This window comes from Sebastes umbrosus, chromosome 9 (assembly GCF_015220745.1).
Source record: "Sebastes umbrosus isolate fSebUmb1 chromosome 9, fSebUmb1.pri, whole genome shotgun sequence".
NCBI lineage: Eukaryota > Metazoa > Chordata > Actinopteri > Perciformes > Sebastidae > Sebastes > Sebastes umbrosus.
In genome coordinates, this window is record NC_051277.1 from 12,983,909 (window position 1) to 13,128,087 (window position 144,179).

Here is a 144,179-nt window from a genome sequence, read left to right on the forward strand (position 1 = left end):
CAAATGTCACTAAACAACACGTGATGATCGTCATGTGACAAGCGTCAAAACTTACAAAACAAAACACGTCTCCTGGTTAAAAGCTCCTGGTTTGTTAGACCCATCCACCTCCCTTCCTGACCGTCACAAGTGGCCTTTCTCGCTTTTTATACCATGCCACTAACTCTTACCGTAGCATTTATATGTGGATGTGTTTACATAGCAGTCAGAACAGACTACATGGCGTATGAATGACACGCAGAAATCAAGAAAGGCGTTCTTATTGCACGCTAAATGCCTTGCACATTATTGTGGCATTCATACGCCTCTTCGTGCAAAGGGGCTGGAGATTTCCTCTGGCCGAGCCAGCTGACTTCCTGCTGGCTACCTGCACACATGAAGGGGATAAATTAATTGAATAATACGGCTCTTGTAGACTTTCCAAATGTTATTGGACCGAATGGGTCAAATTATTATATAAAAAAGAGTCATTTTGGGTCTGTTGTAACGCTCGGGTAAAAACGTATGGCTTGGTCCAGCACCAAACAGCAGACAGTTAGTGAACATAGTGGAGCATTTAGAGCCACATGTTTTTCTCATATGGTGATAATATGTCAATGTTGTGTTTACAGCTTATTCTGCTGCCCCAAGTTGACAAAAATGAATAAATAAATTGATTGATGCTGCTGTGAAATTCAAATTTCACATCTTTTAGAGGTGAAAAAAAGTGTGAACTTTTGTACCATACGTCATCCAGTTTGTAAGCTCTGCATCCACGGGGCTCCACAGTTTCATAGACCCCTTTATTCTGTGAGAATTGGCTGGAAAAACTATTTTTGAAAGCAGCTCCACTGTCACAGTAGCCCAGCAGCCTTGAGGCACCGTAGCCCAGTGGACACCGTGGTTTCAAACAAACTGCAGCCGCACAGCTTGTTCCATCTACTTTGCTTTTGGAGCAACACACTGTATGAGGTCCTGCTGGAGAAACTGTCTTTGAAGGAAGCCTTGTTGTCACAAAGCCACAGCAGCCTGCAGGCCTCCATGCCTCAGTGGATGCCACATTTTGCTGTAGTCTGTTGCTCCCTGTGTGTGACGGACACTGTGCCGTTGTCAGTAGCAGATAGTGATGATAGGAAGACCCGAGCTTTTGGCAGCTGCTGACAGGAATCAGCTCTCAAGGCAAACACCCAGTCTTGTTTAATTCAAAGCCCTTCCACAGAAAGTTGGCTCAAAGTCGGAGGGCTCTAACAAGCTTTAAAACATACCCAGAAAGCTTTCATGTCAGCGCTCATCATCTCAGCCACGTATACTAGTCGCCCACTAATGAGCCTTTAGCCTCCACGCTGCGTTCCTGGCCTCTCTCTTTTTCCGTTGGGTGACGCGTTAGCCAGTTAGGTTGCATGTTGTATGGACAAAGTGCTTTTAAAAGCCTCATTTGCTGTTGTCATGACTGATGCAGTCGCCCACAAACACACACACAAACACTCATTGTGGCTCTGTTGTGAATTGCCTATGCTCTTCCCATGTGTATGTCATTGTGTTTGTGTCAGAGACAGAACAAAAGACCAAAATAGACAGAGGATGAGAGGAAGAGACTGTGTTTGTGCTGTTATACGTCTATGTAACGAGCTATTTTAGACCTTAAGAGCGAGGATGTTTTTGGAAAATGAGGACATTTGTCTGATTGTCACATTTTCAAAGGACTATTTTAGGGTTAGGAGGTAAGCTTAGAATTGGGTTTAAGTTAAGATTAGTTTAAGAGAAGATCAGACCATTAGGTTAACCCTCTAAAAAAGGGGCTGATCATTGTTTGCATGATCCTGTTTAAATTGATCTAAAATTAAAAAAACATAATAGCTAGAATATTCATTCGCTCGTGGCGACGTCATTACATTACGTTTCGTGTGGAACGTAACAAAACAAATACCAATAACTCCACAATTACTAGCTTATTTGAGCCTCTAAAGCTCATCCACTGCTATAATTCATTTATGGAGGACAAACCTTTCTTTCAGCGACATCATGTAACATCTCATTCAAGAGACTTTAATTATTCCAGTCGTCAACATGGTGACATTTTAAAATAATTTGTGATTGTCCCCTGCTCTCATTAGATAGCTTACTTGTCAATATTGTGCCATGTTTTTGTTTCTGTCATTTTTTCAGGCCAGGCCAGGACTTTGTCTTTTCAACTCCCACGTAAGCTCTACTTTACTGCTGTAACAAAGGGCAACACCATAGAATATCTTCTCTAATACCACTGACTTTAAGCTGAGCTATACACACAGGGTCTTAAGGCCAAACTGAATTAATTACTGACCAACCCAAGGAGGATATTGGCTTTCACCTCTGAGGTTTTATTTCTTCATTATAGGCCACTGTGATTTCATTGCGCTGGGGGAGATATTGTGCTGAGAGGGCAGATGCGGTTTCTTTTTTTCAATACCTGATGAAACATGATGTCAGAAAGAAGCAATTAACTTAAAAAAGGATATTTTTGGCAGGAATGTCGTTGATTATTCAAGTTCAGGACCTTTATTTGTCCCCGAGGGGCAATTAGTTTTGCCGCAGTAGCAATAAAAGGAAAAAACACATTAATCACAAAAACACTTAAATACAAGGGCAAAAAAGATGGAAATCTTGAAGTACAAAAATGTTAAATTAGTTACAATATTACTGTATTAGTTAGTGAAAAGAACATGCATGGGTGGATGTGCTGATGTTTTTGAGAGTCTGGATAGTATGCATGTATGTGTGTGTGTAATAGTAGTATAGTATTTGTATGTGTATTTCATTCATTGACACATCATGAATTTACTCATTCACTGGGCAATCCATTTCATGCATCATTAAGACATGTTACCACCCACTGCTTATTTATAAATACCCCCTTGGAGGTTGCTGGAGCCAGCACAAACTTGTGGGGAGAAATTGAGAGGGAAGTTGGTGTTTCTCTCAGAAACTTTGGAGCCAGCATCCTTTAGTCACTGAATCTTGTACTGGTGCACTGGCTGTAGCATTCAGCCAAAGTGGTTTCTTCTTTGTTTCCAGCTAAACGGAACACATCTTTATGCAGTTTCGTACAATAATAAGGTTACAGAACCAATATGTATGGGTGATGTATGATTCAGACAAAATGTTAAAAATAGTGTATAGATAAAAATGTTCAGTATAACATTGGGATAAGGGAAAGAATCTGGGGAGCAATTATCCTTTAAAGTTGGACGAATGTCATTAACCGAACCTCCATTCTGGGATTTTTAAATTCCCTTTCTCTTCTCCTTCTGGCAGCAAATAAGATCTTGTTTGAATAATGTTGATGCAATTAAGCACTAACCCATTATTCACTGCCATGTTGCCATCTTGTCCCAACCTAACTGAACTGAGATGTTGCCAGCTTTACCTTTTTTTCTGGTTGGTTGAGCTGAGTGCACTCTCTCAACTTTCATATCCAAAATGCTTCATATGTGGATGATAGACACTAATGGTGCAACGGTTCAGCAAGCCCATGGTTTGGTTTGTATTGTGGTTTTTGGGTCGCGGTTTTGGTTTTGGTTTAACACAGATTTTATACATTAAATAAGGCAGACTACTTAATGGTCATGTAATCCTATGTTTAGATAATTGCCTCTTCTATGTCTCTGGCACCTCATCAAATAATTAGCAGGCCTGCATAGGTGCAACGGCTCCATAAGCCCATAGTTCGATTTGCACGTCATTGAACGGTTTCTTTTTGTATAGTTCGGTTTTGAATCCCTGAAAGACACATATTTCCAAACACAAAGGAAAACAGAAACCCTGACAAAAAAAACTGATTGAGGACCAAACACTGTGTCTGCTTCTGCTGCCCGTGTTGGACAGAATGCCATCTTGGATTGGCGGCGAGCTTTGATGAAACGGGTCACAGCAGTAACAGCTGACTGCATCACTCTCATCTCTCCAAGACATCTAATTAGCGATGAGATGTGCGACCGCTCACCAAGATGAATGGCATGTTTCTCCTTAGGCCTGAAAGCTAATTTAGCCAATGCCTATAACATGAAGAGAGAACATAAAGGGGGTTTGTTGTCAGCTATACTGTGCGTGCAGCGTATTCTGTGAGGGTGATGGCGTGACTGCAAACACAATGTGTCTATAGTAGTAGAATAAATAATTCAGGGCCTTTACCTCAGTGTTGACATTTCCACTAATGGCGGCAGAGAGCGATCCGCCCAGCTGAAATGACTCAGGCTGCTGAATGACTGCCTCTCATTACAAACCCATACGAACGCACACACACATTCTCACTATAAATAGGCCAATCGCAGGTCCTGCCTGTTCTCTCGACCCCAGCTTGCTATGAGGGAGAAATTACAGGCTGTTAGTGAAATCACAGGCTGTTGTACCAATAACAGGAATGAGCCATTTGTGACATGCTGTGTCATTCATTTCATGTCATTTCTCATCATTAGTGAAGTCTTGATACAGCTGACAATCGCGGAGTCATTATGTGAACAGGAAAATATCCATGAAAACCGAGAGAAGCACTCAGTTAAATGGTGGAAAAGGGTAGTTGTGAATAAGACACGTGTCAAGTCTGGAAGTGCCTTGCAGTAGAGATGTGATTTGATAATATTAGAGGTTATTTAGGTGAGAAGACGTTCATTTGAGAGAACCCATGAACCCAAAGAAAATGGCATTAAATGTGCGACAGGCCGCGGGTTACATGGACGAGACAGGAAGCGGGTGGAGAGAGGTGTGGTGGGGGGTGTTGGGAGTTTCTATTGTCAGGAAAGCTTTCTTTCAAGTTTATTTTCTTTAACCAAAGCTGAGCCTCAGTTTAAAGCCACTAAGTGTAAAATTGCAATGTGATTATTTCAAATTATTCTCACAGCATAAAATGAAACAATCCCAGTAATCATTGGTGAAGTCAATGTGTTGCGTTTAGTCCAATTATGTTCGTATCATTGAGTCAAACCCAGCATGCCAGTGTATTTTCTTTTATACAACATCTGGGGGATGCCAAAGTCTGAAATGTAAAAATACAGTAGAATACAGTTATTAATTATTTTACCTGACTGTTCTTCAACTATTGCTCATGATGATGATGATGATGAACACACTAGGGCGGTTTGCAGCCGAGTGTGAGGCAGTCGGGATGAGAGTCAGTACCTCCAAGTCTGAGGCCGTGGTTCTCTGCCGGAAAACGGTGGATTGCGCCCTCCACGTTGGGAGTGAGTTACCATCCCAAGCAAGGGAGTATCTCAGGGTCTTGCTCACAAATTGAGGTAAAATGGTCTTGAGCTTTGGGTAGTGACCGAAAGAATGAGATCACAGATACAAGCGGCTGAAATGAGCTTCCTTCGTAGGGTGGCTGGGCTCAGCCTTGGAGATAGGGTGAGGAGCTCAGACATCCGGAGGGAGCTCAGAGTAGAGACGCTGCTCCTTCGAGTCGAAAGGGGCCAGCTGAGGTGGTTTGGGCATCTGTTCGGGATGCCTCCTGGACACCTCCCTTTGGAGGTTTTCCGGGCACGTCCAACTGGTGAGGGTAGACCCAGAACACTCTGGAGAGATTATATATCTCTTCTGGCCTGGGAACGCCTCGGGGTCTCTCAGGAATAGCTGGAAAACGTTGCTGGGGAGAGGGATGTCTGGAATTCCCTGCTAAGCCTGCTGCCCCTGCAATATTTAAACATTAGGACAATGGATGGATGGGTGGATAGATGACATGAACTAATTGTGCAGTATAGTCATCATTGCTGAGATTAGACAAGGGCAGAAGTGAGATTTTATGCGGCCTTCATGTGAGATGGGAATTGTCACTGTCAGCCCTAGTCGCTTAACAGAAACGTGTAACTGTTAAGGCGTTGACTTTGACAGAATCTTCTCTCTGATATTATCTGAATCTATGAATTATCTGCACTAATTGAAACATCACTCTGCAGCAATGTTTGAAAACAGTCAATGCATTTATAGAATAATTTAAGAGTTTATAAGTGAATATCATATACTGTGTTCCTGTATCACATTTAGTGAGAAACTAACTGATTAAAAAATGGTCTTATTATTTGACTTTATACTTAAAGTTGTGATCATCCAGATGGTGCAACAGAATGCAAGTGATGGTGAGAGGCGAGAACACACTAAAGCCTACTGCAAGAAACGGAGGACGTTCTGAAATGACAGGAGAGGTTGTGGCATGCAAATTGGCAAAACATAAATAAATAAAAAAAGGTGTAAATGTTGGTGTATGAATTCACTATCAACATGAGCACATTAACATGTCCCATTAATCTATCTAATTTTCATGTTGCTTTTTTTAATCCTCAACATATACTGGTTAATGTGTGCATATTATACATTTGTGAATAGATAAAACCACAACGACACACTGTACTAGCTTCTTTCGTATCCTATTATTAATGTCTTTGGTTGGAGCAGGTTGTAACTAATGCACATTATAATTCCTGGGGATCTGCAGTATGGGTTATTACATTGAATGAGACTGAACCAGCAACTTTTACATGGCTGCCTCTTTATTGATCACATCAATGGGTCTGGTAGCACCCACACTGTCTCTGAGCAAAAATGACTTCATCTAACCAACCCTCTCTGTGGAATACAATATCAAATACTGCCAGCTACTTTTGGAGTGCTCTTTATTAATCCACAAACCTCCGTTTGCTCCAGAGATTGCATTTAAACCCGACAGCTCGCGGGTGTGAATGTGGAGCAACATGTTATTGGAGATGAATCCCCCCGACTAAATAAAGGTTAGAGAAACCTGACATTTGTTCCACACACTTGACGCCGCGGTAGCTGGCATGTGGTGACACGGAGAAATGCCACGGCGGACGGACAGCGGATGTGTGTGTGCTCTTTGACACGAGATGGGAGCTCACACTGCTGATGTGCGTGACAGTTTGTTTTTTTTCATAGCGGCTCAAGTTGTTGCAGTGCTGAAACATGACAGCCCATACGTTGGCTGCTCTCAACTCTCTAGGGGCAAAACAAGAGGAAAACAGAAACACGTACAGTCTCAAACAGTAAAAGAGACGATGACAGTGTTTTTGTGACACAGGGTCTCTGGACGCTGAGAGGATTCAGGCTGGCAAAGAGAAACTGGGTTTGTGTTCTGGCTGTCCGTCTCAGCAGGGAGACGAGATAGAGCTGTGGTGACAGACTGACAGGATGTGTGTGTGTGTGTGTGTGTGTCAGGGGTCGACAGAGGCACCAGGCTTATATCTGACAGTATAATCTAACCACACAACTGCAGCGGCATTGATTTAGATCCAGGCCTGATCTACCTCTTCTGCCTTTTTATTTTCATATGAAATTTGTGAAAATATATGTACATGTATTACCTCTGCCAAGGAGGTTATGTTTCTGGTTGTCTGTCTGCAGGATTACGGAAAAACTACTGGCCCGATTTTCATGAAACTTGGAAGGGTGGAAGGGTGTAGCATTGGCTCGGATCCCAATCATGGGGCGGATACACACATTAGATTTCACTCATGGAAACGTAAAATTTACACAAATAGTCATTATACTATTACACCCCATAGGGGTATAAATATATACAAATAAACGACACAATAATGTGAAATACTCGCCTGAGAATATTTTGTATCAAAACTATTGATACCAGCAGCGATGCCAATTTGTGACAGTTGAAAATATGTGTTCAATAAAAGGTTTAAATAGATTTGTGCAGGCACAGCGCCAACTACCGTGATCCTATTGACCCAGAACAGCGGCTGGCAGTCTGCCTGAGCCTCTGGTAAACAGTTAAGCAGTGTATATGTCTAGGAAAGGTAAGAACGGAAGGAGTGCATCTGGTCTTTACTGCCTTTATCAAGGTTGAAAGGAGTCATAAAGTTCTTGCCTCCGTGTTGTTGCTGCGCACTATAGAGTACTTATTGATTATTCACTTTACACATGACGTGATTGGTTGATGGCTTTTTCCCTAGTGCTCAGAAAAATTTGCTGTGTAATATTCGCATTGTGTATGAAAGTACTCATGACAAATTTATTGACATGTGAATTAATCGCACGAAAAAAACTCCTGCAATAAACTCCACCAGAGATATTAAGAAAAAATATTCAAACTTTACGCTTAATGAGAACGAGCAACAATATTTACTGTGAAGTTTGTGTTTGTGGACTTCAACCACGTGTCATTTTGATCTTTTATCAGCCATGTTCATGATGTTATTTCAGTCAAGCATGTGATACTTCTACATATGTACATGATAATAAGATGTTTTCTGGTTATGTGAAATATTAACAATTTAGAAGTACATAATAAATACACAGCTGAGATGATGAGGCACAGCCATATTTCGACATAATTAGTTTTGGAAATATATCCAGACATATACTGTATATATAGTTGTGCTTGCAGATCATGGAAGATGAGTCTATTGGCCTTGATGGAGGTCTGCGCCCTACGAAAGAAATATTTTACAATGCAATTCAGAAAAGCAAAGAAGGCAAAGAAGGTTTTGAATGTTTGAAGTTTATTTGCATATGAAAGGAATAAAAAATAGAAAAAGATAAGGCAGAGAATAACAAACACAAACTGTGGGTGAGACAAAGAAACTCAAATGGGGTTAAAAAAAAAAATATGTCGCACAAAAGAAGAAGGAAGTTATTTTATGTGGAATTGGGTTTTAAATTAACAAGCAGAGTGACACATCTCATTTCAAGCTGTCATTTGTTTGACTGAAGATCCTCAAAACGGGTGAAAAGTGCATCGGAAAAATGGGAAATCGTCTCCACCTGTTCTGAGAGTTTTACTTTGTTGTTAAACTCAACACCAGACTCCATGGATTGGAAACAGAGTCAGGTAAATTGGACAGAGAGAACAAATAGCATCAATCCTCAACGCAATATAAAAATAATAACAGCTTGTGGTTCATATGGCAAAGAACAAATCCCAATCCTCTCAAGTGGCCTCGGGGCTAAATAATTGTTCAGCAGTCCGGAGAAAGTTCACACTAATGGCAGCTGACTGCGTCCCTAGCTCATTGATGGAAAGAGATTGGACTGACACCACTGATAACGTTGATCCCTCCATCTTCTCCGCGCTGTCATTCGTCATTCTGCACCACCTTGATATAACGGTTACACATCAATCTGTCTCAATGGAGCTGCGGCTGCGGTTCCACATGATGAACTGAGGTCTTTGTCACCGGGGCGAGAAACTAACCTTTTTATCCAACGAGCACAGCGGCTGATGAGGTCCAAAATTCCTCAGCAATTTGTTCAGTCTCGCTAGCTGAATAGAATATATGTGCTTTATAGTGACGTCTCTGGTTTGGTTTATTGACATTGGCATTCTGATATATTTAACATGTCAGAGTGTGTATGGGATAGAGCAGTAAAATCCTAAATGCTGTTCTTGTGGGTAACTGACTTAGTTTGATTTGATTGTTTATTTGATGCAAGTCACCAAATGGTGTATGAATGACACGGCAATTTGTAAGTAATTTTACGTGCAATAACAACGCCGTTCTTGCTTTTGGTGTGTCATTTCACACCATGTAGTCTCTACTGACTGCAATGTAAACGCATCCGCGTGAATATGCAACGCTCAGAGCTCTTGGAGTATTATTAGTGACGTATGCAATGCGTTTTCCGTATTGATGTTACGTTGTTTACACATTGTTTACACATTTTACTTAGTTTACGTACTTATTTGAAGCCCAACCATGATGTTTTTTCCTAAACCTCACTAGGTGGTTTCTTGCCTAAACCTGACCGGGACTGTTGACGATAACAGCGTTGCGTTAATTGACACATGAAAAGCCTAAAATGCGTTATCATGACATGCGGAATGTCCTTAAAATGTCCAGCCCGTTCTCCTTCCAAGGGCGTCAAATACAGAGACTGTGTCACGGCTGTCAGCGTTCGATACCGCCGCACAATGCACACTTTAGTGCCGGTATGAGATGCAACAAGCGTTCCATTAATCAGCTGATAGTTCATGTCCCGTGTTCACAACGTCAAGTCACATTTTCACTGTACAAACATAGTCATTTTAAACCCAATCATGCTGTTTTTTTCCAAATCTAACTAAGTGTTGTTTTTTTGCCTGAACCTAAGCTAATGTTTTTGTTTAATTCACAACATTAATGACGTGTTTATTGCGACCGACAAGTGACGCCGAGGAGTCTGACAAAGTGTCAGTATGTGACTTTACATGTTGACAGAAGCAGAGGTGTTGCTGTGGCCGGTAAAGTCAGGGTTGTATTTCAGGTTTTGTGTACTTCACTTGTAGCTTCATTTGTAAGCAATATGGTAAAAATTATTCTATCGAATTAAGTTAAAGATATACGCTGCTTCCCGGCTTTTGGGCTGAACAAAATTATGTTTTCCCCTTCGAGCAAAGTCAGCAGGATAGCAAACCTCCAGTCAGTGTGTTGTATAATGGGTGAGTGGGTATTACAGAGTGACAGAGATCCCTCAGGCAGTAGCTGGTTTCAAACTAGGACAGCCCTGAGTACTAGCAGTCTTCTCAGCAACACCGGGAGGTGAAAACCCCGACGTCTGGTGGGTCTTTCCAGGAAAATCCTCTAGCTGTCAGGAAGTATTACATAGCCTATCTCTCCAGTTTATTCAGACTAAACAGAAGAACTGTTTAGTTAATGATTCTCTGACTTCCTTTTCAGAACGCACACATCAGCCAACTGATCCACACACGTGACTGGCAGGAAAGCACAAAAAAGAGTCTTGTACATAATGAGATAACTGATTACCCTGATTAAATTAAACTAAAGACTAAAGATGAGTCTTGTGATATTATCAAAGCATCACACTCACAGCGGCCTCTTTACAACAACAGCAGTAACAACAGTGTATGATGAGAGAAGGAAGTGTGCCTCTCTGTGGAGCGCTGTAACTAAAGAGAGATATTCATGTTTAATTCATCTGTAGCCTAGTTAATTTGGGACAAGTGAGTTGATTTCTTACTACTGCTCATGGTCAGCTCCCCCTCAGCTGGGAACCTGACAGTTGCTTGGAGACACAGACCTCCTCAGCAACACTTGAGCAGCTCTGTATAGTTTGAACATGAAAGTGCACTCACAAGCTTTGGTAAAGAGTACAAAGACATCTTGACTCCTCTTCTCTCACAGGCCATGCATAAGTCAATGACGTTTAATAGACCACCACAATCAGAACTCTCTCTTAAAGACATACTAGATTCATCTGCAAAACGTTTAATGTCAATGTATTTTTTAGCAACTAAACCATGATTACTATTCAGGCAATTCAAAGCTCTTGGTTACGGTTACGGAAGGTCTATGGATAATAGAGCACTGGCCCCAAACAAGGCCGAGGTGGAGTGAACAGCTGCAGCATTTGTTTGGCCTTGAGGCTAATGGAGTTTGAATGGAGCCCCATTTCACTGTGAAATCTTTATGCCTTGTATCCCTGAAAGCAGATATTGAGATGACACTTTTAATCCTCTGTGGGTGAATCAATACATAAAAGTTTCCGCACACGACAGCGGTGAACTTGTGACTCCCTTCAAACTCATTCTTCACCGTGAAATCGCACGATTGCAGCGGAAGATCAGTGTTGTATATTGCCGTGAAAGCTAAATTCATCAAATCTGAGTAAAAGCCAAGTGAATTTCATGGCGTGACTCTTCACCCCGCTACGAGATAAAGCGGCACTTCAACAGCGAGCACAATCTGCATCCCACCAACTATTTTTTAGAGGAACACATACACTTATCTGCCGCTCTGACATGGCATCCAGAGACCAGCCGTGTGTGCAACATCCCGAGGCAACATGTGATTACGCTATCAACAAGATATTCAACAACCATTATTTAATCGTCATACAGGATGAGAGGACACGGGGCGCGGGGAAGCCAGAGGAAGCTGAGGCTGACTGGCAATCCTTGGGGAAGGACCCGCCTCAGGGAGGAAGCTGACGGCTTCTGCCATAAAACAAGAGCTGTTTACCTGCACCAGGAAGAGACAGATGACTTCATGCACACTCACACACAAACACTGGTAAGGAAGCCTCTATAACAGCCTAATGGATATGCCAGAGCACCAGAAAAAACACTCCCATTAAGTGTATCTGAGGATAGATTGATGCTCTCTGAAATCTTTTTCCCTGCCAGGGTGTCATGGAGGTCTTCCCTAAGGGCCAAAATGACATCTAAGATTTTAAATTTTATGTTTTTCAACCATTATTTATTAAGATATCGCAAAAACTAATGAACACATTTAAGGTAAATACGGAAGATTATTAAGCCTTGGTGTGAAGAGATATTTGTGAAAAGGTCCAGACAGTAATCCATATCTGCTCTTGTTTTTTAGGATTATTTTTTTATGCATTTCCACCTGTATTGGAAAGCAGACTTTGAAGATGCAGACAGGAAATGAAGGGAGATAAACCAGGGACATTGCATTAATGTGGTATGCGCTTAACAATTCGACTATCAGGACGCCCCCTTATATCACTAATTTGTTTTGCTAATTATGTTTCCAATAACACCTGCAAATATATTCACTGACAGTTTTTTTTTTAGTCAAGGAAGTGCTACATTCTTGTATCACAGTGAAGTTGAAGGGAGGATGTTGAGGTGGATGGTGGGCTGTCACGGCCACAGTAATGCTCCTGTCTCTCCCTTGTGTTTCCTTGTGTTCCCAACTCCTCTTGTGTCTTCCGAGTCCCCGGTTTGTCTCTGTGCCTGTATGTGTGTATGTGTGTGTGTCTTGCTCCTGTCCTGCCACTAACCTGGTCCCAGCGTACCGACACACCTGCTGGCAATCGGCAATCACCTCTCCCGACTGGCTCACCACACACCTGGCAACTATCAGTTCATCAACCCACAGTTGAGGAAACTTTGTTATTCAGCCAAGGCAGGATAATTATCTTTGGTATCACCCAGGAAAATATACACAAAAATCTAATCATCTAATGGCTTTTGTTCTGCTTGTTTCTATTTACTAGTCAAGTGCCCATACCAGAGATATTAAAAACAAGGATGCTCTCTATCAGGCAGACATAAAAAACAGTCTCTGACTAGCTTTCTTACATATAAAATCAATATTGTCTGTAAATTCGGTTTGTCATCTGTGTGTGTTCCCAGATACTTAAAACAGTTTACACAGTTTGGTCACACAATATCAGTGTTGGGAGTGGGTCTGCTTTCCTCCCAATCTTCGCCAGATCGTTGTTCTCAGTGGTATTTACTTCCAGGCCTCAACTCTAGTGACTTACTGGTAGAATCTACTTGTGTATGTGTTACCTCGTCTTGTTCCATGTGCTCCAGGAATGCTGTTTTCTCGCCCACATGCTTACCTGTTTCCCAACTCATTGCCTCTGCTTCCTCTGCCGCCATGCCGATCAGCCACTCTCCGTTCCCCGTCTCCTTCCTGCCGTTCTCCTGCCATTCACTCACCCTGGTCATCTCCTGCCTCAGTAACTCCTTCAATAAACCTGTTAAACTTGATCTGCCTCCTGGTCTGTGTTCAAGGTATGGGTCCACTTGCAAACAACTCCTAACCAATCCTGTCGCATACAAAATTACGCTCCCATACAACTAAACTGTATCCTCAATTATGTTTCAAGGGAATGCAGATTCTCCTGGATTACAGCTGCAGTTTTAAACAGTTTTAAACACGTGATTAATGTTGTAAATTGAAACAAAACAAAAAAAAATGCAACAAAACAACATCATAGTTTAATTTAAAATGACTACATTTCAATCATGTTATTTAAATTCATACAGGACACAAACACAGGACATGAACAGCGGTCTCCTGGGTAAATGTCCTCTGTTTGTTTAACCCATCTAACCACCACGACCTCCTCTCTACGTGGACTTTCGCGGACTTTCATTACAAACGTATTTTTGAAAAACAGACATAATCCGTGACAAAATACATTTCCCTTGAAACATAATTCACAATGCAGTGTCACTGTATGGGAATACAAAGTAATGCATAATGTAGTGCGTAAATTGTGAATTGGATCTTGGAATTTTCTTGCCCGGCTCTGAAGATAAACACTCTTAAATGTACCATAATTTACCGCAAACTAAAGCGCAACGAATGCTATTGATTTTTTGTCAGAGGTAGTACTTTGAGTCTCATTGACTCCGTATAAATTGCATGCTTTCATCGTGAGCAGCCTTTCAACAAGATGGATATTAGGAGTGTATGTAGGAGTCATCAAGCCTAATGGAGTGCAGGTATAGTGAGCTCACAGCCAGGGCTGATTGCACTGGAGCTTTGAGAGGGATTTCCTCCACACAAATGCTCATTATTTGGACTTAAACTAATTCTATTTCACTTTGGGGAATGAGAAGAGTGATATCATATCACTGTAACGTTTTCCAAAGGACGGGGGTCGGAGGAGTAACTCAGACACACCACGACCATTATACTCTCGAGGTGGAAGATTGATTAAAACTATATGTGTATGAGAAAGAGCTTGCAGGGAAGCAGGATGAAAAAGATGTATTGCCTTCCGAGAGTATAAAAGACAAGGGAGTTAGTTAATCAGAGCAAAATGAGATGACCTTTAATATCATGCCGAATCTGCCCTGAAATTCCCCGGAGCCACTCTGATTGTGTTTGTCATGTTTTTGTGGCGGAGAGGCCGACTTCAGGAGAATGAGTTTGATAGTCGATAAAAGAAGCGAGAAGATGAGATCTCCCCCTTTCAGATAAGATCTGCTGAATCTAAAGGAGGCGATTTGTCACCCGTTTTCTGCAGCTTTTGTTTATGCCTCTTCTGGTTCCAAAGTGTCATCTAATGGACTGGTTTATTTCTCTCATGAATACTACATTTCACCCTCCGCGGGTTCTGAGTGACATGGTGTAGTCTAGTAAAGCTGAGTCCATGCACCAGGAATGTGATTCAATCTGAATGCTTTTGTGAATCTCTTTAGGTTTGGGTTACTACATTTTTGTTGGTGTTGCTTATTTGGTTATTTGACAGCGCTACATTTGGGGCTTAAAAACAGAAAACAGACACTATCTGATCTGGTTTGAGTGGTTTCACAAAGATTTCAGACATGGTTTGAAAGATTTGAATCCAGTTATGTCTACTATCAAGTATTTGGGAAATGTGTGCTATATGACTGGTGTTAGCAGTCCACATCAGTTGTGCAGGAGACCGCTATTCCTGTCCCATGTGTTATGTTTCACTTTATAATCAGCTGTTCGCTCGTGATTTTGTTTAATTCACAACGTTAAGCAAAGTGACGCAGAGGGGTCTAACAGTGCGTCAGTATGTGACGTGTTGGATTCGACAATCGACTGATTATCGACTGATCTCGGACTCTGGAGGACCGTTGTTGTGTCAAATTATTGATTTCTTAAGTGTAATAAGCGGGATAATGTACTGCTAGCTGGTCATTGTTGTGAAATGACAGATATGAGAGCAGTATTGGTCTTTTCTTTTTTGTTTTGCCCGCTAGATGACACATTAACGATTACCTTAAAAGAGAGACTAAAGACTAAGATTCTGAGCTTAATTACCAATTTTGAATTAGATGCAAAGTAGTAGCTGTTGGAAACGTTTGTATTTAACAAATTAAAATGGCAGTTATCTATTTGACGATTTCACAAATACCTGCTAAATTATTTTATAACTAAAAATGGTATATAAACTATTCTGGTTTTAGAGATAAAAAGAGAGCCATTTCACAAAACTTAGTAAACTCTGCATTATTAAAGAGGTTCATCTGACTACAGACTCACATGCTGGAGTTGAGGACCATGTTCATTTATCTGAATCTGAATCACCAGATGCAAATCTCATCTCCACTTATAAATTATTGATTCAGCCAACCCCCCAAAAAAGTCTAAATGCCATCGGTGTTAATGAGAAATTCACTTTTGAGTGTCTAGAGAAATGTCATACTGTGGAGGTCAGACGAAGCCAAGTAGAGAGCGTCAGGGCGCGATCTCATTTGCACTGACGAAAATGGAAAGTTTAGGTTTTCAAAGTGCATCTTGTGTGTGTGTGTGTGTGTGTGTGTGTGTGTGTGTGTGCACTATTTGTGCCATTTCAGTGTGGGTTTTTTTGCAACATTTTACTAATATGGAAAGGATTGCTGTCCATAGATGAACTATACTGTGCTTCATTCTTCTGATTTAGAGTCTACCCTAAAATGTGATTAAATCCCCTTATGATCTGTAGGGAAGTGAGGCTGGCTCAGCATTTTCAGCTAGAAAAACAAATGGGACAAAACTCTTGAATAAATGCATTTTTAAATAATTTATTGCCAAGACAAAATGTGCAATCTTGCTATCTGATAAATGGATATTAAGGGTTTGGGTTGTCGAGAAAGCGGGCAAAAACTGTCTCTCTTATAATGACTTCTACTGTAATACCGTATGAATGGACTCTCTTATACATAAGTGCACTTAACCACCAGGGAGACCCAGCTGTGATAGTCTGGATGTGTATTTTAATATCTCCCAGAGTTTCAGGGCTCAGACAGCGATTAACAAATCAAGACTGAACCGTACTGAGGACCCCGACCAAGTTTAAAATCCACATCTGTTCACCAATTATTAACACTGAGAGAGTTTGAACTCTGAAATACTGTCCGTGCAACTATTTGTAGGGAAAAGAAAAGGAGCAGCAAGTGAAATCTGTCTTTCAGTTTCTCTATGTTCAACTAATTTGAAAGGAAAATCCACCGCAAACACTTTAAAGAGCAACTCAGGCATCTTGTTTTTCTGACCTCCAGGGGTCACCTAAAAAACTCTATATCAGTCTAAGTGTACTCAGAAGGCCGGCGTTCATGTTCCGTGCGAAACCTGAAGTCAACGTTGATTTATTTGTCACGTACCTTATGTACCTAGTTACGTAGTTGTAGTTATTTTAACCCAAACCACGAACTTTTCCTAAACCTAACCAAGTAGTTTTGTTGCTTAAACATAAGGAAGTTCTTTCCTGTGCATGTAACAAGCGCACATTGACACGTGTTGCTGGACATTTGAGGGAAAATTAACGAAAAAGGAGGAATAACCTTTTTCGTAAGATATGTGTATGAGGATATATTGATCTCACACAACCCCACTTCAAAACACCCAAACTATCCCTTTAAAATAGGTCCAAATCACATAGAGAGCAACCAGCTACCCTGCAGAGAAAGCTCCCCTCGCTGGTACCGGATTTGAATCAAAAATTAGAAATGTCTAAACAAAAACATGGATGAGAAACACTTACTATCCTCAGGATCTATACCACCAGAGTGCCCTTGAGCAAGTCAGAGAAACACCAAAGCTCTCCGGCGGAGCTGTTCAGTCAGTGTTCAACAGACTGTGGTTGTTTTAGGCTGCATCCTGGCGTGAATTCATTTAACTGTGACTGAGTCTGATCACATTAGTGATAAAGAGGATTCATGCTCAGTCAACTTTCCCTGGAGAAACACGATAAGATAAAATAAACTTTTATTGATCCCTGAGGGGGAAGAGGCTCGCTGCACCAGCGAAGAATAGAGATGAAGAAAAGATCTAAAGATAGTAGAAATAAGAATGAAAAACGGCAATGAAGGATATAAATAAAGAACGCAATAAAATAGAAATATATTAAAGATCTTTCTGATGTTTAATAACTGCTGGGGAATCACTAAATGTGATGGGATGATGTAATGTTACTGAATACAAACAGGGTGGGTTCATATGAGGAGGCCGAGGATAGAGAGAGAAGGAAAGAGGCTTAACTCTACATTTTTCTTTTCCCTGCAGGATACTGAGTCAGGATTTTCTGACACTAGTAAACAGGACACATCATTTAGCCCTGAGGCACTGGCTTCTGCTCATATTCCCTCTGCCAGCAGTGTTTTAAGAACACGATTTCACTGGGCAAAAAGATGTCTGCACATTTTTTTTTTTCTTCTAGCTCTACCACTACGAGGCTCAGTACTTACACAGTGCTTCATTACGACTTATAAAGGATGCAGATGAAATGCAGTTCAAAGAGAATAAAAGATGTTTTCACCACTGTCTCCTAAAAGTTGTCTTTCCTCTGTAGTTTAAAAGTATGTTCAGTTGAAGCTAAGATGTAAGAGATCAGTGCAAAGTGGGAAAGGATCTAAAGCAATGGCAGTATAAAGCACCATGAAACTAAGATACCACCTTTGCAGACACTGGATTTTAATGAACATTATAAATATAGTAAAGTAAAATGGAGACGTCGATAACAGGGTGGAAAACTCAGAAATTGTGTAGGCCTATTATACTTCATATTTTAATGAATTTTATGTAATAATTAAATATTCAAATCTTGTTATTGTCACTGCATTTGTGCAAAGTATCTGAAATATGGTTTAGAATGGTGTTCTTTACATATTTTTATTAAACTTGTTTTTTGCAAAGCAGAAAAAAACGACAATAGACAAACACAATAATCCAAAATACAGACAACCAAACAAAAGGAGACAAAACAAAACAAAAGCTCGACATGCCTAAGATATATTTCCAAGCAGAGTGCAACAAAATACACTATAAATAAAAAAGTATCTAAAATCTAGTATCGTATAAAGGATCTACGTATTTGAAATTGTTTTGTCAAACTTCTACTTCCATGGCAGGAATGAGCCTTCATGCTTAATTCTTCAGACAGACAAGAAGTCGTAAAAGTGATCTCTATGAAACTGAGCTCGCATGGCAACAGATCCGTCTCCATGACAACTGAGCAAACTTCATTTGCACTGATGAAAATAGAAAATTTAGGTTTTCAAAGTGCATCTGTATGTTGTGTGTCTGTATGATCCAACTAATTATAAGAGCACAGTAATCACATCATGCGTCATGAAGATTCAATTTAAAATGAGGATGAAAAATTGGCGTCCATCTCTCATTAACAGGCTGTGGCCTTTACAAACAGGACAGTTCCTTTATCTCACTAATATCTGACAGGCGGGCTCATTTCTCTGCAGACAAAATGTCACTTTCATTTAGAAGGAGAGCTGCAACAGCAGAGCCACAGGACAGAGGAAAGAAGCAGTGACATTTCTGATTTTTTCTTTCACTCTCTGCGGTCGGCTCCTCGAAAACCTACAAGTGCTTCTTTTCTAATATGATGTTTGAAAGCTAACACGCTGGTGTAAAACCTTTTCACTGACATCCAGAGATTTCAACCAACAACCTTAAAGTAACTGAAATTAGACTGTGTTTTTTGTCTGCTACAGCATACAGTACATATCTCCTCTGAGTGCTCCTTTGAGAAAGAAATTTATATTTCGTATTTTTTGGTTTCATGATGGCGCCCCCTAATTTTGCATTAGTCCTACTGAATATGGTTCTTCTATCTGTCAACGTACTTTAGATGGAGACTTTCTTTCGATTCAGCCAATCAAAGCAGTGACACAAGAGAGAGACCACAATAGCTTTCCTGCTAAAGTCTCCTTCTTATCTAATTTGCATTATTAACATGTACCTGTCTTGTCCTGCTTCTCAGCTTATTGAACGAACCGGTAAACAAATGTTCACCGGGGAAAAGTGCCTGCTAACGTCAGCTTTCAGGCTGGATAGTAAATTAAACAGCATGTAAGCGTCCCTGTAAATGTCACTTGTGTCCGGTGAGATGCTGGTGTGGTCCTAACTCTTCAATACCACTAACAACACACTGTCTGCAGACTACAGCTCAGGTTTATTTACTTTGTCTGTGGTTCTCTACAGTGTAACACCGGCACTCTACCAGCTGCTGTCAATCAAACAAAACGACATGCATTAAGAAATAAAGAAATTATGGTTGTTATTGATAGTAACTTGTGTCCAGTGTTGCACCAGTGACGATTCTCTCTGAACAATCAGTGGTCTGCATTGTTTTAACTCCACTTTCTAGTAACGGCTCAGCTCGTTTGGAACCTCGACCGAGATGGTACCAAAAAAAGAACCGGGAACTACGGATGGGCAATACCAACCTTCTTTAATTCCATACGATACCAATACTTTTTGTTACAATTTCAACGTTACCAATACTGATAATTTCTTAGATGGGTATGTGATTTTCAAAATAATGGTCATTTTAAAAAAAAATAAAAAAATTACGCTCAAAGGCAAATTACATGACACATACCGGCCCTTAATAACAAATTCATTACAAAAGCAAACATGAGAACATTCAAATAAACATGTTTGTACTACTAAGTATAAGTGTTTTACAGAAATAATATGATTAAATAATAAACCTTCTTATAACTTTCAGGGTTTGTTGTTTTTAAATGTTTGCAGAGGTCACTCGTGGTTCTGTGTGTGGCTCAATTCATTGTCACAAATCGTGCATCTTGCTGTATTATTATCTACGAGTGACAAATAGCATCACACCACGCTACGTTTCCTTTCTGCCACTCTCTCACGTTTGATGTTGAAGTGTGCCACTGGCTGTGCCCTAAGCTCTGATGTCACATGGTTTCCACAGTCATGTGACACGGGCCAGCTAAATATGTCAGGGCTGTTTTGGCACAAACGTTATACAAAAGTAGTGAAAACATTTGAAAGTGATGCAGCCACCCACGTTTGTATTTCTTTAATTTGAAGGCTGTTATCTTTATTTTTTTAGAGGAATCAAAACCAATTGATTAGCTTGTGAGTATCAAAGTATTGATACAGTATGGATCCGCCTATCCCTACCAGGTACTGTCCACAACTTTTGTTAATGGACCTTATGGACCCCAAACATGCCTCTCATGTCTTTTTGTGGACACTCTGGGTGTTCCTCTCTGCAGGGAGAAACCAGCCTTGAGTCTTATCAGCTCTCCCGTGTTAGGCTGCGTAGGCTTCAGTGTTGTATAAGCTTTTTACTCCACTGAATGGAGGTTTGGAAACACCTCTGCTCTCTGACATCATTCATTCCTTCCATTCTCCTTGGCCACAAAAGACATTTATTGTTACATAATCTCTCTCTTCAAGAGAAGACGCCCGAGGATATTTTTTTCTTGCGCCTCTTCTCAGACATAAAACAGGCAAATGGGATTGATAATGATTTTCTGAATAAATATTGACTAAAAGGAGAGTAGGGAGTCGCCTGGAGCAATGGCTTGTGCATACAGGCTCTTTATTTTCACTGCCAGGCTAAAGGGATTCTGTATAGCTCAGTGCAAAGGGCAACTATACTGCTGCGGATAAGGGTTTGATTCACTGTGTGTGTGTAAAAGTAATAATCTACAACATTTAAAGACAAAAAATGTCTGTTACATATAGCAGTGCTTGAACGTACATCCAATTCATGAACATCTTATTATTGTATGAACCGGTTTATTTGCTATGTTGAACATTAAGTGTCTCAAAGCTCTTTTTATGTTGTATGTCACAACCCTGTCTCCTTCAAAGTTACGTTCCCATACAACTAAACTGCATTCTCAATTATGTTTCAATGGAAACGTATTTTCTCCCGCATTACAGTTGGGATTTTAAACAGTTTTAAACTTCTGGTTAACGTTGTAAATTGAAACATAACAAAACAAAAAACGCAACAAAACTACTTTAGGTTTAGTAAAAGAAACATCATGGTGACTTTTAGTTTAACACGGGACCATGGACTGTATATAAGAAGTGAGCGAAATCACCGTGACGTCACCCATTGGTTTATGGACTACGGTTTTGAAGCCTCAAGTTCGGCATTTTGTCCGTCGCCATCTTGTTTTTTTGCAACCAGAGGTGACACGAGAGGGTGGAGCTAAGTGCAACCGAATACTGAATAAGACATTTTTAGGCGAACAAAATGTTATAATTAACTTTCATGAACTGAAAACACGATATGAAGTTCTAAGCGGAAAACACAAACAACTCCCAGACCGGACAACGCCATGGTAGCAACCTGTCAATCACAAGGTAGCCACGCCCTAAAGCATCCCCTGCTTTATGGTCTATGTGACTCTAAATGGGACCATAATTTACTAAATGAACATCATGCTGTATTGAAAAAGATTTGAAACTAGTGATTGAGACCATAAACTCATGTTTACAATGTTTACTGAGGTAATAAATCAAGTGAGTAAGGGTCATTTTCTCATAGACTTCTATACAATCAGACTTCTTTTTGCAACCAGAGTCGCCGCCCCCTGCTGGCAATTAGAAAGAATGACAGTTTAAGGCACTTCAGCATTGGCTTCACTTTTCAGAACCGGAGGTTTCCCACTACACGAGACATGAACAGCGGTCTCCTGTGTTTGTTTAATCCACGGACACCTCCCTATACGCAGACTATCATTAGAAACGTATTTGTGATACGTCAAAAACAACTTAATCAGCGACGAAATACATTTCCCTCGAAAATTCACAATGCAGTTTTGTTGTGGGAACGTAATTTTTAGGAGACAGGGCTGTTTGTACAGAGAGTGGTGCTATTCTTCTTTCCAATTTTTTTTTAAATAAATAGAAGAACTCAGCAGGTAGGATGAGCAAAAAATAGTCACTGCTGAGCTGACAATCCATCTGCAAAGATTCAGACTTCATCAACAACAATAACAAAATGAAGTTCAATACCAACCGCTATTTCACAGACTGTAGAAGTGCAGTGCAGAACAACATCACAGAAGTGAGTGCCCAGCACCCAACACTTAGTCACAAACAGTAAAAAAGATTACCACATCAATGTCTAGGATATAAAGATGTATTAACATCGTAAAGACCATTTTTAAGACTCCATGATTGCATTTACCGGAAGCACAACCAGATGTGGGTTTGATGGAGAAAGCAAGAACTGAGGTCAGTCGGGTTTGAAATGTTTCAGTCCGGGAGAAAAAATTCTATTCATCCCAAAGCTGCATGAGTCCATGAATGTATACAGAGACAGCAGGAGCAAAACGAGCGAGTCTGGAGTAAAATACGGGAAACAACTCTCATCCCTGGTGGGTTTTGAAACCTGTCTGAGTCAGAGCTGTCTGCAAAAACATTCCAGGGCTTGAATTCACACAAATAAATTGGGATGAAAATGTGCTTTCTGTTCAGTCTGAAAGAGCCTGGGCACACCAGAAATGGCAGAATGGTATTCCTTCATGGGTCATCGTAATTTTAATTACATGTAGGAGCTATAGGACAGGTTTTATTTTTAGATATAGGCTCAATGTATAGCTGATGCCCCTGTGGACAGCCGGACTGCCCCTCAGAGGTCAACAGTAGCAACGCAGTTTGCTGCTGGTCGATGAAATTACTTGTCAAAGGTCTCCGAGGCTGAACTTTGCACAAGAGCTCCACAAGGATTTACTTTGCTGATGTGAACAAATCCTCTGATGAAATTCCACTGTAATAAATGGTGGTGTGACTGTTCCCAAAGACTAAATCAACTTAACTTAATTTATATTAGAATATGTTACAAAAAAAGGAAATAAATACACCCTATACTTAAAGGGGACATATCATGCTCATTTCCAGCTTCATACTTATATTTTTGGGGTTTCTACTAGATGTTTACATGCTTCAATGCTCAAAAAACATTTTTTTTTCTCATACTATCTGTCTGAATACACCTGTATTCAGTGCTTGAAGTTATTAATTATTAATTATTTAACAAAAAGGACATGAACATTATATCGATAAATCATAACACCATTATAGCATAGGTCTCATATGTTCATACGGCTTGTGAGGCGCGGCACAAATACGCTGGTGCTGCGAATTGCCGTTATGAATCGCCATTATGAATCTCACAGAGAACCTGATCTGGAGAGGGCAGGAAAGAGTACCGGCAGCTTGTGAGAAGTTCCACTACGCAGGAAAAAGTCACGGTACAGCAAGGTGTAAAATGTAGAAGTGCTGGTACTGCGTACCGGTGAGTACCGGCCCATTTCGAGCACTGTCTGTATTCACCTTTCTGTCTGAAACCTTCCGTTTTAGCGCCTGTCTCTTTAAGCCACCCCCTACTGAAAAAGCCCAGTCTGCTCTGATTGGCTTGTGAGAAAAATATGGTGCACCTTTGCAAAGGAAGTTCTCAAGCTGTGGGCGGTATATTCTAATGATCCTGCATGTGACATAGGAAGGGCACACAAACTGAAAAAAATGAGTTTTGCATGATTAAGGTATCAACTAGGGCTCTGTATATTCCAATCCCCCACATAACCTTGAGCTTTAAATAAATTTTGATCTGTTTATGGACTATGACTCGAACTGCAAGGCACATCAGATAAAAAATATCCACTTAATGACTTTGTGCAACAAAGTAAAATTTCTAGATATTTTCTGAGACCTCGGGTCAGTTCTGTCTCTCCATCAGTAATTAACATTCATGCTGCACAAGCTGGGAACAACAGAGCGCAGTCTGTTCCACTAGTTCAATTAGCCCGGGAGACGAATGTTTCTGCATCAGGAACTGTTTGAAATGATGCTCATGCTTCTCAAGACTTGGCCCCTGTTTCACCCCTCACAGATCACACAGTTGCCTACAACGTGAACACACCATCCACCTGTGAGCTTCATTTGATGAGCAGCAAATGTTCTGTGTTTCGGTACTTGCTCTTAGGTAGGATTATGAATTATTGATATAAATAAACAGAAAGAAAACGACTATGCACGATGCACATTCAGTCCATAATTTCTACTACAAAATCTTCTACAACAAAGAGTAAAAAATGATTGTTTCGATTCAGCTAGACAGCTTTAGATTAAGATTAATGTGATGGTATTGTGTGAGATCACATTGAACCTGCATCAGACCGCCGTGGGAGATAAAACCACGTGAGCCGGCGTGTTGTCTTTCTCCCCACGTTCTGCTCATCGTGCGCCTCTTTGAAGCTCGGGGATGGTGTAGGGAGAGATTGACGGATGCTCACACTCCGCTTCTTCTGTTTCACACTCCAGTCCACCTGAGTATCTCTGTGTGTGTGTGCGTGTGCGTGTGTGTGTGTGTGTGTGTGTGTGTGTGTGTGTGTGTGTGTGTGTGTGTGTGTGTGTGTGTGTGTGTGTGTGCGTGTGCGTGTGCGTGCGCGCGTGTGTGTGTGTGTGTGTGTGTGTCTGAGTGCGCTTGCTGGAGAAAAATTTACATCTTTGTGAATGTGTCCATGTTTTTGTTCGCAGGTGTTTTATCTGCATCAGTGAGCATTCAACCTCAAGGATACAGCAAAGAAAAGTGTCTCCGTCAGTCAGCAGCGGAGTTTTGTGTTTGTGTTTTTATCTTAACTGAAGTAATTTAAAAAATGAAGAATTTTCTGGCTTTTCTCTTGTGGAATACTGGATAATCTTACCTTGTTGCTATCAATCATGAAAATTGGTAGAGGAAAATTACTCTTTGGCAGAACTGCTCCTAGATATACACTACATGCAACCTGTGACAAGGGGTCCTATGTACTGCTCCATTTTTAGGGGACACAAACCAAACAACTTAGAAATCACTGATTAAATGTATATAGCACATTGGCACAGTTCCAGTCTCAAAGGTACTTTATTTTATTTTTTATCTTAAAGGGACAGTGTGTAGGATTTGATGTCATCTAGCGGTGTGGTTGCAGATTGCAACCAACTGAGTACCCCTCCGCTCATTCCTCCCGTTCCAAGACTGCTGTAACGTGAGCCGCCGAGTTAAAAACCCCGGTAACGCCATTCGCCTCACTTAGAGGCAATTCTTACCATAATAACACTACTCTAGGAGCAACAGAAGTCAGACGGCGGCTGGCGGTACCACAGTTTTGCACTCTGCGGCTCACGTTACCGCAGTTTTCACAAGCGTGTCAGAGAACTACGGTGGCCTTCAGGTAGCGTAAAAAAAGGCTCTCTCGAGAGTCAGAGTTTGGTTTGTCCGTTCTGGGCTACTGTAGAAACATGGAGGAGCAACATGGTGGACTCAGTGAAGAGGACCCGCTCCCTATTTAGATATAATTGGCTCATTCTAAGCTAACGAAAACACAATGACTCTTATTTTCCGGTGATTATACACTAATGAAAACACAGTTATGAATATTATATTCCATTTCTGCAAATAGATCCCTCGAAATGCGACACACTGTTCCTTTAAAAAAAGAAAGAAAACCAGAATGAAGACCCATTAGCGACCCCTAGAGGCTGTAATGTCCATTACATGCACAAGAGCAAAGTGTTCAATCTCATTCCTGTATGATCAGTTGAGTGTTAAAAATGTAAAGTTTCTCTTAAAATCAAAAGGATTTGGGAGCATGAATGTGTAAATATAATTGGAATAGCCCTTTAATTTTCAAGAAATGCCATGTGATAGACTGACAACCTTTCCAGGATGTTCCTCATCTCTCGCTAAATTAATTTGGGACGTCTGAAAGTTCCAGCTACCTGCAACCCAGCAAAGGATAAGAAATGGATTGATTGATGACATTGATATGCAAGTAAAAATGGCCTGATGAAGGGAAGGCGGAGGGCTCACCTTACATAAATGTTAGGATTCATCCCTTAAGGATCATAAATATCCTCAATAAATTCCACTGCAATCTGGACAGTAGTTGTTGAGTTCTGTTATCCGGGACAAAAGTGTTGGTCGGACCAACTGAGCAAAACTAATGGTGCAAAAACTACATCTCACAAATTTAAGATTCTCTTTTTCCAGGTTTTTTAACCACAACTTACTGTTACTTACTGGCATCATCCACTGAAGAAGACCACGAGATGTGGCTGAAAGATTTTTCCTGTCTAAGAAAAAGACTTAATGTAAATTGAATGTCTGTGTTTCCATGTTGAGGAACCGTCTTTCAGGTTTTTCTCAACCTTTTCTTTGCACACTGGCATGTAAATGAGCTAACATAGAGTACTTGATAACAAATGTTAAATTTGCATGACATGTGTTAGGGACAATGTCCATGTTAGTTTGTCTTCTTCATACTAACACTCCTTTTTAATTATGTATGGTTTTATTGTCTGCTATTAAAAAGGTATTTTCCACCAAATATGCAGTGCCGCCCCTAAGAAATACAACAATAAATGTATTTTAGTATAGTTCTCCAACACTAAGAATTCAAATCATTTCACCTTGACAGACAGTAATTATATCTTATCTCATCTTATTATATGCATCACAAATCATAAATTCAAAATGCAGATATGAAAAACGGCCAACTGGCTCTCATTATCCGGCTGTGACCTTTGCAAATGGGTTATTCTTTCACTTTCATTCAACTGTGACAGCCAGGACCGTTCCTATAGAGACAAAATGCCATTGAAAAAGTAATATAACAGAGTGGTGCCATTGGACAGATGAGGAGAGGCAGTGACATTTCACATTTCTTGTTCCATTTCTTCAGCCGCCCCCCCTGAAGAACCCACTAGTGATTTTCAGCCCGATCCAATATTTGAAAAGGACCCGTGCACGCCAGTCCTGTCTCTATAGATGACAACTGCCATGGGGCACGTTGACAGTCCACGGCCCATTATTTCAGCTTGAAACCGCCTCCCTGCTGGGATATGCTACTGTGGAGCAGGGAAAATAGCCTCAATCTGCAAAGAATGAAATGTCGAAGACTTCCTTTCAAAACCAACGGGGTCTCGTAGGCCAAGTGGACAGTTGACATGCATGCTAACATGCAAGAAGAAAGCCCAGTATGTACTTCTGGGAGGGTTTTGAAGAATAACGCTACTGAAATACATAAGTTAAATACTTCAGTATGTCTGGCTTTTTAAAGTATTCTCCTGCAACGGTTCATATATCTTACGAAAAAGTTATTCCTCCTTTTCCGTTTGTTTTCCTACGAATGTCCAGCAACACGTGTCACAACACTTGTTACATGCATACAGTCTTTTCAAAATAAACTTCCGTCTTCACAGGAAACAACCTCCTTAGGTTTAGGCAACAAAACTACTTGGTTAGGTTCAGGAAAAGATCGTGGTTTGGCTTAAAATAAGTCCAGAAGTGGTGTTACTTAAGTACGTAAGTTCCATGACAAATAAATCAACGAAGACTTCTGGTTTCACACGGGACATGAACGCCGGTCTCCTGGGCAAAGGTCTGGTATTTTTTGACCCGCCCATCCACCCCGATCTCCTCCCTATATGTGCCGTTCACCGCTCTTTATATTTCCTGGTTCATGATTACATTAATTACACACTAATTGATTTTTTGGGATATAAACAAATTACAGTGCATTACTTTTCGTAGGTACGAACAGTGTATGAGACCAGCCTGTGATTTTGGTCTTTTTCATGGCTTGTGTATGTTTACGGGGGACACAATACAACATAATCTCCCCTGTACATTAGCTTAGGTGTATCTTTCTCATGAACATCTTTTTTTTGAGTGTTTATATCCCACCAACTGGCTTTGTTCCACTCCAACAGCACACGTTAATTAAACCACCACGGATGAATTTATTCTATTATTGGATTCTCTCTGCCGGTGAGTATCCCAAATGTTCCCGAGTCCCCTTGCACATCATGCGCTGCTGCAGCTCGGTGCGGCGTGTTGGGACTGTACAGGAGAAAACAATACGATGGTAATCCTTAGCAAAAGACAGGAAAATTGGACCTGAATATGTTGCCCTCATTCCCTTAGGACTGCATTCCCTTCAGCAGCAGGCTGACAGAAGATGGATTTACTTATTATCGTGCCTGTGCATGCCAATGAGCGAGACGCGGGGAATCAATAACTCCCCGGCAGGAGTGTGAGGGCCATACAAATGCACGGTCAAGCCAGGTTACAAACGAGGCAATCGCACCAGTAGAAGTAAGCAGAGAGGCCTTTAGTATCTGCATTCATTCTGTTGTATAAATTATTAGACTATAAGAAAATTACCACGTTAATTAACTGCAAATAGCCTCCCTTTGTCTTCTATGTTTTGCATAATAACCTCATTTTAACCTGCCGAATCTCCCCACAGTCAGCTCTGTTGAATGGCTTTCTGAACACAATTAGCTTTTAATTGTGAGCCTCAATAGAACGATCAGAGCCTTTTGTGTCTCTGCACCTTGGAGGATTTTACAGTATGATACAAGAGATGGACTTCTCTAAAGGTTAGAGACAGTTGACAGTTTAATTCTTGAGACTGGTTCAGAAGATTAGAGCAAGAAAGGCACGTCACACTTTCCCTCAACAGTGGAGCTGCTAGCTAGAGTATTGTTTCCTTACCTGTCTTCATACCAAACATGCAAGCGCACATAGTTTACGTGAGGTAGAGCATAAAATTACATCTTCATTACCTCCGCCAAGGAGGGATGTTTTCAATTTGGTTGGTTGGTTTGTTTGTCTATTTGTCAGCAGGATTACAGAAAAACTACTGGCCTGATTTTCATGAAACTTGGTGGAAGGGTGTAGCATGGGCCACGGAAGAACAGCCCATTCTCATTCCCAGGGCGCTAAATACTGATTCTGTGTCACGCCCCTCAGCATGTGATACACAAGGCACCCTTTAGCACCTGTATGAGATTCACTGGACTTTCCATTCACTACAATGTAAACCCATCTGTGGCAACAGTAAACGCTTAGAGAAAATGTTTGGAGAGGGACTGTGGTGATGTAGTTTAAAGGGCGAAAAAACACACTTAGGGTTGGGAGGGGAGGTGGATGGAGACCGCTGTTTGCGTCCCATGTGAAACGAACAACGTGTTGTTTGTCTTTGTGTTCACAAAGTTTCAGTTTCACTTTACAAACTTAGTAATTTTAAGCCTAACCATGATGGTTTTCCTAAACCTAACTAAGTGATTTTGTTGCCTAAACCTAAGCAACTGTTTTTGTTTGAATTTACAACGTTAACCACGTGTTTACTGCGACCGTAGTGGAGCATCATAGTTTCACCTGCTGGGCTACCCAGAGCGATAGAAAGTGACGCCATGGGGGCCTGACCAAGCGTCAGTATGTGACGAGTTGGGATGAGAACGTGTTGAAAAGAACCCATTAAATTTTCAAGCTGATCCGAATCACGGGGCAGATACAAACATTATTTTTCACTTATGGGAACGGCCTTGGCGGAGCTCTGCACTAGAAGGGCACTCGGAAAGTGCAGACCTCTCTCAAGGCCGTTTCCAAAATTAAATGGGTTCTTCCTTGACCCATGCTACACTCTTCCCCCACGTTTCATGAAAACCAGGCTGGTAGTTTTTCAGTAATCCTGCTGACAAACAGTCAAACAAACCAACAAACCGAACCAAAAATGTAACCCCCTCTGTGGAACTAGAATGCTAAGAGCTACATCTGAATAGGTCAAATTGTGGACTGTGATCTTTTGACCTGGTATCCCCATCATTTCAGATTTTTTCTCTGGTTGCATCAGAGGATTTTTTGAAGCATACTGAGGTCAAGGTAATAATGATTTTTTTGCAGCTTCCACTTAAAGCTAAAAACAGCAATAGCTTTGAAAGGTTTCTGACTCCTTTTGAGGCTGTTTAAGTCCAGACATTACTCTTACTTGCTAACTCATAATGCCTGCAACTACGGACTTGCGCCTTCAACAAGTAAGCACTGGCTGACATTTCAAACCTCAAAGCTCATCATAGCCATTGTGACCCTCCAAAAAGCCTTCAAAAATCTCCAAAAGCATGCCTTATATTCCCACTCCAGCTGAAAAGAGTCTGGTATGTTGCATGAATGTCCGTATATCCCTCCAGTGAATTCCCAAACAACCTGACAAAAAAAAGACGCCTCAAGTTGTAGATGTCAGACTTACATGAATAGAGACGCTGGAACAAGCCGAGATAGACCAGTAATTGAAAAGAGAGAGCTATACTCTACTCAAAACCATCCACTTGTGTCAGCAATTTTTTTTCTGTAAATACAACGGGGCCCCGGGAGCTTTCCAGCTGAGGAGAAGCAGCCACATTCACCCGGTAAGTGGATAGCCTCTATTTACATTGTCACGGGTAGAAACATCCTGCTGCGTATCTTTCTTATCCAGACTGCTCAGGGGCTACCATATATCAGTTCACATGTGTGCTGCCTGGTACACTGCCTTACAGACACAATCCCATTTCCAGCTCAGTGCCTTATCACCTTGATGACCCGTAATTCATCGCGCTCCAATGCAAGCTGCTGCGGCATGAACGAACCCAATTCTTCGCCTCTGTATGGGTTTGTGCACCTCGTCTCCAGCAAGCTGAATACAGCTCTGCAGCTATACAGTGTTGAGCTCCTTATTCCTGATTGTGTGTCAAGAAGATTGAGAATCCCAGTAGTGGTTTCTCAATGAGTCCCCTTTGGCTTTCTAATGCGTCCTTTGAGAATAATGGACATGCCAATAGGACTGACGCTCAGACCCGAGCTGCAAACAACCTACAGGGGCAGATCCATCAAGATTTACCGCCACCACCACCACCATCACCAATACCTCTCAGAAACACACACTCTCACACACACACCTCCCACCCACTACTACTTGTGACTCGAGGGCTGACTGACTGGTGGATAAATCAGCAATTAGTAAGGAGTTGTGAGTAGCTCCTCGGCAGCAAATTAATGGACCTTTGTTCATTGTGTTCGGCCATCGGGTACACTCAGGGGCAGAGCTCTTAAAGAGACATAAACATAACCAAACAAATCAATGAGGCTTTGGGAACTGTGCAGTGTATGAAAATGAGCTTGTATAAAACTTTCATGCTCCATGCAAGTTCACATAAAAGAGGGTTTGCATTCAATTCCAACAAATCAGATTTCAATTTCTAGCTCATGTTAAGATTAGACTGGTGTGTAAGTATCCTCTTCTAACAACTTGTTGTCTTTTCACTAGAAAAATTACAGCATTGGTCGTGTCTTCCTCATACTGTCTTCCTGAATGTGCCTGTATTTGCCCTCTGTCTTAAACGCTGTTTTAGCGCATTTCAACGGAACAGAATTGCGTCGCTAGGCAACAGTTTATCCATGTTTACTTCCTGTCAGCTGATGTCATTCACATACGCTGTAACCGGAAATAAACTGGGACACATTTCGAATTTTTACGTTTACAACTATAAATATTGTATATTTGTGACATCACAAAGCTACAGAAATCCTGACGGCTTGTTTCAAAGACAGAGTTTCTGAATACGGGTTGTGTTTATTTCTCCATGGATTGAGCATTTCGATCCTTTCACAGTATTTAAATAGGACTTAAACCTGCTTTATATTAAGAAAGACATGAAAATCTCCCTTTTTACAATATGGGACCTTTAACCTAAACCTTAACCACAGAGGTTGCAAAGCAGAGTTTGTATCAGTCGTTTGTAGATATGGATCTGCTCTGTTTAAGGCACTGAAAAATGTCCCGTTTTGCTATGAAGACTTGTTGCTAGGTCATCTAGAACAGTCATTCCTAAAGACTGAGTAGGGATGCAGGAGATTTTATTAGGGTCGCTGAATCCAATATCCAATATATAATAATAATCCAATATGAAAGGCTAGTGTTCATTCTGTTTGTTTGTTTAAGAAATCACAAAGGCCTGTTAACGCCCCCTGAATGCATTTATTTGGTCTCATTTATAAAGTATTTAACATGTGTATATGTTTTCAATAACACATGCATAAAACAAAGTTGTGATTTATCAAACGAATATCTCTTTGAAATGGCTGATTCACCTAATCAAGATAATATAAGGCGATGTGGAAATGGCAGTAAAAATGGTCAGGAGGAACATTCATTTATGCACAAATTGGCTCTTCTCATGATTTATAAGGCCTATTGTGAAGTGGGTCGCGATGGTTTATCATTTTTATCATCTTTTTTAAGAACTCTGGGAAACACCTCCAATTGGCAGTTCAACTACTTACATTATGTAATTGAGCTGCAGAACCTTTTGGACCAAAATTAAAGTGATTTTATAACCCCATTTAAAGGATACCACATTAAAAATGGTCACACATTTTCTATTGCAGTCACATGTTTTTGATAACAGATTAAGATTACCTCACTTAACCATGATTTCTGCCTTCATGTAACATAGATCTGATACCTTCAAATCACCATAATCCAACAGTTAGTGTGAACTGAAAAATGCCGCATTGATTATCATTTTCTACTCTGATGTGGATCATGAATCTAACATCTAATCCTGAGTCAAACCATCGATATGAAATTCAAATTTTTGGCATCTGCATATCAGTGTGTGGTAATGTGCAGTGCTTAGCTGAAGAGCAGCATCTTCGCTGTTAAAATCTCAGAAAAGCCGACGGCACAACTGTAATCCTCTCTTTAGCCGAAAGACATCGCAAAGATTTACTATTATGTGTAACTTATTCTTATCTGGTTTTATCCCCATTAAAAAAGTGATGTGAGTGAATCTAGGCTGTGGCATACAGCAGGCATTCCTATTTCCCATGTGAGTTGGTTTAGATTTGTTTTGTAATAATTGGCGTGCGCAGAGAGAAAGTACTCCCTTCCCTCAAAACACAAATGAAGATGTGTAAATAAAGCAAAACTAGAGGGAAGTAATCATTACATTCAAATCCTTGTTATGTCAAGTCACTACTGAATTTTGTATTTAAATGAAACCTAGATTTTTCCAACCGACAATGCTTTTACTTGCCTCAAGGCTCCATTTGTGATTTCATTAAACAAGCTTCTTCCAGGGTGTCTCTTGTTTTATTTCATGCGTCCTGTCGAGCATTTTCTAAAGTCTGTCCTGTTACTGTATCGACCAAACACAACAAAAATACAGTGATGCAACAACTGTGTGCAGTTCTGCTGACAGTTAGATATCCCTCCACTTCTTCCTCACCCTCATCACCCTCTCTTTTCTGCTTCACTCTGCACTGCTGTCACCAATTGATTTCATTCGTCTATTCATCTCTCAAACAAGTTGCCCTTGGGGTCTGTGCCTTGCTTTGTTATTATTGTCAGAGCTGTGAGTATTCGGCGTGGTCATTTCAGTTTAGCATTTTAAATGGTTTCCATGAGAACACAAGAGATTGGGATTGTGAAGGTCGTGCCAGAAATGCAGAATTATCTGTAGTGTTTTTGCAAAAATGTGATTCAGAAGCAGTGAATCGTGGATAAATGGTTATATTTTCGCAGAATAGATAACAGGGTTTAGTTCATGAATGTCAGGATTTGGTCAGTAAGTACTTTCTATTTTGCTTTTTTGCTTGAAAACATTGTGGGCATCATAGCTGGGAAGTGTTTTGATGACGTCCACCATCACTGAGCAGGTGGACTCTATGTGTGTTTATTCTCACAAAATGTCAGTTTCCTTCCTGACAGACCAAAGAAAGGCTACATTTCTTTGTGGCGGTAATGTGTTCTAATTATGATGGAAAAGGGCAACTTTATTGCACAGCGAGAACGGCACCTCACATAAATTTAGAATTGCCTTTGTTTTTCTCAGAAAGAATGAAGTGATTACATTACAGCCTTTTGTGTCGCTGTCATTCTTCCAGCATGGCGGCGTCTCCCTCATTGGTGAGCGTTCCCCAAACAGCCTCTGCTTTGTCATGCCAGGAAATGGCAAAATTATATTGACGTCTCTGTTCTGCTCTTATGTTAATGTATTCAGAATGACTGCAGTGTTATGGTATTGTCTGAAAACACCCCTCCACCACCTTCCCATCCTCCTCATTGCCTCCCAATATATTTCTCCATCTGCAAAAGCAAATTAAACCAAAAAGGAGGTCTGGTGTGTTCTTGGTGCCAAATTCATTTCCAATGTGGATGGGGGCTCACAGTGGGATTATGTCATGATTGCCCAAAACAATCAAACCCAGGCCTTGGGGCTGCAGACTGAAGTGGTGCTGCACTGAATATCATCATCATCATAACCTTGAAAGACCTTCACTGGCGGAGAGGGGAGAGTAAAGAGGGAGTCATAGCTGTGCAGATAGCGCCCCCTGTTGATCATCAGGGAAACAAACAGCATCAACGCAGATGGAGATGTCTGTGAACACTAATGCTTATGAGCACAAAAGTCTCACAATATAGGTCCTCTTATTGACAGAGTCCAAGGGGTCACAAATTCCTTGATTTCATATAGAAGGAGGTTGGAAGAAAACCAGTCCGTTGAAACCACTATCGACAAAATAGTCATTCTGATGTATTCTCTTGTTCAACTCATTTCTAGCACTAATGTCCATTGGAGGCTCTTCAAGGACCCTTGTTGGTCCCTGGACTCCCTTTAAAATGTTTTGAGCTCAAGTGTATATTAAATCTATCATATGATAACCACCATGAAGGCTTCTTATTGTGGAGGGATGAATGGATGGAGTTGAATTAAATTGAATATACCGGTAACTGACTCAAGGCAAACTAATTTACACATAAAGTACATATATAGATTAATTAAAGAGGATCTATTGTGCTTTTTAGCTTTTTTCCTTTCCTTTAGTGTGTTATATCGTTTTTTTAAGTATATAAGTTTTAAGTTCGCACCAAAATGAGTTACTCTCCCTCACAGAAACACTTTCTTCCGTAACGTGGTGATGTCACCAAGTAACACATTTGCATAATATGTGCCTATAGCAGCTAGGTTGGCACACTGTCAAGCAAAGCTAGTCAGAGTGGAGCTGGAGCGGAGTCCAAACAGAGCATTTCAGACAGACGGTGAAAAGAGGTGCTGCAGCAACAGTGTTTTTTTAACTTTAAAGCATGTAAACATGTTCTAGTAGAAACCCAAAATACAAGTATGCGCCTGAAAATAAGCACAATAGGTCCTCTTTAAGTTATATGTTATTCTTTTTTTATTTATTTTTTTATTTTTATTTATTTGCACATATATAAAACTGCACAAAATCCAGACAATGAAAAAAAACAAGAAATGTGTCAGGAGAGGTCAAGAAGCCACAGGCTTCAAAGCCATAGTCCTTCAAAGTCAGTCCTTCAAAGTCACAGTCCTTCAAAGGACAAAGGACCTCCAACCAAACCCCAGGAGAAAAAAAAAACAATAACAAAAAAGGAAGAAAGATCTAAACTTACATAATTTTAAAAATACAACAAAAGTTAAACAACAACAAGAAGTACACAAAATGTGCAGAAAAACCTAATTAAACAGTGGAAAACAATCCAATAAAAACAATGAAATACATACAAAAAACAGTAGAGAAGAAAATAAAATATATCTAAACATATCAAAAGATAGTTAGACATTATTGAATTAAATGTGATGCTAATTTCCTTTTAAAATGTTCTAGGGATAACGAGCTCTTCTTGATAACATGTATTTTGGTGTTCCATATCTGTACACCACGATATCTGAGGGAGTACTGGCCATGTTTTGTTTTGTAAAAAGGCAGGTGAAGATGATTAACCTGTATTAAGTGAATGAATTTGAGAATTAGATTTAAAGAAGTTGCTAAACGATGATGGTAAAAAAGAAGGCAAGAACATATATTTATATATAGACACACATATCTGATTATTAGTGCTAATAATAATAATAATGTTATTATTGTTATTATTATTATTATTATTATTATTATTATTATTATTATTATAAATATACATTTAATACAATTTTGAGTTTTGTTACTACCTCTACACAATCCGTGTTTTATTTTGAAAGTCCCTGACTCCTCCCACTACTTCCGTGTTTGCGTCCGTCCTGCGTGTCCTCCTGCTTCTCCTGCAGATCCCAGAGTTGTCTTGTAGCGACTGTTTTGAGATAAATAATCATGTCTCTGGAGGTGGAATCCGCAGAGTAAGTAGTCCAATCAATAATGCATGAAACAGACTCATTTATATAGTAGTTTGTCTGCTAATTACTCCACATTTTAATAATATTTCTGTCAGTGAGGCCTGCCTCATCCTGAGCTAGCTGAAGCTAACAAGCTAACTCACAGTAACCCCCACATGATGGAAACTGTTTGCTCTTTTTTCAGCGAAGTGGTGGTGATTTCAGTCTGAAGTGTTGCTCTGTTATTTAAAGTATTAAATTGAGCATTTGTGTTTTTTATTACTTCTCCATGGAGTCGTTAAACAGAGTTGAAAGCTAGGTGTGTTAGCATTAGCTAACGTTAGCCCTGCAGGTTGCCACAGAGACAGATACTCTGACCTTAAACTATTCAGACTAAAGCAGCTAAAGTCAGCTGATTGTTATTAATATTACTTTAAATAATCCACTGAAATCTAACTCCTTATTCAATACATCATCACATTGTAATTTGAAATGCTACAGCTGAGCTATCTTGCAATATATTATATTATATTATAATATATATATATATTATTATTATATATATAATAATATTATAATATATAATATATATATAATAATAATAATAATATATATTATAATTATAATATATATAAATATATATATTATAATATAATATATATATATTTATATTATAATAATAATATATATATATTATTATTATTATATATATATATTGTATATATATTTATATATATATTTGTTTATTTAAATGTATATATATTTGTTTATTTAAATGTCATTTAATCCTGCAGCTGTCAGACTCCACAACCAGCACTGCTGACACAAATGTCATATTAAATCACTCTAATGTCCTCATTCACAACATCTCTTACTAAAAGGCAGGAAAAGGGTATTCTATATAGGCTCTATATACCTACACAAATATACTATGAACTATACACACCAAAAAAACTGACAATAACCTGACATTTTCAGGTGGAATTTCATTCATTCATTCATTTCATTTTCACTGTGCATCATTTTCCACTTGTGCAATTTTGTTAATAGTCTGTTTATTGTCAATACTGTATATACTGCTCCTATTTTTATACTTCCTTCTATTTAAATGTTTCTTTTTTTGTTACACTTTGTTTAGCTCTTTTTTTTACTGTTAGCTGATGCATCTTGTTTTTTCGCACTATCCCCTTTGCTGCTGTACACTGCACATTTCCCCACTGCGGGATTAATAAAGAAATATCTTATCTTATTTGTGTGTTTTTCCACAGTGTGATCCGTCTGATTATGCAGTACTTGAAAGAAAATAATCTGCAGCGGACTCTAGTCACCCTGCAGGAGGAGACCACCGTGTCGCTGAACACTGTGGACAGTATAGAGAGCTTTGTGGCAGACATAAACAGCGGCCACTGGGATACTGTCCTGCAAGCCATCCAGTCCCTCAAGCTGCCAGACAAGACCCTGGTAGACCTTTATGAACAGGTGAGACTTCACTTTGTCATTACATTTTGATATCCTCCTCCATCCTCAGTGCATCCATAAGAATTTTGAGTTGACATATTGAAGTGAACTTTATTCACCTGCTGTTTGATTCCTTAATATTGTTTTTTATTGTCATAAAACTCACCAGTTTTGTCATTTATCTGCTCATACAGATGTTACAGTTTATCGTTTATGAGATTTAAAAAAAAAAAAGACCCAGCATTTGTTCTGCTGTTGTCGTTGCTCATGTCAAGAGATTTCTCAGTGAAAAGGACTTGGTGGATCATGCCTGAAGTCACGTGTCCTCTAAATCTGAATGTCTGTGTTTTTTCCCAACCAGGTGGTGTTGGAGCTGATCGAGTTGAGAGAGTTGGGTGCAGCCCGTTCCCTCCTCAGGCAGACCGACCCCATGATCATGCTGAAACAAACCCAGCCAGAGAGGTACATCCACCTGGAGAACCTGCTGGCCCGCTCTTACTTCGATCCCAGAGAGGTGAGTCCAAATCTAACGTGGAACAAGATGCAATCTTTGTTCATCCATCCATCCAATCATTTTAGGATCAGTTGTTCTGGCTGGTCATTTTGCTTTTGGCGTTAAAATACCAAAAGACTCTTCAGCTGATTCTTCAAGAACAAGAGAGATGAATATAATACAACACATTATATATGCATCTGCCTTCAAAACTCATCGGTTAAATTCAAAATGTTGCATGAAGAGAACATCTGTAAGATTACAGTTGTGTGAAATTTCATGATGTTTGTGTTTCTTGTTGTCCAGGCGTACCCAGACGGCAGCAGTAAGGAGAAGCGCCGGGCGGCCATCGCCCAAGCGCTGGCAGGGGAGGTCAGCGTGGTGCCGCCCTCTCGTCTCATGGCTCTGCTGGGACAGGTCAGTGATCTAGAAACCTGCAGCTGTGATGAGTGTCGATCCTCAATAAGAGGCTCACCATTAAATAATGAATTTGTATCGTAATCCTGATACATTTACATAGTCGTGCCTCTTGATTAATGTTCCCCATACATAAAAGTTATGCTACCATCCAACTAACGTGCTGATGATAACTTTGTCTACATTCTCCTCCTTCAGTCTCTGAAGTGGCAGCAGCATCAGGGCCTCCTGCCTCCTGGTATGACTATCGATTTGTTCAGGGGTAAAGCTGCCGTTAAAGATGTGGAGGAGGAGCGCTTCCCCACCCAGCTCAGCAGACACATCAAGGTACCCACTCTGCCCCAATGTATGGATCTTAAAAAGCAACATTAAAGGGCTGCTTCACTGTTCCAAACTGAGCATTCAGTTATGGTAAATTTCAGGACTTTAACGCTTTAAGTGTTCTGACGTGACTTGTTTTTCTTCGCTGCACAGTTTGGACAGAAATCTCATGTGGAGTGTTCCCGATTCTCCCCTGATGGTCAGTACCTGGTCACTGGCTCCGTGGACGGCTTCATCGAGGTCTGGAACTTCACCACCGGCAAAATCAGAAAGGTAGCTAATGCTGCAACATAAAGACACTGAAAACAAACGCACTGTCTGGTGTATTATAATGCTACATTTACACTAATCATTTCGAAATGACTTCTGCTGACTAGAAATAATTGTATTTATTGTGTCCTGCAGGATTTGAAGTACCAGGCTCAGGACAACTTCATGATGATGGACGATGCAGTGTTGTGTATGGGCTTCAGTCGAGACACAGAGATGTTGGCCACCGGAGCCCAGGATGGAAAGATCAAGGTAGACGAGACACATTGCTTCTATTTCTCTCATTGATCTTTTTACGTTTACAGCTAAATATAAGAAGTTCTTCCTCTGGTGCACAAGGATTATAGTGCTTTATTTTTTTTTTTTTATGAGGTGTGAAGTCAGAGATAAATGAAACTTTCTCAGGTAAACCTTTACTTTGAAACCCTGAAAATCTCCAATGTTAATGGTATAATGAAATGTAGTTAAAGACAGCAGTAGTCTTTCGATATGAAATCACTTATGTATTCCTTTTGATTTTCTGTTCAGCAAAAAATATTATTTGTTTATTGAACATTGAACTATGGAAGTAAAACATTTGTTTAATTGAAAGGCAATGCTTGGAGTCCAAGTTGCATTAATGAACAGGCACAGGCATAATGTGTACATAATACTAGTAAAAGAATACCAGCACAAAAGAAGATGAAATCAAGCTCAGTCAAATGCCAATGAGAAGAGTTAGATTGAATCATATCATTTTCATTAAACCTCATTTCAGTTTCGGTTTCATGGGGTTGCCTGCAGACACAGTGTCCTGTTGCAATAACAAATGGAATTATGTCTGTGTGTGTGTGTGTAGGTGTGGAAGATCCAGAGTGGTCAGTGTCTGAGGAGGTTTGAGCGCGCCCACAGTAAAGGAGTAACATGCGTCAGTTTCTGTAAAGACAGCAGCCAGCTCCTCAGTGCCTCCTTCGACCAGATAATCAGGTAAACTCCATACACCTCCATCCTATTCTTCTTTCAATGTGGCACCTGTGCTCTTTATTGAACCTTATTTTAGGCTCATTTTGTGAACAAATTCTTGTCTTTTTTCCTTTAGAGTCCATGGACTGAAGTCAGGTAAAACTCTTAAGGAGTTCCGCGGCCACTCCTCATTTGTGAACGAGGCCACCTTCACTCCAGACGGCCACCACGTCATCAGTGCTTCCTCCGACGGTACAGTCAAGGTGAGAGAAGCAGCTGAAAAAAATAAGCCGTCTCTTCGTTACTTTTGTCTCTTTTGTTTTTAAATGTCCTAATGTCTGACCTTTGTCTCATCTCACTGTGTCCAGATGTGGAACATGAAGACCACTGAGTGCTCCAACACCTTCAAGCCTCTGGGCACGTCAGCCGGCACCGACATCACAGTCAACAACGTCATCCAGCTGCCCAAGAACCCAGAGCACTTTGTAGTGTGTAACCGCTCCAACACGGTGGTCATCATGAACATGCAGGGACAGGTCAGTCCAAAATCAATTCTGCAGGAAATTGGAGCACAGTGTTGCTCCATAAGTGCTTTTAGGAGCGAAGACAGGGAGCTGAAATCAGCTCATGAGTCATTACATAAACTGTGGTTTATTGATTAATTAATTTTGAGCTCATAATGTTTTACCTCTTAAATAGTGAGTAATAAACATGGAATAGTGTAGGTATTTTCAGTGTTTTTGTGTTGTTTGCTTATGAAACTGAACCTGCCTACCTGCCTGCCCTTTAACATACCCCCTTTGTGTGTTTCCCACTTGTGCACTTGTGTCTCTCGGCGTGCAGATCGTGAGGAGTTTCAGCTCCGGTAAGAGGGAAGGTGGTGACTTCGTGTGCTGCACTCTGTCGCCCCGAGGCGAGTGGATCTACTGCGTGGGTGAAGACTTTGTGCTCTACTGCTTCAGCACTGTCACCGGCAAGCTGGAGAGAACGCTGACGGTACGTTACTGCTCTCAGGAGCTCAGATCAAAGTGAATCCAAAAATACCACAGCACATTCCCTCCTCTGCTCCTGCTGCTACAAAAAAAAATTTGATTCAAGACTTAAAGCTCTTTTGTTTTGCTTATTAAAGTTACTATGAGGAACTTTTAACTGGTTATGAAACACTCTCAATGTAACACTGATTCATGGTTATGACCTACATAAGTAAATGAGACCACCAGAGAGAAGATTGGCTATTTCTATATAGTTATTCTTAATGCTTGTCATTGGTGCCACCGGGTCCAGTTCCAGCAAAATCAGACGAAATCATGCAGGTTCACCAGAAGCTCCTTCAGCTCAGACTCCAGCGGGGCCTCCGGCAGCGACCAGGCGTCAGTAATTACGGAGCTACGCTAGTGACGCAGCTTTCCAACGTGGAAGCATTCACTCTCGAAACAATCACGCTGTCAAGTCACAGTGCAGAACTCACGCCAGACAAACTCAGCGACTGGAGGAGGCTGGTATACATATTAGAAGGAAGTAGCTGAAAGTGGAAGTGGCAGCAGATAATTTATTTCGGCATCTGTCCAAAGACTGTTGGTCTCCTCCATGTTGTCCTCCATAGCTCTCTGCTAGTAGCAGCATGGATTCTGCTCAGCAAATCTGATTTTAGCAGCCAGACTGAGACACATCCAACTGGAATCGCATTTCAAACCATCTCCAAATGTGGTTTGGCTCCAAATTGCAAAAATGTTTATTTGCAGACTTTCTTAAATCAATCTGGATATAATCTGGATATGTAATAAAATGGATTTGATTATTTTATTTTTTACTTTTTTAAAAATAAACACACACACAAGACATGAAACACACAGTACCCTTATACAAAGTAACAGAAAAAAAGACGGGATACATGTGAAGAACAAGTACAAAGCTGCCAGATGACTGCAATATTGGCAAAACTTTACTGGTGACATCTTGTAGTGCTAGTAACACGTCTTTTATAGTTGCTGCAGTTTTGTAGCTTGTAACTTCATTTAATGTAATTTCTAGGTCTGCATTTACCAACTTAAAGTAGCAAATAGTTTTCCTCTATACAGCTTCCTTTTCATTTTAAACACCATGTTCTTCCTCCGTCCAGGTCCATGAGAAGGATGTGATCGGCATCGCCCACCACCCCCACCAGAACCTCATCAGCACCTACAGCGAGGACGGCCTGCTGAAGCTCTGGAAGCCTTGAGGTGTTTGACTGGACACTCTCACTCTGGACACTGCTCCGCCCCAAACCGCCCATTCTGGTTTAGTTTTGTCTTTTTCCAGCACTGGTGGAATCCTTCTCCTTCACATCACTGTGAACTCGAGGTTTTGGTGTTGACGATCTCAATAACACCATAGGTTTTACATATTCAGCTGCATGGTATTTTTTTTTTACCATGAAGCCATACGGCTGAATATGAGCAACTAACGGCAAGTTGGGGTTTTGGAGTGTTTGCACAGTAGAGCCTTATTTACCTGTTTACCTGCCTTATTTAACTGTTTTCAGTTTGTCTAACACAGAAATGATTTAATAATATCTTACAAAGCAACATCATTTGCTTTACTTTTATGCTTTTTATGAATTTGTAAAGGTAGATGTCATGTTGTTTAAGCGGTGGATATGATTTTGGAAAGAAAGTGTGAACCAGATATACCATAATTACAAATATTCTATAACCGTTCATTACACATAGTTTGATATTGTTTCAATTGCAGGTAAAATAAATGAGGTTCTGCTGTTCAACACCTGAGCTTTACAGACATTCAGTAGCTTCTTTTTGGGAGACCTCAACTTCAGAGAGAGGAGGGGAGATGTCAGATGTTCGGGGTGTAGATACTAGACTCAGTCTTGTTTTGAAAATTCCACTTTTTTGTAAATATATTTTCTTATTTGAATTTTTTGTTTTTCCAAGAAGACCTGGTTAAATAGTGTTTTGTTGTTTGTGTCTTAATTTTCTTTTCTTTTTTTTTATTTTCAACTAGAATTGAATGGCTCCAAAATTATTTTATATATATTTTGTATTCTGAAATGATTTGGTTCTTTCAACATGGAGAATCAAATAACACAAGTCATTGTATTGTATTGCATTTTCCCCACATTGAGTACATGCATTTGGAATTGGACATAACATTTCATGGATCTATAACTTGCTGGATGTACAAAATTCCCGTTAATATATCTCATCTGTGCCATTAAAGCTATTTAACCAGAACAGTGAAGAGAAGTTGACCTGTGGTGTTGGAGAACTGGAATGTGGACAAAATTTGAGTTTTATCTGATCAGAGAATATGAAAACATTTTCTTAGAAGGTTTCAAGAAACAAGGACAGCAGATGTCACTGTACAGTCATTACTAAACATCATTGACTTTAAAAAATAACCCAGAATAACTAAATTTGCAGCCTTGCATGCTGCCTCTGTGTGATGGTAAGAGGAAGCGAGTTGACCGAGTTTGATCCCTGAATAAACTCTGGTTGGATGGTTGTTGGTACAGCAGCTCTGTGGAGACGAAGTGTCAAGTCAGTCAGCAAGACTCATGCCAGGATTCTGACTGCGCCTTCAAAATAAAAGCATGGATTTGTCCATTTAACTTAGTATGTCAAAGAGTTTGAAAGTGTGTGCTACTGACTTTGCATCTCTGCTGCATCTGTTGTCACCTTTTTTTTCAAACATGCCCTTAAAAAGTAGATTGAACATCTGATGATCAGAAGCGATGAAATTGACAATGTGATACATTTTAAACTTGGATGTTCAGCTTGGATGTTATGTTGGACAATTAGCTGAGGGGGATTATTGTCTTAAAAGCTATATGTTAGATAGACTAATAACTGTTCTGGGAACTCTTTCTTGATTTTGTTCCTTATAATGGTAAAGTATAACAAAATTACAACCTGATTGTGAATTCTCCACCTCGCCATACCCAGCTAACATTACAAGCAAAACAACTGACTGTAAAGCTTTTTTAAAGGGCTTGCATGCCTTATGGACTTTCTGTATTGTACTTTATGGGTAAAAACTACAAGGCCTGCAGCAAATGATCATTTTCATTATTGATTAATCTACTGATTATTTTCTCAGGCAATTGTTTTGTCTATAAAATATCAGAAAATTGTGAGAAATGCCGGTTAAAATTTCCCAGATGTGGCATCTTCAAATTCCTGGATTTATCCAACCATCTGTCTAAAACCTAAACATGTTCAGTTTGGTTTCATATCTGACAACAAAAAGCAGCAAATCTTCATATTTGAGAAGATTTGAGTAACTTTGCTTGAAAAATGACTTAAAGGATTAATTAATAATCAAAATAGTTGCAAATTATTTTTCTGTTGGTTGACAACTTTACACTCTTTTACCTCACTATTTATTACCCAAAAAACATACTATATCAACACCATTTATTCTTTCAGTCTGTGACAGGAAGTTGTTTTGCGTTGCGGCTGACTTGATGGTGCTGCAGAGCGTCAGGTCAGAGAGGTTGAATGAGTGTTTAGTGTTAGAGGGGTTCTTGCAGAGAAGAGTTACTATGGCAGGACTTCTGCATGTCATTCTGCTGTTATTTCTGCTTTGTGGATCTTTTATTCTTATTTCAGCCACAACTACAGTGAGACCTACTCTAGATGCAGATGCAGCTTTTCCTACAACTGAGAGCCTTTTTCCTGCAGGGAAAACCAACACCACTGAGGTTCCCACCACGAGGTTCACTACCAGTTACAGCAAGTCAACATCTAAACCTCCCAGTACCACCACAACTACCAAACATGTGACTGCTGGTCAAACAACGGAGAGAGCAGTGCCCAGAAAAGGTGCAGAAGAAGAAGAAGAAGAGGGTCCTCTGGAACTGGGTGAGTGGATGTTTTTATTTTATATGTTAGAATTTGAATTGTGTTTGTTTTACCCCCTATGAAAATATAATATTTGTGACTGTTGTATTCAATAATGGTCAAATGAATCTCATAAACATTCTTCAATATTATTATATTCACTTTACCTGAAGGACAGTTGTGTTTTACAACCTGACTAATTGTTCACTGGTTTTACATTCCCATAAACAGAAGCAGGCATGCTGGTAAAGTTACTCTGCAAACAAACATAACCTTCCCTGAGAACAAAGTAACTCAGAGCTGGTGGGGTTCTGGGAATAAGAAATGTTCCTCTGGTCCCTCAGACCAAACCCCAGTATGAGATGCCTCAGGATTTAAAGAATAAGTAAAATCATCTTTCAGGGTTTCCAAAAAGCCTCATAGATATTCAGAGAGTAATATCTATCGTTATTGTTGGCTCTGCATATCTGCGGTCAGAGAGTCAGTGTCCGAGGGTTGGGGGAGGATGTTCCACATTCTACCACTGAGACATTTTAGCTGTTTTCTGCTGATGAAAACCAGATGGGCTGTGTGATGCATCACACCAAAAAAAAAAACAGAACAAGACCCCTCACACTCCTTAAAACCAACTGATGTGATGTCGTCCGTGCAGGCAGTAATTCAACTGCACACTCACTGAAGCAAATGGCTTTAATGTAAATAGACAAACAGCCAACAAACTCAGCAGTATTTACATTAATCCAGTCTCGGGGTTTGAAGGCTGGTTTGTGCTGCTTGCTGTGGCTCTCCATGGTATTCCTCTGTTGGTGGTAAATGTAGCTATAACTTTCTAATCAATGTTAAAGGAACAGTGTGTAACAGGGAATCTATTAGCAGAAATGGAATATAATATTCATAACTATGTTTTTATTAGTGTTTAATCACCTATAACTAAAAAAACATTGTTTTTTCATTAGCTAAGAATGAGCCCTTCACATCTACATAGGGAGCGGGTCCTCTTCACGGAGTCCATCATGTTGCTCCTCCATGTTTCTACAGTAGCCCAGAATGGACAAACCAAACACTGTCTCTAGATTGAGACTTTCACGTTTTTACGTTACCTGAAGGCCACCGTAGTTCTCCGTCAATGTGAGTCGCAGAGTGTAAAACCATGGTACCGCCAGCCGCCGCCTGACCTCTGTTGCTCTTAAAGTAGTGTTATTATGGTAAGGATGGCCTCGCCATTACCACGGTTTTGCACTCGGCGGCTCACGTTACGAGTCTTGGAAAGGGAGGAGTGGGCGGAGGGGTACTCAGTTGGTTGCAATATGCAACCACACCACAAGATGCCGCCAAATTTAACATACAAATATGAGAGTGGTGTCAATCTCATATAACTCTCGGCAAGAAAGTGAATGAATGTATTTCCAAAAGTTATTTTTCTTCAAAGTAAAGTTTTATGCAAAATGGTTCTTCCTGGTGTACAGGACTAATTCTGGTGTTCTTCAAGGTATGCACGTTTCCTGCTATGCGTAAAACGGTTTGTACTTTTGTAGAAAGGAGGTCCACCCGGAGCATTAAGGTAGCAAAGAAGCCCAAAACGATCCTGAAGAAACCCAAACTCATCACCAAGAAGACGAAGGTTGTTAAGAAAACCAAACCTCAAGTCAAACCCAGCGTGAGCCAATCAGAGGCCGCGGAGAGGGTTCCACGTATGTATGGGCGGGGTTAACCCTGATGTATACAGTATGTCCATCAGACAAGGGTCACATAGTAGTTGCAAATAGTTTAAAGAGCTTTCACATGGTTTTTTTTTTACTGTGTCAGGACAACTCAAGTGGTCTCATGGGTTTTTCTTTGATTCATTAATACTTTCTACACCAACTTATAAAAGTTTAATGAGAAATTTGAAGTTCACTGGGACACAATGAATTGTCAGTTGAGTTAAAAAAAAAAAAGAAAACACCCAGGAAAGCGTCAAACAAACCATAAAACTATTTGCTAATTTACTTCAGACCCAGATCTGATTCATGTGGGTCCCATACTGAGGTCACGCATACTGTGTATCTAAACTTTTATGCTGCTTCACTACTGAAAGCACAAACTCCCCAAAAACAAATCTCTGATTGATGAGAAGACTGGAGCAGCTTCACCTCTCTGCTGAACCCTGAAAATATTGGTGTCAAAATAACACCAGAGGAAGTCACTTAATCTGTGAAATAGGTATATCTTTATGATTTGAGTTCAAAGAAATTAAAATATTTGTATTAAATATATTGTTATTTTGTGAAAATGTTGTACTCCTTTCGATTAACAGTAAAATTGCATGCAAAACACTGGATATATGTTATTAAATTTAGATCCAAAATTGAGATTTCATTGATTATTTGAGGTTTTATGTTTTGTAGTATTACGAAATAATTGCCAGTCTTCTTAATTCACAATAGAAAGGTGATCAGAGAGCTTGTTGGCCTCAAAGATGTCCCACATCTTTATTCACTGGCCTCTTCCTGTCCTATTTCCTATTTGTCCACCTTTGTCTATTTCTCTGTATTGCTCTCCAGCTTGTCTCTTTCTTTCTTTTTATAACTTTCTCTCACACGCACATAAACTTACTTATAAGGATATTCATTATAACCTTAACCCCAAAACCAAGTCCTGACCTTAGAACACAGTGGAGGTTTAGAGCAGTTTGAGTTTCCTTTGAGTCTGTGCAGTCTGCTTGGTCTGTTTCAGCCTCCGGAGAGCTGCGATTGTTCTACCAGCTGCTCTGTGCCCTTGTAAATGTGTGTGTGTATATGTACAAAAGCTTGTATATATTGTAAGTATATGCATGCATATTCGTGTGTGTGGTGGACCGGATATTGAGCCGACTGAGGAAGTGTGTGTGTATATAGAGAGCCTGTATAATGTGTGTGTGACGAGAGAGAAAGCTCGGCTAGAAAAATATGCTGAGTAAGCAAATTGTCATGTCAAATCAGAGCTGATGCTCGTTAATATCCGGTCAGGCCTGTCAGCCAGAGCTGGAGTCAGATTAACTGGGAGTGATATGCCACAAAAGTTGCCATGTTGGGAAAGTATGTAAAAGTGTGGAAGTAGAAACTAATAATATTTTGACTTAATTTTTGTTCAGTGGTTCTTTTTATCAATTCGTCAAACACAGACAGTTTCTTAGTTTAATCATGAAGGAAAATCTATAAACACTCCATAAAAGTTTCCAAATTAAGTAAACTGTACCCTCGATTGGCCATGTAATGAATTTATTTGGTTCGCTTTCAGTGCTGTTCATCATTTCCTGTCTGTGTGATGTGTCAACTGTTTTGATGAAGACAATTAAATGTGATGGATGGTCACGTATAGCACACCAGGTCGACTATACCTTCACATCCTGAAACAGAAGTTTCAAATGCTGTCAGCATGAACGGAAAAAAGCTTATTAATGTCACAGTAATGCAAGAGTTACTACTAACCATCCAGTTTGCATGCAGCTTGGATGGTGATGAGTTTAGACTCATTGGTGGCTGTTCAAGACGCTTCAGGTTACAACTTGAGCCTTTAGAATCAACTCCAGTAAGAAATGCTACTGTTGTCTTTAAGATTTATGCACTTCATGTTTTGGCTCCTGAACCTCGAGGAGAAAGACGCAGAATTGTTTATTGTATTTTTCGATTTAAGGCACATCTATATTATACATTTAAACTGACATTGCTTTGTTATCATGAGTTTGACTCGCTTGCATTTTGCACAATTAATACTTCATTAAAGCCTAAATATTACCTGACAGCATTCTTTGAATCATGAAGCCAGAAGATCGTGTCAAAGAACCCGGGGAGATGAGACTCTGGGTGGGGGTGTAACGTTTCTTTGATAAGGCATCTCGAGGCTCCATCTTCCTCTTGTAGCTCCTTTAGAGAGAGGAGGGAAGAAGAAAGGAAGTGAAAACGGGGTTTTGGGGGAGCAAATGTGAAAACTGCAATAGACAAGAAAGACAGGGTTAAGACAATGTCCTCAGTTTCAGGTGAATGAATAAAGCTCTTCTCCCTCAAAACCACATTTTTCTTTGTTTGCATTTCAGGACCACCAAGCGCTTAAAGGTTTTGCCCCCAAACCAACAAACGATCTTAATTTATTTTCTCTCCTTGTGGACTTTATTTACCCGGATAATCAGCTGGACTACTTTTTGTCTTCTCGGCATCATTGTCAGTTTGTCTCTTTGACTCAGCTTCAGTAGCTTCTGAAGTGTGAGGTTTGGTCAACAGCAACAAAGAGACGTAACCTTTTTAAAAGCTCAGCAACATTTTGAGTCCCACGCTGCTCAACAGAGATCCAGCTGGACTACAAGGCAGAAGAGGGGAGAGGGTCTTAATAGGAAACGCCACCTACATTCAGCATTCATTTATTCTGCGTCTATACCTTTCCCTGAGACTTTTTTAGCAGCCAGTAAAGCTTCCTGACAGGAAGAGGCAGTTTGCTGAACCTCCAGACAATGAGAGTCTGTCTGAGGCTTTAACACGGCAACAGAGGACGCTGGACAGATTTAGAGACATTTCACCCTCTCTTCTCTAGTTTCACCCTCTCCTTTTTACGTCTCTTTCAGTTTGCTTCTTTGGCTTAATTTGTAAATCCATCAGCAATACCTCAATATGAAAAATACTCAACTATTTGATCATCATTGATGTTTTTTGCTGATGTAGGTGGAGAGCATCGTCTAACATCTCTCTGAAATCTGCACATTCACTGAGCCTTCTTGTCCTGTATGGAAGCATATGCATTTGTTTGGTTTCTACACTCATTTATTTATCTTTAATCTGTCACCTGTCATTCGTCACATTGATAATCGTTAGCGTTATATAATTCGTGTGCATTATATAACATTGAAATAACTGAAGACAAACAGACAAAGCTTTTCTCCCTTTGTCTGTTTTGAGTGATTTGATTTGTTCTCACAAGCTTTTCTTGTGACCTCTCAGCTCTCACAAGGTCAAGTGTGTGTACATGTACATATGTCTAATATTATATATGTACATATGAGTGTGTGTGTGTGTGTTTGTATAACTGTAGTACATGTAGTGTGCAAACCTGCATACACTCTTACTGTGGTATATTGAGGAGCAAAGTGGGATGAGATGCTGTTTCCATCAGTTTTTTCCAGTGTAAACTGGGATTTGAAAGTTTACTCAGTATCATTCAGCACAGACAATAATATCTAACATATTCAGAATGAATTGTTGCTGTTATCAGGAATCAAACGCAGCACCAGAGTTGGTTCAAAGTTGATCCAAAGTAAAACGTGAAATGAGTCAAGCTGAATTTATTTAACACATTTCATTCCGCCATTAAAGAGGCGCATGAATTGGATGTCCGTTTGAGAAGCCAACTACAATTCAGATAGTAAAACATTTTAGAGCTGCAACAATTAGATTAGTTGATCAACAGAAAGTTAATTGGCAACTATTTTGATAATCGGTTAATCGTTAAAGTTTGTAGTGAAATTTTTCTTGCAAAAATGTCTGTTTTCAGCCTCTCTCACTGGGATGGACATGTTTGACTATTTTCTGACATTTTATAGACCAAACGATTAATCCTTCATCTAGAAAATTATTTGCAGATTAATCAATAATGAAAATAATCGTTAGTTGCAGCCCTAAAATATTTCTTATGAATACAATCTTGTAACCTTGACTTTTTTTATTTCACTTTTTCTGTGCAAAAATTAGATTAGAGTTTTACCCCTAGAACACAGGCTTATTCTACTTTGCTGCTCTGTCCTTTACTGACATGGTATAATAATATTAAAATAGTGAGTAAATCCCTGTTGACTGTGTCAGAATGTCCTCCGCTGGGTCTGGAGTCACTGAAGGTCAAAGACAACCAGCTGAGAGCGTCGTCCTCCAAACGCAGAGGCCTGGGCGCTCACCGCGGCCGACTCAACATCCAGGTAACCACACAGTCTAACAGCAAACCAAGAATGTAATCTATTACATGCTACCTACAGAGTAACTGTATCACTGTGTGTTTGCTGTGTGTGTGTGTGTGTGTGTTGCAGTCTGGGATAGAGGATGGCGACATCTACGATGGAGGCTGGTGTGCTCAGTACAGAGATAAGAAGCAGTGGCTGCAGGTGGATGCTGGGCGACTGACTCGCTTCACCGGTGTCGTCCTGCAGGGTCGCACCTCCATCTGGAGGTCAGTACTGAAGGTTAAAGGAACAGTGTGTAATGTTTAGGGGGATTTTTTATTAGCAGAATATAATGTTCATAACTATGTTTTCATTAGTATGTATAATATAATCACCTGAAACTAAGAATCGTTGTGTTTTCGTTAGCTGAGAATGAGTCCTTCATATCTACATACCACAGTCTTGGAAAGGGAGGAGTGAGAGGAAGGGTACTCAGTTGGTTGCAATCTGCAACCACACCACTAGATACAAACAAATCCTACACACTGTCCCTTTAACGTTTATATAGTGTCAGTGTGAACCCTGGGAAATGTAGTTTTGTAGAGGAGTTCAGTTTCAAAGCACTTCTTTAAAGGGATATTCTGAAATCAAATCTACCATTTCATTTTTAAACATTGACCTTCAAGTTAAAGCTAAAAATCCGCAGTGTACTTTTCCTTTTATTGGTATATCTAAGACACATAAATACCAGGCTTCCCCCTGTCTTCTTTGTTTTCTGTCCCTGCTGAACCGCAGTTAATATGTTTTTATTAATCCTATAAATAGATAAATGCATAATCTTTTTCTCTAAGGGTGCATGAGGGTCTTATTTTGGACTCTCTTGCAAAGTTCTTCTGCGTATCACATGTGATATAAGTACTACAGATCTACATGTGTCTTGCTCACACACAGCTGGAACACGGTTCATACCTACAAGGTGCAGTTCAGTAACGATTCGCTGGTCTGGAAGCCGAGTATGAACGGGACCCAAGAGGCTGTGAGTCAACACATTGTTCTTCTTTTACAACATCCAAACTGAACTCTTATCTCTCTCCTCATGTACGTTTCTCCTGCCGTCTGTGTTTCAAGGCTTTTGTTATAATGGTGGTAAAAGCTTGTGGGTGAATTACACTGTAAGGACTTTACCTTTCTCATTTTCTTATGAAAAACATTGCAACATGAAGCATTTACAGCATGTTAGGCAGAACATGTTAAAATGGAAGTATTTTACAAGTAGAAAGCTTAAATGAAATGTACTGGAAGCCAGTGAAACACATGAATAGCACCAAGCCATTCCCCTTTCTGCCACCGAAAGAGTGACACAATTTTCAAAATTCCCCGTATAATGGTAAAATGACTTGCCAACTACATCCCCCATTCACTTCCAGCTGACCCAAACTCTTCTATGAAATTGCACCTTTACTTTTCATCATAAATAAAGACCAAAAATGCATTATTTCAATGTCATCAGTATTTGACAAATTTTTTGATGTATGGTTGGCTGTGCTGTTCAAATAATTTGTAAAAAATATTTGTTGAAATTCTCATTACTCATAATAATAATAATAATAATAAATTAAATGTATATAGCACACTTTAAAATACAGCAAAATCTCAAGGTGCTTCACATAAAGTGTAAAAAAATCATATTACAACGTTAAAACAATTTACACAAAAGAAACGTGATTAAAAGTGTTAAAATAGGAGAAATAGAATTATAAACAAAATATTTCACGTTTAAATAATATTATGACACTCGCCGCAGCCGTGGTTAGGTTTGTTTATTCGAGTGGTCTTTAAGGCATCTGTGCCACAGCCACAGCTGACCATGAAGTGTCAGTCATGCCAAGATTTTTTCCATGGGGCATCAGACTGGTTCAAAGGTTCTCTAGAGACAAATGAGTGGAAGAAATACATTTATTCATGAGTCAGTTTATTCATTTTATTTTATTTTATTGAGCATAATACACGTGTTCCAAAGAGAGGAGAAAAGAAGTACATCTCAGAAAGAAAAAACGTCAAAGCAAAAGAGAGTAGAGGGAGACAAGCTCGGCAAAATATGACAAAATCATTATTTGCAATGATGTAAAAGTCATCGTTGAGCCCAGTTTGTTTCCTCACAGCTAAATGTGACTTTCCAAGAGCCATGTACTGTATATGGAGAAGTGTTTTCAGTTTATTTTGAAGATCAAGCAATTTAGACCGTGGATGGACAGGATGAGGGAAGACATCATGAGAAAGGTCCCTGGTTGGACTTCAGCATCGAGATTTCATGTTTTGTATTAAACCACTTTTCCCACAAGACTCTCAAGATCCGTTGTGTTTCACCATGTCTCCTTGTGCTGCAGGTGTTTGTAGGAAACCAGGACTTGGATACACCTGTCCTCGCCCTTTTCAACACGTCCACGGTGGCCCGTTACATCCGGATCAACCCACAGAGCTGGTACGAGAACGGGACGCAGGGGGACATCTGTCTGAGAGCCGAGGTGTTGGGCTGCACGCTCCCAGGTAGGTAGGGAAGCCAACTGCTGGAAACCATTTGAGTTTTTCTAACTTTTGCACTATGTTTATCCGCTGTAACACACACCTTTTACATTATCACAGATCCAAATAATATCTATCCGTGGCAGACAGAGCGAACAGAGTCTAGAGACAAACTGGACTTCAGACACCACAACTACAAGGAGATGAGAAAGGTAAGACAACAATGAAGATGACAGTCATTACATGTTAACCCAACTAGTAAGACATTTCTTGGCCTTCACAGAAAAGCATTCCCATTAAGAGCTATTTTTTTTATAAATAAAACTCCAGTTCCATGTTGACACACCTACCAGGTTTTATTTTTTGCATTAAGTCGAGGAAGCTGCCACAGTGTGTGTGGTCTTCTGACCAAAAACAAATATTATGGGAGGCTTCCCTCCTTCATGGCAGCGTCCTCACTGTGCGGTCTGTTTGGAGACACCGTCCTGCATGTGATGGTCAGAAAACAGCCCACAGAGACAAACACAGATCCTCATTCAGCATTCTAACACGACTTAGAGAGGTCAGACATGAGTGAAAGTGGATGCCACCAAATTCTACACACTGCACCACAATCCTGAGTGTTTGTCATGGTGTGTTTAAAGTGTTTGTTTCGAGGTGTTTTGTGGCTTTTATAGTTCATTTTCATGTGTAAAAAAAAACTGTATTTTAGACTCCTTGCTGGTGCTCGATCCAATGCCTCCATGTTCTTCTGCAGTGTACTTTCTCACAGACAGTACTTTCATCACTAATGACCACAAACAAATCAGAGAGGGTATGTCCGAATTAAGGAGGAATCTGCAGAACATCCTCCGTCATAGAGAAGAAACCTTTCAATAAGTCAGGGAGTCCCAAATGCATACCACGCATGCAGGAATTCAAACCTTGTTTTGAGTCTGAAACATGTTCACGCTGTAAAAGACAAAATGTGTAACTTTGTTGTTGTTTCCCAGCTGATGAAATCGGTGAACGAGGCGTGTCCTGATATCACCCGCATCTACAGCATCGGGAAGAGTTACACGGGTCTGAAGCTCTACGTCATGGAGATCTCTGACAACCCTGGAAAACACGAGCTGGGTGAGACACATCGTAGACAGATGTGAAACTTTCAAAATGTACCACACCTGTTTAAAAGGAAAAGGTTCATCATATCTTAAATGTAAAAGATCCAGTTGGTAAAGTTTCATCATTTTCATCAACTAAAAGCTGAACATTTTCTCCTCTTTCAAAATAATACGCTCTTTCATAAGTTCAGGGTCAAAGGCTTTGAGTTAGAGAAGCTCAATGAACTTATTTCTGGTTTAAGAGCAGGAATCATGTATTCTAATGAGGGACAGATGCTTTACGATCACATAGTAATCTAAAGGGTCAGAGAGGACTTCTGCAATAGCTGCTGCTGTATCCCAACCCTGCAAAGCTACACAGTCCAGCACTGTGTAGACCATAAACCTATACACACCAGAGTTCCCCTTCGTTTGCCTCTGAGGCATACAAATGTTTTCTCTGGCGTCCTCCACTCTGCATGCCCACATGGCAGGAGAGTGGAGAGGTTTTCCCGCCAACACACATGGCAGTGAAGGCAGCACGGAGGAGCAGAAGGAGATTGGAAGATCATCATTACTGTCCATTTCAAATTTGTATTCAGTTATCAAATGTAATCCTCTCAGACAAAAGGATATTTCAGCTTGTTTCAATGCATTTTTTTATTAACTGAAACCACAGACTGTATATAAAGATGGACGACACATCTCCACTTCCTCCCACTGTACAGAAGTGAAGCCAAAATAACCCGGATACGGGCGCTGTCATCTTGTGCTTTTTATGTCATTTGGAAAGAGAGTCTGCGCAGTAGTAGTGGAAGTATTAGTAGTAGTAGGGATCGGGCGGTGGAAACGCGGCATCGAGGTCCCACCCACTCACCAGCCCGAACCGATCGCGAGCCGAACACGGCCGCAGCTTGTCAGCCAGAGACACTCACAGATGCCAATCATGACGTCTCACCCCCTTTTTACAGCATCAAATAACTAACTAAAACCTATCTTACCCAAAAAATGAACACTGAAACATACATCAGCGTGATACGAACTACCTAAAATGACAGAAATCGATCTTTGGGGAAAATGCATGTAACGTTTACTTTGACTTTTTAGTTTGGCCCATGTCCCATCCGCTAACATGAAGAAGGCAGGATTTATGACCTATACTGCAGCCAGCCACCAGGGGGCGATCAAGATGTTCTGGCTTCACCTTTGGGGAGCTGTCATGTCGTCCATATTTATATACAGTCGATGAATGAAACACATGATCATTCAACCAAAGTAAAAATACAGAAATCCTCAAAACTGCTGTGGACTTCCTGTCTTGTTTCTTTTAATGTCAGGACTGCAGATAATTGGTGGCCTTTACAAATGAAAATATCAGTTTTTCCCTCCACTCTGCTCAGTCTCAGTCGTTTCCAGTGACCAGTGTTGATTTGATGCGGTCTTATGTTCCATGTGTTGGAACGATCTGATGTTACTGAGTTTTCCGTATTTTCTGTCATCTCTGTGGTTACAGTTGGAACAAAGAAGTGAAATATCCTCATCTGACCCTTCCCTGTTTCACAGTTAGGCCTATGTAACTTTTATGAATGTTTGCTCTGCTGTTTTGTTCTACTAAAACTTTTATGTAGGTTGATGCTACTGTCTTGGCTGCTGGGCCGCTGATACTTGACACTTTCGTGCTACATACAGACCAAAACTCTAAAACCTTAACCTTAAAGAAGCTTTTATTTTTGTAAAGTTTTGTTGTATAAGCAGTTCCACTCAAACTGGCTCAACCAAAACATTGATTCAAGATCCTCAGTAGTGTGTCCAGCTCCAGTTATTGAAGTAAAGCCGTCTCCATACGGAGTTGTCAAGTCAAGAAAAATATGTGTGTGAGTTGAAACTCCTCCTCATAAACGGTGTGAGGAGGATGTGTGAGATTTCAGAGCTGCCTGTCAATGCATGCAGACCCAACATGAAACACATCCAGGTCTTTCAATGGGGCCTGTGAAAGAGGTTGAACTGTACAGGAGGTATATTTGAAAGCACAGATCAAGTAGACGTATTAAGGTTTTTGAGGATGGTGTAGCACGCTGCTTCCTTAAGAAGATATTTGATTTGCCTGTTGGGGTCTTGCTCTGTTGTGGTTTTGATTGTAGATAGACTTCATCTATCTGTATGAACTCATTCTGTCTTTGGGAATCATAAGTAAAAGCTTTAAACATGTTAAATGGTAAAATATATCAAAACTAGTGCTCTTAACTCCATCCCTGTGTCTGTGTTTTGGCTCCCCCTGCAGGAGAACCAGAGTTCCGGTACGTTGCAGGGATGCATGGGAACGAGGTGCTGGGCCGAGAGGTGCTGCTCAATCTAATGCAGTACATGTGTCAAGAGTACAAGCGAGGCGACCCGCGTGTCATCCACCTGGTCAAAGAGACTCGCATCCATCTTCTGCCCTCCATGAACCCTGACGGATATGAGATGGCCTTTAAAAAGGTGACTTGTTTTTATTTATTTTGTGGCAGCTGCCAATTCTCTGGTGCTTGCTGTTGTTTCCCTTTTCCCTGGTGTTTTTTTGGTTGAGTTGCTGAGTGATTAGAAGGTTCACCTGTTGCGCAGGGTGTGGGGACTGGCTCTTAAATGATAGTTGAGAGCAGCTTGGTGCATTCCCCTCTTGGCCAATCAGGGTGTAACGACGCCCTTTCTGTAGGGCTTAAAAGAGGAGGGAAACTGCACACCCAGTGTCATTCTGATCTCTCCTTCACTCAATGCAACATGTGTTATCAGCTTTATCAGAAACTCTGGTCTGTTTTGGGCCCTTTTGGGATTCTGTGATCTTTGTGTTTTGTTTGTCGAGAGTGTTGACTCTCCTAGTTGGGGAAACAAGTTAAGTGCCAACCAATTGGGTTACCTGCACTGGGACGTTTAGGTACTATTTGTGCAACGATCTGGCTTGCCTTACAATAGCCTAACGCCTGAAGGCTGTATTTTTGTATTCTATTCATTTGTTGATTTTCAATGAAACCCTTTATACCCATTTCTTTTAGTGTATTTTATTTGGGAAAACTTTAAAGGAGGGTAAAAGGAAAAGCAAAACCAATATTTCAGTTTCCTTAATTGTTTGTTATTATAGAGGCATTTGTTCATTATTGAAGAGGCATTTGTTCATTATTATTATTATTAAGAAGGCATTTTATTTTATATTATTATGTGGATGGGAACTGTTTTTCAGTCTTCTGACTGAAAAACTAAAGTCTGGGGAACTCAGTACCGCCACAATTTAGCCCAATATGACAAATACAAGACCATAACATAACAGTAAAGGTTCTATTTCACTGTCTCTGATCTGCAGGGCTCAGAACTGGCAGCTTGGGCCTGGGGGCGTTACAGCTATGAAGGTATCGACATGAACCACAACTTTGCTGACCTCAACTCAGAGATGTGGAACGCCATCGAGCTGGAGACGGACCGGTCCAAACTCATCAACCACTACTTCCCCATCCCGGAGATGTACACCTCTGAGGAGGCCTTTGTAAGATTTATATACACACATCAGTCATGACAACTTTTTGCAAAAGGATTTGTAAGAAAATCAGTCTTAAATTTGGTCTCTTTTATTTATGGCTTCACAATTAAATTTATAAATAATCTTTAATGTTGTTAAATGTTGCATTAAAACCAAAATGTGCCCCCCAGTTTACATATCACGAAGACACTGTGACTGACTCCCCCGTTTAAGGTCCAGAAACAAAAACTGTAAATGTACAAAATATGAGAGGAGACTATCCTCTGACTGAATCTCCGTATCCACCATCAGGTGGCTTCAGAGACGCGTGCAGTCATCAACTGGATGCAGGACATCCCATTTGTTCTTGGTGCTAACCTCCACGGTGGAGAGCTGGTGGTGACCTACCCGTTTGACATGACCCGGGACTGGGCGCCACGCGAGCACACGCCCACTGCTGATGAGAGCTTCTTCCGCTGGCTGGCCACGGTGTACGCCAGCACCAATCAGGTTAATCCTCTTCCTCCTGTCACTTCCTGCTCTCATTTCTAAAACATCTCCTGGTAACACCACTAACATGTTCCTGTATCTGATACATAACCAGGTGATGTCCAACCCAGACCGGCGGCCCTGCCACAACAAGGACTTCATCAGATACAATAACATCATCAATGGAGCCGACTGGCACAACGTACCAGGAAGTAAGAATGTGTGTGTATTTTAAAGTAAACTTGTGTGATTAAAAGCTGAAGTCTAAAGTTACCCTTTAAGTCTAAAATGAGATATACACCATAGTAGGAGGTTGAACACAACCCCAGCAGACTCTATCAAAGAAGAAAAATGAAACTAGAAATATCCATTTCTGTGTTTCTTTCTCTCCTTGCAGGTATGAATGATTTCAGCTACCTGCACACCAACTGCTTCGAGGTGACGGTGGAGTTGTCCTGTGATAAATTTCCTCACGTCAGCGAGCTTCCCATCGAGTGGGAGAACAACAGAGAGTCTCTGCTGGTTTACATGGAGCAGGTCGGTCTGCTTTGGTGATGATCATTGATCTTATACTCTTTTTTTTCTTTTCATCTTCAGTTCTTCTCCCTTAATATTTGTTTTTCTGTTTCCCACTATATCTTAATATCCTTCTTCTTATTATCCTTACTATGATTTTAAAGTAAAACAGTTAGATGATCATCCCTTCCTGAAGAAAGGCATTGTTATTTTGAATCTACAGCACCAATAAAAACGTGAACGGCTCTTTTTTTGTGTGTTTTAGGTCCACCGTGGAATTAAGGGTGTGGTTCGGGACAAAGATACAGAGGCTGGTATAGCAGATGCCATCATTAAAGTTGATGACATTGATCATCATATTAGATCAGGTACAGTCTTTTTACATCTCACATCAGATGTTAACAACAACAAAAAAATGTCTTACAAGTACATTTGAATCATGCACATCCTATCTTGTTGAGTAGCCACTTTTCATTTTAAGTTAGTTGCTCTGGAATTAATATTTTGTTCTTATCAGAAATATATTGTAGAAATAAGTTGAATAAAGTGCTTAGTATGACATTAAAAGTCATAGTATAGTATACCAGTACAAAGGCCAATGGATTTGGGGATGTACTTCCACCTTGCTATATAATTTAACAGTTTTTTATTTCAATAGTTTTCATCATATCCTGAGTGTTATTATTACCCATGATCTCTGTTCACTGTAAACGTCTGCTGTCATTCCTCTTCCAGTTACTGATGGCGACTACTGGCGGCTGCTGAATCCTGGAGAGTACCGGGTAACAGCCAGTGCTGAGGGCTACATCCCCTCGTCCCGCACTTGCCAGGTCATGTACGACCACTACCCCACAATCTGTGACTTTCGCCTCACCAAGATGCCCCAACAGAGGATAAAAGACATTCTGGCGAAGGGAGGTAAACTCCCCAAGGACCTGCAGCTGCGGCTGCGACAGCTCCGCCTGCGTAAGCTCCGTGTCACCACCAAGAAATTCAACCAGCGGCGTACTGCTGCTGCGGCCAAACGGGCAAAGAGGATATGATGATGGTGGAAGATAATATGAGAACAAAGCTGGACTTAATTCAGTTCACTCTGGGTTCAGAGACGCCTCACTGGATTCATGTCACTTTTTTTATTGTTTTTTAATACTGTTATCACAGCTGGGGACCATGCTCCTCTTCTTCCACATTTCATCTTCTGCTGTGGAGCAGCAGAGCAACTGAGGGAACAGTTCAGGCCACATTTACACACCAGTGTTGTGGAGGCTCACTGGATATGAAATGAAGGACTAGGAGGGTAGAGTTTCAGCTGTCAAGGTGTTCACATCCAGTGTAAGAGTTGTTCACTTTTTATACACAGCAGGAAAATGAGTTTACAGAATCTTAATGTAAACATCCACACTCATACTGTCGTCATTGTTTCAATTCATATCCATTGTGCAGGGATACAGACCCAAAACAACTATAAATATGTCTTAATAAAAATGTTAACTTACCGGTACCATCTGGGAGGGCAAATTCTAGTTGTGATTTTCCTATACATCCCTTATGATAGACCTTGCCGACTGGCAGCTTATTAGAGGTTATCACCTCATCGAGAGGATCATCATGCTCACTTTCTGGTGCATACTGGTATTTTGAGTTTCTACTAGAACATGTTAACATGCTTTAATGTTAAAAAAAGCATTACTTTTCGCATACCGGCTGTGCTGCAGCACCTCTTTTCACTTTTCACCCTCTGTCTGAAACACTCTGTTTGAGCTCCTGCCCCCACCCACACCAAAAAAAAAAGCCCAGTCTCCTCTGATTGGTCAGCTGGCTCAAACTCTTCGGACTCTGCTCCAGCTCCGCTCTAACTAGCTTTGTTTAAGGTTGTGCCAAACTAGCCGCTAGGCAGATATTATGCAAATGTGTTACTTGGTGACATCACCACGTTACGGAATAAAAGGCGGAACTTCAAGCAAGGCGTTTCAGGCAGTTCAGCAGCAATGTTTCTTTGGCGTGGACTTTGGGCTTTGTAACTTTGAAGACCTTTTACATGCACACTAAATAAAAAATATAACACACTAAAGGAAAGGGGAAAAGCACAAAAGCATAATAGGTCCCCCAAGGTTTTTTGAACATTGCAGCATGTAAAAATGTTCTCCTTGGTGCATTTCAGTAGCGCCACAACCCTTCCCGAGACACCATGGCTTTTATTATTTAAATTCTGGAAATACCTAAATGTGATATCATGTTTGTGAACTCCAGAGAATTAACACATTTGGTAAGAGGAGACATTAACTGAATCTTTATTTATTACACATTTAGCGTTTGACTTTACAGTTAAAAAAAATAAAATAAAACAAAACAAATTCACATAAGAATAGCGAGCTTCCACTTGACACCGTTTCTCATCTTTGGTGGCATCAGGACGTCAGCAGCTACAAAGAACAAAAATAACGAGAGAGAAATGATATTACTTTATCTGCGGTGCCTGAAAATGATTTTAGATAGATCCCTACAGTCTTTAGCTGTGTGTGCTCACACATGGCACAGATCAGATATGCTTAAAAAAAACATAAATTTAAGTTGAACAGTGAGCTGTGAGATAATCAGATGAAACTCATAACACTACTCATTCTGCTGACCTTGTTGTGAAGCTGCAGGTCTCTGCTGCTGCTGCTGCTGCTGCTGGAAAGAAGCCATGATGCTGTTTGCCGTCGAGTTCGGCCCAGTGAGCTGAAACGCAAGAATGAGACCACAGTTAACATTAAAAGAGCAAAAATATTTAAAAATCTAGGAACAAAACTGCATTCTTATTCCTCATTACTTCATAGAAAAGGTTTAATCCCACATATAGGATCATGTCTGCTATATTTTTTAACCTGAGAACCCGTAGGAAACCAACGCAAACACAAGGAGAACATACAAACTCCACACAGAAAGGCCCTAGTATAAAAATATGAAAATATATGATATATTATTTACCGGAGCTTGACTGTTCTGCAGCGCATCGGGCCACACCTCAGGAACCGCTCCCTCCATCATCTGCAGAGCCTCCTCGTAGGCCGGCTGCAACTTCTCCGCCTGTTTGTCAAACTGGAACAGCACCAGGGCCTTCAGCAGGCCGTGCACTTCCTCTGCAGGAAGCACAATTAAATGGTTCAGTATCATTTAGAGGTTTTTGTTTTTGTCATCCCCGGCTGTTTTACTGTACACGACAGAATGGGGGATATTTTTCAACAAGCAGACAACTTAATCGTTCTTAAACTGCCAAATCAAACACAGACGATCTCAACATTATTAAAAATATGAAGTGAAGTAAATGATAAAGAGCCTTTAAGTGTTCGTACCTCTCATTTTGTCCACGGTGGTGAGGATCTCCCCCAGAGCGTACATCAGCGCCCTGTCCTCCATCGGGCTTCCTTCCTTCAGACTCAACTTCTTCCTCTCTGCTTTCCGACGGTTCTTTGATGATCTCCTGCAGGCAGAGCATCAACATTAAACCAGGAACCAAAAATGTAGTTATTTATCACATAGGCTACTTTTTACACTGAGGAAATCACCAGAATATGACAGATATTTGTGTTCGTCTTACGAGGAGATGCGGGAGTTACTCTGGGAGTATTTGGAGCCGGTCATCACAGTGCTGGCTTCAGAGTAAAGCTCAGTATCAGGACAGTCTGGACCGTCTTCATCTGATGGAGAACACAGAGGGTTACTGCAAAGTCAGGTTTTACTTATGGTTTCAGCTGCAGAATATATTCTATAATTTATTCCTTCCTTTTTAGCTTACATCTTGACCTTGCACAGAGTGTATTTAGTCCTAATGTGGTCATAATATGACTATAACATAACATATTGAGAAACATTATGAACATTTTGACCAATTCACCTTTAAAAAAAAAAATATATCACAAAAGCACTTTTGACATATTCCACATCAACTTCCTTACTTTTTCTTTTTTACTCTCTAAATCCATTATTCTAGCTTTATTTATTTATTTATTCTTTTGATACTATTTTCTGTTGCCTGTATTTGAACAGAATTTGCAATAAATTAAGTTTTATTTCTGTTTCTTTGCTTTTTTTATTTTTATATATATATATATATATATATATATACACAGTATATATATATATACACTTTTGCTTGGATACTATGTGTCCTGTTGATTCTGACTGATTCTCACCCAGCATGTCCAGTCTGGCCTTCTCTTTCTGCTCTCGAACCACAGCCAGACGGGTCCTGTGCCGCGTGAACGTCGCTACCTGGGCCTCCAGGAATGCAGTCTGGGTGCTGACAGCTGACAAAAATACAACATCATAACAACTCAACAAGACATTATCATAAGACAAAAGGTTTATTTTTGGCCTCTCTGTTCAACTCCTCCTTTTACTGTTTAGGAATAAACAGTAGAAGAACAGCTGGGTAGTTATCATAGCTGAACAGACCAGTATGAACTGTCCGTACCTTCCAACAGAGCAGGTTTGAGGTTGGTTTCAGTGATGTCCTGTCTGTTGTGCATGTAAATCTATAACAGACAAAAAAAAAGATCTCATGGTAATGTCAAAAATAAATAAATGAATAAACAAAAGTAAAACTAAAAAAGAAAATGGTACATTGTTTACTGACCAATCGGAGCGCCTCCTCCCAGACTGAACCAGTGATTAGAGCCAAGATGGCCTCCTCACAGTCCTATTGGAAAAGAGTGAGATGATTTTTAGAATATTTCAGCAATAAGCAAGCTGCTTCATTAGAAGACATTTAGTCCAGCAGCTTCCTGCTGCAGAGGATCTTACTTTGGCGTACTGGTCCAACAGCAGGGCAGCTTCTGCGTACCGTCGCTGTTCAGTCAGCTTCTCTAGAAAAGGAAGGAAACCAACAGGATTTACACGCAATGACCTGCATTCTTTCAGTCCTTTCAGTCCATCTACCTGTCGTCATGGTTACCTGCCAGGTCCCGGGCCAGCAGAGCTAACTGGTCGGGCGGTAGTGGGATCTGCTGCGCCACACAGATGGCGTTTCTCCAACTGGAGCTGCTGGCAAACGCCTGCAGGGCGCTGGCTGGTTCTCTGCATCGCCATAGCAACAGGCCGGCCTGCTCCGCCTGCTGCTGCTCCATCAGGTGCTCGGCGTAAATACAGCTCAGGGCCTAGAGGTCAAAGGTCAATGGGGTCATACTTTCCTTAAAAGTAGGGCTGTACCAAATGTCTTTTTTTTTTTTTTACAGTCAAAGCTTCTATTGAGGTTTTCGACTGAAGCTTTGAATGTCTGTTATATTTGATGACGTTAATACAGGTGTGTGCCTCCCTTTGTGTGCAGCGAGCAGGACAGCAAACTGTTTTTTGACCTCAGTGAGAATGTTGTTTTTGAAAAGGCTAAATGCCAACAAATATGGATTGAAGTAGAATGTTTCGTTAGATAAAAACATGCTGTGAATTTTGGAAATGATTACACCTAACTTTTTTTATGAGTTGTTTTTGTACCTTGTAGTGAGCACCGTCTGCTGCGTAGAGTCGCAGAGCTTCACTGTAGAGTTTCTGCTCCTTCACAAACTGCAAAGCTTCAGGGAAATGTTCATCTCCTGAACACAAAGCAGCACAACACACATCAGGTCACAGTAAACTTGCATTCAGCTGAAAAAACACAGCCGGTCCAGACTTTGCGAAACATTAGCACAAACTTTCTCAAGTTAGCCAGGAATTTTTTATTCCTAAATCATGTGCGCAGGATAACAACTTCCTAATAACTGTGAATCATAAGCCAATAATGTTGCGGTTAAGCTTTAAATAGTTCCACATTTTGATAGATCCATTCTGTGAAAGTTGTCATCAAAAGGGACATTTGCAAGGCTACGACGAGTCTTCCTGATGAAACTGAAGAGCAGTAAAAGCTGACAGAAACATTGAGACTGACCACACTTGCTGAGGTGATGCAGGGCCTTCTTGTAGCGTTTCAGGTGCTTGTCGATGGTGTAGCGTTGGTAGTTCGGCTCCAGGCTCTTCAGCATGTTTAAGAAGGGAAGGTACTCTTTGGGGTCCTGCAGGCATCGTAGACAAAAATGAACTGTTACGTACTGACCAATCACTGCTTAGTTATATAATGAGTGTAAACAAAAATTAATGCTGGCACATTTTTTGCTGTTGAATGATGGAAATCCATTTAAAAATTCTGGAAATGGAAAAAGTAAACCATGCACAACACAATGTTTGTGTAATTTTATCTAATTACATCTTTGCTCCATACATATCCTCCATATGTTGCTTGATTTTTTAATTCTAATGAGAGAGAAGATTTTACCTTCTGGGATTTCTCGGCCACCATGAGCACCAGATCAAAGTCGTATGTTCCCAGAGAGTGTTCGTACAGGTCGTTGACGTTGACGAGGAAGAGGAGGTACTTCAACGCCTCTTCGGCACTCACAGCACCGGGAGCATCAGGAGGGTTCACTGGACAAACACAGCACACAATAAGGAACTAATCTGATCCTGCGTGTGTGTCGCTGAGTGAAACAGAGTTCAGTTTAGGAGCTTATCACAACCTCCTGCAGGTCGTCAGCGTGCTGCTCACCTCGAAGCTCGTGAACTTTCTGCAGAGCGATCTCCAGCTCTGGAACAGTCTTCTTCACATGAGTCGTCAGTACGGATAGAAAGAACCTGGAGGGATGACAACATGGTTTTATATCCCACTGCTGCTCTAACTACTATTAAACACAACAGCACATGTTTTTTAAATAAATGTCAGTATCACTGACTTGTTAGGATCCATTGATTCCATGGAGCTCCGTAAAGCATCACAAACTACATCAACCTTCTTCTGCCCAGAAACAGGCTGAATCTGGACCGGGCTGCTCTCAGGGCGGGGATACATGGTGCTGGTTGTATCCTCCTCCCTGGGTACCAAAGAAAGAGAAAGATGCAAAATATATGGTTGTTAAATGCACACGTTTTGTTTTTCCCTTAACTGAAACTGAAAAGCTCCTGCAGGTCTAAAGAGTCTTACTTGAGCTCAGTGAGGAAGAGGTTGATGTGGCTGATGGATTGGAGTTGTGTGATGAAAGGCTCCATGTTATCCAGGAAAACCTGCGGGAAGAGATGGACATTGATAGATGAAACACACATGACATCAGTGTTTGGTTTTATGCTTTAATCCTTTTAGGTCAGAGTAGAAATACTGAAAAATATGAACATATTAATAAACATCCTGCTGTGGACCAAATAAAAGATGTTAAGTCTGTTGTGTACCTTTGGGTTGTGGTCATAAAGCAGGTTCAGGTTGATCCTCAGCTTCCTCATACACTCAAAGGAATCTCTGAACCTCAAACTGAAAAAAACAAACATGACATGTTTAACACTCAGATGTAGTATGGTGATATTTTAACACTTTGCTCACTCTCTGCTTTCCAGACTACAAATCGTGACATTTACATAATGTCAAGAGGACTATGTTTAAATATTTAAAAAGCTAAATTTAGTTTTAAAAAAAAAGGCAAAAAATATGATAGCTTCAGACTTATACTGCATTAAATGGAGGGAAACAGATCCTCCAAACTTTAAGCTACAGATTAAAGACCCTATATATCATTATATTATATCATTATATGTACCTTATGACATTTGAGAATATTCGCTATTCTATAAGAGGCTATAATGGCAATGATCACCACTGATATTGTATTGTAGTTTTGTACTACTGACCCTATATAATATTTGGTTTAATTTTTTATTTATTTATATGTAGCTTTTAAATTTAATTTAATGTTTTGTATGTTTTTCTTACACTCATTTATTATTATTTATTTGTATTCTTTTTTTTTGCTCACTACATTTTATTTATTATATTTTTTATTTTAGTCTCATTTACAATTTTTGGAACCGATTCTGTTTGATTACTAAACAGTACAGTTACACTATAATTGAAGAAAGAGCAGAAACAGGGGGTATATTGTGTCTATCCAACTGTATCTGTAATTTATTGCATTTTATATGACTTTAAATACCAATAAAAAGATCTTGAGCAAAAAAATAAATAATAAAATGTAAGATAACAGATGGGTTTGGCGTAGTCCAGCTCGGTGTTGTTCTGGGAGGAGATTCAGAAGTGATGTGACCCTCAACACATCTTGTAAAAAAAACAAGCAGGTGATATAATGGAAGAATTTCAAACTGACCTGTCTAACCACTTCCTGAGCTGAGCCAACACCAGCGCCCGATGATTCACCGTCTCCAGGTTCCCTCGAGGCATCTGGACACGAACACCAAAATAAATCACAGAATTCAGACCTCTAAATGTGTCATAATAATAGAGGTAGCAACATGTCTGTGTCTGTGTGTGCGTGTGTGTGTGTGTGTGTGTGTGTGTGTGTGTGTGTGTGTTATACTGACCTGCAGAATGACTCTGGTGTCTTGCGGTACCACAGTGACAATCCTGGATCCCCTCTCCACCCGCCGCAGAGTCTCGTCATTCTGACCTCCATCTGAGGCCAAGGCTGCCTGCAGCCCTGTGGGGTCAAAGGTCATTCAATTCAGTTGTACCATACAATGTGCCAACACAGCACAGATGCTAAAATTACCTATAGGAGCATCTAACAAAGCTAAGGTCAAGGTCAAGTTGAACGCAAATAACTGAAACAATAAGCCATTTTATTTATATGGATATGTAAATAAACCTTGCGTTAGTGATAAATAAATAGCTGACAAAAGTAACACTACCTTTGACGGTGAGTGTGCTCAGTTGGAGGCAGCGGCAGGTGTGGGAGTTTGTGGTGATGAGGAGGAAGTCGTTGCAAACGGCGAAGGAGGAAATATTGGATGCCAGCTGAGAAAGAAGCAGACAGAAATGAACACAGCAGCATCACCTGTCTGGTGATGAACATACTAAGACAGCTGGACAGCGTACCTCTGTGTCTCCAGCGTACAGGTGGGATCTGTCCGTCAGGCCGAGAAGATATTCCTGAAGACACAAAGGCAACATATGCATTTAGGCCTGTACAAATATTTATAGTCATGTTATTATAAATATGTGTGTTTGTACCTCCTCACTGATGCTGCAGAGAGCCGTCTGAACGCAGGGAACAGGGAAGTTGATGATACATCTGCTGAAGTCACGCCATTCCTCCACTGACAGCTCAGGACCATCTACAGAAATCAGAAATTAAAAACAAACAAAAAAACACTTTGTAAACTAACCCATCCTACATACTTCTATAGTGACATTCTCCTCGGTTATGAAAGCAAGCATCAATATAAGTCAGGAAAATGGAACTGGAAAAAATGGAAGAAAAATCTCTCAAATAACAAGAAGGCACAAATACAGAATATATATTTGCTGAAAAATATTTAAAATGTGTTATTTTAATGACGATGATGATGTTTAAGTTTAATCTGGATTTAGATTTGTAGTTTTCCTGCTAACAGGCAGAAAAACAAAAAAGGACTGGCATCTTAACGTCATATTTTATTATTATTCTATTATTTAAAGGCCTTTCATAGAGATCATTTGAGGCAAATTATTATGCTGCTCAATGGTACGTCAGCTGGAAGAATATCTCCTATTTGGGAAGCTGAAAGTCAGACCCTCTGCACAATCTCGATGCTGTTCAGAGCACTTTTGAATTATCAAATAATACATAATTTTCCAACAAAACATCACTTAGCAAAACACGTAATTCAGCAGAAGAAGAAGAAGAGTGTTGGTGACTCACCCCAGCGCAGCTTCCTGATCTGTCCATCCTCCAGCTGCAGAGCCACAGTGCCGGTCTGGGAGCAGTGAACTATACTGACCACAACACCGTCCACTTCTATCTCCGACCTGAAACACACAAAACACCGTGCTGAGTCCTGATTCACAACAAGGCCGTGGAATAATTCACTTTCAGTTCATTTTGTAGGTGTAACAGGATGACGACTAGACTATAGTTGCTGCCACTCCAGTGTTTTCAATTCAGCCCTGCTGACCTGACAGTGAGTGTGTCATCATCGTCGTGAGCCAGGCGGAGCATCAGCAGGTTGGAGGAGGTCGGCAGCAGACTGGAGCTCACACCCACAAACAGCTGGTCCTGCAGCCACAGCAGCTGCCGCAGGGCCAGAGGCTCCTCCTGGACTACAGCCACTCTGCAGGAAAATCAGAGATCATTGAAGAAACACTAAGAAAACCATGAAAAAACTATGGGCATTAATCAGACTGCTATCATATTTAGCTACCAAGCTGAACACCAGCACTAAATGATCAAAGTCAACATGTCACAGACTGATCAGGTGAAGTTATCGGCTGCAGGAAACAGCAGCACGGCAGTTTGTTTTGTTACCTGAAGGTTTTCTGGAGGACCAGAGGACGAGACATCGTCCTGAACCCATCTGCTGTTTTGTCAACTTGTCCTCCTGAATCTGGACAGATTGGTGGGAGAAGTAAAGAGAACAAACTGATCAGAATAATATTTAGACCAAGAACAAAATAGATACACATGAGTGCTTATGTCAATTTAAAACACATGAAGAAAAATGCCATATGTGAGCATCAGCCCAGACTTCATTTTGTGCAGCATCTGTCTCCTTCTATCCAAGATCCCTTTTGTTTTACTCTCCCCACTCATATTCTAAAGCTGTAACATCAGGTAACTTTATTTCACACTTTCAACACTGGTTGTTGTCTTTATGCTAAACATGGTGGAACCCACCTTGGCTGTAGACTGAGATCTGTCCGTCAGAAGTCAACGCTGCCAGCTGATTGGTCCTCTGAGGTTGGCAAAGGAAGGTCACCTGGTTGACTGGCGAGGTCAGCTGGAGCTCAGATGAACACATGGGAGGAGGAACGACACACTGCCTGAAGGTTGTCACCAGGATTTTATCTGAGAGGGGGGTTTAGAGAAATATTAACATCGTCCTGGAATCATCCAACAGTTCCATGAAGTCTTCTCGTCTCATTGGCCCTCACCTCCATCGATCACCGCCACGTTGGCGTTGTCGGTGGCGTCCAGCCCGGGGCTTTTCTCAGTCGTCCAGCCCCAGTCGTAGGTGATGCTGGTCCAGCCCTGGGTCACCACGTGGAGCCTCAGGGGGCGCTCAGGGTCCCAGCAGACACAGACCGGAGCCTTCTGAGAGTCTCTGTCAAAGTCCAGGCTCTGCTTCAGATACCAGTGGTAGTTCCCCACCACCCACAGCTGGACTGCACAGACAAATTATCAAATACTTGGTCATTTACTTATTCATTTAATAATTAATTTATTCAATGTATTCATGAAGAAAGTCATCTTTAGCTATGAACCAGGCTCTGTAACATTACAATAAATTGGAATGGAAACATCTTCATCCAAAAACTGTTGAGAAATAATAAAGTCTAAAGTCAGACTAATGCTGCTCATGTAAACATCAGAGGAGGAACTCTGTCCTACATGTAAAATGTCTCGTCTGACTAGATTTTGACTCTTCAGGCAGTGATTTAATGTCACTGATGTCGTCCAACATGTTCAGAATCACACTGATTTTCCTGAGAGAGAGACTACAACTTAGGTTGAACTCACTGTAAGTGTTTACTTGTCCGTCGTCTCCAGCTGTCATGTCCTCCAACCAAACAGCTAAAACAGTGGAGTCACTGTTCCACAGCAAATCCTTCACCTGCAACACAAAATCACAGAGGTTTATACTGGTTTAGAAAAATAAAAAAAATCACAAATTGAAGACGAAGATTATTCAGTATAATCATATGCGAGTCAGGTTGAGCCGAACGTACTTTGGACTGGTCTTTGCTGAACGGGAGGGTGAAGTCTCCGTGCAGCAGTCCGTTCTTCTCCATGAAAACCACGCTGTGTTTGTTGGGGTGACGCTGAGTGCTCGCTATCAAGCTGCCGGAGGGTCTGAAACAGCAGGAGAAGGTTTACCAGAAATTCACACCTCTAATATTCTTTCTTTTATTCCTTAAATTAAAATGATCATTTAGACACCAGGATATTTCAAACATGTATTCAGTTCTCTACATGGGAGAGATTAACATCTAAAGGGAGAAAAACAAATTATAAATAGCATCGGCAGCACTCTCACTTCCAGCAGAGCGCCTGCTCCAGGCCGTTGATGGACTCGCTGGTGGCCTGCAGGACGCCCTCTCTGTTCCAGACCCGGACCTTCCTGGCTCCGGTCTGGAGACAGACGGCACTGACGGCAAACAGCTGACCATCACCTCGCCACGTCACCCGTGGCGTGCGGTCGTCCCAGGCTGCAGCCGGCTGCACCTCCTGTGGGTGCATGTTTACATCGTTCAGAATATTTTCATATTAAACTCATTCATTTTCAACTATTTTTTTTATATATTTAGTTTTTGTCCTAGTTTTGCCGTTTCTGTGGACACTGACCTGGCTCTTCCTCTGTGCTGCCTGTTTCCCCTCTGAGCCGTGGAACTGAGTCTCCTTCTTCCCCCAACCCACCGTGATGAACTTCCCTGCAAAACACACAATATGCAGAAGATTAAACATGTTATATAAATGTTATCATTATGTAGAAATATTACAACTATCTATACATTCCATGAATCCTCTCATGCCCCTCTGTGGGTCCTGACTTCTGACCCTCAGGTTGAGACCCACTGATCTAAACAGAGTTCATCTGGAGCCACCGTACCTTCACCAAAGTCATCCTGGTGGATTCCAACCTCAGTGATCGGCTCAAATTCTTTGGTCATCATGATGATTGTTTCCTGACCTGTGAGGACAAATTATTAGTGATTTATTCATTTGTAATCAGCTTCTCACCATCCTCCTTTAATGGTAGCAACTTTATAAAAGTTTAGACAACTGGCCTTTAGGAATAGTCTTTACTATTTTGGTGCTTTATTCTGTGTTGCAGTGACGCAGAGATAGACTGACAATGTCACTGGGGGCTCTCTGACTGACGATTCAAAGTATTTAACTAAAACAGGGAATTAACATTTTTATAAATCACATGTTTTTGACATTTGTATAACATACTGACCAGTAGTGAGAACAACAAGCTCTTCATCAGGACTCCAACTCATCGAGGTCAGGCCGCTGTCCACACTGCCAACACACTCCAACTGAGGAACATAACCACATACATTTTGTGAGGACCCTCATTGACATAATACATCCCCTTTTCCCTTATAATACCCTTAACTTAAAACTTACTCTAACCTCAACCCTAATTGCTAACTCTTAACTCTTTGAAGAAATAAGGGCTGAAAAAAAAAAAAAAAAAAAAAAAATGGTTCCAACTTTCCAACTCCTCTGTGCTGCTAACCTGGCAGGTGTTGAAGTTGAAGAGGACGACATCTCCACCAGCTGTGGCCAAACAAGCTGACTCCAGTTCAGCCAGGTCCTGCAGTCCAACCACCGTCCCGCTGCCGTCCTCTGGGAGGAAACCATCAGCTGTCAACGACCCCTCACTGACCACCTACAGAATAGAAAGGAGGAACGTTACATGTAGTTTATAACTAAAATGCCTAATTGAAATGCTGCAACTTTCCTTTCCTTTATTACTTGTTTAAATTTTTAATTTGGATGCATCTCTAAACACAATACTATCCTCAACGAGACAAAGCTAAAAATAGATGAGTAAACAGAGCTAGTGTGCTGTTTGAATCCAGAGACAAAGAGACAAGAACAGTATTTCATCACCAGCTCACCTGGCCAGTTCGTGGGTCGTACTCTGTGATGGAGTAGTGAGAAGCGACCAGCAGCGAGCCGGTGTCAGCCCGCACAGATAAACACTGAGGGGAGCCTGGACCCTGCAGCTCCGAGCTCCGCAGGCTCTTCAGCAGCTTCAGGTTCCTCATTTTACCTCAGGACTGACTGATAACACACGGAGCCTGAGTCTGGACCCACAGGCTGCAAAGACAGCACAAATTAAAACATGTTCACTACTGAAAACATTGACTGCTATATCTGGGTGATATGTACTATCATTGCTGTGATAAAACGACGGAAATCTCTCTGGGATTTTAGTTATTGTAACAGGATGAAATGTATACTGTAATACTGTATATATGTATACAGTATATATATATATTAGTACTTCTCATTATTACATACTACATCCTGTTTACATTTATATTTCCCATCTTAAATACTGTCGTCAACAAAATTACAAATTTACATTTACATTACTATTTTATATTTACTTATATTATTATATTTATTACTATTATACTATAGTATGTTTATTTTAACTGCACTATTTTATGCCTTAGATTATCACTTTGATTTCCCCTTTTATATATAAATATTTTATGAGCATTGCTGAAGGAATCTGAGACCAAAGATTTCCATTGCCGATGACTGCTTTGCTGGAACTGACAAATAATTCAAGTAATGAACCTTGAGAAATTAAATAAATCTAGCATGAATCGTTTCAGTAATTTATGAAGTAAAACAAGCATTTGCTGACTTCAGATTCACAAATGTAAAAGAAAAATGTTTCCTGTTTTGTGTAATTGTAATTTCAATAATATGAGACACTTAGGAGGCATCCCAGCTGGACTTGGACACTACTGTATAAGATAAGATATTCCTTAATTAGTCCTGCAGTGGGGAAATGTGCAGTGTACAGCAGCAAAGGGGATAGTGCAAAAAACAAGATGCATCAGCTAACACAGTAAAAAAAAAGAGTAACAAATACGAACCATTTAAATAGAAGGAAGAATAAAAATAGGAGCAGCACATAGTGTTGACAATAAACAGACTATTAACAAAATTACACAAGTGTAAAATGATAATGCACAGTGAGAATGAATGAATGAATGAATGAATGAATGAATTTCCACCTGATAATACCATGTTATTGTCAGTGCTCTCTCTTGTTTGTTGTTACAAAAGCCACTACACTGCATGCATCCATTATCGGACACTGTCTTGTACCAACACTTTCTCATCTTAAACTTTGCTTTCTGGACGACAACACCCCTATTAAATCAGTAGACGGCTTAAAATCAGGTTTACCATCACATTTTAAATTAACACTTCATATTTAATTTAGTGTTTTCTTACAACTTTGCCTGTTAGCCAGTATCTTTAGCCTCTCTGGATCCTCTTTGCTCTTTACAAGACATTAGTATATTAATCCACCGATAGTCAGACAGGTAACACATCTACTATCTACTAATATAACTACTCTGACAGTGTAAATAACCAGTTAGTTGATGGTTGTGGAAGGAGAGACTAAACTACAGGCTGTCCGGAGATTGAACTAGCTCATCTTTAAACCAGAAGGATCGACATGAAATGCAGATTCAATAATTATTACAAACAGAAAATGAAAACTTTGAAACGTAATAAGATCGCAACAAAATTGTATAAACCCACCGAGAAGAATCAGCTTGAAGTAATAGACCTTTTAAATGCCCAGCATCAACAACACAACATCATGCATGTGGCCTCTGTCAGACTCATGACCTCTTACCTCTGACGTAGTTATGTGACGTAGCGGCGGTGGCGCCACCTGGTGGCCAGGAGTATAAACATCCAAGGGAGTAAATCTTTATTTATTTATCTATTCATTTACATATCTATTTATCCATCTATTTATTTATTTATTTACCTATTCATTTACTTATCTATTCATTTACATATTTATTTATCCATCTATTTATTTATTTATTTATATATTCATTTACATATTTATTTATCTATCTATTTATTTATTTATTTATCTATTCATTTACTTATTTATTCATTTACATATTTATTTATCCATCTATTTATTTATTTATTTATATATTCATTTACATATTTATTTATCCATCTATTTATTTATTTATTTATCTATTCATTTACTTATTTATTCATTTACATATTTATTTATCCATCTATTTATTTATTTATTTACCTATTCATTTACTTATTTATTCATTTACATATTTATTTATCCATCTATTTATTTATTTATTTATATATTCATTTACATATTTATTTATCCATCTATTTATTTATTTATTTATCTATTCATTTACTTATTTATTCATTTACATATTTATTTATCCATCTATTTATTTATTTATTTACCTATTCATTTACTTATTTATTCATTTACATATTTATTTATCCATCTATTTATTTATTTATTTATATATTCATTTACATATTTATTTATCCATCTATTTATTTATTTATTTATTTATTCATTTACTTATCTATTCATTTACATATCTATTTATCCATCTATTTATTTATTTATCTATTAATTTATTTATCTATTCATTTACATATTTATTTATCCATCTATTTATTTATTTATTTATCTATTCATTTATTTATCTATTCATTTACATATTTATTTATCCATCTATTTATTTATTTATTCATCTATTCATTTACTTATTTATTTATCCATCTATTTATTTATTTATTTAGCAAAATGCTCTCTCTCCTCTTCTTGTGACACCAAATTAAGATTTATACCACTGGAAGCTCTCCTTCAAGGAGGACCACAAGACTCACGTAAATAGTAAAAGTAAAGCATTTAATTGATTAATAACTAATTGTCCAATAAAAAATAGCCATTAATACATTTGTTTACAAGTTAATTTATTAATTTTTAAATAAATGGACTAAATTACAAAGAAATTAATTACTTGAAATTTTAATGGGCAATAAAAAGAAGAATTATAAAAATAATTTACAAATGAAATATTAATCCATCAATAAATTATTAAAATTAAAAAGGGATTTACAAAAACACCATAAAACAGTCAACAAGTACATCATTTAAAAATACATCTATTACTATTTACGTGACTTTTGTGGTCCTCCATACCCCTTCCACTCCACTTATATTAAAGTGGCAGTAGGCAGTATATATTTTTGGCATCATTGGGCAAAAATTCCATAATAACCTTTCAGCGTATTGTAATTCAAGTGTTCTGAGAGAAAACTAGACTTCTGCACCTCCTCATGGCTCTGTTTTCAGGCTTTAGAAAATCTAGCCTGTGACGGGAGACTTTGACCAATCACAAGTCATTTCATTGAGAGAGCGTTCCTATTGGCTGTGCTCCGATCATCTGACCGGAACTTGGCGTTCCTTCACCAGATTTCATAAGGGCGGCCGTTTCACAAACTTTCTCATTTTATAGCTAAACCGTGCACTACAAGATGATTCTGAAAACATTTGAGGAGAGAAATAGGCATTAACGTAACATTATATTGATTCATATTTGATCAGCGCTGCCTAGTTTGACCGTTTGGTCGGAGTTTGCGAGTGATTGACAGCCGGCTCTCATGGACAGCAGACCTCAGATCAGCTCTTACTGCTTGTTTTCCTCCAGTCTGTGAAATCTTGCAGATGCCGTTAGGAGCACCGGAGGACACAGAGGCACATGATTTTCTCAGTTTACCTGTTTCATGTACTACTGTCACGATATAGCGACCGCCTTATAAAAATCATATTTGCTCCATCTCGCCTACTTCAGCTTTAATTGGTACAAATTTATACAAATTAGATGCTCCTTTTTTATATTTTCACAGTTGTTAAATTGATAAATTAAGAAGTTGTTGTTCGGCTTTTACTCTGAAATACACACGGATGTTGCTAATTTAAAGGGCTTTTATTTTCTAAAGTAGTAACCGGACGTGGTGATCGTCTGTTGTTATCGCGAGATTGACAGGCTGCTGACATGACAACAGGTGAACGCGAGTTCAATGTCAGAAACGCTCAGGACATCACAGCGGGATTAATGCGTGATGAGAGGACGAGGACGAGGACAGAAAGGTAAACGTCCTTTGTTCTTCTCTCATGTCTTTATCCAGACACAAGGCATTAGACAGACCGCGTTATTCTCCCCCATAAACGAGGGGTTTGTCCTTTTTTATCCCGCTCTGCTGCAGTCTGCTGACGAGATGTTGTTGATATTAAAGTCCTCCAACAGGCTGTCTAGCTGACGTTAACGTCAAGCGTTACCAAGGGGATAGAGCTTAACGTCAACCGTTACCAAGGGGATAGAGCTTCTTCTTCTTGTGTCCATGCTTGCTTTCAATGAAGGCAAAAACATGTAGTAAATGGAAATTATGTATGAGAGAAACACTTAGATATATTCCTAAATATAGCTTTAAAATTTCAAGTAAGAGCTAAATAAACATTTGTATCACAAACTAATATTATATTCTATGTATTGTACATATTACATTTATATATTTTATGCTGTATAATTTTTCACAATATGCTTTATTATATTGTGCATATATTCAATGCAAATGTGCATTTCAAATGTTTCAAATGTTATACTTATCTGCATCATGTTCTCATCTTTCTCTTGTTTTTTTTGTGCTGCTATAATGCAAAATGCTCTCTCTCCTCTTCTTGTTCCACCAAATTAAGATTTATACCACTGGAAGCTCTCCTTTAAGGAGGACCACAAGAGCCACATAAATAGTAAAAGTAAAGCATTTAATTGATTAATAACTAATTGTCCAATTAAAATAGCCATTCATAAATTTAGAGCTGATAGAGCTGAAGAAGATGCTTGAAAGCATAAACAAATCCAAGTATAGTCTTCTTGAATGGTTTCCTGCCCACATCTCCACCTCTCATTCATAGTGAAACCAAACAAACAAAATTATGTTTTCCTCATTTCTTACCCCCCAAAAGATAACTGGATGCTAACAGATGAAGTTACTGTAAAGCAGGCACAGGTGTTGTGAAAGCACACCTTTCATTCACTCCAGGGGTTGCTTGAGGGTGAATTGACATTCCTGTATACATGATGTCCATCTGTTGCACATGGAGCTAAATGGTATTATATTTTATGTGTGTAGTCAACCATAAACATGTATTTACAGTTTAGAAAAATCTATTTTAATGGGAAGTATGCCATCTTCATGCCTTGTTACCTGTGAAATTTGTGTGTGTATAATAGATGACATGTGAAGCTACTTCATTAATTCACAGATGTTGCTTATCCTCCAGCACACATTAGAATAAACTCACTATAATCACGTTGCTGTCTTTAGATATTTTCATTCACTGAAACCCTCCTCTGAGCCAGTATCTCTTCCCCAGTGTGATGCCAGGTCACCAACACTCCAACATTCAAGCAGCTTGTGAGTCCATGACGCATAGTAAAACCAAACAAGCCACATAATGTAAACCACTACAGTTCAGACCAAAGACAGCAAAGTAAAGGTGTGATTGCACCTTTAATCTGCTGTCACTCATCTTGAAATAATCCTTCACTCATTGTGGGTGAGGCTGCAGCAACTTGAGAATCTGACAGGGAGTGTTTACTGCTGACTCAGCAGACAGGATGTAATCATCATCATGTGTTTTCATTTACAGCCATGTCATCTTTCCTCAGCTGTTTGTCACTTGGCCTGCAGCAGGAAGACCTTATTATGTGTTGTTAACAGACTTTGCGAAAAACAGAAAAGAAAAGTAATGTGATCTTGACCATTTTGTATCCCTAACTTCTGAAGGTGGACCATTGCCCTCTGATAGCTGGTATCATACATCTGATATCAAAGACTGTCATATACAGTAATAAATTAGTTTCCCTTTTTAGCACACTACCAAAGTCAAGCTACATGTCTTTATGTGAAGAAATGCATGCACTGTGCAGTAGCCTGAAACTGGACCAACCCTGCAATTACAGCAAATACAGTTCTATATTTAGCCTTTTTAGGAAGTCATCCCTCCACCCAGCTCTGACTCTTCTTGAATCACCATCCCTGTCCAGTCCTGACATCAGTCACTCTGTAACTGCTAACTGAAAAGCTCTCCAGTCCAAGAAGCACTAGACACTGCATGATGTGCTAAAGGGATAGTTTGGGTGTTTTGAAATTGGGTTGTATGAGGTACTTATCCACAGTAAGTGTATTACTTACAGTAGATAACGGTCGGCACGCCCAAAGCATCGAGAAACAGACATGAGTACTTTCATTTCAGTTCTCTGTTGAAAAGGAGAAGGAAAGGGCTGTTTGACAGCAAGATAAAGCTTTAAAAATATTTTAAATATAGCGTACACTTAGGCATAGCCTTTCTTTTAGGTGGCTAGAATATGTTTTTCTGCTGTCACTGTATTGCTTTGCTCCGGTGCCGGTGCTCCTGTCTGTTTCTCGTTTTTTTTACAAGCATCATGCTCAAACTGTGAAACAAATAATGTACTCCCCTAAAGAAGAAATACATAGCCCACAGCATGATTATTGGCGCTTCTTTTTATTTAAACTTTTTCGCGTACAGAACTTTTAGCAGCATTTTTGATCGGTCAGCACCATTCAAACATTCAAACTGAAATTTAAAGTGCAACTTTGTGCAAAAGTTTACTGCTGAGTATAACAAAGGAATTATAATTCCAGTGTAAAATGCTGTATATAACTCAACACTGTGTAGCCTATACCTCAATGACCGTTGTTTGATAGTTTAGGCTAAAGGATCGTATCGGATTATACCTTTTAAAAAACTTTTTTATACTTTATTTCCAGTATCCAATTCAGTGATTTTGGTCTGACCGGTACAATACAGAGTATCAGATCAACGCATCACAAATTTATCGGTCATGCTCTATTGTCCATGACAAAACAATGTCAGAAGTCTGCGCAGCCTTGGCAGAGATATACTGAGTGCTTTCCAGGAATGGAGCGTTTTGTGGAAGGCAGGTTTTGGCTCTGGGAAAGATGATTGCTCTCCTAGTTCACTGTAGAGAGTTGGATAGATGCCTGAAGTGTATATTTTCACTTTGCATAAGCCTTATTGTACTGCAGCACACCTTAGGTTGTCGTCAAAACAACATAAGTCAGCTGATAAAAGAATCCCATCCTGCAGCATTCCTCCCTGACATACTGAACTGATGAAGATTAGCCGCTGCCTCCCTTCCTCCCTGCCTCCCTCATTCCAGACTCAATGCAATGAATCCCTTCATTGTCTCTGGGTTCATGCAGACATCTTACTTTAATTATTCTCAGGGCTCATAGGCACATAAAATGGCTATTGGCTATTTGGTTCCATTGTTTTTGAACAAACTATTGAATCATCTAAAAGTGAGGAAAATAATAAAATACTATGTCTATAAAACAGAATATCCATTCAGTTCATTCTCAGGAAAGTCGACAAGTTCAGTGTTGACATATTCGTCTTCTATTAAAACATCTAAAGTCTAAATAAAGATGACAGATTGAGGTAAAAATAAAAGAAGTGATGATTGCACCCTGCTCTGCTCTGTCAGTAGTAAATCTCCACCCTGTTAGCTTTTGGATTTGCAGCTACATCACCTCTCTGCTCTATTATCAAACAACAGATTTTGTGTGTTGAAGGAAGGTTTATTGTCACAAATGACAGATTGATCTTTTGGTGTGGAACCAAAACCGCTGAAGCTGACTGAAGCAGTCACTGATAATCCTGTAGCTCTTAAAAAGGAAAGTTGCTGAAAGTTATGTTTTGAATGTGTTTTCCCATCAGGTAGGACAAGGATCATTTCTCTATTACTTTCTCATAAAAGCAGCATTTTACGAGTGAAAGAGTCAGCAGGGATTCGTTCTCTATTTCTGCATTTTGTTTGTGAAAATATGAAAACTTGCAAGTTAAAGTGAGTGATCTGTATATCTAAGTAAGTCAAATCTATTTATGTAGCACTTTTCACAGACATAAGTCACAAAGTTTTTAACAAGGGCATTATGCAGCATACAAGAAAGAAATCATATAAGATTATGTAACCACACAAGCCACGAGTTTAAGAAGTGCAAAACTAAAAACACAATACGTAGTGTAGGAAAAAAAACCACAATAAAATACATAAATATCTACAGTATATAGCACTTTTCAAAACAGAAATTACAATAACACTTTATCAAAAGTGTACAATAAGACTGCACCGAAAGGGATAATCAGAAAATAGATGGACTCCTGGTGGCATCAAGCCATAGATTTGGTTTTTGATATCCACTGCAGTCACAACAATACAGTGGAAGTAAATGGATTGGAACTTTGTTTGTGGTGCTCAAAGCTTTGAAAAGTAAATTTTGGAAAACTCAACGCACACATGTCTTTCAACTACGTCCCAGTTAATCTCGATAATCCACAGACCTTGATAAGAACATTTTTTATTAAGAGCATCTCTTATATAGAACGTATTTCCAGTGGAAACTGTTGATGTTGAGTTTTTAGTCACGCTATGTGTAACGTTGGCCCATCACTTTGGTCCGGACTAAAATATCTCAGCATCTATTGGATGGACAACATTTGGTACAGATATTCATGGTGCTTAGAGGATGAATTCTAATAACTTTACTTTTCATCCAGCACTACTAGCAGGTCTAAGTCTTAAGTCTTAAGTCTTATCCAGTTAAATAGGCTAACATCTAATGCACAACATTTTGTACAGACATTCATGGTTCCTACTAGACGATGAAGTATTGTTTTTTTAGTGAAAACCAAGAGAGAAAAACCAGTCAGCTATTATATATAGACATTCATGTCTCCCTTTAAATGAATTTGAAGCGACTTTGGTGATCCTTTAACTTTCCATCTAGCGCCATCATTACAATTTTAATTTGTCCAATACTTTGGTTCAAGCCCAAATACCTGCAAAACTAATGATATTACCATCAGCCCAGCAAAGCACTGCTGTGTCTAAGTTCAGCCTCACACAGCCTGTAGACTCTTTGTCTTGTTCAGATGCATTTTTGAAATGCTTTTAGTGAAGTGAAAGTGAAATTCTCTTCCATCATATTGTGACAGGTGTGTCCAATTAACACCAGATATTTGCATGACTGAATACCTTTAGGGGAAACTCAACCTTTAAAGGTGCTCAAAACGAAATTCAGAGCATTTCTATTGACTCCACACGGCTCTCACCATGGCGACGGCTGAGCTGGTGGATCGTAGATAATGGTGCTAATAGCGCTAACAGCAGAAACAACGGCAACAGTGCTAACAGAGCTAACAGTGTTTACCTGGGGGGGGGACCGGATGGCGGGCGCTACGCTTCCGTGACCACGCTGTGAGACAGGATGGTGTTATCAGCTTTAACCGTTGTATGAGCGCAGTGCGGCCATGAGGTAGTCAGTGGGGCACGCTAACATGCACTAAAAGGCATACACTATGTAAATAAAGCACAGAGAAGCAGTCATGTCTAGAAAGTAACCTACGAGTTGCAAAACTCTCGTGAGATGGTTGAGGTTAGGATAGGTCGTCAGACAATAAACAGAGAGAGAGACTTCATTCTCTGCTCAGGTAGACATTACTCCTCTATCTTTACATAGACAATAGTTGTTGATGATGTATTAATATTCCGGATATCATGTAGAGAACCTTTAATATTGAATGAAAGTGAATAGTTATGCTGTGGACTCTCAAAATACAAAGTGCTCTGAACTTTCATTTGAATAGCTTTGTGCTTTCTGCTCCTTCTTTAATTGTTCGTTTAATTGTTTAAAATAAACTTCAACCATAAATCTTTTTATTTCCGGCTGAAAAAATCCAAAGGAGTGAGCTCTAAATCTCTTTTTGTTACCTTCCACCAGAAAATCCAGACAATCCCTTTGCAATTGGAGGAGGATGGGACGTCCCGCGGTGCTTTTGTTTCCTGTGAGAGGAAATCTTCAATCACTTCAACCCTCCGTCTTCATTGGTCCGTGCAGTGTCTCATGAAACCTCCGATTGGTCCTTCATTCCACTGTGAAGACTTGTCAGCCAATCAGCATCTGCCTGGGTGAGTGCCGCTTCCTCTTCCCACCAGCTGCTGCAGTCAATCAGCTTATTCAGCAGCACGAGTGTGTGTATGTGTGTATGTGTGTGTGTGTGTGTGTGTGTGGCCACCCTTGCCTCCCCCTCTCCTCTTTTTCCTCTACAAAATAACCTCGGCCTACCCTCCTTTCCACTCCCATCCCCCCTTTCCTCACACACTTATACACTGTGTTTTCCTCTCACACACACTCACTTGTGAATATACACTCACACACTCCTGCCACATGAGGCCCTGCAGCAGCCTGCTGTGTGTGAGTCACTGGAGAAAGTTACACTAGCGTGTGTGTGTGTGTGTGTTTTTAATGCAGCAGCGTCTCCTCTGCAGCAGATTTCTACTTCAGTTGGGACAGAGCACAAGACAGAGAGAGAGAGAGGGGAGCTCGAGGTTCACCGCAGCTGAATCCAGGATTCTGCACAAGGTAATGATAGCATGATCTCATGTAAATGTTTTAATCATACTCTGTCATTCTAATGCACACGGCTGTTGTCAGGATGGTGGACAGTTTGCTGTGGTTTTGGCTCTGCTTGTGGTGCAGCAGATATCTCAGCCTGGAGCTCTTGTTTTGGGATGTAAAGAAAGTTTTTGCGTCAGGTTGTGACTTAGAGTCATCTGTTTTCGCTGTGTGTTTGTGTGCCATAATTGTAGCAACGTAATGTGTTAGAAAGGTTATAGGTAACGCCAATATGATACCTGGGTTTCAGTTCTCATAAGCTCCTTTTTCATTTTAAAAGGAGTTAAAGTTCTTAAATGTTAAATTATGTCTCAACACAAGCAGCATGTCAATAACTTCGCCTTAAAGTTTAAAACAGGCAAAATGTTTGATTTAAATAAGGAACTATCTGAAGCAAGCAGGTATTCGATGCCAGCTTTTGGTATAGTTTTGGTTATTGCTGCAGATTGATTTCTGTCAGTACTAAAAAGTATTGATGTTTGACACCCAGCTCTAGTTGTTAACCCCAACTCTGGGTCACCATATGCTGCTAAAGCCCTAAACCCTTTGTTGGAGGGAAAAGATAAATCTGTGAGGTAGGATTAGATCAAAATGGATAAGTAACAATAACCTATTTTGATAGCGATGAAAAGGTGGTGGACCTGAAAAATACAATGAAATCCAGTCAGTGTAGCCATGCAGATAATAATAACAAAAAAAGAAGACTGAAGAAGCAATTGAAAATGTATTGTGTAGAAAATTTTATATTTTCGTATAACCAAATAGAACCACAGACTACAGCCTTCATTTAAGTTGAGTCAACACCTCTCTGAAACAAAAACTGAACATTATAACCTCCATGACTTTATTAATTAATGGAGGGCTGTTGTATGAGATAGCTGCCAGTTTATTAGCTCCAAGTAACACTGAGTGTATATATAATGAAACCGACTAAAATGTATGACAAACAGAATCATTTTTCAGACGTAGATTCCAACAGATTGACTTTGTGCACTAACAACAACAAATGTAAAGAAAATTGTTTTTGTTACATTATTGCAGGACCTCACACTCAATTCAAACAGACAGTGAAACACATACAACACAACGGTTTGTGTACGTCCCTGCATCAGGGTGCAGCTGCAAGTGAGATTTTAATAATGCATTGGTGCAACATGTTGATAGATGGTTGTACAGTATCAGACAAATGGATATAGAACCTCTAGTATTTTGGTACCGACTATAATGTGTCCGTAGAACAGTACACAAGAGTAGAGCTGCAGTGAGTAGTTGTCAACTACAGTAATAAATTAATCGGCAACTATTTTGATAATCGATTCATCGGTTTGAGTATGTAGTAGTAGTAGTTTTTTAAGAAAAAATAGTCAAAATTCTCTGATTCCAGCTTCTTAAATGGGAATATTTTCTGGTTTCTTTAAAACAAGACATTTAAGGACGTCATCTTGAGCTTTTGGAAACACTGATCTACATTTTTCACCATTTTCTGACATTTTATAAACCAAACAACTAATCGATTAATCAACAAGATTAAATCAACAATGAAAACAATCGTTAGTTGCAGCCCTACTCCAGAGTATGAAGAGTGTAAAAAAAACATGTTCACAATTCTCAGTGTGCTCTAAGGTATCACAAAGCTTTTGTTTTGGTATCATGATGCATGGAAGAAACTCTGAGCCTTGTTGCTGATGTTGCCATGAGTAACTCCTCGCGTGGACACTATAATTCAATCACTGAGTCAAAAATAAAACCGCCATTAGATTCCTGTCCTTTAAAGTCACAGAAAGCTGTTCAGCTGAATCATGTAGTGGCTAATTGTCACAGCGGTGGCAGCATTAGTCGCTCTGTAAGCAGCTTGCCGGCCTCCCGGTGGGCCAACACGTGGTGTTCCAGCTCAGAGGGTCCATGACAATACATATCCCCTCTCTGCATGTTTGTGTGAAGTCAACAATATAAACAAAGCCATCACATCTGCTGCTGTCTGCGGGTTTGTGGAGGTCATCTTGATATGAGGTGACTGATATCAGTGCACTTCATTCCCAAGTGATAATAAATTAAAATCAGGAATGTTACGATGTCAGCCTTGAAATTCTAGGAATTTAATGTGGAAGGTATATCTTCCATATATTTGGAAAACCTTTTCTTGAACTCTGTTTTCATTTTTTCGGTGTTTGAATAACAGATAGACGGTAGAAAATGGTCCACTTTCTAGCGTTCCAATCAAATGTGAAGGATTTGATTTAAATCCCTCTTGTACCTGTATACCTCTCAAATATCACCGCCCCATTTCACTGGGGAATACGTCACACTACAGAAGCTAAAAACGCTCTAACTTTCGTTTCATTGGGACTTTAAAGTATTTTTTCTTGCTATGTTCGATGCTAAAGCTGCTCATTCAAGTTGATATTTCACCACAGCATTTACCTGATGTCTTGGAAATGCAAGGAAATGTATGATTTAATTGTAAAATTTTGAGCTACCCTTCCTTGTCATCCAGTATGATTGTACATCTTGTGTGGTCCATCTGGTCCACACTGGAATGAGGACATTTGACACCATGCAGCAATTGCCCTTCACACTGATAACTCAGACAATCAATAGTGGGGGGAAAACCTTTATCTTGTTAAGATGGGTGTGCTTTGCAGTTCAAATTCAAAACCATGGGGTTCATCTTTTTCCACTTGCCATAACTCTATATCAGAAATATGTGCATCAAACACATACAATATATAACCACAGTGTAAATAAATAAATAATAAAATAAAAAAATATATATATCCAATTAAATTCAAGAAATAAACATATATATACTATATCCTGTTAAATGTCAGTAAAATGCATTCATAATATTAGAAGGATGCTCAACAGTGACTATGGAGAAGATAAAGAACCTGTTACTCATGAAGAGATGTTATGTGTAAGTACAAAACATGAACACAGATTGTCTAAGCAGTTTTTCTCTTTGACAGTGATCCAACATGGAGGTGCCCAGGAGGCCTCAGCCCTCCTTCACACTGGCTCTCCCTAAACCGGCCTCATCTTCCCTGTCTCCCATGGGAGCTGTAGAGAAGGTCGCAAAGATGGATGGAACCACAGACAGAGATGAGTTTGGAGGAGAGACAGAGGAGGAGTCGAATGAGTCTGTGTTTGTGGAGACACCGGACGAGACCTCAGAACTTGTGGATACAAATGTAAAACTTACCTCACAGGATAGTTTCTCCAAGGAGAGCTCGATATCAGAGGAGAGGTTGGCAGAGATGGAAGAAGAGGCCAGAAAGAAGAGTAAAGAGGAGGAAGCAGCATCTAAAGAGAGGGCCGCCCAGAGACAGATACTTTCCATAGAGGAGCTGGTCCAGTCTGAGAGGAATTACCTTCGACTGTTGCAGGTCAGCACTGTGACCATCAGGAGCAACCTGCAGAAACTACAGGTAGGAATGAAGTGTGTGCAGCGTTTAGTAACATTGTTATGGAATCTATAACACTACTGATTAAGGCTGTTGTTATTTTCAGTATAATTTAATCTGTGGCTATTTGCTATGGACTGTTTCATCTGTAGAGGTTAGTGGTGCATTGGTCAGCACTGTCGCTTCACACAGCAAGAAGATCCTGGGTTGTATCCCCAGTCCAGGCAGGGCCTTTCTTTGTGGAATTTGCATGTTTGCAAATCATAAAAAAAAAAAATATCTGATTTCCATACTGGATCGTTTAAGACCCGGGTTACCAACTACATGGAAACAGATGATCCGCTGTGGCGACCTCTAATGGTAGCAGCCGAAAGAAGAACAAACAACAAATTATTTTCTCTTTAGAAAAGACCGAAAAATGTCCATTAAGTCCTGTGAGCCCAAAGTGGAGTTCTTCAAATTACTTGTGTTGTTAGTTGCCAACAAGTGATTGACAGTGTGCAGGATTTTTAATCTTTCAGGAATGAAAATACAAAAAAAAAAAAAAAAACTACAAAAGCAAACGAGACAATCAGTGAGAAGATTGATTATTTCTATATCCAATATCCGGCTTTGAGCTGGGAGCCAACACCGAATCCACGCTGCTGTAGGCCCAGGCCGTATTACTGGGCCCGCTGGAGGGAAGGGAGGCATAGGAGAACCAGAACCAGGACAGACTATCAGACCCTGCTGCAGTAAATAATGAGAGGTTTTCTAAAGGGACTCTGGTGCTTGGAAACACTACCGCTTTTGTCCACAGTGGCCGCCAAAATCAACACAAAATGAAAGTTGGTTTTCTAACTTTAACTTACCTTATTTTTTTCATTGCAATATTTCTCAAAGTAGCAGCTACTTGAACACCTTTTTCTTGACAAAAAATGTTGCTGTTGTGCTCTTTTATAGTATTAAGATAGTAAAGTATTTGATTTTATTACATTGGAGCACAAATACAAAACTGCCCTCACTTTATTCATTCATTATCAGGAACAGTACATAAACTCACTAAACATACCATGCTTCGAGAGGTTAGTGTATTATGTTAAATACTTTTCAGTAAGATTGCAGTATCAAATCTGACGGATGGAGATGTATTCTTAATTTTACCACATATCTCATTTTGTGGTAAATATTCCAAATGCAAGGTCCACTTACTAAGCTGATACTGGAGCTTTCGGAAGACCGAAGTGAGTAGATCCTGCAGAATATTTATCACATTTATCCCTGTCATCTACCACATGACAAAAAACAATGTGTTTGGTGTTTACTGCTGCTTGTACTGATGTACAGCTTCTAGGAGCAAATACTGTACATAGAACAGATCCCAGGTGACATCGGGCGAAGGCGGGTTACACCCTGGACAGCTCGTCAGAGTATCACAGAGCTGACACATAGAGACAGACAACCATTCATGCTCACATTCACACCTACGGGCAATTTAGAGTCAACAATTAACCTAACCTGCATGTCTTTGGACTGTGGGAGGAAGCCGGAGAACCCGGAGAAAACCCACGCTAACATGCAACATGAACATGCCAACTCCACCGAGGCGGATTCAAACCTGCGACCCTCTTGCTGTGAGGCGATAGTGCTAACCACTGCACCACCGTGCAGCCCAGCATGATTTTGCTAAGAAAGAGGCTGCATGTCCCTGTGTTAAAAGATCTGTCAATCACTTTTAGAGCATGTTTAGTTCTATATTTGGATTATTTATTGTGGGACATCCCTCTTGATTGTGTCTTTAATTAAAAAGTAATCACTACATCTTGAATTGGCGCCGCAGCATCCAGAGGAAGTGTTGTGCAGAGGCTGCTCTGCGGTTTATCATCGTTTGCTTTTCATTACATCTGAGGTAATGCTTATTACTGCTAAATAACCATTTATTATCGCGGCTGTAATGAAACGAGGCCTCGTAAAATATAATGAAATCAGTCTTTATGGGCCGGAAGGTCTGAGCTGTAGATGAGCATGAAAATGATAACGCACCGAGGGAACGGTAGATGAAGGGAAAGAGAATGAAATGGAAATAGAAAGGAGGAGTGGAAGGGCTACATTATGGGCTGATGACCTGTTAAAGGAAGGAGATGAACTGGTGAATAAGAGGAACTGTTGATGAGATGGACAATAACATAGAGATTTGTCTGTGTTATGTGGCATTGTCCAATGTAAAATTTAGAGACAAAATGCAAATGTGTGGAAATGAAATGAAAGATAGAGTTGAAAAGGGGATTACAGAAATATGGTTAACATTATATGATGGATGGAGGACAGGCGGAGAAAGACAGCCCAATGAAGGACGACAGAGAAATAGATTAAATATTTGAATGAATGGTTCCATTGTGAGACAGGAGAGTTGCTGGTTTGTTTTCTTTCAGATTGTTCAGTGTTGCAGCGGTGCCCACTATTCTCTCATTAGAATAGAACGGAGCTAAACAAAACGGCTCTTTATCAGCTGTGCATCAGCATTTTTTCTTGTAAGGGAGCAGACACACGCATATGTTGCATAAGATGGACATTTCATTTGAATATGTGAATAAATCTTAAACAATTGTAATAGTAACACAGAAACTTCAGTTCTGGAGAGGCATGATGCTGATGCTAATAACCCTATACCATGTAGTCGTCACAGTTTTGCCAAAATCATTTTTGTTAGCTTTTCCATTCAACATTTAGTAACCTCTAAAAACTGAAATACCTGTCGTCACTGAGCTTATTTAGCCAACTAATTTTATTAGAGCCATCAACATGTTTAGAAGTGGATATTTATTTTTCTGTTTAATTTGTACTAACTTGTTTTTTTAATATATATTTTATTTTTTATTTTATATCTTTTGAACAAGTGTTTGCACTTTAACATGTTGTTTCGTAGTTCCTGAAATAAATCACATTACATAAAAAATATGGATTTTATTTGGGCAATCTTAAAGAAATTGATAAAGGACTCTTAGTTGCTCTGGTATTGAAATGAGGACTCAAACATAATGGAATCAGGCTTTATGGGGTGCAAAAACAAAGCTATGGATGAACCCACAAAATGCTGAAAAAATGTGAAAAATGCGGAAAAGTGATGAGACTTAAAAAATAACTTTCCAATACTTGATCCCAGCACATCCACTGCCATGAAGTTAATTAAGAGTGTCTTTCTGTCTGCCTGCCCCCTGCAGCCTCCTCCAGCCGACCTGGACAGCATGTTTCTCTACATAGAGGAGGTGATTGACGTGTCCAGTCGACTCCTCAGTCTGCTGGACCAGAAGCAGTTTCAGTCTGGAGACCCTCTCTTCCTGGAGACACTCTGTAAGGGAGAAATCTATCACTTTCATTTTTCTGTTAATCAGTGTTAGCCCTAAAGCTTCTGTTTCATTATGTTACCTTTGACCCTGTTCACTCCTGGTATTAACATGCGTCTTGGGTGATCCGATCACAAGTGGACAGCTTTAAGTACGTCAGTTCACACCTGGCATTAGAATGTATCTCCACTGACCACTTGTGATCAGATCTCACTTCCCCGCTCTATATGCAAATAAACACTCACATCATTTCCATTTGCAACAACTAAATGTAATGTTGTTTTTAACCAGTTTTTGATTTGAATGATTTAATTTACTGACTTGTGCTGAGCAAATGAAGCAGGTAGCTAGGTATAGACTGAGGAAAAATAATGTGCTGCTCAAAGGCTACCGGCAGCTAATACAGTGGAATATTTTCTTGCATGTTACTCAATGCATGAGTTGACGTCATAATTCAATCAACACAACTTAAATGTCAATATGACAACTTTGATCAATCCATTTGTTTTTATTGGCTCTCTTGCCTGACATACGCTTTAGTGATGATTGGATCTTCCAGCTCTTAAAATGTTTATGAATTTCAACCGAATTATGTAAACCACAAATATTCTTTTTCCTCACTTGGAGAAAACAGTGGCGGAGCGTCGTTCCGGTGCGCTCCAGCAGTATGACACCTATGCACACATACATACACACACACACACACACACACACACAGACACACACACACACAGTTGAGTAGGCCACAATGTGGCCCAGGACACATTTGTGTACATACTGCTATAAGAATGTGGCAATCTGCGTCCCAGACCACCTCTGAATGTGGATGCATTCACACCTGTACTTTAAGAACTGTCCACTTGTGACTGGATCACCCAAGATGCAGTTCTGAACAGGGCCTTTGTCACAACATGAGCTTGTTCAGCCTTCCGCCAGGAAGTGGTGAGATAGTTGCTGGTTTCACAGAGGTTTTCTCTTCTTAGATCAATTGCTGTGATCACACTTGTTAACAGGAAACAAATAAAATCTTCACACTTCTTTTTATCAGAGGTGGTTTTCACATTCCTGTGAGAATCTTAACGAGTTCACACTGATAAATTCAGAGTCTCAGCAAAGGTCTCTGCATGATGTGCATTTCCTCTGTAGTGCAAACACACTACAGTTTATTGCTGTTATACATTGTACTGTATTTGCACTTGCTAAAATCCACAAGTGAGCGGTGACAGTTGAAGAGGTATAGGACAGGTTGTTTGGGACAGATTGTTCTTCTTTTACAACAACAAAACAGACTTCCAAACAACCTTTATGTCCTATTCAATGGAAATAACACCCACTGTTCTAACCATGGGATAATAGCACTTTGTAGAACTTTCACACACTAGTAGTGTGAAAACATACATGATTATGAACAGGTAATATAAAAGCCCTGTTTTAAACTGAAACTAGGTGTTTAAGGGTTACAAGGAAAGTTAATAAAAACACACTTAAATACGTACAGTTTGATGGACAAAAAACAAATCTAACTAACATTTATATAGTAAGTAGAGGTGGTATTTTCCGTTTGAGGGTGCAGAAGCTAGAAATCCTGCAGGCAAAATTGCAGAAAATTAGACAAAATTAGAGGAAAGCTAAACTTATTTTTTCTTCACATTTCAACTTTTTATACAGGTACAAGTAGAAAATAGTGATTTTGAAGAGGGGTAGTGAAAGTAAAGGATGTGTTTTATTCCAGGTCTCCTTAACAACATTTTCTAGTTTCTCAGCACAGAGGCTATTGATTAAATGACTGTCTGCGTGATGGCCATGACGACACTTAACTGGACAACAAGAGAGTGTTGTTCGTTACTCACAGTCCATTGTTCTTAAAGTGGCGTCACTGAAAACATGGATTGAGTTTCACATGATGAGCTATCTTTCTTATTTGTATTCATTTTAATCATCTGTATTTACTCTAAGTGAGTCCTGTCCTTACAAAAATGAAAACTGAATTATACTTTACCCCATTATTGAGCTCTGAGCATGATTTATATTTGTAAATACGTTTTTCCTCTCTGGCAGGTAATTCGTTCCTCAGCCTGTCTTCAGAAATTGAGGCAGCCTATAAGGAATACCTGGCCAACTACAGCCAAGTTACAGTGTTGGAGAACAGCTACAAACAGAAGGAGACGCTCTGGAACGACATCGTCAGAGTCATCAAGAGCTCAGCGTAGGTTTCTATCATTTTCTGTTGTATCACACTGGGACCAACCCTATTTAATATTGCTTCAAACATAAAATTACACCTGGATAAACAATAGACCTAACATTACGACAGTTCATTGTTTCCATTCATCTCTTCAGGCCTGAAGTGAACGCCACCTCTCTGAGTTTCTTCCTGGTGATGCCGGTGCAGCGGATCGCCCGCTACCCCCTCCTCCTGCAGACCATCAAGAAACACACGGACAGTAGTCACCCAGCGTATTCACTTCTGGAGCAGACCGCTAACACCTCCATCGCCTTGAACTGTCGCATCAACGAGTACAAACGCTTCAGAGAAGTTGGTGAGATGGGCGTCCACTATTATCATATAAGCTGATAACAGAAAACATAATGTTATTCCCTTTTATGGTACCATCACTGATACATCTAGAGAGTCAAGGATTCAATATTGATCAGAGTCACAGTTTATCGTACTGTTCTCCAGATTAACTTTCCTGTTTCTGTGATTGTAGCTGACAAATACAAGAAGACAGAAACCCTGACCATAAAGGACAAGATCAACCGCCTCAACACCCACAGCATCGCAAAGAAGACAGCGAGGCTCAGCCAGCAAATCAAGCATGAGACTGGAATGGCACCTAAGGTAGGTTAGAAGTTTAAATATCACCCTCCCTGCTGAAGTGTCCTTGAGCAACACAGGATCCTTTTCTAGGATGCTGCTCTGTAACTGACGCTGACCAATCACTTGTTTGAAATTAGGCATTAGAAACGAGAACCTTAAGTAGGTGTTGGGAATTTATTTATTTATTTTATGTATTTATTTTTTATTATTATTATTTATTTTTTATTTACATTTTTAGATTATTATATATATTTATTTATTTTTTATTATTATTATTATTATTTATTTTCCTCCTTTGTTTTTGAATACACATTTTTCAATTTACAGTTACTATCTGTTATTATATGTACATATCACTTTATTTGTTATGGTTTCGTTTGTTGTAGTAATTTTTCTCAAAGAAACAATAAAAAGCATGATTTAAAAAAAAAAGAAACAAGAACCGATCCCATAAAAATCAAAGCTGTTTCAGGCTGCTTCTACCTGAAGGTAACTCTTCCAGGCCTCTGAGTGAGAGATAATCTTCCAGGAGACACCCTGCCTCCAGCTGCAATACAGTGGTTAATGATTAATCTGTGTTTGAACTGCAGAGACAATATATGATATAGTCTTTTATTGAACCTGCTGTTTGCTCTGGCCTGATACTCTGTGCTTTGTTAGGGTTATAAAGGTCTGATCAATCTCCTGTGGCTGCTCATGGGATTACATTTTCCTACTTTTCCTTTTGATCTTTTTTCCATTTCTCACACAGTATATAGGTTGCAGCTGCATCACACTTTGAAGCTTCGCAAAAAAAAAAAAAATTCTGTGCATTCTCCTGCTATTTTCTATAACTGATTTAAAATGAGTGCAACTACAGCCTTACAGGACAGAATGGACCAGTAGCACCTTTCCAATGTGTCTATTATTACTAGAAATTAACGATGAGCGATGGAGGATGGGAACAAGCTATGTGTCTAGAACCCATGTTGACAAAATGTACCAGTGTTGCATAACTACATGTGGAACGCTGTATTTACGAGGATTTTAAGGTTTGGTACAAGTGATTATTTGAAGTCGTAAACTACGTATCGCATCGTTCCACAGGTAGCTAAAAAAAGAAATCTGACAGCTTGCAACCAAAGCAAATAAAAAGCATATTGAAAAATATGTTCTATTTGCATTATTTACTGTATATTTTAAGCATTTAGGCGACACAAAACTCAGAAATGAGAGAAATTACAGATCTTGTATTTTCCAAATATTTTTAGAGTCCTGACATTCAGTGGAAAAACAGCATCTTTTTTTATCACATTTTATGACAAATGTATGTCTCCCTGTGTGTTGTGCTCCAGCTGGTGGATGAGGAGTTTGATGCCCTGGAAGGTTTCTTCTACGTTCTGGAGCATGGCATCCTGCAGCTCCTTGAGAACGTGGAGACGTACCTGCACCACCTACAGGTAGGCTGACTTTGTTCTACATGATGCCATGTAATGGATAATATTATGTGATATTTAACATGTTGCTGTTGACTTTGGCATTTCATCTGATACCAAACATATCAACTTTGTCTCTGATTGATTGCCTTGTTTTCTATGCTGACACCTCTCACACGAGCTGCTTTGGTACCTCTATTTTTAAACCTGTCTCAGGTGAAATAAAGAAAGAAAAAAGGAAATTCTCATATAAGCATCGCATTTTTGGGGATTCAGGAAATGTCCTTTTGTAGCTTTTGCCACATATGTTTTTATTAGTAAAAATCAAATATTTGTTATACTTTATTTTGTCAATACACATCGTTGATACGTTTCCTTTCCTTTCTGTTATTTAAAGATCTTGAGACATTTTTTTTATCAATTTGTATCTTTCATCTACAGATGATAAGACAAAAAAGGTTTCATTTGATTTTTAATTCTAGAAGTAGGTCTTCTACTGATGCTGACTTTTACTTAGAACATCTTCACAAAACATGATCTGTTTAATATTTCATATAATATGTTAGTCAATTACCTTTACTTAATTTAAAGAAGGCCCATCTTTTCGTTCTTATTGATTTTGTAAATTACCTTTTCCATACTATTTATGTCTTCTACTGTTTCCAGCCACTTATTTACCTTGGGAGGTTCCTGTTTTTCCAAATTCCTGGGATGTTTAAAGTAAACATCAAATCTGTGTCACTTGTGAAGGGAAAATCATACCTTGGATGTTTTGGGCTCCAGATGAATTAATTTTGCATGACATACTTCTTTGTTAGCATTGTTCCTTTCTTACTAATTCAATTCCTCATATTCACTGTGACTACTACAACAACAACAACCAAGTGTTTTGCTTAAGAAAACCTGTCGGTCTTGAATAAAAGGTGAAGAGAGTGCATATCTTATTAATTCCCCCCATTCAGATCACACCAACCCGTCCATAGACTTGAGCTACAGACTTTCTGACTTGTGACCAGGGCAGGAGTGGAATAAGTGGAACATAACTGGATATTATTCTTGAACATGTCGCCATGTGTTTCTGAGTCACACTGTGTAAACTCAGAGGCCCCAGAGTTTAAAATACATGAGTTTCTGTGTACCTTTCCACTCTAAAATTAGCCCACATTGAAACTACTTTTTTCCCCAAAAGGATCAGCACTGTATCTTCCTTCTTTTTCACATTTTCTTACTCATATAAGGCCAATTATTTCCACCAGGCCATGCAAGTTGCCTTCTTGCTGGCAATTAGTTTGTACCTTAAAATCTAAAAAAACAAAGCAAACACTGGTGAATTCTGTAATCCCACAATCTTTTCATTAATCAAAATTAGCCCAACAGACATAAGAGACCTGAGCACGGTATGACAACCCCTTCTTCTTTGTTGGTTTGCAGGCGTTCCTTGCCTGCAAAACAGAGGAGTTCGACTTGGATATGGATGGAGAGAAGGCACCTATTTGCTACAAGGAGATCACTACGGCTCTCAGACAGTGGATTCTTCCTACATTTGTGAGTAGTAGTAAAGACACACTACAAATAAATTTGCTGCATTATTAGTTACACACTCTTTGCAGCATTTGTCTGATGATGAGCATCACCTATTCTTCCATGTAGGAGAAGAGGATGAGGACGTTAATCCACAAGCCGCTGTGTGCGCTCCGTGACCTCCTGGTGGGTCCGAGGAACCTGATCAGGAAAAGGCTGGACAAGCTGCTCGACTATGAACTGTTAGAAGCCAAATCCAATCTGAGCTATGAGGAGCAGGATGTGGCCAACACTTACAGGTAGAGAGAGAGGGAGGGGTTGTTTTAAAATGACGGACTTGACTTTCAGCGTGGTTTGAAATTTTGCCTGATTTGTAAGCAGGTTTTTTTTATTTGGCCACCAGTTTAAGTAGAATGGGATCCACTTTAATTGTAATGAACTGTTTAATGCTGTTGAATATTTTCAGCTATTTGACTCTTAACTACTCCACTAACAAAGTCCAGTCTGTCTGAGTCAGAGTCAAACCAGACAGTGGCTCTGTTTTTACAGCCTCGTCCTTTGAATGACCACAGTCTATATGATTACACCCTTTAGAAGTGATGTTAAGATGTGTCTAATGAAAGGATTAAATGTTATTAAATCCTTGGTTTTGGTTATCGCTGACTTCAACTTACATGTGAACCTCTCCTCTCCTCTCCTTTCCTCTCCTCGCAGGACCATGAACACGCTGCTCCTCAATGAGCTTCCTCAGTTTAACGGTTTGGCTCTGCAGATGATCTGGAGCATGTTGGGGACGTTCAGCTGTCTGCATAAAGACCTGTCCTCAGACATGGAGCAGCTGTTCCAGAGCTTTGCACAACAGGTAATCTCATATGAATGCTGTGGGGTGGGTAAAGCAGAAAATAAATGGCACCATTTTTTCCAGTACACTATGAGGATGTCTTCATTTATGACTTTCAAATGTTTAATTGAAACCTTTGGTTTAATTTCTTCTTCCAGCTCCCTCACAGCTCTCACAACCCCAATGCTTTCTGGGAGTGGGCGGAGACTGCAGTGCTGGAAGGTGCGAGGAGGCTGGAGACTTTGTGTCGAAGTGTACAGGACACGCTCAATGCTCCCGCAGTCCAGGTTGGGATTTTTTTTGTTGGGTTGTTGACCAAGAATACTGATGTGTTTATGCATAATTTACTTCATTAATCCTCTGAAACACAGGCCTAGTTTTATAAGTCAAAGATAGACAGACAGAGATCAACAGACCGTAAAAAAACACAGTCAGCACAGCAAGCTGTCATTGAGCAACCGACCTCCAGGCTGCATCAGGTGCACAAGAAATTTGAGCTACTTAATGGTACAAAACATTTACGCAACACTACGTGTTCCGAAATAGAAAGATGTCACAGAAGGTGAAGGACAAAATGTCACAAGAGACACGCTCATCCTGTATGAATGTCACTCAACATAAGACACTGCAGTTAGTTGATGTTCAACCCAGCTTCAACGTTACTTTATGGACCTCTTATAACAACTGCCTGACGCTGGCAGCTACTAAAAATGACCATATACTTTATAATACACATTGAATCATGGAGCAAAATGACCAGAATGTGTGTGTATGTATGAGTAGCAGGAGTCACCTGACGGTTGTGAGTAATCTCTAAGTATAGCGATGTTTATCTCAGACCAGTGTAGCGGCTGCCATCAGCCCAGTAAAACCAGTTACATGTGTTGGTTCATAGAGAAGGCAGAAAGGTTGTTTAAAAATATCCTCTCTCTTTTGGAAGCTCTTTGTTTACTTCTCAGTTTTATTCTTTCTTCCAGTCCAACTACAAAATCAACCTTTTACAAATAACGGGCATTATTAAACGACCAAATACGTCAAAAACTAAATCCCTGCCTGTACTGCTAACAAAGGATGCTAACGTTAGATGGTTCCTGCTCTGGAATAGCAGCACTGTTATATTGTTGAGAGGATAATGATTGACAACAGGTTTTTGCATGTGATTATGTCATAATTACGCCTTTGATTTCTTGAATTAATTTGGCTAAACAATTAACTTTCCTTTAACATATGTCCCTGCTTCCTGTATTTCCTGCTCGACTACCTGCCAGATGTGTTACACTGGGTCACATTCCTTAAACCTGCCGGGCAACCTGCAGACGTAACCCATTGAAAGAGCAGGTTGCACACGCCATGTTTATTTTTAGGTTATAATAATAATAACCTTAGAATAGACTTTAAACAGCTCTTTACCACTGTACTCATCGCTGTCTAACATGTTGTACAAACTGAAGAATGTGCCACGTCATCACAGTGATTCATATCTGCAGCTTTACGTCATTCATGTGTAACTACAAAATCAGTCATAGATGAGAAGATCCTGAATATTCTTCTTGTTCTGCAGCTTTATTAATCACTTCCCGGTATGTTCACATATTCAGTGACAGGACAGGTTAGATGTCTTTGTTAAGCTGTCATTCCAAGTACTTCGCGGCAGGCCAATCTTGTCCTTTTTTAACCTTTGTCAGGGCTAATTAATATTCAGTTTCCTTACATTTCCCTCTACGTTCTCATTTGCCTCGTGTTTTTTTTTTTCTGTCAGCCTCTGAGTCCGTCCTTTCAGCGCCGTCTGAAGCAGCTCACAGATAAGCACGGTTCTGGAAAGATCTACCAGGTGATGGGGACGGTGGTGGGCAGCCGGGACCTGGACCTGAACCTGACCAGAGGGGAGCTGGTGGCCATCATCAGTGAGGCAGACACCCGCGGAGACAAACGGAGATGGCTGGTCGACGCAGGAGGTAAGAACCAGCATAACTGATAAAACCTTTTGTGTTTTTTATTTGTTTTGTCTCAATCAGTATCTTATTTACATCTGATTAAATGTTTAGTAGCTTGAGACTCAGGAATGACAGATGCTGCAGATCCTGCTAAAGACAATAATCTAATGCCAGTGCAGCTTTTCTTAAATGCAGCTCTTTGGCTCCATCTTTTGGGTGTTTGGTGTTATTGCGATTAACTAGCAATCAAACACCGGTACAGTCGTATTTAGTCTAGGTAAGTAAGCCAGGCACTTTGGCAGATAGGTGGCACATTTGAGAGGACATATACTGAAAATGGAATTGGCTTTAAAAACAGTTAAAGTCTGATTTCAGAAAGGAAAATCTGATATATGATAACATGGTAACACTTTACAGCTTTTATATGGACAACTCCTCCTTTATCTGTGTGTGTTGCATGCAGGCAGACGAGGCTACGCTCCTTCCTCGAAGCTGATTCGCTATCACCAGCCATCAGAAGACCCGCCGCCTTCGCCACACCTGACCCTGCCTGATGGCGTCACGGGAGATCAGAAAATCAGAAGACACTCCTACACCCCAGAGAGCCGCCCACTGACAGTCATGAGCCAGCCGTGCTTCCAGGTGATTGATTGATTGATTGATTGATTGACTGTACCTAAATAACCTAAACAATAGAAACTTCACAGAATCCTGCCTGTGCTGCATAAATCTGCATATTAATGAGGTAGAAGTATGTTTTCTTTAGTGTATAATCACCTGAAAATAAGAATCCTCGTGTTTTCGTTACCTTAGAATAAGTCATTTATATCTACATACGGAGCGGGTCCTCTTCACGAAACCGGCCACCATGTTTCTACAGTAGCCCAGAACGGACAAACCAAACACTGGCTCTACAGAGGGACAGTCGCATTTTCGCGTCGGCCTCCGTAGTTCTCCTTCATGCTTGGCACACGGGAGAACTTTCAGTTGGTTGCAATGTGCAACCTCACCGCTAGATGCCGCCAACATTGCACCTTTAATGCATAACTCCGCAATGATTCAAGATGCAAAATTCATCTTAGCACTATACCACCCAAGTATTGAAATGCAAAATGAAATATTTTGACATTAATATTTTCTTAACTAGTGCAACAATCAGCATATGTTATGGCTGTAACACGGACCTCAGATTACCGCTAAATGATCTGACATCAGACTCCAGACTGTGAGTGTGTGTGTGTGTGTGTTCATTTCCTTAATTATACATTACAGACTGTGTGTGTGTGTCTGAAGCTTTAACTGATTGATGTGACAGCGTTCTGCTGCGGAAGCATCAATCTGTCAAATGTCTGACTGTGTGTGTGTGAGAGGGAATCCTTGCATAACCAGCCATGTGGAAGTGTAATCATGTGTGTGTGTGTGTTTACCTGTATCTATAAGAGGGCTCACTGGAGTATGTGTGTGCATGCATGTTGTGTGCGTGTTATTAATAGAAAGGTCCATAATCGGTTGTTTAACCTTGTAAGTGGGTTACTGTGTGAAGGGTTCATTTATGCAGCGCTGCAGGCTGAGATAGAGGGTGTGTGTGTGTGTGTGTGTGTCTGTGTGTCGTGAGATTGATTTACATTTGCAACACATGTGAGTGTCAGAGGGGAGTGTCGCAGCTTATAAATTTGTGGTGGTTTATGTGGGTGTGTACTGGGGAGAGAGGGAGATTTAGGTGAGTGGATGAGGAAGCAGTAATGCATCAGACATCGCATGTGTGTGTGTGTGTTTACTTGTACACCTATCTTTGTGAGGATCAATTTATGGACGTCAGAGTGAGGACATTTTTGAAAAGTGAGGAACTGTTTTAGGGTTTAGACTCAGTTTTAAGGTTCAGGTCAGAATAAGGTGCAGGATAGGGGTAGGGTAAGGGGGTAGGGAATGCATTATGTCAGTGTGTGTGTGTGCGTGTGTGTGTGTGATATGCCTCCACAGTGCCTGTTAAAGTGAGTGATTGCTCCAGTGACCTTTATAGAGGCATTTTTCACGCCCTCTCCTCCCTACGTCCATCCCCCATGACCCTGAGTCTGCTTGTATACACAACATCCACACCCACAGGCCATGTCCTCACTGGTACAGATAAAAAAAAATGCACCTTTTTCACTCCTTTCTTTTCTTTCATCCACACTAAAAGTTAGGATTTCAAAAAACCATACCGTTCTTTGCTAGTAGGCTGAGGAGAATAGAGATGATGTATCACTGTCAACCTTTTAAAGAGCAGCAGCAGCATCGAAGGTGCCAAATTTGTCTTGGCTGAAACTCTCTCTGTGATCTGTGACAGAGAGTATAATATTATTAATAAATTCCTCTCTGGCTTCTGTCGACACGTCTTGGTTAACTCTCTTTCTCTCACATCTGTGGCCCTACTATGTTGTCATGATCATATATCAACACAAAGAGGCGCAGTTTAGCTTCGCCACACTCCTCTCAACTCATTTCATTTCCATCAGAAGCACAGCTGTGCCCAGCTCCTGCAACATGAATCGCTCTGCAGCCGATAGCCATGGTCACTTTACTCTTTTTTTTATTTTTTCTCCTCCTTGTCTCCGCCCGGCAAAATGCTAATTAAATGGTAATTGGTGTAGAGCGTCGAGGCCAGAGCTGCTGTCGTAGCTGAGAGGTGAGCGGAGGTGGAGGGTTTGTTAATGACACCGAGCAGCCGGCTAAACTCGGCTATTAGCACTGCTGCGGCACTCTGTCATACCAACACAGGGCTCATTAGGGAGCCTTCATTCTATGTGTGTGTGTCTGTGTGCGTGTGTGTGTGTGGTGATGAGATGGGATTTGTCAAGACATAACTAGTGGGCTTAACCTTTTCAGGGAACATTACAATGATTTTTGGTTGTGTTAGTGTGTGTGTGTTCGCATTTGTACCCGCGTGCATGCATTTTCACGTCATGCTCATTTCCTGAAGTGGTGTGTTTTTCATCAGTGTGTTACTTACCCCCGTATTTATGGATCCAAATCAGAGTCCTTTTAAGTTTGGGTATATGAGTTCAATCCAATATGTTTAGGCTACCTAAAGTTACTATGAGGAACTTTTAACTGGTATGACCTATATAAGTAAACGAGACCATGGGACGAAAGGCACGGGAGAACCAGAACCAGGATTGAGCTGGTCGAACTGTCAGACCCTGCTGCAGTGAAATGAGAGGTTTCCAAAAGTGGTGCTCGGAAACACTACCGCTTTTGTCCACAGGGACTGCAACACTAAATGAATGTTCCTCATAGTAGCTTTAAGTGCTGTAAATTCAAAGCAATGTTGCACTGAATGTGCTAATTGTGAGCATATGAACTTTTTATATGCAAGACATCAGCCATCCCATAGGCAACATGCATGATAAAATGACAACTCTAGGCCTGCTAGCATTTGCATTCAGCCCAAATCGGAGCTGAGGCTGATAAGGTCAATTTAGGCTGATTTAAAGTTGCACAAAGTGTGACAAAGCCGGGCAAATTGAGCCTGAGATGTCATAAAATGGCCACTTTACAGAAGATAAACCTTTTTGAGTGCATGACCTTTCCTCTGATGCCACCCTACCAAATGTTACATTTTCCCCCTCTATTACTAGTAAGGTCACGGAATAACAACGTTGTCTCTACATTTTCTTCTCTTCCCATCATTTTGTTTCAGCACTACAGCCTCACAGAGTACCTGTCATGACTGACTTTTACTCTTGTTTTTGACTCCTCTCTTCCAGGTGTTGGCGGCATATGACTTCACGGCGAGAGGAAACCACGAAGTCTCTGTTCGGGCCGGCGAGCCTGTTCGTGTCCTGGAGCCCCACGACAAACGAGGGAACCCTGAGTGGAGCCTAGTGGAGGCGAGAGGTGGGATGAGAGGCTACGTGCCCTCCAACTATCTCACAATCATGCCTATGGGGACAGGGCCACCTGGCACGTACCGGCCCTACTGATAGGAGGGAGGAAATGAAGGAGATCGATCAGCATCAGCATGTACAGTATGACGGGGGATTCACCAATACTGTCTTTAGGAGGCTTACAGCAGTGTTTTTATAATGAAGGTGCACCTGCTTTCAAGCTATAGCCTGATTCTACATTGCGGCCATCAGTATCTAAATCAGTGTTTTTAAACCGACATTAGAGCCATTAAAAACAATAATTTGATGGCCACAGTGTTGGAACTAAAAAAGCGTAATTCCGTCAACTAGTTTTTCAGTTTTACGCTGGAATTTTTTTATTTATCTTCATGACTTAGGCAATGATCACACCGAGACACGTCACTACAGGCGCGGCCGCTTCCAAAAACGCCTTGACAAAGCATGTCGGGCAAAACAGTGCGGTGTGCCTGTGGAGCAGGGCTGTGTGCGCAACCAGGCGATCAAGTGTGATAAAAACAATGGATTCAAGCCGACGTCGAGCTCTTGCCTTTGCTGTGCTATTGAATTATATAGTTCATCGTAATTAAATACAGCTAATATGAACCTTTCGTCTGCATTTGCCGTTGTCCCACTGTTCCCACCACATCTACCGGCACCAAAACTGTAGTAAAGTAGTAAAGTCCACTTCTTGTTTGATTTGATTGGCTGCCTGGGCAGTGTGACATTGACGAAATGGTGCGACTCTGAGCCCTGCACTGAAAAGTTGAGAATAACTTAACTTAAGGAGCGTAAGCCAGGCACTATATACCGTAGGAAACAAAATGGTTTTGCTGGCGACGCGTTTCCAGCAAAGTATCTCTGTGTAATCGGGGCCTTAGGGACCGTTTACATGTTGCGCCTAAAAACGCGTGAAAAAACACCAGCCGTGTCGCTTTCATCCTTTTATCAAAGTTGGGAGGTTGAGATCCTGTCATTCCTGCCGTTACTAAGCAACCAAAACCTGTTTGCTGCGATGACGATGATGATGAAGTTGCAGTAATTTAGCAGGAAGCCTAACTAATCTAAACACAATCAAAACAAAGCTAAATGGGTTTCCAGCACCATGAATTCCTCAAAGTAGCTTTACAGCTTGATTTGTCTGGGTCAGTTTGGCGGTCGACCTTTCAACCGGATGCTGTGACGTTCTTAGACGGAAAAGGGTGAAGCCAGTAAAATAGTCCGTGGGACAGATCATAAAGCTCTGGGTAGCCCTGAACTGAAATGATTAACTTCTCCGTATATTTACTGTAGACTGATATTTATGGAAGAAAGAAAATAAATCTGCTGAGCTGTGATTGGTTGTTCCTCGTCACGGTGCTCGCTACAGCATTTCAAAAGTTAAGCTATTTTTATTTCGTCGTCGCTCTCACTTTTGAGCGCCTTTTCCGCCCGTCTACATTGACAACAGTGGATTTGAGAGCGCAAAAAACGCGGAATGTGAACGGCTCCTTACACTACAACCACTTCCTGTGCAAATTTTCAAAATTAAAAGGAAAAGAAACATCTTTTTTTTTTTTATTTATACAGCCCAAAATCAGGAATTTGCCTCAAACGGTAGTACAGCATTTACAGCCTCTATCCTTAGACTCCTGGTTGGATTATTAATGTCGTAACCTTTTACTAGTAAGGGCTTATCGTTTTTCTCTTAGGCCATTTCTGCACTAACTCGGATACATTTTTCCCTCCACGCCGAAAATACATCTTTTGCTCTCCAAAGTGGCGATGACACAAGTCTCACATGATGGTGTAAAGGAACAAATTAAAGCTTTAAAAACACTGACATCTGACTGTAACGACATCCAAACTCATCAAAAATGATTTGACGGCGCAACAGTGTGAAAACGCCAGGAAGCCAGTTGGCAGGAAGAGCGTAAAGCTGCTGGCTCAATCGGCGACAGAAGGCATTTACACATTTTGCACTCTTGTTGTGATGTTTCAATGCAGAAGAAAAATCTGGAAATGCTCGTGGGCGAGGATAACCTTTGATAACAGTGTTTTAAGATCCCTCTGCTGTGGACATGGCCCCACACAATGCTTGACCTTACTCGTGTTAATATATGTGACGCACTGGAAAAAAAAAATGAAGGAAGCTATAACCCTGGTGCTGGCAGTTATATGGTGCCTTGCTCATGAGCACTTTGGCAGGACAGATGCTTGCTGAGATGGGATTTAACTCTGCATCTTAAGGCTGAAGGACAATCTCCCAAGTTGCACTGCAAATCATTTGTGGTCATTATTACAAAAGCAGCAGAGACGATGGGGAGGCGAAGGGAGGTATCCCATGATCCTCAGCGGGAAGAAAAGGACACTTGAATTGAAAACGATAGACTGCATGTTCTCATTAGAGTGTGTTAGGCAACACACGGAGAGCAAACAGTGTGTGTGCATCTGTGTGATGTGAAATTGGGCTGACAGGTGTGTGTGCGTGTGTGTGTGTGTGTGTTGGGTCTCCTCCTCCTCACCTGGAGGTAGGAGCAGTACTGTATCGAGACTGACAGGTACACAGCGCTCTCATCATCTCAGACTGTGTAATGTGATGTAAATGTAAAATGTCTCCAGGGCCGAGTTGGAGAGAGAGAGAGAGAGAGAGAGAAAGATGAGAGGAGGAGGTGGAGATGTAAAGACAGGAAGGAATTCATACAAGGAGAAGAAGTGAAGGAGTTGGAGGGAAAATGGAAAAAAGGATGTGAGGAGGAACAGCAGGCAGTCTGGATATCTATTTTGTCTCAGCCTCCTCCCTTTTCCCCACTCTAAACCTACTCTTCTCTTCCTACATTCACTCCTGTATCTGTAAAGGCGATGTGTGCTTTCTTTCTCTCAGCTCCTATTACAGTAAGAGACTCCTTGAGGTTTTTTAAAAAGGGTTTAATCATAGATATAAAATAGTATAGACCAGGACTAAAGAGACTTACTTCTGTATTCACAGGCACCTGATGATGCTTGTTGCTATGGATACTGTTCAATGAATGCAGGTCGCGTCTCTCTGTGGCATTTTCTTCAAGTTGGATGGACTGAAAAACATTTCGCTACAGCAGAATTTCAGTTGTTTTTGTCGGTTTAGCAAATGTTTGCCACACAGTATACAGACCTGCAAGACAAGAAGAGCCATTAAGTACCCTGGCTTCAGTACATCCACTTCTGTATTTGACATGGAGGCAGAGAGAGAGTCTTTTCTATACATTTTTATTTCTGTGCATTTAACTTTTTAAATCAGCGCATTTTAGGATGTTTGGAGGAAAACAACTCTCCCAACCTGCAGTCAAAATTGATAATTTTCCTGCATCTATAGTAGAATTTGAATCTTTTGCAACAAAGAAATTTGACATTTTCAAGGAAGAAGCAACATTTAAATCTGTATTTTCTTTATTATTCTATATTTGTTTAAAATGGTGGTGTCTGCTCGACGTTGACTGCATGTGGCACATTTTGCATAAAATGGAGCCTTTCTTTCCACTGGGTAGTGCTGTATCAGCTGCAGTGGACGTGTAGCAGAGGGAGGGAGCTGCTCAGCTGGAGCTTAGCTGTTCCCATTCGTGTGAATGTCAGGACGGAGCAGAGCAGCAGGAGGGTCGGGGAGATGTTACTAATATACCCAAATACCAAATGTCCTCAAGGCTAGTAAGAGGAAGGACAAGTTAAAAAAAACAACTTTACCCACATTTTCACCTCTTAAAAGGCCAATTCGGGTTGGCTGGCTACTTGTGACTAGTGCATGTTAGTGCATGTGAGCGTGCCCCCCCCCTGGCTAGCTCACAGCCGCCACTCTGGACTGCTCTCATACGGCGGTTACAGCTGATGACGCCATCCCGACAGACGTCACCATTTGCGGAAGCGTAGCACCACCCCTCTGGTTCCCCTCTGGGTTCACACTAATAGCTCTGTCAGCACTGTTGCTGTTGTTTACACTGTTTGCACCGTTAGCTGCAACCCGTCTCGAAGGTTAACCCACAATGTTGGAAACTCACACGAGATGTTTGAAGTTAGGCATTGATCTCACATAGTTAAGGTTAGGATAGATCGTTGGGTAGCTAGTCTACCGAGAATTTTGCACGTTTTAGCCTTGCATTTTTTGCATTTAATCCACTGTTTATTAATTCTTCTTTTTTTTTATTCCTATTAATGGCAAATGAACAGTGGGAACCTGCTATTGGTCACGCTTCCTGCAATTTCGAATCCATTTTAAAGTAGTTTCTTATTCCTCAAGAAAATTTTACCAAAGATGCACACACTGTATAAACTAAACTACATTACTTAAAGCATTAAGAAACATGAAATATGACCTTATATATAAAGTAAAGGGTGGATTTTTGTATTAAAATCTTCCTTTTTGATCAGAAACTAGACACAATTTTGGCTATGTTAACTTGTCCTTCCAGGTGGGATGATACCTTTACAGAAATGTGTGTGTATGGATGTGTGTGTGTGTGCCAAAGGAGGCTGTTTTTCAACTCTTCACCACGAGAGGGAGTAGGAGACCTTGGTTGGCTGTGTGTATGAGAGCCTGTGTATTTCACTGTGTAACTGGAGAGTGTGTTAGACCTCTGTACCTTTATCAGTATTAGTGCTTGCCTGAGAGCAGAGCCTGAACATAACTCTGTACATGCTGTTCATATTGTTCAGTTCACCTGTGATGTTTTTATTTTGTATTAACCTGCTGTCAAACCAATGTGTCTGTCTTCACCACCATGTGAAGAGCAACATGTTTAACCTGCTGATAATCTGGTTTTACAGTCTGTACAGCAATTTCTGTTTATAATGCATTGCTTTGTGTCATTTTAACTTATTTGATGCCGCAGGTCTACCTGATCTGAGATGAATCATGAAGTCTTTGAAGTGTTGCCAAAGTTATGAAATCACATTCACATGTATTCACACAGCAGATGGGAGTGTCTGCAGTGCAGCAGCAGTATGTGTCCGGGCAGATGTGAACTGACTGTGTGGCTTCAATAAAACTAAACAGAAACCTGTTCAGTGTCCTCATATCAACCTCACATTAATACCAAATCCAAAAACATATTTAGTTAGAGTTAACGACAGCCTGCACCAATAAAAACCTGTGTAAAGGAGGCACCAGGATTATTGTTTGTAGATCAGATCAGGTGAGATGTATGAACATGGGGAAATTATAACCTTTCTAAAATCGGATCAAAACAAATCTTTTCAGTGTATTTTTTTGTGAAAATGTGTGCTTGTTTGGGTTGGCATTGAATCCTCGGGGGCTGTAGTGATTATTTTCATTATTCGTAGATGTTGGAACTCACAGGAAAGGACATGGACACTGGTTGAACTAAAAAATGTCAGAAAATATTGAAAAATGGTCATCACCATTTCCCATGAGTATGATGTCCATGTCGGGTTACAGCCTGGATGGGTCGCCAGTCAATCACAGGACTGACATACCTACGGGCGATTTAGAGTCACCAATTAACCGAAGCTGCATGTCTTTGGACGTCCAAAGAGTCCAGTGTGATGCCTTAAAAAATTCTTATTTTGTCCAAAACCCAGAGACCTAACATTTAATAAACTGAAACCACTGTACCATCGCTGTACATTGAAGAACATGTAAGATATTGGGTCGGATCAACAGATGCATCACGGGATAAATCTTGCCATGTGTATAGGCTTCAGCTAACGGCTAACGACAACAACTCCTTTCAGCAGGGATAAATGGATAAATACTCACAGAGGACGTTCATTGTTGGATTTATTAGTTTAATGAAGTTTCCTAAGAAAAACACATTTGTTCCATGATGGATTACAAATCTTCTGAAAGGGATATGATCTCTTTCGAAAGCTAAGGCGGTGATGAAGCGGCTGCAATTTAAAGTAAGTTAGATTGCATTGCTGTCGTATACGACATCGCAGAGGGTTTTTTCAAAACAATGGTTATATATTAAAAACATTTTTTTACCAAATTTGGCCACAAATCACAATACTGGTGCCCAGTGGGTTGCCTACACTGTTAAAGGACGGTCTGTCTAGTCAGATGCTCATATGAACATTGAGACACGTTTTGCTTGCTGTAATATTTCCTCCTGTCCATACTGGACATTAAAAGATCTCTTCCTAACAGTGACAGTCCTTGTTCTGTGCAGAAATACAATCCAAAGTGTATCTGAAACTGATAAAATACTATAATTTTCTTTATAAATCCATCTATTGTCCTCCCAGACACACCTCACTGGTGCCAAGTTTGAATCCCAGACTAGCCGGAAAACCTGGAAACTGAAGTTGACAACAAGAGCTTCTTGCTGCCTCAACCACCGTCACTGTGGCGCCCTTGAGCCCTTAGGCAAGGCACAGAAAGCCACCGCTGAACAGTTTACTGGTTGTGGTAGATTCTTACAGACTGAACATGTTTGCAGAGTAAACACGTCTTCTCACTGGTTTCGTGCTCTGCAGTGGGAACAGGCCTGCTGCCCAAACTGGTTGGATTATTTACACAGCAGCTGTCGCCACCTAATCTATAATACTGTGTTTGGAGTGTCTCCTCTCTTCGTCTGTTGGCTTTGTTGTTCACATCCTGTCCTCAACTCCTCATCTCATTCCCAGGATTGATTCAGCACTTCAACATTCACAGTCACTCTCTTATTTCTCAGTGTATAATAAAACAATTCTTAAATTCCCATTTTCTCAGAGCCACCTTAGTCATTTTGTTTTTCTGTGGAGCAGCAGATGTGAGTTTGAACCGCTCACGGCAGGTCTCTCTTTCATCTTCATACACCTCCAGTGCGGCGGAGTGCAAAATAAATGCACAGTAAAGCTGTAGTGAGTGTATATACACACACACACACATTTATATGCTGTGCTGTGTTTAGCTTTGTTTCTGTTTCAGTGTCGTCTTCGGTGCACCGTTCACCTGCTGTGTGAATGTAAAGCAGCTCAGCAGCAAATGTTTCCCAGAGAAATAGAAATGGGGGAAAATGCTGTGACAGTATTTTTTATATATTGTGTTTTGTTGGTTGAGCCGAACATTTAACTCCTATAGTTTGTGTTTTTCTCTGCCTGTCAGATGCTGTTAGCGAAGTCTGCTTTTTCATCTCTCAGACAGTAAACATCCAGCCACAGGTGCTCTAATGGCTTGTTTTGGTGTCATTAGCATCAGTTTTGTTTACTTTTAGGCTGATTTTATTTGAGTTATTGATAAAGAGACGAGTAAAGAAACGCTAAATGGAGACAAAGAACTCCCAGTATTGATTCATACTGACAGAGAAAAACACAAGATGACAAATATTAATGACATAAAAAAACACAAACAGGAGGGCAATGAAACAAACTCGAGCAGTTTTTACTCTGTGAGTTGCTTTACAGTTTTTGGAAACAACATAAGTTTGGATAACTGCAGGATGAGGTTCTGACTGACAAATACACTGATTTGTTGTCCATTTTCAGAGCTCTACGTCTTGAAAACACCACACCAGTGAGGGTTCTGTTGTCTTTTATATCTCTGCCAGCTGCGACAGCGTGTGGCTGGTATTGTTTTCAGCTTGTGAGTCTGTGTGTGTGTGTGTGTGTGTGTGTCATCATGGCTAAATGTAGTCCTGGAGTTACTGACTGTAGCGGGAACTACCACAAAGGAGGTTTGGAGTACTTTGTCAGATCTTTGTATTTCTGTCCGGCTGTGGACAATTTGTCACCGTGATAGCGTCACAACCGTGCAAGGTGCAGTCACAAAAATGTGCAGGTGTGTAGTTGAGATCAAAAATGAAGGCTGAGTTTGAAGATGGGTGTGGTCAGAGCAAGGGTGCTGGAAGAAGGGGCCATTAGCCCCCCACTTTCGCCCCTGGTACGATTTGGCGTCACGACCATAGACTGTATGAAATAAAGACGTGGGTCTCCGTGACGTCACCCATAGGATTCTGAAGAGCCGTTTGGAAGCCCAAATTGGGCGGCTCTGTCAGTCGCCATCTTGGCAGTGACGGCACAGCCTACCTTCCAACTAATCCAAAAATGGGCTAAGAGATTGATGGTCGGTGGACCTGAGGCAACACCGACCTGTCGCTCAAAGCGGCCACGCCCTCAATTATGCCGGACTTTAAAGAGACTGTAACTTTTTAAGCGTATAAATGTACCAGGTCGGGACACATGCGCTTGCATATGCGTGCTCGCGTGTGGCCACTGTACTCTCGTGTGGCCGCTGTACTCTCGTGTGGCCGCTGTACTCTCGTCTCCTCTGCCTGCTTGCCTTCACTCAGACAGCGCGCGTTCTCGCTCCACCTCTAGACGTGAACGTGCGCTCACTCCACACTGCAGAAGAGTTAGTTTAGCTCTGAGAATATCTAGTGAATGTTCAGTGGACGTTTGTGCAGAAATAAATGCTACAGCTCCTCCAGACCAACAGAGGTTTCCCGTGTTTGTGAAGTGACGGAGCTCCGCAGCGAGACACGTTATCGCCTCCGACCGGGTGCCGGTGTCTCCCTGCAGGTGCATTCGGGAGGCTGAGGCACCCGGTCGGGGAGGCGATAACGTGTCTCGCTGCGGAGCTCCGGCCCCAACGCTGAAGCAGGAAAAGATTCATGGAGAGACTTTCGTCTGGTTAGCTAACATTACTGCCAAGCAGCTGAAATATAGAGTGATATTGTGGTTTTAGTTGAAGTGTGTCGCCTCACTGTGTTGAGCGATGCTCGTTCAGGTATATCTAGAGCGAGCAAAGCGCGAGCCCGACGCTGACTTACGTTGACTTAACGGCCACACGTTTCGCTGTTAACAAGCATTTCGAAAGTTACAAATAGTCCCTTTAAGTCTTAATATCATTTAAATGGGTGAGTTATATAAAGATTCAGCCCCCTTACAGTCGTCATGAACGGGGAAATTAGCTTCTTTTTTTGTACCAGGCTGTAAACATGTTTATTTCTGCTTTAAAGTTGGGCATTTTAACATGGGGGTCTATGGAGATTGACTCGCTTTTGGAGCCTCAAGTGATCATTCAAAGAAATGCAGTTTTTGGATCTTCCGCATTGGCTTAATTTCTCTGCACCGAAGGTTGATGCTTGGTCACGGCTGGTGCAAAATGGTCTCTAGGTGTTTTTTGTTTTTTTAGGCCAAACTGAATCAGATGATTCATCCCATGTACCGGGGAGAGAAAGTTTTTTTTCTGACCTGAGCCTCCAAGGCAATGCAGAGAATGTTGAAAAGGTTTAACCAACGAGCACAAAGCTTCTCCTATTCTGCAGTAATAGAATCTGAAAATGGAGGTGAACATGGCAGCTGAGTTTTCTCATGTAAAACATTATCAATCATGATCAATGATTCCAGTATCCAATAAATAAATAAATATTCACATTTAAACTATTCTTCTTTTGGTCCAATAAACGTTATTTGTCTTTATGGCCTCCATAACCTCCTTGCATGCAGCTCACAGTGCTGCATGCCTACCCAGCTGCAGCATCATGTCTGCAGAGCATATTTTGTCTGCTGTGTTTAAGGCTGAAGCCGCCTGTGGAACCGGAGCAGATGAGTGTTTGTGCCGAGCGTCTCCACAGGGAGCATTAGCCGGCTTCGGCGGGCACTGGAGTGTGAACTGGAGAGCTGGTTTAGGGGCTTTTAGAGTGGCACTTAGTGAACAAACACTGCCTCTGTATTCGTGTGGAAGCACGTCAAGGCGTGCTGCCAGCATGCGTGCATGAGGGTGGATGCTCGGATGCTTAGTTCTAAAAAAAAATGGACATATGCATGCATGAATATCTTATGGTTGTCTATGTATATTGCTGAATTGCAAAAATTTCCTCTGTTGACTTCCTGTTCGTAACATACGTGTCCATTCAAGCATGTGTTCAGTTTTAACAATGACGTGTGTGTGTGTGTGTGTGTGTGTGGTGCTCATTAATGCTTACGTCAGCTAACTTTTTTTTTTCTGTCAGCAGCAGTTTAATGCAAGCTTCAGGCATCTGTTACCCTCTGACTGACTACATGTATGAGTGTCAGTGTGGGTTTATAAATTGGTGTCAGTGTGTGGATATGCCTTCCAGTGTTTGTGGGAGGATATGCGTGTGTGTGTGTGTGTGTGTGTGTGAGTGTGTGTGTGGCTGAGCCTCAGCAGTGTAACAGTGAACAGATCCGAGACTATAAATAGATTGTCCGCTAACTGACGCTGAGCTAAAAATAGACCCACAGTTCACACTGCTGCTCAGAGGACACCAGAAGAACTGCACCCAGGCCTGCTGACATCATTTATTTCTGTTTACAATAATACATTAGAGGTTCCAGTGTCCGTTGGTGTGGTTAGGTAATGTCGATCAATGGGGATTCGGAAAATGATTCACCTGGAAAGAAGGAAAGGGGGAAAAAATCAAGATGGGAGAGACGGGTGGGCAGAGTTGCAGATAACGAATGCAAAAATCAATATGTGGGTGAATGCTTATAGAAACAAAACGAAGAAAGACACAACAACACTGCTCTCCAAACACAAATCAGAGTAAACCAAATTACAATGTCAAGAATCCTATTTGGAAAAATGGAAAGAAGCAACTAAAAGCCAAAGATTAGAATATTATCTGACCCTAAAAAACGATAATTAATTGTCAGAATATCTCTCTACTGTCAAAGATAGAAAGCAGAGACAGATCCTAACCACGTTCAGGCTCAATGACCACAAACTGGCTATAGAAATAAGGAGACACAAAAAAATCATGGCAACCAAACAAACACATACCACAAACTGAGACTTTCTTGACTTGCAAAATTATGTTTTAAATTGACAAACATCATATTTGGGATTCATGGTGCAATTCAAACGGTATCAAAAAATGATTTGTCTATCGCTGTTGACTACCGTACATAGGCTACTTTATCCGAAATAAGGTCCCATGGTGGTCCACCGGATAGGGGCGGGACTTTGCCTCTCTATATGTGGTCACTGTTGGACAGGTGAGGCTGAGACAGAAATCCACTTCCTACAATATAAAACATTCAATGAAATAAGGAATAAATACTTTGACAAGTTCAGCTCTGTAATCGACCCTTTGCTAAGTCCCGCCTCTCAAAAACTAACTGGCCAATTATAGCATCTGACAGCTGTCAGGCTCTGCTCCATAGACTCTCATGCAATTCTTTCAGATATTCTTCATTTTCAGAATGGTTTTGTGGATTTCGAGCTAGTCGTGGTTAAACGTCGTGCCTGGAGAATGGGTAATAGTCTTTCTCGTTTCCATTGAGAGGTTAGAAGGAGATACGTTTTAACTGTGGTTGGCTATCTCCCCTTTTTCCATGCATCAGCATTTTCTTTTGTGTACAGCATGTCTGACATACATAATGTTAAAAAAGCAAAGTCATCAGCATCAGGGTTTGTGTGTGTTTAAGGACTGTAGTGTGTAAACTTCATTCCACCAGCATGTGGAGTCTTTATCCTGGTTCGGAAGCTGTCTTTGTGTGTGTGTGTGTGTGTGTGTGTGCGTGTGTGTGTGTGTGTGTGAGAGTGTTCAGAGCGACAACGGTCAACCAAACTGTTCATGTTGCTAATGGCAGCCACAGGGTGAGAGCAAGCCATCTGCGCCTCTGCGTGCAAGAACTGTGTGTGTGTGTGTGTGTGTGTGTGTGTGTGTTGCACAGTCGCTGCCTTATTTACAGCTGATCCTGAATGTCACGATTTATAGTATGCACACACACACACACACACACACACACAAACACACACTGGATCGGTTGCAGCCAACTCTGTCACGACATCACTACACACTTGTGAGAACAAAGTGTAAAAAGTGTGTGCGTGTGTGTGTGCGTGTGTGTGTGTGTGTGTGTGTGTGTGTGTTTGGAGTGACAGCTGATGTCTGAAATTAGGAGCAGCCAAAGTCAACCCCCCCGAGGAGATGGAGAGGTGCTGAGCTGACACACATACACACATTAATATCTTTCTCCCACATCTGTGTCACCAGGAATTAAGGATTCCTCATGCAGCGTTTTATCGTTAATAAATCATCAGTGTATCACATCCTGTTTTGCCTTGTTTCCTCGTTCCTTGCTTATTGCCAAGATGAATCAGTTTGAGGTTTCACACGCTGAAGTTGTGAGAGGATGTGTGTGTATTTTTATGACATAACAGAGATGATAACGACAGATTTCAGGGGCTGGATCCTTTGAAAACTGACCATGTCATCATGGGATGCAGATGCCGGCAAACGTGCCAAGACTTAGATTATGTCGCCCTTTCAGTGCTACGCACCCCTTCTTTTAAATTGATCCACTGCACCTCAACATTTGTGTGCACGTCCCTCCAACCCAGCGGTGACTCAGACGCAGATTGTCTGACTTCAATTTTTCAAGACTGTGTCTGTGATGGTTGACAGCTCTGTGAGTCACCTGCTAGTTTAATTTCCACAGCTCCTTTCTGGATCCCTTTGCTTTTTCTTTATAAACCTTTCTCACAGCAGACATCTTAACTTGCCGTAGCAGGAAATGTGCCGGTGTAACTAATAACATTAAAATATCATTAATGCTGGCTCCCTTCTATCAGTGAGCCAGCATACGCAATACTTGACACTTAAACACATACACTGAAAGAATACAGCCATTATTTGTTAACGCTATCACTCAAACCTGCTGGCAAGTGACCATTTCTGCAGTGAAAAACATAATTGTTTTCTGCATCAAATGTGTAATAAAAGCCAAATCATTTTACAAACCTGTTCACTGATGAGCAGAATATCATTGTGACCCTGTGATTTTGATCAGACTGACCAATATGGATTGAAATAGGCCATTTTTACGGCAACTTTGACTCGACGCAGTAGGAAAATGATACCATTAACTATGGCTGCATTTCGTTTAGATTTTCCAGTTCCAAGGCCCTGGTAGTTTGCATGCTGGTTCACTGGCTTTACTGGGACACTCACTTCAATGGAGCAAAGGAGCCATTGTTAAAAATTATTGATCACCTGCACTTTACCAAAATATCTGCTGTAAGACCAGGCATCACACGCCTTAAGACTTCGGGGTAACGTTGACATTACAAAACAAAACACCGTTCTCGAACACAGGTCTCCTGCGTTGAAAGTCTGGTGTGATTTGGACCCATCCACCCACCATAAGTGGTCTTTCTCGCTTTTTATACTATGTCAGTAACTCTTACCGTAGCATTTATACTTAGATGCATCCACATTGCAGTCAGTACAGGATACATGGCGTACAAAAGACACACGGAAATCAAGAAAGGTGTACTTATTGCATGCTAAACGCCTTGCGCATTATCGTGGCATTCATACGCCTCTTTGTGCAAACGGGCTGTAAATACGTAATGTTACATATTTGTGTTTATCTACGCCAACACATTCGGCTGAAAGACACCAGTTAACACGATTAGCAGACAGTGAGTCACTGTGACGTGCTACCACAGTAATTGTGGCGCCATGTCACGGGATTCGCCTTTGTATACTGTATATATACATCATGCTCACAGCTCCACTCATTCATAGCAGCTGTTGTGTTTTGCCATTTGTTGCAGTCATGTGAATGGTGTCATGTTTAAAAGGTGACATCATCAACACGTTCTCTCTATAACATGGGTTAAATTAGGTCAATGGCTCTAACCTACATAGGTCACTGTATGTATTCTGTGTGTGTGCAGTACACTCCCTTACAACCACGGGTGCAGACAACCAAAAACAGAATCTGATACAAACACACTCACATATAAATTTATATTTACTACGCTGTCATCTGTCTCCTCTGTGCTATAAGGAAATGTCTCTCTACCTTCATCTTCTTCTCTCTCGCCATCTCTGACATTCAGCACCAAGACACCAACTCATTTTAAACATGACTCGTGACGTGTGAGTGTGTATGTGTGTTTTCAGTCCCTATGGACAAATGTGACATTCTTTTTGGGTCATCATTGAAAGCTCAAGCTCAGTAGTTGCATACATCTTTTGTAGTTATTAGCAAATTATACAATACTGGTGTTGCCAACCGGTAGTAATTGTATGTTTCCATTATGCTGCTATTTTCTGAAGGTATTTGGTATAATTTCTGTTAACACTGCAGCAAAGTGTTGTATCACTTTATCAGCAGGTGGAAGAGTAAGAATTGATTTGCACAACACATGAAGGAAGGAAAGAGCATTGTTTATATCTATAATCAATCCCTCCTCTATAAAAAATAACGCTTTTTTAAAAAGACCCAGGTATCTCTGTATTGATCTGCACATCACTTCCTTGGATCACCTCCAAGGTTTGGATGGACTTTGAAATAAAACAGATGACCAACTGTGTTAGAAAATATCTGGTTCTTTGATAAAAAACATTAAAAGGGGAGAAAATACTTTCCATCAAAACGTAACTGACAATGCAGTTACGTTGTCTGGAATGTAATTTTTAGGAGACCAGGCTGCCCCCGCTGACAAATGACAGCCTGTGACATTAATGGAAGGTCCAATATTTTATTTTTAATTTTCTTTAGGTTTCTATATCATTCTGTAGCTTTTGTATTCAAATCCAAACATTCACATTTTGTTCAAAGTACGTATGTTATAGCGTCAAAATGCTATTTTCTCAAGCTCTTTTCAAACTTTTTCCCACGTGACCTGACCTAGGTTTCTGCATCACGATGCTGTTACATGTACAGTATATATACATCCTTATAGTCAATGTATTAACGTTAGTTAGTTAACGTTAGTTAGTTAACGTTGGTACCGGCACGGAAGCTCAGCAATGTACCGCTGTGGACGCTTAGTTCGGATCCAGAAGTCACAAAATAACACAAACAAACTAACCGATCGATGCAGCGGTAGACCAGCAACTCTCGTGTTCTGAGAGGTAAAAGTTTTTGTGAATGGAGTCTGGTGGCTTTGAAGTCGGCAATAAAACAGCTTCAGTTCCCCGTCAGAAAGGGCTGTCTGATGGCGACGTAAAGGGGTGAACATATTCTAAATATAGTGTACACTTAAACTGATAATAATAATAATAATAATTGTACCTTTCAGAACGTGGGAGTATACATACAACCACACTTCAAAAAATCTGAACTAACCCTTTTAGTTATTTCCAAACTTTGCATGGCTAACTTTGACTCTCATTCACATTATTCATATTGATTAGTTTAGTGTGGTAACTTACGTCACTGCTTTTTTCTCACAGCTGCGTGGGCATTTCCATTTGAAAAAGCGTAAAAGAACGCAGATGGACCCGCCCTTTAAAAGAAAACTTTCAAATGTTAATTCACAATTGAGAAAAACACTGGAGAACCCGATGGCCTTCCCAGCCTATCAGCAGTGAATTTCATGCTGGAGGTTGGGGAGGTGTTGGGAGACCAGAAAACGTCAAAAGGAAGGGCAGTGTGTCAATTGTTTTTACGACTGTTGTAAATATAAAGTTCAGTGCTGCTGCAGACTCCCCCTGGATAAATAAAGGTTAGAAAATAATAACACACGCTCAGTAAACTGATCCACAGCGCTTCAAACAACCTTAACAGAAGCCAGATTATGTGAAGCGGTTTATATTTAGTCAGAGAACTTCGTGCTCTCACACGTATCGGATGATTGTTGTCTCTTAAATTTGGAGTGTCCTGATGACATACAGACACACTGGAATTCACAAACGCATGCACACACACACACACACACACACACAACGTTATCATCTCATCTTCCAGCCTGACCCGTCACTCTTCGTTAGCTGCCTTACTGTGTGTTACATTATACAGAGAGTGAGCGCAGCTGAATCTCACTTAAAACGTGGAGGAAACTAAATACCATCTGAGCTTAGTGATGTTATGTTATTTGATATTGCTAAATGAATATTCAAAAATAACTGTGGGTCACTATTTTTACTTGCTGTAGTCATATGTTGTTTACGTCTACCTCAATTCAATTATAAAACTTGGTTGCTACTTTAAATTGTGATCTGTTACGGCTTGATAAGTAGAAACAAAATAGACTCATATGTTTGTTTTGTTTCAGTGTTTCTAATTTACCTCTTTGTTTTCATCTTGCATCAATTTTCTATACAATCACAGCAATGTTAAAGGCTTTGTGTGTTTCAAAAGATGTCAACAAATGGTGAAAGAGCAAAGTTTTCTTCAGCTTTTGGAGCAATCGCACCCATCGATCCATGCGTTACAAAATAAAGTACAAATAGCAGCACACAGAATATGACTAAAAGGTGGGAATATAAAGCTAAAAGTTAAAGCACATTGGCTAAAAATCTGAAATTGAACTCATAAAGATATCATTGACACATGATGATATTTCTGTTAAATATACAATAATATTAGATTACATCTCTTTTTATCAGTCTCTATGCTTTGGTCTGGATAAGAGCATCAACTGAACGTAAAAATGTTGATCATGTTTTTGAGCCATTTCTGTCTGTATGTCCTCCAGAAGTGAGGTTGGTCATGAGGCGACAAAGACCTGATTAACTTCGAGGGAAAATCTGAAGTGTTGAACAACTGACACGTCTTGACATTCATCAGTGCAGTGAGTGTTGTCTAATTCAACTTGCATCTATTTCATGTCACTCTTAAAGTCTCTTTTCGTTACAAATCATCCGTTCTCCTTCTCTACAGCTCTGCTATTCCCTTCTATACATCATGTCTCTTCTTTTCCAATTCCCCCAAAAAATATTAATGCATTGTCCATGGCATTGCTAGGGACATGTGACCTTTGACTCTATTGTATGTAAAATCCTCAAATAAATAATATTGTATAAAAATATATAATATATAAGATATTAAAAAATGCTACTGTAAGACCATGCTTTGGCTCAGTAACATTTAGCAGATGCTTGCAAAATGAAATATGTATAGGCAAAATGTTACGAGCAGCAAATTTCCTCCTGTGCATCATTTTAAAGCATAATTATGATATAGCTGATCTAAGAAACTAAGAATATTCTCTATGCATTATAAAAATATGTTTCTCTAACACACTTTGTACACCCAACCATCCACCCTTATTTCAAGGTTTTGCTGCAATAACAACTTCAGAGTCAATATTTGCACAATCACACAGTGTTGCTTTTCAGGAAAACACATTTGGTTAAACGAACAATGCTTTTGTTCTTCTGGTGAGGGGAAATCTCACATGATTTGTTACCTGTGACACGCGAGGCTGCAAACAGGTAATAACTACTGTAGAGGTTGAGACCTCCCCTCACTCCCCCTCTCTATTTTCCTGGGTCTCTTTCCCCTTATTTCCTAGAAAGAGCTAAATCCTTCTGTGACCTTGCTCTGCTCGATTCACCTCTGAGCTCCACCTCAATGAGCTGTAAAAAGACTGAAATAAAAAAGGATAAGTGGCTATTTGTCTTAGAGGAAGAAAATAAAGATGGGAAGATACAGGGAAGGAGATGGAGGTAGGGAGTCGAGGGAGAAGAAAATATGTTTTGGAAATGTGCGGACGAGAAAGGCCAAAGGAGGAGGAGATGGCATGGAGGCAAAAGATGAAGATGATGGAGGAATAAAAGGATTAATATAGGGTAGGAGAAAGGGAAAAGTAGAGTGGAAAAAGAGTGGCGTAAGGGGAGTTGAAGGTCTATGTGGTCACAAGAGGGAAAAAGTGCAAAATGAGGCAGAAAGAGGAGACAGTTAGGCAGGAGACAAAGGAGAGAAGAGGAGGTCACGTTATCACTAAAGCCATAAAGACCCTGTCAATGTAAAGACAGGGCCGGACCGAGAGAAAAAACAGAGGGTGCCGGTTGGGGGGGAGAAGAAAGGACCGAGGAGCTTAGTAAAGGATTCCAGTATATCAATATGAAGGAGCGAGAGAGAGGGAGAGAGCTTAAGTGATTTTGTCAATAAGATGTTCTCCTGCTGGCCTTGACTCACAGCTGCCTCTCCGTCGCCCTCGGAGATCGTTTTTTATCCCTTAAACAGCAGCAGATAGATGACACGTTTCACTGGTGAAACCATTTTACTGCATATAACATACATATAAAACCAACAACTGGCCATTCCACTTTTATGCCCATGTCTCTGCAGTGGACACAGTCTGTTCTGGAAAATGTTGCCACCTGAAAATGGTCACCCAGTAATTCAAAAACAAAGGTGGCTCTTCAAAAACAGCTCTTTTTGCTTAAAGGAAGTGTGTAACATTTAAGGGGATGTATTAGCAGAAATGGAATATAATAGAGTTCTGCAACCCAGAAATGAGTTAGCATTTTAACACTTCCTGTTCCCTCGTCTGGAAGTCAATGTGTTTTTTTGGGTGGGTTTTTAGTTAAATGCCTGAAATAAGGTCTGTGGTGTAGTTCGTTTATAGCCTAACATTAGCTTTATACTTCTGGCGAATGCATTTATGCTTCAAAAATCATAAGTGGTGTTCATTTGTGGAGGTTATCTTGCTGAACAAAACATGTAAGTATCATAAACGTTTGTTCGCCACAGAGCTTATTTTCTACAATAATCCAAAAGCCAATGGACCAATCCCGTTGGCTTTTTGTTGAGGGAACCAGGGTGATGCTAACTTCCTGGTTGGCCTACAAAAATACATCATCCCTGCAGCAATTTATATTAATAAGCATGTTTTAAATGAGTGTATAATCACCTGAAACTAAGAATTGTTGTGTTTTTGTTATGTTAGAATGAGCCGTTTATATCTACATAGAGTCCGCCATGTTTCAGAACAGAAGCCCAGAACAGACAATCCAAACACTGGCTCTAGATAGGGCTGTTCGCCTTTTCAAGCTTTTGCGTCAGCCACCATAGTTCTCTGACACTCTTGGCATACGGGAGAAGTTTCAATCTGCAACTCTACTGCTAGATGCCGCCAGATCCTATACACACTGCACCTTTAAAGGATAATTTCAGTTTCTTATATTCATAGCTTTGGTCTTGGCGTCTGTCTACCGGTTATGATTACAATTTGTTTACTACAGCGGCCACATGCTGCCAAATCTCTTAGGATCAGATTACGTTTCATCATTCTGTTACGTATTTAAGTCCATGATCATAGAAATGCAAATACAAGCAGGGCATAGCATACCTCAGATGTCACATGGAATTAGCAAAGTGCAGTGTGCATGATTCATGTAGTGCATCATGCATTAAACACACAGAGGGACAATGACACAGAAAAGAATACATTGTGTGTGTGTGTGTGTGTGTGTGTGTGTGTGTGTGTGTGTGTGTGTGTGCGTGCATGCGTGTGTGTGAGAGACAGTGAGAGAGAGAATGTCTCTGTGTTCTATCTGAGATTGCAAGGGAACACGGTGTACATTACAAACTCAGTAGCTGTAGTGGAACAGATTTAGAGTCCATGCACACACACAAGCACATACACACACACACACACACATGGATGTGCAAATGTACGCAGTGTGCACACCCACACAGAGAGACACAAAACTGCACACACTTGTACAAAAGCACTTTTCACACATGCACTCACACACACAGCCGGTGTCAGCAGAGGAGACAGATGCATGGTGACAGGGCTGCAGTACGCTGGATTAATACACTTAGTGTTCCACATGTCAGACTGCATCACTGCAATCATGAACATCTCAGGGATCTCTCTCTCTCTCTCTCTCTCGCGTTCTCTCTCTCTGATTACTTCTACCACCAAGGCCAGCTGTTGAACCATCCAGCCATCTAGTCAACCAGTCAGTCACCCAGCAAACATCAGGCTGACAGACCAACACCCAACCAACCGTGCACTTAACACTGGCTGCCAACCAACCTGACAGCCACCCACATGCAGTAACTACTCAGCATGCCAATGCACCACGACATTAGCCAGCAAACAAGGCAACCAGTCAGCAAACAACAGGCCTCACTTCCAGTCAGATTATTAAATACAGAGTTAAAGGTGCTAAATTTGATATTCAGAACATTAGTATAGCAGCAAACAATTATTGTCTATGTAAAGATATAGAGGAGTAATGTCTACCTTGTGTTGTAATCAGAGCTTCTCCTTGCTTTGTTAACACCCCTGGCCACGCAGGGTGCATGTTCATGCATGTGAGCGTGCCCCACTGGATAGCTCACAGTCACTGCTCATACGGCGGTTGCAGCTGATAACGCAATCCCAACCGACGGCGTCGTCGTGGAAATGCAGCACCCACCCTCTGGTTCCCCCTCCAGGTTTACACTGTTATTTATGTCAGCACTTTCACCATTGTTCGCGCTGTTTAGTGATGTTAGCATCGTTATCTGTGCGCCGCAGCTTGCCGTCGCTATGTGGAGAACTGTTGAGAGCCAATAAAAATGCTGCCTATCCCGTATTAAGCACCTTTAAAGTTACAATCTTGAAGATCTCTGTTTTGTTCTCTTTGGAAATGAAAACATAGTTATGAATATTATATTCCATTTCTGCTAATAGATTCCCCTAAACACTACACACCGTTTCTTTAACAGTCCAGATTACTTATAAAAATCAACCCATACAGCTAATCAGTCAGTAAAACCAGTTCCCAACATGCCTCAGATTACCAGATAGTCAACCAGCCAAACCAGCGTCCAACTAGTAACCAGGGTAGCCGAAATGGACACAAAGCAGTGCATACATAGGGTTTTTCAATTCTGTAAATACTGCATTGGGTGTTGGTGTGTTTGTAGACATGCACAGTCTGCATGGTCACATTCTGGATGACCAGGATGTGCAGATGGACGCTCGAGGACATGCAGCTTCCAACATTTCTATCAACCCTTGCGGTTACATGGACGACGTGGAGTGTCACCCAGTCTGATGGAGAAGAAGCCAACATACCAGTTAGGCAGCCAACTGGCAAGCTGGTCATTCAAGGTCGATAAACAGTCGGAGGGCGGGTCCATAAGAGGCCTGTCGTGTGGAGAATGCTGCTGTCATGAAAAAGATGTCATGTGTAAAGATCACAGGGATCACAAAGCACTTTGTGTACATGTGTGCTAGTGCATTTATCTCTCTGCTGGTATGAGCGCAGGAATGCTTGTCAGTGCATGTAGAGGTGCAGATATGAGGTGTTGAGGAAGCTGAGGGTTGAGAGGGGAGCCGACAGTCACAGTAGCTGCATTCATGCCATGTTAGGATCACCCTGCTGCTGTTTACGACTACCGTTCACCTCCAACGTTAGGTGGTGTTTATTTTGGCTCCCTGCCCAAGATGGCCGCCAACGCCCTGATAATATACTCACGTACTGGACCTCCGCTGATCGCTCGAGATTGCTAAGACACTTTGTTGCTCCGGTGGCTCAAACTGCCTTGTACAACATAGAAAATCTTTGTTTTATCAGTAAACAACAACACGCTAGAATTTGGGAAAATTATTTTACCACTGTAAGATTACTGGGTTGAATACCAAGGTCAGAAACACTTCCTTCCTCAGCTATTGTTGATTCGCCCTTGAACAGGACACAAAATCCCAGACTGCCTCGGCATAGCTGTTAAATGCCCAGTGTACTGGCCTACTGTAGTGCACTAGGTAGTAATAAAATGTTATTTTTATCGCACATTTCACAGCGTGGAAGCAGCTGCAGGTTCTTTACAAGCAGCACTACTTCTGTAAGGTAGAGGATGAGGCAGAAATAACAGCCAAAAGAAAAAATATTAAGACCAATTGATTGTCAAAAGAAACAAAATAAGTCAAGAGAAACTGCTTTACTGCTTTGCTGCAGCTCATTCGTTCGATACACCTTCAGTATGAGGCCGACAGAGTGAGTGTTCCTCCTCATAAAGCTCCCTGAAGTGGACCATGATGTGACCCAGACTTTAAAAATTGAACAAACGGTAAAATATCTATTTCTCACTGAGCAGTGCTCTACATGGGGCCCTTATTCCTGGTGTGGTTGGGTCATGATCTACCTATTTAAAATCAAATCAAGCATTTGCAGACTGTGGAGTTACATTGCAGGTCTCATGTACATAAAAAGCCTTTCCTTGTTTCCTTGTGGCCTTGGGTGTATCTTTAGATGCCAAATTCATGTTTTAAAAAAATCATGTATTTCGACGGGGCAGCAACCTCAGGGTCTGAAAAGTGAAGCCAATGCTGAAGTGCCTTAAACCTGCATTCTTTCTAACAGCCAGCAGGGGGTGACTCCTCTGGTTGCAGAAAGGAGTCTGACTGTATAGAAGTCTATGAGAAAATGAGCCTACTTCTCACTTGATTTATTACCTCAGTAAACATTGTAAACATGACTTTATGGTTTCAATCTCTAGTTTCAAGTCTTCTTCAATACAGCATGATGTTCATTTAGTAAATTATGGTCCCATTTAGAGTCAAATAGACCATAAAGCAGGGTATGCTTTAGGGCGTAGCTACCTTGCAATTGATAGGTCACTACCACGGCGTTGTCCGATCTGGGAGTTGTCCATGTTTTCGCCCTACAACTTGAAACCTTTCACAGTGTGTTTTCAGTCGTCAAATTTAATTATAACCTTTTGGTCGACCAAAAAGTGTTTTATTCAGCAATCGTTTGTATTTAGCTCCACCCTCTTGTGTCACTTCTGGTTGCAAAAAAACAAGATGACGACGGCCAAAATGCCAAACTGAAGGCTTCAATACTGTAGTCCAGAAACAGGTGATGTCACAGTGACTACGTCCACTTCTTATATACAGTCTTTGATTTTGGCATCTAAACTGCACTCTTTTCTCCTCCTAATATGTGAAATATCGTTTCAATAAATGTGAGTATGCTGTATATTTGTAGTGATCCAGTCAACCTTTCAGCAATTAAGTCTAATTCAAATCCTCAGCTAAAGTCCTTTCCTGTGTTAAGACCCACCTTGTCATTCTGTTTTATGTGTAAACACATTAAATCACAAAAGCATGGGACTTAACAAAGCACTGTTGCACATTAGCTGTTCCAACTGGCAAAAATAAACCATAAAATACCCAGAAATTCAGGTGAAACTCAGGCTATATTAATTTAACATAAACTGAATAAATCTGAGCAAACTAAACTCACCTAACAGGCTAAACTGAACACAAAGAGGAACATATATAATGGCTGATCAGACCATTTGTCAATCAAAGGGGGGTAGCACAAAGACAAACACTATCAATTAAACTACAAATAAAGCAAAACATGATAATTAGTCCAATAGTTTAAATATTTGAGCTACTAACCAAAAACAAAAAGCACTAACGTACTAATATGATCTAAAAAATAAACAAAATCTCTAAACTAGGAATCCAAATCCCCCCCATAATGTGGAGCACTTGGTACATTCTGATTGGCCACTTCCTGCATTTGACAGCTCTGCTTTAGGGGGTGCAGGATGCCAACTGACAGGATGTCCTCCCAGCAGCAGCAGCAACATCCAGCAGCAGCACGCTCATCTCTGGTAACTCAATGAACTATAACAACATATCATGCTCATTTTCAGGTTTCTACTACAGCATGTTTACATGCTTTGATGTTCAAAAAACACATTATTTTTCTCCCTAAATTGTCTTATTTCACAGTTTGTGTGTTGGTAGGCTCTCTAGATACACAAATATATGAGCACAAGCACTGAAAAGCGAGTTTATCATGATATGTCCCCATTAAGTGTGACTGTACACATTTGTGTGCTACACATATTAACTAACATACTGCCACCAATACCTAAACTATGAGTATGATGTATAAAACAATCTGTTTACTGATGTATGTGCATAAGGTTAAAAAGGTCAAACTCAATGAGGAGGAAAATGAACTATTAAGTGTGAACTATAGAGCAACTAAGGCAAATGCAGGAAGGTTACATGAGCTAATGGTTTAGCTGACTGGAAATTAGATTGCATACTTTTATGTATACGCCGCAGAGTGCAGGATGAGTCATGAAAGACATTTAAACATTTTACAGGAAGAGAAGAGATGGGGATTTTGATATATATAAATACTCTATAATATTTTTCGACACATCTCTGACAGATACCGGGGACACAGAATAAAAAACTTTGAATTTCATTAAGGCAAATAATTTGAATCCACAGATTTCAGTACTGGATGATGAGACAGGTGGATTTTTAGTGCCTAGTGCACTTCTATAACCAAAACTTTTTAAACCCGTTGCACCCTTTTAGACACCGTTATCAGATTGACGCCAGTAAACGCAGACTGTGTGTCAGCATATTCTGCCTGCTTACACCTGGATTCAGCAGCATATGTCACACTTTCCCAGACAAAAGTGCTACTCAGCAAAACAACGCGGGCTAAAAATATTGTCGTGTTTTGCTTTCTTGATTCAAGCTCACGTTTTTTTTCTCTCCTGTATAGTGAGCAGTTAGTCTTCAGAAGCTCTTGCCCTCCTCTCACCCTGAAGTCTCTTAGTTTCCAGTAAGGAATTTGTTTATTGGCTGCGATGGTGACGGAGCTGTAAACTCCTGTTAGAGCGTGACTGTAATCCCTGAGCTCGGTCCTTACAGTGGGCTATTTGGAACGAGCCTGCACCGCATGCTTCCCTTGGCTGCCGGCCACATTCGACACACACACACACACGCACACACACACACACACTTACTGTACATCAACACATGTAGGTATGCGACTCCACACAGATGGAAATAGATATAAGCACCTTAGCAAACACAGTAGCTGATACAGAGTTTAATAAACATTAACACAGGCTCTTTAAAATGTGCATACAAATGAAAGGTGGATGGAAACACACCTAATGTATCACATGTAGGATCCCATCACTCATAGTAAGACGCTGATAAGGAAAATAAGTTTTCAGGGCCTTTAAAACATCACATGCTTGCACACACAAGAATATCTGACCCACATGTTCTTATAGAAACAAAGAACATGTTCCAACTCTACTGCTCTCTTAAGAACATATTTCCTCTGAATCCGTTTCCTGTAGATGTAAAGACACACATATACATGGCCGCTGTTCCAGAGTCTGTTATAATGAGGCTTACATGTCAACAGCAACGCAGACTTACACTCTGTCACTACACAACAAAACTGTTTACAGTGTAAGCAGCCAACATAAAGGATTTTAACCGAAGCCCAAACAGTGCTGCGGCTGATAGGGGACGCGGTGATCTAATCAGAGTCCATGGGAAGCAGCACTGCAATATTGACTCAACAATTTAATATAGAGTTTTTTTCTTTACTCAGCTGAATCCATGGAAAAACTATCACATGATGGCACCTGCTACTTTAAGGTTGTGTTTGAGGTGGAAACCTGATTCTTTATAAAAAAAAATCCTTTATATCTTCATGCTCCGCTACTGTTTTTCACTGTATTAACCTCAGACCTACAGTATGGACTCTACACGATTAGTTCCCCATTGAGGTGAAGAAGCTTATTTTACAGTTGCACTCACTTTAAGTCACGCTGTACAGTATATTAGTGTCAGCAAAACCACAAAAAATGTAAACATGACCTTTGGAAACTTGCCAGGTGTTGCTGTATGCGCTGCCAACTTCTACTGCAAATAATACCCCTCTGTGGTCTGAAGGGAGCCAAGATTAGTTTATGTAAAGGAGAAGAGTCTGTTTGAATGTGAGTTAACGGCTTCAGAAGTAGGTTATGTGACTGCAGCACTGATATTGAGGAGTCGAGTAAAATGTTGATGCAGCGTCCTCGTTCTGCAGCACACCTGTGCACACCTGTAGCCTGTTGTTTTGTCATTATATGTTCTCCACCTGTTAATTGTATGTCTGGCAAGCTAACGGCACAAACAGGCCTGAACTGCAACATGCTGATGGGAACATGTTTTAATGGTGATGTAATAGTCGTAATAGTTGTAATAAATGTTGTGGATGGTATTCGTGGGGCATGTAGTGTAATTATATTATATTATACCTTTGTGTGAGAGTGTGGGATGCAGACCCAGTGGCACTTGATGGAAGTCTTGTGTCATAAAAATGTGCTTACAAAACAATGTACACTAAGACCATACATAAGAACTTACACTGTGCAGTGTTGTGTACGCTGTTGGGTTATTACAGGGCATTTTAAGAGGACACTGTGTACAGTGGGCCTGCTGTGTTGAGTATGGGTGGGACAAAAAAAAATCAATTTGATATAAAAGCAGAAATGGAATATTATATTAATAAGTATGTTTTCTTTAGTCCTCTTCATGGAGCCGGTCACCATTATTCTACAGTAGCCCAGAAGGGACAAACCAAACACTGGCCTTAGATAAAGCCATTTGCATTTTCATGTCATGCCACCGTAGTTCTCCTGCACTCTTGGCACATGGGAGAAGTTTCAGTTGGTTGCAATCTGCAACCTCACAGCTAGATACCGCCAGATACACTGCATCTTTAAGTTTTTTATTATTCTGTTGACAGCGTTTTGCTTGAATTTTCAAAAGTGTGAATAGGCTACATGATGTACATGTGATGACAACCCCAACCCCAGTATATCCAACCTCAAAGGTACAACCACAAGTTGGCATGAGGACTGACGACGTGTCGGGGAGTTTTGTTTCTTATTCTTAGTGGAGGACCTTTGAGAGCCCAACTGCACATTATCATAAAGAACACGTTGGCGTGAGGCCATAATACTGCTTCAAAGGTTTTGTGTGACGTAAATATAAGGATCATTAATGGGACAACCATACCGAATGAACTTGGCACACAATGTCAAAGACTGCACTGAGTGTATTTTCATGTGTTTATTTTTCCCCCTAGGGAACCCTAAAGTCATCACAGATACACACAAAGTGCTTGTCTAGAGTTAATATCGGGTAATCATAGTATCTAATATGTAAGCCTTGTTGTCCAGCAGGGAAACCGTTGCTGTGGAAACATCATACCAGGAATATTTTGGACCCTGTGCTTCCAATCGCATGTTTTTCCACATAATATCAGCAGACACCAGGTAAGACAAACATTTCCTTGCTTGGTAGGCCTTCAGCACAGGCACACTGGTACACTGGAGTTTGCTCCCACTGTTCTCTCTCTTTGGGAGTGTGTGTGTGTTTACAGTGTTTCGACACTGACAGATGAGCTGTTCAGGATCAGGCCAACTTTGAGAGTTGGTAAAACAAAAAGTCTGACATGCTATCTGTCTCTCTGTCTATGTCTGTTGCTGTCCTCCCTCTGGCGACTCCTCTGTCCACTCGCTGTGCTCAGCTGTCACCACTAGGGGGCTGTGGGGAAGTTTCAATTCCTGCCCTCAACAGATTGATGAGTGCCAGTAAACAGTTTACTGTCTGTCTGTCTGTCTGTCTGTCTGTCTTTTCCCTGGTGTGAGACACTGAGGCATCGTTTAATGTTCAAGTCTCCTACACAGACTTCCTATTAGCCCTCTGTGATGGGCTGTTACACCACACACAGACACACAATGTATACAGTAGCTGGAAAATAATGATGCTGTGCCAGTAAAGGGAAGTTAAGGTGGAAAATCCTGTTTGATTATTTCATCTTGAGATGGTGAAAAGATCTTTTTGTATTGTGAATGTGGTGATGAAGCCGATGGGTCACTGAGTGTGTGTTTGAAGAGAGAAACAAACAGTTACACAATCAGATGGTTGGTCACTATTCATAATTTGTATCATGGTTCGACTCATGAGTCGGTCATTGGGTCAATGTAGCCGACTGTAGTTTGATTTATTGCACTGTTACTGTAGAGCATAGCTTTCCAAACTTTGAATGCTTGAAGGCTCCTAAAGGTTCAGCAAAACCTCCCAGGCCCAACTCCCAACTCATTTTGTCATGAACATGTATACCTACAGTAGGCTACCTAATAAACACACAAGTAGATGGCTCATTGCACAAAATAACATTATTTACTTAGTCTGCAGGTAAAGATGATTAGCCACTGTCTGTTCACAAATATATTGCATCAAAACCCACAGCTGTGTTGAACCACAATATTTAAATGACATTACACCAGCTACATTTAAACCAAATGACCAGCCATGTCACATTCTCAGGGCGTCAAATACCGACGCTTATAGGCAATAGCCCTCAGCGTCTGACACCGACACACAAAGCACCCTTTAACGTCTGTATGAGACGCACCGGGCTTTCATCTAACTCCAATGTAAGCCAATCTGCGTCATTATTAGATGCTCAGAGCAACTGACATAGTATAAAGAGCGACGCTAAGGGCGAGAGGGAGGGGAGGTGGATGGGTCAAACCACAAGTTGAGTTATTTTTACCGACGACATTATGTCATGTGACGTTTTGTCACTGAGTCACATGACATTACGTCCATAGCTTACATTACATTACAAGCCTTCTCACTTTTAATCAAAACCATGATGTTTTTTCTCACTAAGTAGTTTCGTTGACTAAACCTAACCACGTGTTACAGCGGTAACCGCCACAGTTTCACAACATTAACCACATGTGAAGCTTCTGCGTTAAGATACAATGCAAAAGGCTGCCCCCGAAGTCATTGTAGTGATGGTGGAGGCTTCTGCCCAAGCGGTAAAATATGATGAGTATAGGATGAGAACACGTTGGAATGACAGTGTAGTCCATTGTAAACTTGTGAACACTGTAATAGTGTGATGAAACAAACTTACCATCAGGGCCTAATGAGATAGGTGATACTGCTGCATTGGTGCTGTCCAAGCTTGATTAGACATCAGCTTCAGGCGGAGATCGGATTCAACGCCCAACATGTTCCTGTACTTGATCTTTAAGAGAGTTATGTTGTTGTGGCAAATGACATCAGAAACAACTGAGTGAAAAGCCTTCCTGTAAAAATCAGTTTCAAAGAGCTATCGCAGGATAGATCGACAAGATAGTCCAGCTCTTTGGAGGTGAGACCCGCAATTACATCCTGAGGATGGTTGACAAAGGGATTCTGTGTCCAGTAGTGCCGCATCTGTAACTGTAATGCCTACACGTGCACTGTCACAGCAGCCGCTGCAGTGACGGGAAGTGACTTCTTCTCCTTAATCAAAACCTCTGACACGTTTTCCAAGGACTCATAGTTTGCTCAGGCCATTCTTTTTCCCCACAGATCAATTTTCTTTCACAGTCGCCTCTATTGTGTTGTGTAGTTGGGAGATTGTGACGGCCTATAGCGCTGGGTTGAGTCCACTCAAGTGGCTGAAATAGTCCGCCAAGTATATAGGACAATTTACAAAGACGCGGTCTTCAAGTTCAAATATTGAGTTGAAGAAAAGTGTTCTGACCTCGTCACGTGACTGAAAGAGTCCAGTGAGCACTCTGCCACGTGAGAGCAACCGGACTTCAGTATGTAATAAGAGCTTGTGGTTGCTTCCCATCTGCTCACACAACAGGGCAAACAAACGTGCTTGTATGGCACATTTAGTCTTGTTAATTTTTGCAATGAATTGATTTAATTATTAATACAATAACAAGCAACCAGGTGGCTTTGTGGCAATATAATAGATATAGAAATTTACACTTTTAATTCCAATAAGCATTCAGTATCATGTTCAATTTCTCATGTTTATAATAAACCAAATTTCATGAAAATCGTCGATCTTACCTCTCCAACATGGCGGACGCGACATACAGCAGTCTATGTGGGTGTGATTCAAAGTGACCAATCATAAGAGGGCTAGTGCCTCCCTTGGTTTCCGTCCCCAAACTGTCTAAAGTCAGGTCGATTCGCGAGAGCATGAGCATGTTTTCTCGCGACATATGACATAAATTTGACGCCATATACTTGTGCATTATTTCGATATGTACTAATTTTTACAGAATAAAGACTTTATTTTGATGAGGCCCACCTGCAATACCTCAGCCCACACTTTGGGAAGTAATGCTGTAGAGCAGGGGTGCCCAATACGTCGATCGCGATCTACCGGTCGATCGCAAAGGTAGTGTGGGTAGATCGCATGGCATTAAAAAAAAAAAAAAAAAATTAAAATATAGACGTCAGCCTATCAGAGCAGATTGAGAACTGTCTGTCAGAGTTTGACAGATGCTTTCAAGACTTTGTTTTACTGGAGCCAGTCGCTACATTCACGTGCTACCCTTTTCGGGAAGATGCTGAGGCTGATTCACTCGCATCAAAAATTGCAACACTGTTTCACCTGAACTCATCTGGAGTGGAAGATGAGATTTTGACACTACAAGCTGACATTCAGCTTAAGTCCAGGGCTCATGGACAGTTCTGGAACTTACTCACAGAGGAAAAGTACCTCAACATGAGGAAATGTGCTACCTCCTTGACTGCATTATTCGGCTCCACTTATTTATGCGAGTCAGCTTTTTCCCACATGAAGATTATTAAGTCCAAATACCGTTCCACCTTGACTGATGATCATTTGGAAGTGTGCTTGAGGCTGGCTATCAGCAGCTACTGTCCGGACTATGCATCCCTGGCTGATTCCATTCAGTGCAAGTCATCAGAGTAAGGTAATGACAAAAAATGTACAGAGTTATATTGTACAATATGGGTTCATGCAGTTATGCAAGGTACACCAACATATATTGTACATATAAAGAATACTCAATATATTTATAAATAAATATATGTTTTGCATTTTTATAGTAGGTAGATCATTTTGACTTGATCATTTTATAAGTAGCTCGCATGCTGAAAAAGTGTGTGCACCCCTGCTGTAGAGTCTTCATGCTAAGCAATCTTAACGGGCTGCAAGCTGTAGCCTTATTTTTAACTAATGGAGTCCTATCAATACCTCATTTAACGTTCTGCCAGAAAGCAAATAAGCATATTTCCCAAAATGTGGAACTATTCCTGTAAGTTTTGAGTTAGAGTGAACTTTTTCCCTACTTTTGACTGAGCTAAGCTACCAGTTCCCTTCTGCTTTCAGTGTTTATACTAAGCTTGTTCTGAACACTCTGTGTGTATGTGAGTGTTGGATGGTTGAAAGGGAGAGACAAGAGACTGTAAGTGTTTTTGTCCCTCAAGGACATTTGGCCAGATTACTTTCCCAGGCACACAAGGCTTTGGTAGAGATAGGTACAGGCAGTCCATAAGATAAACCTTTCATTAAGGAGCTCAGTCCAGATTGGATGATGTCAGTTGTGGACTGGTCTGGACTGGATACACTGGTCACATGCCTATGGTCTAATCTTATAAATTCATTGTATTCATTTCATCCACACTTTTCCTTTTTGCATTTTTCTCCACCACTTTTCTAATATTTCCGCCTTTAGTCTTTTTCCCTTCATTCCCTGCCCTCTATTTTCCTCCTCTCTTCGCACACACACTTTCTTGCCGTTTCATATATTTCTTCTGCGCCGAGGAAGTTTGCCCCTGATAAACACCGCGCATCCCATCTATCATGTGTATTTATGAGTCTGACCTGTATGTGTATGTGGGTGTTAATGTGTATGTGTCTGCATCCATACATCAAGCCTGCACATGTGGACAACCTGTGATTTGCCAGGATTTATACTAAAGTCAATACACTGCAATTCCCAAACGCACATTTTCTTCGTGTGTGTGTTTGTGCGTGCGTGCGAAAAATCTCTCTCGTCGCTCAGACTGAAATCACGCTGCTCCTCTCTGCTCGTCTATTAAACATGAACGTCAGTATCCGGCTGGCAAGCTGCTGCCTGCTGCAGCCACGCTGGGTTTGGTGAGGAGGTGATTCGGAGTTCAGAGGAGTCAAACTTTATATTTTTGCAGTATTTTATCAGAACAAAGTTGAAACAAATAAAGCCACAGATAGATCTATTTTGCTTCATTGCAAGCTGAAAAAGTATCTTCGCTAGTTACTTCTACTAACCTTAAAGGATCATTTAGATTTATTACAGTCTGAGTCATACTTTTGCTGTTTTGGATTGATAACATTGTACTCAACAAGCTAATTGCTGTGATTTGGGAACATGGCGACATCACAAAAAAGAAGTCAGATGATCCTACGAGCTGTAAACACACTCCCAGAGAACGCATCAAATACCTCCGCTTGGTCAGCGGCCCTACGCTTCACACTATGACGCTCTCCGTAACCCTCTGGCGTCAGTTTTGGACGTGTCAGGGACGGCGTGTAAGTTTACACTTATTACATTCTTAGTTTCTTTCAAAATAAACTTCTGTTTTCACAGGAAACGCACAGTTTCTGCTTGTTACATCCATCTTTTCAAAATAAACTTCCAACATAGGTTTACTTAGTTTTTAGGTTTACTTATGCAACAAAACTAGTTGGTTAGATTTAGGAAAAGATCGTGGTTTGGGTTAAAACAAGTATGTTTGTTATACAGCTGGCGTTAGTGAAGTACAGACTTTACTAACTACAGTTTTTTTTTGGTAAGGGGTCACAAGTCAAAAGGTTTTGGAGCCACAACTTCAATCTTTAATTTATTTTATGAGCATCGGATATGTTTCTCCTTTAATCTGAAAAATAACTACAGATATCAAATAAATGTAGTGGAGTAAAACATACAATATTTCCCTCTAAAATGTGGTGGAGAAGAAGTATAAAGTAGTACAAAATTAATGGAAATACTTGAGTAAAGTGCAAGTACTTCAAAATTGTACTTAAGTACAGAAATTATGTAAATTTACTTAGTTACTTTCCACCACTGCTCTCACTAATAAACTGTAAATATGCTTTTATTTCCATGAATGTAACTACATGCTCCGTTTGACCCTGTTGTTTGGTTGTAAACAGGCTGATGCTGATTGGACGGACAGAGGGCGAGAGGGTGTGGTCTCTATACTACATGTACTAGAGGGAGAGGGTCACACATACAAACACACACATGACCATAAACATGCATGTTTCCTGGTGACATCACGCATGTCGGTTTGTAACTGTCAGATATGTGGATGTAGGGTTGTGTGTGTGTGTGTGTGTGTGTGTGTGTGTGTGCTGCCCTACTTCCAAAAAGATCAATATTGTTATAAATTAGACTTGAGGGCTGAAACGGGACGGTGACCCCGGTTCAATATGCATGCATCTATTACAGTATATACATGTGGTAATGTGTGTGCTTTGTGCATGTGTGTTTGAGGGTGTGTTTTGGTAATTATGTGTCTCTCTGTAGAGTTTAATAGATGAGTGTGTCTGTATTTTAGTGTGGGTGTGTTTTAGTGTTTAAATATGTATGCATTGGTGATTTATATGCATGCATGTGTATTTAGTAAATTAAATGAAGATGTACGTGTGCATGTTCATGGATGTTGTGGTGTATTAGTGTGGAATATGTGAACTGGATTCACTTTTTGTCGTCTTATCAGGTTAAACTTTGAGCAGAAACTCTGAGAAACTGCTGCCGTGGGCTTATCATTGCTGCAAGTTGAAAATTAACCAAACTGGAACAAATTATTATTAATTAAAGCAACATGAGTTTGTTTGGCTGCACTGACAAGAGAAAATATACCAGCTGCTGCTCTGTGTTTCTGACAAAGTAGCTGCTCAAAGAGTGTTTGCTGTAGTATTAAACTGCACTTTCTGTTACAACCAGGAAACACAGCTGTCGCCAAATCAACCAGGATGTTTTTTTCTTTATTCTCGCAAGTTACGGTTGCTTCGGTTGTTACAGTTGTTGTGTTGTTACGTTGTGACATTGTTGTTACGTTATTATTTGAACACCAACCATCTAACCTTAACCAAGTAGTTTTGTTGCCTAAACTTAATAAATCATTTCACAACGTTAACCACGTGGCATTGTGTTTCTGCAACCGTATTTTTGGTTCAGAAACGTTGACATTCAACATATCCCCTGGTTTCCAGAAACGTAGAATGTCAACATTTCTTCTGACGACTAGGTTGAACATTATTAGTTATGTTATCAAGAAGTCAGTCAATAATTATTCAAACTGCAGAAAATGATGTTTTCTTTTGTAGACATATTTTTGATAAACAGTCATGGTCAGTGCTTACCTCAGTGACAAATCCGTTGCGTTTCCTGTGACTGCTTCACAATAAAAGAGACTCTGTCTTTAGCCAGTTGAATGCTTTTAATGTGAACTAGCAGCAGTAGGAAATATTGTGTTTGCATTGCAGTAACTTAAAACCCCTCTGAGCTGTAGGAGAGTGATTTTCTTGTGCGCAGGTAGGTGAAACCATAGAGATGATGCATGACTTTCTGCAGCCCTTCACAGGTCAACAGTAGAGTTAGCAGTGATAATGACTCCAGTGCATAGGGTATGGAAAATCCAAATGGAGAAACAACTGGACAAAATATGTTATACATTTTGACTTCCTACTAACTTGATGACTCTGGAAACATAAATAAAAAATAGAGAAAAAAAGTAAATGAAGAAATAATTTTTGGAGAAATAATATGTGAACAAGACATTAAATACTGAAAAAGCACAGAGTAATGACTAATAATAATAAAGATGAATGAGCAATTGGCAGACGAGTATTCACTTAAAATCCCAGGCTAAAGGAAGTACCCTGAAGTCCCAGTTTCAGCACGTTGACACCAGAAAAGAGTCAAATGTTTATGTAGTGCAGGAAAAGTCCTAGATTGACAGAGGACAGGAAATAAAAGCAGAGGAAGGTGTGAAAGCTCGTGTCTTGTTGTGTTTCTTGTTGACAAGAGGACTGCGGTGCTGATGATGGGTGACATATTCAGGGTCAAAGGTCACAGTGACTGACAGCTCAGGCCAGGCGTGCGCTCAGCCTCCGGCCTGACAGCCGTGACAGACAGGCGGAGGGACGAGCGGTAGGAGAGGGGCTGGATGTCACGATCGAAGACTGAAACTGGGAGGTGTTGGTCTGCAGTACGAGCCAGTTAGGATGGGATGATGATGATGATGATGATGATGATGATGATGATGATGATGATGATGATGATGATGATCATGAAGTAACCAATGTGGCAAATTAGTATGTTAAAACTAAACAGTGCATATAGTATTAGCACATGTAATAGTAACAAGTAATAGTGGAACAAGTGGCAGCAGAAGTAGTAGTAGTACTAGCAGTAGTGGTGGTGTTATTGCAGTAGCTGTAATAATAGTAGTAGTAAGACAATTAGCAACCCAGTAGCCAGAATAAAATGTTGACATCTTACTTTTCTACAAACCACGGATACGATGAAACTTGATCTGAACCGTATATGAACTGTTTATCAGCGTTATAGTGTATTAACTGCTCGTGGCACTCTCAATTAGGTTTAGGGTACAAAACTACATGGTTAGGTTTAGTTAGTAGGCGATTTGAGGGGGGGTGAGGGACGATGTCATGACGCTGGCTGTGGTGCTGAAGTAGCAGACGGATTTGTAATTGCGACTTTTTCTCTGAGTCCCGCCCTTCTGTCAGTTTTGTCTTGGATCTTAAATTTTTTTCGGGCGGGGGTCTGTCAGTAGCAGTATTAGTATTAGTAAAAGCGGACAGTCTTTCAGTAACAATAGTAGTAGTAGTAGTAGTAGTAGTAAAGCGGACAGTCTTTCAGTAACGGTAGTAGTAATAGTAGTTGTAGGAGTAGTAAAGCGGACAGTCTGCCAGTAGTAGTAGTAGTAGTAGTAGTATTAGTAGTAGTAGTACTAGTAGTAAAGCGGACAGTCTTTCAGTAACAATAGTAGTAGTAGTAGTAAAGCGGACAGTCTGTCAGTCTGTTAATCTGCAGAGTTCAGATGTTAACCCTTCTGCCCTCTTTAGCCAGATGATGATGCTGTAATCCCACATCTGAAATCTGAATGCGCGCACACACACACACACACACACACACACACACCCAGTAGCCATAACTCATTTCATCAAATCCATATAGCCTTTGACATGCAGTCATTATATCCAAGTTTATATGCTTTAAAACTCTCTGTTTAGTTCTCCCTTCTAGTTCTGTAGCAGAGCTACAGTCACACAAACTCATACAAACTTTAAAACAAATAAGTTTGAACATTCAAACTGTGTTGAGATGATAAATGAAGCGGATTAAATGTGCATTATACCTTACAATAAACATAATCTCCATGAAAAACACACTACAGTCTGAAAACAAGCTCAGCAAATACAGGACAATAGGACATAATTAATATCTAATATTTCATTCATTATTTTTCTTTCCTCAGAGAAGCATTTTAGGACTCACCACAAAGCTTCAGGTAGGAATTTGGTATTTCATTTCTTTGTGGCTTTGCTGAATTGTATTGAATCTTACTGACAAGTGTTGTCTTATTCTATTGTGCTAAAAAATGCAAGTTTATGTAACCTGTATATTATATTTGAAAGGAGTCAAAACGTTTCTGTTTACATGAATATTTTTTTGCAAATATGCCTTGTGCACACATATTCTTCAGTATCTATAATATCTATTGTTTCTTTGATTTAAAAACATACATATCAAACATTGTAATGGCTATAACAGTATGTGCGTGTGTTTATACCTGCATTATATGGCACACAGAGTTAATGAGTAAACCACCACAAACACACCGACGACCTCTGTGACTCCGGCTCTCCTGATCGCCCTTCATGCCTTTGCTGCCGTGTGTCGTGTCGCTCAGCCATCGTGCTGCTGATATGCTTACTGCAGCACTCTGCTTCCTCAAAGGCAAACTATTAACAGCAACACAGCAGCAGCACGACACGGTGTTTGCCTGATAACCGAGCTACACCTCGTTATAACCCCAACACACACACACACACACTCAAACACCAGAAATGACTTTGTCAAAAGATCAAGTGAAGTGTTGATAAGGAGCTCTGAATTGACCTTAGTCGCCTTTAAACAAGGATCAATGTCACACAGAAAGGAGGCTCAATGTCCTGCCACAAGATTGCGCTCTGTCCTTTTTCATTCATTGATTTTATTCACAAATTTATAAAGAATACCGCAACTAGGGATACCATGATACCAGATATTTAGTAGTCGATGCCTAGTCTCGAGCCCTGATGGTACCGTACTGTAGAAAAACAGAGAGTTTTGGTTCTTGCGACATCCCTAACCACAAATTTACTTCCAAACGAAACTAGAATAACCATTTCTTTATGGATTTTGCTTCGTATTCAAGGGCATTGTCATGTTGAAACAGGAAATGGTCTTCCCCAAACTGTGGAAAAAAAGTCAACACCAAAAGCACAGAAAAGTGTCAACAGCTTCTACATATTCTAATCTGCGCTCCGTCTTTAGTCCAAAATAAAATCACCTTGAATTAAGAAGTTCTATTGCACATGTTGAAGCCTTGCTTCCTGCTGCTACAATGGATTTTTTGTTGAATCAGGATTTGCTGGCGCTGACAGTTTTCATCATGTGACCAGCTGTGAGTGAGTGTGTGTGTGTGGGTAGCGGGGTCGTCGAGTGGCGACCAGCAGAGTTATTGATGCCGGCGACCTTCAGGCCCTGAAATGACGGCGTTCTTCTCAATAATGGATTGGGTGCTCTTATGGGGAAAACTGTGTGTGTGTGTGTGTTTGCCCATGTGTTTATGGGAGAGAGTGAAAGACAATGACAGATATATAGCTCTTTATAAACACATTTGGGAGTGTGTATTTGTGAAAATGACTTTATGTGTGTGTGTGTGTGTGTGTGTGTGTGTGTGTGTGTGTGTGTGTGCGTGCGTGTGTGTGCGTGTGTGTGTGTGTGTGTGTCTACCTACCTGTCTGCATCCACAGTGTGAGTGAGGAGGTGCGGGGGGAGTTCATGGCTGCGGTACACTTGCTGCATATTTGTCTCTCGACGGGAGGTGTGAAGAGACTGAAGAGGCGGGGAGATGCATGGGGAGTCTGTCAGAACCATGGACAGCTTCAGCGGGGGGGAGGGAGGCTATCGCTGCCTCATAACAAATATTATACAAAATATATAACTCACCACTTACGGAGAGATTTGAGCCTGTGCCTTTCAACTTATTATGTCATACTGCAGAATGATTTTTAACACAGGGTGTGTCTTGTTTATTCTGAAATGTTGTTTTTGTGGCAGACCAGAGGTGTGGTCAATTATTGGTCGCACTGGTCTGTTACATTAGATGTAATCAATATCAGTGATTGGTGATCAGTAGCCAACACTGCATGGATACCAGTACCAGTTCACAGCCTGGTTGCTGCTAATCACTGAGTGACCCACACAGTGTCACAGATGTAAACAAACCGGTTTCATTCCCAGGGCGTCAAACACCGACACTTGGGCGGTGGCCTTTGGCGTCTGGTACCTAAGCTTTTAGCGTCTGTAAAAGACGCACCATGTTTTCAACTAACTCCAATATAAACCCATCCGCGACACTATGAGACGACTCAGAGAATACGGATGTAGTATTAAGAGCAAGAAGTCCTCTAAGGCCCAGAGGGAGAGATGTGGGATGGGTCAAACAAACTAACATATTCATATACAACGGTTCATATGATATCTTACGAAAAAGTTAGTCCTCCTTTTTTGTTAATTTTCCTATGAATGTCCAGCAACACACGTTGATTTACGTAACGTTGATACGTCACTTACATGTTAAATAAATCAACGTTGACTTCTGGTTTCACACAGGACATGAACGCTAGTCTCCTGGGAAAATGTCCAGTATTTTTGGACCCACCCATCCACCCTGATGTGGAGATAGATGGATGGATGGAATGGGTGATTGGAAAGTACCATTTTTGATTTTCATCACTACATATTGTCAAGTGTGAAAGTCACTGCTGTCATTTTTCAACTTGCAAGTAATCGTGCAGCTGTCTGTACTTTTTGCTTCTTTTTATCTACTGGCATTGAGACTTCACTTCTCTTCAAGATATTTGCTGTTTGGAGGGAAATCTTTCTTCAGTCTTTCTCAACACAGGAAATGAATTGAATTTCGTGCCACTGTTCATCTCTGTTTGTCGCTGTCAGTGTGAATTGGGCGTAGGAAGAGCGGGGAGGTAAAAAGCAGGTGACGTGGAGCTGAGGTGAGGAAAAAGACAAAGAAGAGGAGGAGGTGAAGAGGAAAAGCACGGCTGCTATGAATGTATTAGTCATCTGAGGTTTAAAGTGAAGTTCTGCTTTACTCTGTGAGTCACTGCTCCACCGGAGAGAAGACAGAGAGGGATAGATGAGCAGCACCAACATCTAAACGCTACTGAGAGTCTCTACAGCTGAAACTTCAGACTAAGTGAGAGACAGATGAAGAGAGAGATGAAATATTTAGTGTAATAAAGTCCAGCTATAAGGGAAAGGAGCTCACAGTGAGGAGGATACAGAAACACAAAGAGACGGAGGCTCAGAAGCTGGAAATGCTGGCTGGCCATCACGCACACACAAACACATAGTTGAAACAACACACCTAAAGAACCCGTCATCGGGTCCTTTAGAACAAATGTGTGTGTAGAAGCAATTTCAAACCCAAAGAAATCTATTATAAATTCTACTTTAGTTCTAAGACATTCTCAGAAATGACAAACGTGCACAAAATCAAGCACAAGACACTTCCAAAAAGTCTATAAAATGTCACAAATAATGACAGATTGCCTCCTCAAATCATCATACAACAACCAAAAAGCAATTTTTTATATAAAACAAAGAAAAGCGACTTAAATTATTACATTTGAGAGGCTGGTACCTGCAAATGTTTGGTAGTTTTACTAAATTAGCTTAAATTATTATTTATTTATTACAGCTGTTATCCATTAATCTTAATTTGGTTGTGTGCTAGATTACTGAAACAGTCTAATCATGTCAGCAATCAGTATGATCTTGGATGGATGGAGTACTTTGTTATATCCAAAGGGATATTGTCCTGTATAACATAAGACAGGCTGTTCTCATACACTGTTTGTAGCTATATCTACGAAAGGTAATGCACTATAATTCATATATATTCCACAAAATCAATTCAAATGTAATCCACAAAATTGTCAACCAGGAAGTATGAAGAGCAGCAAATGCCACATAAGGAGGAGGATCGGGGTGGATGGGTGGGTTGAAAAATACTGGTCTTTCACCCAGGAGACTGACGTTCGTGTCTCGTGTGAAACCAAACCATCCTTTCCTAAGTCTAACCAAGTAGTTTCCTGTGAAGACAGAAATGTATTTTGAAAAGACTTCATTCATGTAACACGTGTTTGCTGGACATTCGTAGGAAAACGCACAAAAATGAGGAATAACTTTTCGCAAGATATCATACGATTATGACGATACGTTGCATAAGAATCACATATTAACATAAGGACACTCAAAGTAGATAAGGAATGTTAATATTTATTATATGGAGGACTGGAACCAGCTGATAAGCCAGATGTACTCTGTCAAAACATGTTTTATCTACATTTGAAGCTCATGAAGGGATACATTTAAGGAGGACTTAGGATTCAAGTGATAACTGTATGCAGAATCAGAGAGCGACAGAGTGAGGGAGAAAGTAAGAAAAACAAATGACTGATAGAAAAAACAAGAAAGATAAGCTCAGTGAATGGGAGGGTGTGTGTGTGTGTGTGTGCGTGCGTGTGCGTGTGTGTGTGTGTGTGTGTGAGAGAGAGAGATTCACTGTTCAAACTACACAGGTCAGGCGTCTTCGTGCTTCTCATGCCTGAAATATGAACTCATGCCGCTTTGAAGTAACAGAGACTGGAGAAGACGCAGAGCAGCAGTGTGCATGTGCATGTGTGTGTGTGTGCATGCAGTAGTACTGCAGCAAACTGAGTCATACTATAACACGAGTCTCCACTATCTCTCATTAGCAATTCAGGATGGATTATCATACACATACACACACACACACACACACACACACACAGACACAGAGGATTTTATTTTGGGCTAAGATTTACAAAATCATCATTAAATATTAAATAGTGTATTTTTGCAGTAGCACAGGGAATGATATCATACCAAGATAAACTAAACGATGTTTTATTTTTTTTAGGGCTGTAAATCGATTAAAATAGTTAATCATGATTAATCGCAAATTAATTACACATTTTTTATCTGTTCAAAATGTACCTTAAAGGGAGATTTGTCAAGTATTTAATACTCTTATCAACATGGGAGTGGGCAAATATGATGCTTTATGCAAACGTATGTATATATTTATTATTGGTTTTTAATGCTACCGTATAGTTTTGTTGCGTGGAGTACAAATGACACGCGAAAAGCCTAAAATGCATCCTCATGACACGCGGAACGTCCTTCTAATGTCATGCTACTTATACCTGTGAGATCATGTTTGATTATTTGTACATCAAGTAAGTAAGAAAGCAAATTATTTAGATATCAAACAAAAAAATCTCCATATAAGCGCTATAATGTAATTCAAGTGATCTGTCAATTCCGACATTGGGAATGTGTGTAAAACCACCGGTGTACAGAGCAAGACGCGCGGTTCATCCTGATTGGCTGATGCCGTCGCCCAGGAACCAAATAAGAAATGCACCTTTCCTGAGATTGACAGGTGTGTTTGCAGCAGCTAATCAGAGTAAAGGTCAGACAGTGAGATGAGCAGTTGGGTGTGATGTGGGAAGCTGGATTTGTTTGTTTGCTTGTCCACTAAGTGGGGAAAGGTGTGTGTGTGCGTGTATGTGTGCGTATGCGTGTGTATGTGTGCATGTGCGTGTGTGTGTGTGTGTTAAGAGTGCTGTCACTACAACTACTGAAGCATGCTACGTGTTTCAGTTTCATTTTTGAGATGGTTGGAGTGCCTGACCTTTCAGACTGATCCACCTGCTAGCACACACACACACACACACACACACACACACACACGCACACACACACACACGCACACACACACACACACACACACACTCAAAGCCAATTCAAAATATCTTTAATAGAGAAAAGGGGCCTTGAGAGGCTATTCCAGATCTTTGGAGGCCTCCTGCTCCTATCTGTGTCCACTGTGGACAGTCAGCAACAACTGGTCAGCAGACATCAGAGTGTGAACAGGAATGTTTGGAAGGAGAAGGTCAGCGATGTAGGAAGGAGCCAAGGCCTGGCCCTGTCCTAAAAACAAGCTGTAAAACTTTAACTTTGACTCTAAAGGCTACGGGAAACCAGGTCAGAGAGATGAATGGAACTTCCCATTTTGTTTGTGGCATGTTTGGTTTCCCATAAAGTCAATAATACAGGGAAATAATTATGTGAACGGGCTGTACAAGATAAGAGTTATATTTATGACAAGACGCAATATTACCCTCTTTTATTAATTCAAGTTGGTAAAGGCTGGCCTTCACTAAC

At 40.4% G+C, this 144,179-nt stretch overlaps 4 protein-coding genes and 1 long non-coding RNA gene across 10 annotated transcripts; 4 read left to right on the forward strand and 1 right to left on the reverse strand.

Moving 5' to 3' along the window:
• The first annotated feature begins 36,289 nt into the window (after window positions 1-36,289).
• On the forward strand, window positions 36,290-43,526 carry smu1a (SMU1 DNA replication regulator and spliceosomal factor a). Its single transcript, XM_037780629.1, has 12 exons — window positions 36,290-36,422; window positions 37,667-37,877; window positions 38,218-38,370; window positions 38,656-38,766; window positions 38,965-39,093; window positions 39,241-39,360; window positions 39,493-39,609; window positions 40,196-40,323; window positions 40,436-40,562; window positions 40,668-40,835; window positions 41,143-41,295; window positions 42,419-43,526. Exons 1-12 carry the CDS (start codon window positions 36,397-36,399, stop codon window positions 42,515-42,517), a joined length of 1,542 nt encoding a protein of 513 aa, XP_037636557.1. The 5' UTR covers window positions 36,290-36,396; the 3' UTR covers window positions 42,518-43,526.
• A 514-nt stretch (window positions 43,527-44,040) lies between these two features.
• Window positions 44,041-60,610, forward strand: LOC119494616 (probable carboxypeptidase X1). Of its 3 annotated transcripts, XM_037780627.1 has the most exons (15): window positions 44,041-45,155; window positions 46,670-46,825; window positions 50,942-51,051; window positions 51,160-51,299; window positions 51,964-52,048; window positions 53,400-53,559; window positions 53,656-53,747; window positions 54,528-54,651; window positions 56,899-57,095; window positions 57,952-58,131; window positions 58,417-58,614; window positions 58,709-58,805; window positions 58,991-59,130; window positions 59,375-59,477; window positions 59,845-60,610. In XM_037780627.1, exons 1-15 carry the CDS (start codon window positions 44,759-44,761, stop codon window positions 60,150-60,152), a joined length of 2,487 nt encoding a protein of 828 aa, XP_037636555.1. In that variant the 5' UTR covers window positions 44,041-44,758; the 3' UTR covers window positions 60,153-60,610. The 3 variants fall into 3 exon arrangements, with proteins under 3 accessions (XP_037636555.1, XP_037636553.1, XP_037636554.1); XM_037780625.1 differs by lacking the exon at window positions 46,670-46,825; XM_037780626.1 differs by lacking the exons at window positions 44,041-45,155; window positions 46,670-46,825 and adding an exon at window positions 47,638-48,481.
• Window positions 60,611-61,376: 766 nt separating this feature from the next.
• On the reverse strand, window positions 61,377-74,522 carry elp1 (elongator acetyltransferase complex subunit 1). Its single transcript, XM_037779938.1, has 36 exons — window positions 74,400-74,522; window positions 72,725-72,926; window positions 72,340-72,492; window positions 72,055-72,136; window positions 71,704-71,784; window positions 71,439-71,524; window positions 71,131-71,321; window positions 70,823-70,946; window positions 70,614-70,707; window positions 70,028-70,258; window positions 69,771-69,941; window positions 69,402-69,480; window positions 69,052-69,207; window positions 68,799-68,905; window positions 68,129-68,232; window positions 67,994-68,047; window positions 67,807-67,912; window positions 67,480-67,595; window positions 67,266-67,339; window positions 66,340-66,418; window positions 66,098-66,177; window positions 65,850-65,987; window positions 65,666-65,751; window positions 65,396-65,544; window positions 65,012-65,135; window positions 64,582-64,679; window positions 64,046-64,247; window positions 63,895-63,956; window positions 63,728-63,790; window positions 63,566-63,626; window positions 63,285-63,398; window positions 62,690-62,789; window positions 62,445-62,572; window positions 62,080-62,231; window positions 61,740-61,830; window positions 61,377-61,532 (listed from the first exon to the last, which is right to left on the reverse strand). Exons 2-36 carry the CDS (start codon window positions 72,872-72,874, stop codon window positions 61,465-61,467), a joined length of 3,954 nt encoding a protein of 1,317 aa, XP_037635866.1. The 5' UTR covers window positions 72,875-72,926; window positions 74,400-74,522; the 3' UTR covers window positions 61,377-61,464.
• A 2,152-nt stretch (window positions 74,523-76,674) lies between these two features.
• Window positions 76,675-107,365, forward strand: arhgef37 (Rho guanine nucleotide exchange factor (GEF) 37). Of its 4 annotated transcripts, none has more exons than XM_037779940.1 (16): window positions 76,675-76,800; window positions 82,542-82,729; window positions 83,073-83,183; window positions 86,183-86,641; window positions 89,818-89,947; window positions 91,999-92,146; window positions 92,281-92,480; window positions 92,652-92,782; window positions 94,096-94,200; window positions 95,608-95,721; window positions 95,827-95,996; window positions 96,412-96,559; window positions 96,697-96,825; window positions 98,298-98,493; window positions 98,936-99,114; window positions 102,219-107,365. In XM_037779940.1, exons 4-16 carry the CDS (start codon window positions 86,192-86,194, stop codon window positions 102,432-102,434), a joined length of 2,316 nt encoding a protein of 771 aa, XP_037635868.1. In that variant the 5' UTR covers window positions 76,675-76,800; window positions 82,542-82,729; window positions 83,073-83,183; window positions 86,183-86,191; the 3' UTR covers window positions 102,435-107,365. The 4 variants fall into 4 exon arrangements, with proteins under 4 accessions (XP_037635868.1, XP_037635869.1, XP_037635870.1 ...); XM_037779941.1 differs by having other exon boundaries at window positions 83,090-83,183; XM_037779942.1 differs by having other exon boundaries at window positions 83,093-83,183.
• An 18,162-nt stretch (window positions 107,366-125,527) lies between these two features.
• LOC119494219 lies at window positions 125,528-129,583 on the forward strand. The gene is made up of 3 exons (XR_005208149.1): window positions 125,528-125,585; window positions 128,970-129,065; window positions 129,320-129,583. It is a non-coding gene; the product is annotated as an uncharacterized LOC119494219 (long non-coding RNA).
• The last annotated feature ends 14,596 nt before the right edge of the window (window positions 129,584-144,179 follow it).

Bases quoted from the DNA above. Each gene is read 5' to 3' on its own strand.
- smu1a (XM_037780629.1), top strand. From the start codon at position 36,397: ATGTCTCTGGAGGTGGAATCCGCAGA. The intron at 40,324-40,435 runs GTAAACTCCATA...TTTTTCCTTTAG, and splicing joins TCCTTCGACCAGATAATCAG to AGTCCATGGACTGAAGTCAG. The intron at 41,296-42,418 runs GTACGTTACTGC...TCCTCCGTCCAG, and splicing joins AGCTGGAGAGAACGCTGACG to GTCCATGAGAAGGATGTGAT.
- LOC119494616 (XM_037780627.1), top strand. From the start codon at position 44,759: ATGGTGCTGCAGAGCGTCAGGTCAGAGAGGTTGAATGAGTGTTTAGTG. The intron at 51,052-51,159 runs GTAACCACACAG...TGTGTGTTGCAG, and splicing joins GCGGCCGACTCAACATCCAG to TCTGGGATAGAGGATGGCGA. The intron at 54,652-56,898 runs GTGAGACACATC...CTCCCCCTGCAG, and splicing joins CCCTGGAAAACACGAGCTGG to GAGAACCAGAGTTCCGGTAC.
- elp1 (XM_037779938.1), bottom strand. From the start codon at position 72,874: ATGAGGAACCTGAAGCTGCTGAAGAGCCTGCGGAGCTCGGAGCTGCAG. The intron at 65,136-65,395 runs GTAAAATCTTCT...CGATGCCTGCAG, and splicing joins TGGCCGAGAAATCCCAGAAG to GACCCCAAAGAGTACCTTCC. The intron at 62,790-63,284 runs GTGAGAATCAGT...GTTCTCCATCAG, and splicing joins GGCCAGACTGGACATGCTGG to ATGAAGACGGTCCAGACTGT.
- arhgef37 (XM_037779940.1), top strand. From the start codon at position 86,192: ATGGAGGTGCCCAGGAGGCCTCAGCCCTCCTTCACACTGGCTCTCCCT. The intron at 98,494-98,935 runs GTAAGAACCAGC...TGTTGCATGCAG, and splicing joins ATGGCTGGTCGACGCAGGAG to GCAGACGAGGCTACGCTCCT. The intron at 99,115-102,218 runs GTGATTGATTGA...CCTCTCTTCCAG, and splicing joins TGAGCCAGCCGTGCTTCCAG to GTGTTGGCGGCATATGACTT.